This window comes from Rhinolophus hipposideros (assembly GCF_964194185.1).
Source record: "Rhinolophus hipposideros genome assembly, chromosome: 10".
Lineage (NCBI taxonomy): Eukaryota > Metazoa > Chordata > Mammalia > Chiroptera > Rhinolophidae > Rhinolophus > Rhinolophus hipposideros.
Window position 1 is genome coordinate 38,796,109 of NC_138056.1, and position 144,179 is coordinate 38,940,287.

A 144,179-nucleotide genomic window follows, 5' to 3' on the forward strand; every position below is an offset into this window, starting at 1 on the left:
TCCTTTCTCTTTGCAATAAAAAAAAAAACAATGAACATCCGTTGCTTTTTTTCACATTATAAAACCAATATGTTTGTGACAAAAAAATCTGGAAAACACATACATGAAGAAGATAAAAATAATCTGTAATCTCATTAAGCAGATATGACCTCAGTTGAAATATTGGTGTATTTTCTTTGTTGAGTTTCTTTTGTAGTTGTATTATATTGTGAGCTAATTTTTATCACACTGAAATTGTGTCTGGCAACCTGCTTTTAAAAATTAACCTGTTGTGAACATCCCCCCATGCCATTAATCCTTCCTCTTCAACACGATGTCTAATGGCTACAGAATATTGTGTTGTATGGAGGAACCACACACCATTATGCAAACTCCTCACATTATTTCTAATTTTTCTCTATCATAAACAGTTTGAGTAGAGTACAGGCTTATGAGATGGGCCCACAGCATCCCTACCCTACATCATTACCATAGAGGGTTTTAAAGAACCGGTGGGCATAGATAAGGAATACAACTTACATATTTTTTGTAAGGTTGTTGTGTTTTCTCCTCCTGCTACTGCTGCTCTATCATCAATCTTATGTTAAAGACACCAGAAAATTTATATGCTGTCCAGTTACAAACAAAACTGGAAATGACGATAACTTGATAAGTGGTCTTTGGAAAATTTATTACCCCAGTTCTGTGTTTCAAAGGGCACTCCAGCTAACCAAAAAATTGATTAACAATAAAACTTAGTGTAAATAAAGATATCCAAATCTTGAGTACAAATAGAGTCATGTAGTTCTCGTTGTATTGTTATTATTTTTGCCCCAGGTGCTGTCTTTTCCTTTATTCATCCACTGCTAAGTCATTTCTTTGTGCATTTGTACATATGCCAGAGACGGGCAAGGAAATATGATCAATGATGCTATTTCTTAGTCCTTGGGAGATTGGATACATGGCAAAGTTGAAAGTCATCAGCAAAACAAGGTTGTAAAGTGACTATCTGCTTGTAAATTTCCCTTTCTTGGTGCCTTTGTCCGCATTAATCTGGCTCACACCTGCTTCTCTGCTTAAAGGTCACTTCCTCAGGGAAGCCTTCCCAGACCTCCCAGCCATAAAAAGCACCCTGTACTTCCTCTCTCAAAGCACTATCACTCTTGTAATTTTTTGTCTTCTCATATACTCTGTGAAGCAGATACCACACCTGTATAGTTCACTCATGTCTCCTACAGAGATCGAAGTAAGTAGCACATTCACAAAAACAAATATTGTTTGAATAATGAATAAAAAACAATGAAGAGATGTAAAAGTGAGCTGTACTTCTTCCATGGACACACACAAGATACCTCCTTCCACAGAAAACATAGGAATCACTCCCTTCAGTTATCCGCCCCGCCCCCATCTGAAAAAACTTCCCAAACCATCCTTTCTAAACTAGTAGCCTCCCCATTTCACCCCACCCCTGTCATTCTCTACCCCTTTATCCATCTTGAGTTTTCTTTTTCTTCTTTTTGACGTTTCTTTGTAACACTTACTGCTACCTGATATTTAATTATATATTCATTCATTTATTATATGTTCCCTGCAATAAGGTCTGTGAGAGAAGGGGTAGTTTTACTGCTGTATCTCCCATACTTAGTATAGTCTCTAGCATATAATAGGTGTATAGATATTAGCTGAATGAATGAGACTGAAGGGAACAGCACAGTTGGGCCACTTTGGGCTTCAAGAAGTCTTATCAGATCTCAGCAAAATCCACTACAATATAACATAAGGAAAAAAGAATAGACACATTTTTTCCTCATTTTTTTCTTTAATTAATTGCATTGTTCCTATCACGTATTAGCCATTTTTAGAGTTGCCACTATCAATATTTTTATGTTTTACCCTCTGATAATGAGTTGACAATATGTTCAAATAAAGTATTTCATTGGGTATAAAAAGAAGCAAACCAACTTTTCTGAATGTCATAGTGAGTATGTTGGGAGGGGGATTGTTTGTTTTATTTTGTTTTGTTTTGTTTTTTTTGGTCAGAGAGTCAAACAATACAGAGTAGGAAGTTGATTTGCCTTTGAGAAAATAAGTTGTTATATCAACTGGATAGTATGTCAGCTTTTAAAATGTTAAATATGAAGTTAGACCATAAATATAAAAAAAAGTCAAAGAAAGTATTATAAATAATGCTACATGAAAAGTAAGACCCCCATAGTATACAGAGTGACTATAATTTTGCAAGATATATACATATAAACAAAGTTGTAAGTATTCATAGAGACATGCCAATCATTTTATTGAAGAGGTTGTAGGATAAACTTTCTGCACTGTTGTTTTTAATAATAAAAATAATTTTTAAAGGAAACCGGGAAAGCCGAGTGTCCCAGAACACTTCATGTGGTCTCTGGCTTCACTTGATGTTATTCTGGTTTTCTCTCCTTCAAGTCACCTGTTATCCACCTTGAAATTGGACAGCCCTAGAGATAACTTGCCCTGGTTGGGCTGGTATCCCTGGAAAATTCCAACATGATCTGCTCTTCGGCCTTGGAGTCCTTTTTTGTCTCAATAAACTAATTAAGAAATACCAAGAATTGTATTGTGAAGTTTCAGTTTCAAGATGAAATTCAAAGTAACTTACCGCATCCTCTTGGTGCTTAGCATTATTTTTATTTTCAGATATTCTCTAGCTTGAATCTCTGCTTCTGGGGAAGACACTTTTTGCCACACAGGAACACTGGGAGCTAAGGGATGGCCGCACCCCACACGAAGTCATTGTCTTAATCAAGGGTCTAGTCTGGGCCCCAAAGAGAAAGGTTTATTTTTGCCTCGGGGTCTCAGTGACTTCATGCTTCTTAGAGACAGTGGGTTTTAGAGAATGAAGCTGACTGTCTCTTCTGACGCAATCCCTTCCTCATTTACTCCTCCAGTCTCTTCCGCTCTCACAGGTGCCATGTTGGCATCTTGGAAGGTTGATCATGACTCCTGTTTAGTAGTTAACCTTTCCAAGCAGGTGAAGCTAAAATAGTTGGCAACCTCCCTATTAAAATCACACTTCCTCCCCCACCCCTGCCTAATCCTAAGAGTGAAGGATACATGGGATAAACAACAATTTCATTGTACCAGGGAAAAAGAATACATGAAGACTCCCAGTCTATTTAATACTTCAGACTGGGTTTTAAGTATCCAGCTGTCTTCATTTGCAAGGCATCAAATATTTTCATATTCCACAAATGGGGCTATTGAACAATGATGAATGAATGAAGTACAATGCAACCATTTTCAGTATGGTAATTGTAATTAAAAGGCAGTGGAATTATAATCTTGTCCCAGCACATCTGAGATCTCCTTTTCATTTTCTCAAAACAATACTTTCTATGTCTGGCTGCAGAGACTTGTTGCTTATTTTCCTTTTGGTGAAGAATAGGTAACACTTGACACTCTTCTAAAACCAAGGTGCATCTGAAATTGTGGTTTTGGCTAGGCACAATCTTCCCTTTCTCCATTTCTTCGTTTGCACATTCTGGGGGATAAAATTTCTATTCCATATATAGTGGTAAATTACCATGAACCAAATCTATGTATTATCTATCTATAACTTTTTTTTTTTTTAGTTCAGGATAATTTGTTATTACTGTTTAAGAAAAGACAGGAAGCATACCTAATAATAATGACTAACAGTTTTATAGTGCTTACCATATGCCAAGTATTATTCTAAAATTAATGCATGGACTCAACCCAACACAATTGACCCAACAACTCTGGAGGGAAGTCTCTATTTTATCTGCATTTTATAGATGAGGAAAGTGACACAAAGAGAAGTTAAATGACTTGTCCAAGGTTCCCAGCAAGTAAATGACAGAGCCAGAATTCAAAACTGGGTGTCAGATTTCAGAGTCTCTGCTCTCAATCCATGTGCTGTCCTCACAGAAACAACTGTGAGATTTAAGCATTATCCACAAATTTATGGGTGGCCACTGAGGCTTGGGTAGGTAAAGTTATTTGCCCAACATTGCAAAACTGGTGAGCAGCTAATCTAGATTTCAACCCAGTCTTCAGGTCTTTTTGGCTCTAATGTCTGTGTTCTTTCCATCCCCCAAATAACGTTGCCTCAGCACTTTTTATTCCAACTGTCCTTTTAAGTATATCGTGGCTTAATTAGACTTGTGTGGGCTAGTGTGAAAATCCAGTCATCTCAAAGAACTTTTTTTCCCCCCATTACAACATGTTTTCAAACTCCTAAAGGATCGCCTTATAAATGACTGTTTGCAATTCACTACGTCTGAACGTTATGAATTAATCAAGATGAAAAAATAGGATCCTATTCTAAAATCTTAGGTACCAGTCTTTTGAAAAGGCAAACAAACAGTCCATTTTGTTTCTTATTCTTCAAGAGTCTATCAGGTTTGTTGAACTAGAAAAATACATGTTCTCTAAAACAGAACAAAACAAGAATAGAAAAACAAAAACCATAAATAATGCTTTAATTTTTCCCCCTGATTCATTACTAACCATGCTTCTAAACTGTGCTTATCCTCTGCAAAGCAAGCAGTGAGAGGCCATTAACTGCAATGCAGAAAACTTTATTTATTTATTTTTTAAAGCTTCCCTCTCCAAGTTTCTGTTTCCAGGGAAGCTCGTGGTGCACAGTTGAACACACTAGGGAGAGTGCACTACATAAGCTTGCCTTGAGAACGAATCTAAAGATAAAAGCTTCTTGAAAAGCAAGCAGTCAAACCTGATTATCATAGAACCCCACAGAACAACATATCACTCATATTTTTGTACACATGAAGACCCAAAGGGTCTCGATCGTGTATGTGTTTATTTCTGTTTCTGCAAATTTTAAGCTGAACTGCAACTTCCATGTTCAGCATTAAAGAGGCTTTGCTGTGCTTTGAAATTTGCTGTCATCCATTTCCTGTGCATTACTCTTTTGGAGACTAACTCAGCCAATGACAGGGTCCTGCTTGCTCCATCCTGCCTGGGTCATTAGAACCTGATTTATTGAACAATGTTCTTCCTCTCACCATGTGCTGCCCATTAAAAAATATCTACCCTTGAAAACAGCTACAAACCTTAAAATGGAAACATTTTAAGTACTCGTGAAAAGAATATGCTTGGGAATCCATTGGTAAAGGAACCGCTCTTACAATGAGACATTAAGAGGAGCTTATGTGTATTTGAACATTTACTTCACAGAATGCAGAGGAAAAAAATTGTGGGACTTCAGATTTAAGAATGCCTGGTATTTTGCCTTTAAATCATTTGAAATCTGAATTTGAATATATATATATATATATATATATATATATATATATATATATATATATATAATTAATGTTAATGGAAACATTTCATTTCTATAGCTTCATTGTTCAAAAAAAAGTTATTCTCTCTCTATATATTTGTTGGTACACTTCTCAAAAATAGTTGTCTATATTTCTGGCCTCTTGTTATTCACTTCAAAAAACTTCCTTGTCCTCCCATATACCCATTTTTCTGAATGACAGCCTAAGTCATTTACTTTAGTCCTCAGTCTCCTTAACTGAACAACACAATGAACAGAGTTTAGTGTTGGAAAAATAATTATCAAGGTTAATTTGACATATATGAAGTGATATGCAAAATAGCATTCTGCTGCATGGTAATTGTGCATAAATATAAAGCAAATATTGTAAAAAGTTTTTCATCGAGTTTTTACAATAAATTTTCATTTTTCAATTGTTCTTTCTGCTTTATTTTATCAAATAGTTAATTTAACTCTATTTAATGTCATCTATGTGCTAATCACCATGCTACACATTTTATACATATTATTTCATTTAGTCCTTACATACATGCTAAGATTTTTGTCCTTATTTTACCAATGATGAAATGGAGGCTCAGAATGATTAATTTATTCCAGAATATATAGCTAATGATGGAGCAAAGATTTGAACCCAACATTGTCAGACAAGAAAGTACTCGCTCCCAGTTGTCCATACCTACACACAACATCAGTTGTGATAGTTTTTCCTGGCACCACAGGCATTTCAATACTCATTAAACATATCCATGTAGCCAATCAGTTGGTCTGGCAGTCAATAAACATTTAAGTGTTATGTGAGATTCCCAGATCAATAAGACACTGTCCCACCCCTCAAGGCATTCATGGTCATAGACCAATGAGATAGTTATCATAATAGATGTATTAAGTGCTTGGAGAGTGCAGAATGATCATAATCTGCCTGGGGAAGTGAGGAATGTTGTTAGAAAATGGTTTTGATTTAAACAGAGACTTGAAGGATATAAAGTTTGCAAGCATAGAAGAGATGGACTGGATCAAAGGCAGCTAGGCTCCAGCATCTGGAAGCTGATGTTACTACGCCTTCAGCTGGCTCTGTGCTTCTCAGATCTCTGGAGTTTGTATGCATAACTGAAATACGGGCCAGCCTGTTCTTGTCAAGGAGAACAACATATCTTAGAGATAAGAAGTATCAGATTCTCTGGACTTCATTCTCTGTTAATGCTCTATTCCCTTTCCTCCCTAATACTCTTTTCCAGTGGTTCTCAAGGTGGCGCTCCTGGACAGCGGCACCTGGGAACTTGTTAGAAATGCACTAGACCCCACTCCAGACTTACTGAATCAGAAATTCTGTGCGTGGAGCCTAGCAATCTGTTTTAATAAGCCCTCCAGGTGATTCTGATACGTGCTGGGGTTTGGTAACTACTGCTATATATGTACTGTCTTCTATAAACTTTGGAACAGTAAAGCTAATGTCCCCAAGAAGTGTTGAAGTGTGTTGCATCTGGTTTGTTCACCCAGCATTTAGCCCAGCATGGAACACGTAGTAGGCGTTCAATAAATGTTTACGGAAAGAAAGATTGAACGAATAATTAAAAAAGGAATTCCACTAGTGTACAGAAAGCTTCAAGTGCCAATATCCCTAGAAGAACTAACGTAATTCCACTAAATTTTAAATGTGTGATGAGAATGGGAGAGGGCAGAATGTGTGAGTTCTTGGGAGGAAAAGAGAATTAACATTTGTTGAGCACTAACTACGTGCAAGGGGCTTTTTAGAGGCTTTCTGACCCTCACCTGAAAGATGAAAACACTGAGGCTCAGAGAGGAAATTTTCCTCGAGTCACACAGCTGGAGGAGGGTGGCACGAACCCAGGGCCCTTACTCTTTCTCCTCTCCATGGTATCTCTAAAGAACACCACTAGCAGCCAGGGATGGGGCACATGGAGGCAGAAAGCCCTGAACAGAAAGACAAAGTCCTTCAACCACAACTTTGCCTGTCGTCACCACTATCCTCTACATATTTGTTCTGGACACTGAGCTAAGCAGAGTCTTTCACCTATTAGCCGTGAGTTTTTAGGCGTTTGATACCATTGCTGGTCTCTTCTTCAGAACCCTCCTTCTCTCCATTGGCCCTGATGTCACAAAATCTCCCGTCTTCTCCTGTCTGAATGTGACTTCTCAGCCACCTTCACTGACTGACCTTGGGTGGAGACATCAATTTGCCGTCCTGTCCACATATGGGCTGGGTGACGTCTCCCCATGCTGGGTCAAATTAAGCTGCCGGCTGCACTCCTGATGTTGCCCTTCATGAATTCCTATAAGTTTCAGTTTTGCAGTCACATTCACCCCAGAGACTGGTTCCTGGAAAGGGCTTCTCTTCTTCTTCTTTCCCCACCCTTTAAAGACTCCGTGTTTCCCTTAAAATAAAACCTAGCCAGACCATCAGCTCTAATGTGTCTTTTGGAGCAAATATTAATATAAGACTTGATATTATATATTATGTTATGTTATGTTATGTTATGTTATGTTATGTTATGTTATGTTATGTTATGTTATATGCCTGGTATTATAGTAAAATAAGAGTGGGTCTTATATTAATTTTTGCTCCAAAAGACTCATTAGAGCTGATGGTCCGGCTAGGTCTTATTTTTGGGGAAAGATGGTTTCTTCCATTCTGGGAGCCTCAATAATATTTTCACGACTCTCCACCTGGCAGCTCCAGCCCTGTGTCTCACTTATCTACCTATTGGATGTTTCACTTGGGTGTCCTGCCCTTACTTTAAATGCAACATGTTTGAACTGAACTCAATTTATTCTCTAACCTTATTCTCCCTCCCAAATTATTACTGGTTCTGTCATTGGCACCACATTCTACTTGTCATCAGGCTTTTAAACCTACCCACTTGAGTACTTAACCTCTCCCTTCCTTTGTAGTTTCTCTCTCTTCTTCCCTCCATCACTCCCTCCTTTCCCCTTTTCCCTCCCTTCCTTCCTTCTTTCTCCTGCCTTCCTCCTTCCTTCCCTCTCTCTCCTTCCTCTTTCCACAAGTATTTATTGAGCACTTACTATGTGCCAGCCCCACATTGTATTTGCCTAATGGGAACCTACATTTTAGAAGAGAGAGAAAGCCAACAAGCAATCAAATAAACTAATCATAGCTTGTGATGAGTACAGTAAAATAAATAAACAGGGGGCGATGTAGAGAATAATGAAGGGGGCAGCCAGGAAAGATCTCTCTGAGGAGACGACATTTAAGCTGAGACCTGTGGGTAGCAATGAGTGTGGGAGGGTGAGGTGAGGCTCCACTGGGGGCCAGAGCTTAATGAACTGGTGGGGTAGTGGAGGGGACAGGAACAAAGTGGGCTGGGGAAGATGATGTGGGACCAGGAGGACAAGTAAGGAGTCTGGAAGCCTTCAGAGAGATTCAGGTGGGGAATGGCCTGATCTAACTTACACTTAGAGGAATTACAGAGCAGATATTTATCTTTCCAGCTGCTCTCTGGAGAAAGAATTGGAGACACGGGGAAACCTGTGTATTTACCTTTATCTTTCAGCATCTTCCTGATAGGATGTCCTTCTATTTAGGACTGATACTCTCCCTTCCATCAAAAGGGTGAGAGTTAGGTTCTGCACTACTCAATAGCTGTTTCAAAAAAAACAGGGTCTTGAGCATTGGTAATGAGGAACATCAACAACGTTAGTAAATCTTATTGAGTGTTACTATGTGCACTCAATATAAGTACTTACATATGTTACAAGTTTTAATGGTCAACAGTACTAGAAGGGGTATCTGATTATTTTCATTTCACAGGTAAGAACAGAGAAGTTGATTAAGTTGCCCAAAGTCACACAGTTGCTAAGACAAGAAAGAATAAAGAGATCATTTCCAAAAAAAAAAAAAAAACAAACATGGTCAGGCTTTGATTTGTTTTTTCCCCTTAATGTTTTCCATACTTGGAAAATTCAAATTGTATAAAACTATACAAAGTAGAAAGTTAAAGTTTCCCATAATCCTGCCTCTAAGATGTGATTTTTGGACTTTCACTGTGGTTTTGCCCCCAGCAATGTTGGAATACTTCATATTGGCAATGCTGAAAAGTTCTTGAATGTCCAGGTCCTGTGAAGGGCTGGTCCTCTCTGAGGATGGTTTAGAAACTAAGGGATGTGGAGCCACTTTCTTACCATCTCTGCTACAGGAAGTAGATGCCAAATTGTTCTGGCTCCAAAAGGAGCCACACCCATTTGGGGTGAAAGAACTTTAGCGAGTTTAAGTCCCTACTTGAAGAATAGGCCAAAAACAGCAGGAAGAGGACAATGAGAGGTTACCTACACCAACAACAGCACATGAAAAAGTCAGAGGCGACAAAAAAAAAAAGCAAAACAAAACCTATGAAAGATATATAAATCTCTATACTCATCCCCCATCCCTGGCCTTCCTGAAACTGCCTCTTTCAAGGGAAAGCAATTCATTTCTCCCTAGTCTCCTTGGCCCTCTTCATGTTTTAAAATAAACTTTTAAAAAGGAAAAAAAAAATTCAGATGAGAAACCTGGTAGTTCATTCCTCCTAATTTTCATGTCTCATTAAGAGAGATTATTTGGGCTTCTTCTGTAACAAAAACTACAACTTCAGCAGGAAAACTAATCACAGCACGTCGATATTCGGGTGTCATTGTATAATTCTGAGTAAAAGCTAGAGGTGTTCAAATTTCTAAACACGACAGTCCAGAGGCAGTTTTCCAAGTGCGGCTAGGCCACGCTCGCTGTTGAATAGGAAAACTAATTAGTATCCTGTGTGAACTATCTTGTCTTTTTTTAGGACCGGAAATCAAATGGGAAGGGTTCCCTCCTGTTCCAAGTGAGTTCCAAAAGAATTACTCATGCTCCTTAACCTATGAGTCAGACAGGAGTCTAGGAGAATGTTTCCAAAACAGGCGGACAATAAGATAAACAAAGCCATTGATAATGTGAGAGGCAGGGCTGTCTGGAGAGGCAGGGCTGAAATTGGCCAAAGCAAGGGATCTGGTCCAGAGCAACAGGACCGTAAACCTGGGATGGCTGAGCTTCCCTAGAGAACCTGTGGATAACGAACTCAGCAAACCAACTCGGAGCATTTCCTGAAAGTGAACATCCACGAGGAGGTTTGTTTTCAGATCCTTTATTCAACTTCTTTGACTTATAGAGCACCTTTCCCTCAAGTACAGGAATTATAGCATTTTTCCTCCAAGTGACTCAAGGAGCTGACTGCCATCACACTGCACAGCCTGGCTCTCTAAAATCTTTGGCTACCCATGTGTTTTGACATCTCACAACACAGGATATTAATCATTTCTGGACTCTGGGCTTCTTCCCAGTGTCCATGTTTGCCACTGTTGATCTACAGCCAGAAAAATAGCTCTTAAATGACAGAGGCTTTCCCAAATCGAAATATAAAGCAATCGAGAAAGCTCAGCTTCAGAAATAACCCAGCACTGAGCTGGATTGTCTTCTGGGCACATAAAGGGTAGCCTTCTCTTTTCTCCTTTTAGGAAGGGTTCTGAAGCCAGGTCTCTACTCTGAGCCCACGAGGGCTTATAGGCATCTCCTGAGCAGGGGTATAAAGATGAGGACACCGCCCTACCCGCCTGATTCCTCTCATCCCTAGAGAAAATGTCAGGGTGGGTGTGAAGGGTCTGACTAGTGTTTTTCTTCCTCCCCTATTAAACCCACTGGGGTACAGAGGCCACGCTGGGGTGAGGGTGGGGTCCATCCTCCACAAAGTAGTCAGCGTGATCGTAAACACTGCTCTGATCACTTCCCTCCTCTTAAAAAGTTTTGAGGAAGCCCTCACCACACACAACTACAAGAGAAATTCCAAAGTTCTCATCGACCATCCAAGGAAGGCCCTTCACTCCTTGACTCTCTGCCTAACTCTGAGCTTCAGCACCAGCCACTTCCTGATCCTCTCACCATGCTGGCCTCATAGTTATTTCCTGTGTACTGTCAGCTCCTCTTTCTTTATTCATGCTGCTCCTTCTACCTGGAATGCCATCTGCCTACCGAGGACTTCCTGCCCAGGCCCTGAAAATCACTTCTTGGTGCAGGAGTGCCCCTATTCCCACCCTCACTGAGTTCCTTGCTTCCTGACTTGTGTTTCCCCTGCACTTATCAGCATGCTCTCTTCTAACAGTTATTATCTGTGTGGGATTGTCCATGTGTCAGCTTTCCCCATTTGACTGTGAGCTCCCTGAGGACAGTCACTCCCTCTCCTCTATCTTTGGCTCTTGGAAAACTGACAACATTTGATTGAATCAAGGGGAATTTTATACATCAGTTATTATACTCTTTGGTATTCAGATAACAGCCCGAAGTTTAAAAGAAGTTGCGTTTGAACAATGGTCAGGTTCAATGTGCTCCTTCCTTGTGGCTTTTTGCAATTTCAATCTGACTTGCAATTTCAATCTGACTTTTAGTAACATTCAGCTTGCACCACAAGATTTATGGTATTCAGTTTCAAAAGGGTAATGGTTTCAGAGTGCACTGATATCTGTGTTCACTTGTTTCAGATAGGGACAGAAAGCATACCTATATTACACTGCAAATTTCTCTTTCATACACACGCACACATACACAGCCCACAGAGATAGACATTTCTAATGATACATGAATGAGGCTTATGGTATAGAATTTAATATATAATAAAAAATTTTAAATGCCATGTAATACAAAAAGCTGATTAGCTAACAGGTGTTTATAGGAAGGCACAGCAGGTCCTCGGCAGGCTAAGTTCTATAAAAGGACACCAGAGAAGGCAAATGTGTGGTGTGATTTGGGAAAATGTCACACCAATCTGTCTTCCATCCTTAAACAACCTTTTTCTCTCCTCAATGTTTCTACATGCTGTTCTCTCTGCCTAGAAAGCCTTTGCCCTCTACCTAACCCCTTCATTAAGCAAGTGCCTTCATCCTTCCTGTTTCAGCTTAAACGTGCCTCAGAGGGGTCTTTCTAGACCCAACCACCTAATATTCTCCATTTCAGCCTTGTTGATATTTCCTTCAAAGCTCTTGTCAATTATTTTATTTTATTATTGTTTTATTTTATGTCTGCCACTCCCATTGGACTGAAAGAAACTTGAAAGGAAAAGGATTCATTGTGAGTTTTATTTATTAATGTGTCCACAACACATAGTAGGTGCTCAATAAATACTTTTGGCTGCATGACGGTACTCTTTTAAACCAACATTTCTCTTGGAACTTGGGGGAATTGATTTTATCAACTCAGTGCCATTTCCTTTCTGGTCAGCACTCTGGTCCCACTCCCCCTGAACTTGCTTCCCATGGGGATGCAAGTTATCCTGGGTATACCTCTCATCACCTTCTCCACCGACCACATTCCTATTCAGCTTGCAACACCTTTTCATACAACATCTTATTGTGACACTTTCTCTAGGCTGTTAGTTCCTCCTGCTTCTCACTTCCTTAAACACTTTCATTTTCTTCCACATTTTGTAGTAAAAGAAACAAACATGTTTCTTTGATTACAAAAACTGGAAAGTGCTCCTAGAAAACCTTGAGCCACCACCATCTAGGTGTATAAGTTAAAAGTAAAATCCTCCCTTCCCATTCTCATGGTTCCAAGTGACATTTGGTACCACTGAGTTCTTTTCTCTGCATTTACAAATATACATTAAATCCTTTCTTTTCAATAAAAAGGGGCCATTGTGTACTTTTAGAAAGTAAAACACAGATCATACGAAAACACTGTGTAGTGACCTTTTTCAATTACTATCTCTCATTTTTCACTTCACACTAGAATAGAGAGAGCAACCTTGATTTTTCAATGGCTGATTGTTGGTCCATTGTGTGCTTGTACTGTCATTTAAAAAATCAGTTTCTTGGTGCCTACTTAGCTCCTATTTTTAAAAAGTACAAGCAATACTGAGATAAATCTCCTCATATATTTGAGTGGCTATTTCTCTGGGATATATTTCTAAGTGTGGAATTATTGTATAAAATGGCATCCTACTTGGTATTTTGATATCTATAGACTGACTGTCTTCTAAAAAAGAAGTGCCTACAGTCCCATCCATAGTGTAGAAGAATGTCTTAATCTTCACAGCCATGACTAGGTATTATCACTGTATTTCATGTTTGTTATCTAATTGGTCAAAAACTTTCCTGTATTCAATTGCTGTTGAAACTGAGTATTTTTCCTATTTAATTTCCACCTGTATTTTTTGCCTGTAAACTATGTTTATATCCATTGCTGATTTTTAAATTAGCGTGTTCAATTTCATTTTTTCACTCATTTGTAATGACTTTTTAAAAATTGTGGTAAAATACACACAACATGAAATTTACCATGTTAACCATTTTAAGTGTACAGTTCAGTGGTATTAGGTACGTTCACCTTGTTGTGCAACTGTCACCACCATCCATCTTCAGAACCGTTTTCACTTTGCAAAACTGAAGCTTGGTGCTCATTAAACAATAACTCTCCATCCTCCTATCCCCGCCAGCCCCTGATAACCACTACTCTCTTTTCTGTCTCTATGAATTTGACTACTGTCACGACTTTTAAAATAGCATGCATATAAACCTTTGTTTGCTATAGAGGTTAAACATATTTTCCCAGATTTTCCGCTTGCTTTTTGACTTCACAATATTTCTTGTCATATAGAAGGTGCACATTTTTTAAAGCTTCACATTTTTATGTCAGTAAATATGATCATCGTTTGCTTAATGGCTTTTGAGTTTTATGTTTTATATGAAGAAATACTTTGCCCTAACATGATCAAGTCTTTTCCTGATTTCTTCCAGTAATAAAAGTACACTAGTCATGCCTATATTTCAGCACTTCTCCTTTTGTATTCTAATTTATACTAATAACTAGCACTAATGAGAAATGTGTTAAGTTCTATTCGTGTATTATCTTATTTGATTTTCATAACAAGTCGATGAGATGGGTCCTATTATTATCCTCATTTAATGATGACAAAATTGAGACTTCCTTGTCACTCCAAAGTGGTAAAGCTGTGATTTGAACTTGAGCCATCTGACTATACTCTAACCACGAAGCTATGAATCTATTTTCTCTGTTAAATGGTGCTTCTCGAGGTTGTTAATTCTGTCTTATCTGTATTCCAACTCTACTGCACAGGTCATCAACAATTATTTTTGGAGTGAATTAATTCTCATTATTTCAACTCAGCATTCCACACACAGCCTCACATACTGCTGTTCCTATCTTTTCCTCCATCATCTCACTCCTCTATGAATTCAGTCTTGACCTTCCTTCTAAGCACAAAGAGCTGCTTCTTTTTCACTGGGAATCAGTTCTTCTGGGCGCTCAGTGATCTCCTCAAGCATTACTGCCACTGTCTCACGGTAATCTGATTGCCTTGTCAAAACATTGCTCTCTTCACAGCGTTCTCCACGGGGACCACTCCTACTTCATCTTCCCGTTCTCTCTCTTCTTGAAGGAGTAATAAGCATATGCCTTCCTCGCTGGCTCATGGACCATAATTCTATCATTGTCCTTTTCTCTCTGGAGTCCACTCCATCCTTTTATGACTTAATTGATTTTCTGTTGAGTCCCCCTCCTTCCTTAAGAATTTTAGAGCCAGGCTCACAGCGTTCATTTCTCCAGCTCCCGTCATCTCCCCTAAGGATTCTCACTCTTGGATGGAAGACCTTTTTAATACTCTGGCCTCAAAACCCTCCATTTTCACAATCAAATATCCTTCCTTCCCTAACATCTCTTACATCAGCCCAGTCCTGACTCCTGATTTAGTCATTGTAAAGATGCTCCTTCCTTGTCTGCCTCTCTTGTCTTTCTTCTGCAAGACAGAAGAATCGAATGGGGTCAGCCAGGTTGATGGAGACTCAGATATCCTGACACCTGCATCTGCATGCTGGGGTGGGGTGGGGGGGAGGGCTTAACAAAGAAACAATGGATTCTGCCAGCACTTCTCTCTGGGAGCAAGCTGCCCCTCCAGCCCTCGCCCTGAAGTAGACAATTCAGTTCCTCCCCATATGTCCCTGGTGCCTTTTGAGCTCTTGTCCTTGTGCTGGAGCTCAAAGCGAATGAGTCCATCAGTAAGAAGTCCCTGCACGAGCCCTTTAAGAGGAATGCCTGGGACTCTAGCCACGCTCTGTCTCACCTAGCCACAATCTCCACTGGTTTTCACAGCCAGTGGTTGTGGGGATTTCTCTTCTCAGCACTGGAACCCTGGGCTGGGGACGTGGTATGGGGCTGGGACCCCTCACTCCTCCAGGGGACCCTCCCCAGCGAAGACATGCCTCCTGATTTTTAAACGCCACACACAGGTGGGACCAGCCCATTCCACATCTCTGCCCCTCGTACCAATGTCGAAGTGGCTTCTTCTGTATATCCTTAGTTGTAGGACTTTGGTTCAGCTAGACTTCAAGAGATTCTCAATAGTGGTTGTTCTGTAGTTTAGTTGTAATTTTGATGTGATCATGACAGGAGGCAAGCACAGCATTTATGTACTCCATCTTGACTGGAAATCCTCCTTATCGTCGTGTTTAAATTAAGTCTCTAAAGCCACAGTAATCTAGGCCTTTGGATTTTGGTTTCCCTTGGTCTTCAGCCAGCCACATTTAGCTGCTGCACTCAGCTGCAGTGCCAATGTCCTACTTCTGCCTGAAAAATCCACTTTGATCTCATGTCACTGTGCATTTTGGTTCTCCTCCTCCATCTCTTGCTACTCCTTCAGTTCATTCATTTAACACATTTTTTATTGAGCATCTATTATATACCATGGTGGTGCTGGGTGCTGGGGACACAGCGGTGAACACCACAGGCTTCACCACTGACCCACTGGCCCCTGAAGTGTACAAAGTCTGACAGTTATGTCTGTGAACTCGTTGGACAGATGTTGCTAATCTTTTTTTGTATCAGAGGGATTATTCATTATGAATTTGTACCAACTGGACAAACAGTTAACCAAGTTGACTATTTGGAAGTGCTGAAAAGGCTGCGTGAAAAAGTTAGGTGAAAACGACCTGAGCTTTTCGCCAATAATTCATGGCTCTTGCATTATGACAATGCACCAGCTCACACAGCCCTGTCTGTGAGGGAGTTTTTAGCCAGGAAACAAATAACTGTATTGAAACACCCTCTTTCCTCACCTGATCTGGCTCCCAATGTCTTCTTTTTTTACCTAAAGATAAAGGAAATACGGAAAGGAAGACATTTTGATGACATTCAGGACATCAAGGGTAATACAATGACAGCTCTCATGGCCATTCCAGAAAAAGAGCTCCAAAATTGCTTTGAAGGGTGAACTAGGCGCTGGTGTCGGTGTGTAGCTTCCCAAGGGGAGTACTTCGAAGGTGACCATAGTGATATTCAGCAATGAGGTATGTGGCACTTTTTCCAGGATGAGTTCGCAAACGTAATTGTCAGATCTTGTACGGTCTAAGAGCACAGACATCAGACAAGCAGTTATGTATATTCTCTGTATCAGCTACTGGCTGTCTGTGTGTGTTTGTGTGTGTGTGTATTTACATATCTACAGAATGTTTTAAAAGCATATACAAAAGGGAGGAAGAGTGGGAGAGGGAAAGTCAAGGAAGGAGAATTGAGGAAGTAATATTTAAAAGCTGAGATCTGCAAGATGTGTGAGGAATGGAGAGATCGGAGGGTTAGCTTCCAGGAAAAGGAAGAAAAATTGTGAAGGCTCTGAGGTGAGAAGGAGCTTGGCAAATTCAATAAACCAAAAGAAGGCCAGTGTAGCTAGAGAGCAGGGAACAAGCTGGTGGGGAAATGAGGCTGGAGCCATGAACGAAAGGCAGAGCATGCAGGATCTTGTAGGAGCCTGGACAAGGTTTGGGATTTACTCCCAAGAGCAATGGGCAGCTATGAAAAACCCCCTTGTCCCCTGCCTGTTTCCTCATTTGGGGATGTGCCTGATACATGGGTCTTTGGTGCTCTGTCCTCTCTTGCCCATCCACTCTCATGTCTGAGTCTCTGGTTGATTCCTGAATCCTAACACCTTCCTGAACTCCAGAACTTTGCCCAGCTACCTGTTAGGATTATCTGCTGGTGTCTCTTGCTGGTACAACAGACATAAATATTAGAAATCAACCTCATCTTCCTTTTCAAAATCCTTCCGTCTTTTGTATTTCCCATCTTGGTCAATGGCAGCTGCACAGGCCTCCCATCTTCCTGGAATGGAAATGCTGGAATCTCCTTGATTCCCCCTCTTTATTTACTTATTTATTCTGAGGCTATAGCAGGGACCAAAGCTGATGGAACTTGCATTTAAATGGGGATGACCAAGAGTAAAGACATCAGTGTATAGTATAATGTCAATTCATAAATGATAAGTGCTATAAATAAAAATAAAGCAGATAGAAAGTGATTGGGTAGGATACCGCTTATTTTCATCAGAGAAGGTCTCTATGAGGAGGTAGCTTTGAGCAGAAGCCAGAATAACATGGGGGATCTAACCATGTGGATATTTGGGGAAAGACTGTACCAAGTAGAGGGGAGGGTGAATGCCCAGGCCCAAGGGAAGCAGCAAAAAAGGTCAGTAGCTGGAATGTATCACATGATTGGTTCAAAGTAAAGAGATGAGGCCAGAGAAGCAGAATTTACAGACTACAGACTATGCTCTAAGGTATGGACAGGGGATTAACATTTAATTCTAAGTAAGATGAGAAGCCTGTAGAGGGTTTTCCTCAGAAAAGTGACATGATCTCACATACAAAGACCAATGGGCCCGCTGGCTGCTATGTGAAAAATAGACTACTGGGGACAAAGTGAAGCCCTCACAGCAATCCATGTCTTCTCCACATTCACAGGGTCCTGCTCACATCCATCCCCTTCACCCATCCTCAGGGCTACCACCCTAAATGAACCCCTTCCATCTCATACCTGAATTATTACTGGAGTCTCATAAATCTTCCTGCATCCTTCTGGATTTATCTTCTAGTTGCACAAACTTGAGCAAGCCATTGCCTTGCTCAAGCCTTCAGTTCCTCCTCACCCTATATGAATGAAGTACAACATTTTTAGCTTTAAATTCAAGTCTCTTTCTTCCTTCCAACCTTATCTCCCACTGCTGCCTTTTACATACCCCAAGCGATAGTCTTACTGTACTGCTCAGTTCCCCATTGAAGCTTCTTGCCTTCCACCTCCAAGCATCTGTCCAAGCTGTTCCAGCTCCCCATAAAGCGTCCTCGCACCATCCCCCATCTCTGTAAGACCCAGATTTCCTGAATCTTTCTTGATCACCACAGGGAAAAGGGATTTTTCTAGCCTTTGGACTCTTACGACTCTTACACCTTTTCAATAACACTACGCATTCTCTACGTGGTTGTAACTCTTTCTTGTACACATCTTATCTTTCTCATTAAGTTGTAAATTCCTAGATTTGGGTCCAAGCAATATATCTATGCACTTTCCACCCACACTGCCTTGCCCAATGTGCATGGGGAGTACATTGCAGATATTTGTCAAATGAATGAATTGCTGGCTCCAAAGTATTTAAGCAGGCTATTTGGAGAGACACAACCAAGTTCCAAACCCATGAAAGTGAACAATTTAAGATAGCGTATAATGGAGGGTAACACGGAGGGTCTGCAGGAATTCAGAAGGGAGATCAATAGAATGTGGAGTGATCAGGGAAGAGCTGATAACCGCTGATGTTTCTGGAGTGCTTACCACATGTTGGGCTCTAGGCTAACCACTTTACAAGCATTATCTCCCTCTTCTCAACTATCTTATGCTTGAGGCACTTTATATGATACTACAGATCAGGAAACTGAGGTCAAAAGGTGAAGTTGTTTCCTCCAACTCACGATACTATGAAATCTACAGAGGCAGGCCTTGAACCCATGTCTGTCTGATTGGTTAGCCTGTATCAATCACTCCAGTATTCTGTCTTTGAGAATGAATGAAAGGCTCTGCTGTGAAAATTGGGTCTGTGTTTTATTTCCTATCTTATTCCAACATGAATCTGAAGCAACCACGTATGAGCTGAGCCGTGCCCGAGAAGATAACTAGGATCTGAAGATGAGATAGGTGTTTCAAGGTAGGGAAGCAGGTATGTGTGGGCTCTAAGGCAGGCCTGTGCAGAAGGAGGAAGCTGATTAAATTGGCGGATGTATCTAGAGACTCGTTGGGTAGGCAAACGGTGACAATGTGTGAATGGTGTTGAATGCCAACGAGAATTGTTGGGTGTTGATGTGCTAGGACCGAAGGAGATGTTGCAGGATTTATGAGCAGGTCTGGACATAACCCCATTCAAAGAACCTTCACTGGGACAGGTTTGCACTGAGCAGACAAAGGAAACTGCAGATTCCTTGAGTAAGCCCTTGTTCCGTGAGAGCTGACTGTGTTTTTGGAGCAAAAGCCTATAGAAGGCAAACAAAGCGCAGTAAGCTATAACTGGTAGACAATAGTGGGAATGAAGGAGTGAGAGAACTTCCTATGGCCGTGGCGTTTGAGGCAGGCCATGCAGATGAGTGGGGATGCAGAATAGAGGATGGTGGCCATTGCCAGGCCTGGGGAAGGTGGTTTTTAGAGAAGATTATCCTGGTAATCATACACAGGCTGGGCCATTGAGCAGTCTCTAACATATTTCTGGGGGGTGAGGTGCACGTAAGGCCAAAAAAATCCACCTGCACAGGCAGTAGCCATCATGAAAGAGACTTAGGGGTCTCCACAGTCAGCAAGTTCAGTGTGAACGAGTTGCTTCAGCTTCAAGGAGCCAAACCAATCTGCCTCAAAAGATGCTCGGTGTCACACATCCAGCTCCCAGGCTATCTCCCGAGAATCTTGTCAGTTTTGGAGGTCACGCTCTACACTAGCAGTTCAACTGGGAGTGATTTTGACCTTCAAGGGACATTTGACAATGTCTGGAGATATTTTTGGTTTTCACATTGGGAGGGGATGCTACTGACATCTAGTGGGTAGAATCCAGGGATTCTGCTAAACGTCCTACACTGCACAGGACAGCCTCCCCCCCCCCCAAACCCCGTACACCCGCCCCCAACCTCCCCCCATCCTCTATACCCTCCCCGCACCCCCACACCACAACAAAGAATTATCCAGACCAAATGTCATTACTGTCAAGCTTGAGAAACTCTGCTCTAGAGAATGAAGAATCCAGAGCATGTAGTGAAGGGAACCATTTTTATAACAGAGTCATTAGGAGCAGCTGAAGAATCTGGGAGTGTTTATCCTACAGGAGATTTAGGGAGCTGAGAAATATCTCAGAAAAGCAGAAAGAACTGAATCGTCCAGAACAACCGCCCAAATTTCTACCATCACTCTCCCTGACTATTGTAATAGGAGTCCAACCAGACCTAATGTCTAGAAGAATAAGAAAGTCATTTTAATCGCAAACACTTATATAGCATTTACTGTCTTTCAGTCCCTAAGAGCTGTACATATGCCAATATATTTAATTGCCACAACAAACCCATCACAGCCATTTTTCTAATGGGGAGACTGAGGCACCGAGAAGAGGATAAAAAAACTTGCATAAGATCACAAATCTTAGTGAGTAGCACAGCCAGAATTTGAACTCAGGCATCCGTGCTCTTAACCACTGTGTTGCATTTGAAAGAGACAGGTCTGGGCTCAAATTCCAGCTTTACTGCTTATTAGCTGTGCAACCATGGATATGCTGCTTAACCTCGCTGAGCCTCAATTTCTTCATCTTAGGGATGATAAGATGCTCAATAGCTCTTTTGTACTGTGATAAATGTAGTTCTCACAACAACTCAAGGAGGTACATGTTTATTGCCCTCATTTTACATACGTGAAGATTATATAGCTTAGAGAGGTTGAGGGAATTGCCCTGGGTCACACAGCTAGGAAGTGAAGAGTCAGGATTTAAACCCATCTCTGTCTGGCTCCATACGTGTTTTGAACCACAAAGCTATACACTTGCAAGCTTGTGGAGAGGGTGGCATGACAAAGCATATAAAAATTGCCTGGAACATAATAAGCAATTAACAATAGCGGTTTATTATTATGTTACTAATCATAGCTATTATCTTCATGACCAGCTCAATCAGGTGTGCAGATGACCACACAATACTCTAGCCCAAGGAACAAGACTAGCAGAAAATGAGTGATGTGGTGAGTGTGTAGCACATAACCCCTCAGCCAGCTATCCCATAACCCTGAGCTTCCGCTTCCCTGCTAAGATGGTGTCACTTTTGATTCATATGTCTTGCTCTTTGCATAATCTACTATTCATAGAATAGGAGTGGGAAGAGCAGGGACAGTGTGAGGCTAATTTAATGTTAAGGTTCCATAGCCCATACATTTCATAGAAACCACTTAGTCATAATTTATTTTTTTAAAGATGAATGTAGTGCCTTGTGCAAAACCAGAAGAGTCACCACACACTCCTATTGCACTGTGAATAGAACCACGGCTCACTTGATGGTTAATTCCACCCAGGAAGGATTTAGTTTTAAAACAATTGCCTGATTTCCTTGTAGGGAACACTGTGTGAGTGTTTTCCACAGAAAGGAAGTGACATCTGCTCGCTGGAGGGCTGGCAGCACATGTAATCTGCCTGCAATGGATTCTTAAACGTGGAATCGTGGCCAAAGGGATATCAGACAGGAAGAGACCGGAGAGCTGCTTGCCGTGATGGAGGTAGGTACAAAGGGCAACGGGCACCCTGGACAGGGGCCCACCAATTGCCTTGTCAGGTGATCAGAGAAACTTTCACAGGAGGGGATATTTGAGCTGGATCTTGAAGGATGAACAGGAGTTTGCCAGGGAAAGAAAGGGGAAAGGTACATAGACAAGCCAGAACAACAGCTCTGCAAAAGTTCCATGCCTGGGAGAACATGGCCACTCCTGAAATGCTTCGTGGCTGGCTGTGGCAGGAGCTCAGGGAGTGAGGATGGTGAGGCTGGAAATGTGGGCTGGAGTCAGCTCATAAAGGGCCTGCAGCCCTACGATGCCCTCTGGACAGTGTACTGTAATGGAAAGGATTTCTGGCAGTGCAGGATGAGGAGAAACAACCTGGGGGGTTCGCTGTGAGTCAAACCTGGTTTTGAATCCAAGCTTCATTACGTATTGGCTAGGTGACTGAGGACAAGTTACTTTACCCCTCTGAGTCTCAGCATCCACATTTATAAGATGGGGACATGATGCCCCCCCCCCCACAGGGATGTTGTTAGGATGAAACAAGGCGAAGCATAAACTCCTAGCACAGTCATAGCACATTGTAGGCTCTCAGTGACTATTATTTCCCCCCTTATTACATAGGTGAGGGGCAGGTGTATGGATGGGATTACAAATTATCCAGTTCAACCAGTTGCATACCTAGAGGGAGCAACTTGCATTTGGAAGGTGCATGGGACTAGGAGTCTGCTTTTGTTTTGTCAGAGGCACTGCTGTGTGATGCTGGGCAAGTCACTAAACCTTCCTGGGACCCAGCTTCCTTTTCCAAGAAAGAATAAACTGTCTGTCTACCTCAGAGGTTTGCTTTAAGGAGCAACTGCATATGAAAGCCATATATAAGGAGTAGACAGAACGAAAGTCACCCCTTTGTCCTACACAGACAACAGGCATATTCTAGTCGTCTTTTGTGGGGTAGCTAATTTCTGGTACATCTAGGCAAATGTGATTAACAAGGAAAAATTTAATATAGAACCACTCCCTTTTCTGACTCACTAAGTAAATGAGATAATCTTGAATATTGTATTAAAATAAAGAATTTAAAAGTTGAGTTTGATTTTTGGCTGCTCTATGCTAAGCATTTTCATATGCATTTAATCTCCAGTTGAACAAAACGAGGCTGCCAGATGGTTAAGTGATTTGCCTCCAATCACACACAGTTAGTAAGTAGTGAGAATTTGAAACCAGTGCTGCCTGTTTTTACCTGTAGGTGTATTTCCATTGGAGCAAGGGCTGAGACCAGATTCATTTGATTCGCAAATGATTCTGTCTTCATGGGACCCCATCATTTCAAGTGAAGTCACCATAACACCCCCAGGAATGCTCTGACCTTCTCTAGGCATCTGAAATACAAGAGTTTCTGGTTTGTCCTCTGCCATGTCACAGCCTAAAATTTAGCAAAATGCAACCTCAGCTAAACAAATGAACCAATCTCAAATTGTAGAAGGGCCCACAGAATAAAAGATATGGGTGTCACTTGCTGAAAGATAACTTTCATAGCTTTAAAGTAAAAGAGGAATTAAATTTTTTAAAAAATTATGGATTATATTGAGTGGGAAACTTATTTAAATATAAAACAATGACATGAAATGAAAAGGTAAACAACAAACTGAGAAAATATTTGTACCAATGATGATTATTCAACTACATGATATATGAACATGAAAAAGTAACTTGCATGAAAACAAAACAAAAAACAAGATCTCAATAGATCAATATGACCTAGAACATGAAGAAAAAATGTACACAGAACAAAATACAAATATTAAACATTTACCTTGGAAAACATTTTTCTGAGTAATAATCAAGGAATCATACTGTAAAATAATCTTTAATATCATAGTAACATGTAATAGTTTTATATTTCTTAATATTTACTAAATGCTTAACACATACATATTCACTTAACCCGAAAACCACCTTAGGAGATAGTGCCATTTCCATTTAATAGGGGAGGACACCGAGGCCCTGTGAGGTTTAGAAACTTGCTCAATTCAGACAATAGTTAGGGAACAGCTGAGATTTAAATCCAGATAGTCTGGCTCTTACATCCATGTCACACTTAGGAAATTAACAACAATAAACATACTTAGAAGTAGAATATTCAGTGTTAGTAAAGTTCTCGAGAGACTCAGTGCTTGTGCCTTTATCAACTGGTACAATTCTTTTGAAAAGCAATATAGTGATAGGTAGCAAGAACCATAAACCTATACCTTTTTGTTCTAGCGATCTCACTCACTGGAATGTAGATTGAGGAAATAATTCCATAGAGGCAGAAATATAGATGCAGGCAATTGTTCACTGAATTGTTATCTAAGGCCAGCCCTGTCTAACATAAATATAATTCAAACCACATATGTAATTCAAAATTTTCTAGGAACCAGATAAAAAGATACCTGTGATACTAATTTTAACAATGTCTATTATTTAACCCAATATATCCAAATATTGTAATTTCTACATCAATAATCAACACAAACACTTTTATTTATTATTTATTAATCATTCGAAATCTGGTGCATATTTTCTACAGTAGCCCCTCTTATCTGCAGGGGATACTTTCCAAGACCCCCAGTGGATAGTACCCCCTGAAATTGTGGATAGTACCAAAGCCTGGATATGCTATATTTTTTCCTATACTTACATACCTATGGTACAGTTAATTTCTAAATTAGACACAGCAGGAGATTAACAATAATTACTACTAATGTAATAGAACAATCACAAGATACTGTAATAAAAGTTATGTGAATGTGGTGTCTCTCTCAGTACAAAATATCTCTTCTTGTGATGATGTGAGATGATAAAATGCCTTATTAAGTCAAGAACTTTCACCTTTTCACTTACAGGAAGTGCTTTATGGCTACTTTTTTGGCTTATCAAAATTTCCAGCATCTCCACTCTTGTATTTTGGGGCCATTATTAACTAAAATAAAGGTGACCTAAGCACACACACTATGATACTGGGGCAGTCGATCTGATACCTGGGAGGGATACGAAGTAACTAATGGGTGGAGCTCACGCAGCTTGGAGATGCTGGACAGAGGGGATGAGTCACACCCAGGGCAGCACAGAGCAGAGGGTGCAAGACGTCATCATGCTCCTCAGAACAGCACCCAATTTAAAACTTATGAATGGCTTATTTCTGGAATCTTCCATTTAATATTTTTGCACCTTGGTGGGCCCTGGGTAACTAAAACCACAGAAAGCAAATTCATAGATGAGGGTGGGGGCTACTGTATTTAAATTACATCTCAATCCAGACTAGACACATTTCAAGTGCTCAATAGCCAAATGAGGTTAGTGGCCACCATATTGAATAGCACAGATATAGAATAGCAGAAAATTGGAAATGGACCATAAGATCTAACAGTGAGAAGAATGGGGTAGAAAACTATGGGATATCAGTCTCTGGAATTGGATAAAGTCATTACCAATAGCAATAATAAAAGCCATAAAGAAATATAGACAAAGTTTATGCTTTTTTAAGTAAAATAAAATCTAAGAATATAAAATATTAGGTTAGTAGATATTGAAAATGTGCCTATAAGCAGACCATGGTGAAAGATTTTAAAGTTGTGTAAACATTAAAATAGTTGTGTTAGCATACTGGGATTTAAGGTTAATTTCTTTGTCAAACTTTCATTTAAAAAAATCATTCAACATTTATTTCTATTAAGAAACTTTTTTAAACAGAAAAAGGACAATGAAGGAACCTTTCATATACTAATGCAAATATTCGGAGATTCAATTTTTTGTGTTTTTATAAACCATATATCCTAATAAAATTCACAAACTATTTATCATGTGCCTTTACCCATATTTTGGTATTCTCCTGATATAGAATTTGAAATTAGCGATTGCTGGTCTTTTTTGTTTGTTTATGTTTATACTCTTAAAAGAGTTGAGTTTCTAAGAAAACCACTTACAAAATTTTGAATAATACTTTATTTGGACAGTGTGATGCTAAGACCATTGTCCACACTTTGTAATATATTTAATACACATTTTTATGTAGTATATTTCTTTTCTTTGAACTAAATATGAGCTATACTGAAAGCTCACCCGAAGATATCCAGTTTCTGCATGGATTTCTAGATAGAAACCAATGAATAAAATCCTAGCTACTTCAGAAAAATGTATGAATTTTTATTTCAGTTTTCATTAACATGTCTAAGTCAGAAGTAGAGAAGGAGAGAAGTAGATGAGTTAGATAAAAAAGGATGACTGGAATCACGAAAATGATTCCAAAATAGAATCCAGATTCCCTCCAGAATTCAAATTGATTTCAGAAATGGCTGGTTAGATAAAGAATGCTGGAATCACAGATGGGTTTGATCCTGAACTTGGAGAGGCAACCTTTTCAGAGGAGATGCCATGAGTTTGAGGTCAGTGAAAACAATTCTCTGCCTTCTACTACCTTGGTGGGACCGCATCTTCATTTCCATATTTGTATAACTGGAGGTCATAATATCACCCTGAGAGGGAAAGAAGATTCAATAAGAGAAGCTACTTCTCTAAAGATCTTTGATTCTCAGGGATCATTAATTGCATACTCTTATTTTACATATGAGGAATGTAAGTCCAGAACAGTGAAAATGGGCTTGGAACCCAGATATCTTGCTTGAGTCAGGGTTCTTGGAGCACAGATGCCGGAAGCCCAGTATCTGGAGTCTGAGTGCTGAGTTCCAGCATTGGCTCTGCTGAGCTCTGACACTGTGACCTTGAAATAGTTGCTTACATTCTCTGTCTCAGTTTCCACACCTGTAAAGTGGGGACAATAACGACCTAATTCAAGATTGAGTGTGGTGTGTGGCGATTAAAAAAAGTCAGACTAAGGATGGTGTCTGGCACCTTGCAAGCTCTCAGGAACTCTTTCTTATTCTTAGTAGTAATTTATGAAACTTTCTTTGAAAGCTTTCATTGTTCTCCAACCAATTCTCATAATTGTTCTTATTTTGCACTCGGCAAGTATATTTTACTCATTGATTAAATGACTCTTTAGAGCTTAACTGCCAAGGAACTGAATTTTGGTATTTCATAGAAAAATAAAATAGGGAGTTGGGGAAGGACCATTCTTGGACCACCACTAGAGGGAGTATTGGTGGAATTTTATCTCAGACATTTTGGGGCAGACAAGTTCTGTCTTGGGAGAGGGAGTGATGGAAGGAAGGGAAGATGGGGGTTCAGGAAAAAGTTAGGCATGGAGGTGCCATCTTGATGGAGGAGAGCTTGCAAAAAGTGAGCGGGGAGGCAGTGATACATCCTGGTAAGAGCCGTCATTTATTGAGCACTTACTGTATGCTAGGCCCTGTGCCACATCATGATTAGTTTTTGTCTCTGGAAAATGGGAGTAATAATAGTACTTCCTTTGTAAGAGTAGTTGTGAGTACTTAGGAGATACTTAGGAGATCAAATATTGGAACAGTGCTTGACACATAATATAAAGTTAGTTGTTACTACTATTACTATTAAACCCCTCCTGTTCAGATGAGGAAGGCTAACTAGCACCGCTCAAAACCATGGAGCCGCTAAGTGGGCAGATAGCACCTGTTGTCTGACTCAAAGCCCTTAATTCTCTAGAGTTCCCTGGTCCAGCAGTCTCCCATCCTCCTCCTACCCACTCCAGCCCCACCTTCAACCTTCCAATAATGGCAGGGTGGGTTCTGCCATCACACAGACCTATATTAGAGCCCTGGCGCTGCCGTTCCCTGGCTGTGTGACCTTGGCAAGTCATTTCCCCTCCTTACAACTCAGTTTGCTCATCTGTGAAGTGAAGAGTCATATATTTCATAGGGATTTTGTGGGGATTCCATAAATTTTCCAAGTAGGGTGCTTAGCCCAATGTTTGGCACACAAAAAGTACTCGGTAGTATTATGCTATTATTATAAAGTGGGACCCTTTGTTCTTCTCAAATAAAGTTCCTAACCATTGACATTTCCATACCTAATGTTTATTCTAAAACAGCTCGTGATAAAAGAAAACTATCGGAAAGCTGAGCTTGGACAGCTCTCTCCCTCTCTTTGTAATATGCCATTTTCTAAACTCAGCACTGAATGAAACTATGTGGCCATCTCTTCTGACTTCTGAATTCATCCATGGTGTCAGTCGGTGATGAAATGTCAGAGCACTTGAATCTGACTGTCCCATTGCCATTCTCTGGCTTTCCCTGGGTGAATAGTAACATTTTCAAATGGATGAAAATCTCCAGGCAACGTTACTCCCCTCCTCCAGAGCAGATTTATTACAGAATGGTTGGCATTTCCACATGCTCTGCATTTGTCAGTGTCAGATTCATATGCATTCTTAGGTCTCTATACATATACAGGCACAATTTAAATCTCCAGAGAACAAAGGCTATTTTGCTAACTTGGAGATATTCCAAAAGAGCTTTGCATTTTATCTATCTTTAAATGTTTGTGCAATATAACAGTATGGTAATATCAACTGGTACGGGGAAAGACAGAATAATCAGCTTCCAATAACAGATCGTGTGCCATGTGGCAGGCACTTTTATATACAATATTTTACTTTACTGTGAGATGAGTATGCATTATTCTCAGTCTACAGAAGGGGAAACTGAGGCTCAACAAGATGAGCTACTTGCTCAAAGTCACACTTACATGTACACATGCAAGTCAAACAAGCTAAGAGTGGCAAGGGTGGGACACAAATCGTTCTGATTCCATATTCCATGTCCCTGGCATTTTAGCACAGCTGCCTCTGCAGGATAGCACTCATTTATTCATTCAAAAACTAATTACTGAGCACCTACTATGTAACAAGCACTATGTGATGGTCTGATGATATAGCAGTGGGAAATATAAGCAAAATCCCTGCCTCCAAGGAGCTTACTTATATTCTAGTGGACAAACAACACAATTCTGTGACTCAGTGAGAAGTTCGTCTTCACTGGGTAGAATGGAGGAGGAGGGACAAGACAGAATACAAGGATGGCTGAGAGTGTGGTTTCTGTTCCTCCCCACATCACACCAGTGTGGGATATGTCCAGGGTGGGCATTTGGGAAAGGTTTGAGAAGAATGATGGTTCATGAAACCGTGACAGTTCCTAGCAGGGGTCTATTCTCGCTCCCCTGCAATATTGGAGTGGCTGTCATTTTAGGGCTCAGGGTTTTGACAGCACACATTGCTGCTCTGGAGAAAAATATCAATTTATCTTCCTGTTGCTATTATTTTCAAAAACAATATTGTTAGCTACCATTTATTCAACAATTTCTCTGTGTCAGACGCTGTATTACATTCTTCATGTGCATTGTCTAATTTAATTCCAAAAATTGAAATTGAAATGCAGAGAAGCTAATGAATGGAGAAATTGAGATTTGAACTTGAATCTCTCCAATTGTAAAGATCTAGTTCTCTTCCCCCATACCAAGCTGCCCATGGTTCCCCACAAGGCTTTGGAACTAATTCATGGTTTGCTCTGTGTCTTCTGTATCTTTGCCCCTCAACATGGTCCATATACCAGCAGCATTGGCAGCACCTGGGAGCTCGCTAGAAATGCAGTCGCAGGCCCAGCCTAGACCAACTGAAACAGAATTTGCTTTCTAATGAGACTCCTCACATGCAAGTTTAAGAAACACTCCACTGCATTCCTTGCCAAAAGATATGACATAAACACTCTGAAAGATGGTGGGGTGATACTTCTCTGACTCCAAAAGTTACTTCTAGAATTGAGTTGATGGCTATTGTTAAATTTAATAAGAAGTGAAAGGTTTAAAACTTGCTGTGCACCTATTAAATAAAATTGGAATGGAAGAACTACTGAGTGATCTAAGAAGTTAGCTCAAGTATAAGAGGTGAATTTGTGTTTCAAGGATGCTTTCAGAGGCTTTTTAGTGAAGGGGTGCTCATTGTAAATGACAATTTTTTCCCCCCAATGGAAATCTAAGTCTTATAGACAACAGTTTGGAGGATAAATAGTGTGTGAGTTGCAGCCTATTAGCCTGGATATAGGACAAGGTGTGGTGAACGTGAGCTTTTATCACAGATTTGTCCATTGATTCACTTCATAGTCTTGGGCAAATCATCAGAACCTTTCTATGTATCTAGTGGTCTTGACCTGGGAAAATTCCGCGTAGTTGGTGATCGTTCTTATGTCATTATAATGATGAAATTGGGAAACTTCTTTTTAAGGCAAGTCTGTTAAGTGAGCTAATTTTAAGGAACCTCCAAAATTCATTGGCGCTTCCTAAACTATTTGCTAGTCCCTTCCATCAAGCGACAACCCAATCAATCAAACCATTAAAAAGTATTGGAAGGTTGCCACATGTCTTGGAGTACAAAGGGAATAAGGTTCCTGGGACAGAAAACAGTCATTATGAATCACTTTTCATCTGCTCTTTGTTCTGCAAAAACTAAGCCTGGTGATGAGTATATAAAGAAGCCGAGATGACAGGATGTGGGCCTAGGGGATTAGGTGGGTGGCGGGGAGAGGACTGTAGTTCTCTTCCTGTTTTCCTACTCAGGTTTGGCCTGACCCCTCTTGCCTGGCAGCCAGAGCAGAATTTCCAAAGGCCTGTCAAGTATCTACCTGTGGAACACAAATGGAGTTCAGATGCCGCACTCTGGAGGCAGAAGAAGTAGAGGCTCAGAGTCATCTTACCTCTTTCTCTCTCACTTCTACACCCAGTCCCGAATCCTAACCATTATACCATATCTTTTCTACTTGCCCTCCACATTCCATTCATTACTTCGAGCCCTCTGTTTTGAGGCCTTCGTAATATCCGGGACAACTCAAGTCCCTTGCTTCCTCCACAATATTTAATGCTCCCCGTTGGTCTCAGAAGTCCCACCACCTTGGGCCGGCATTCGGGATCCTGAATGACATGGCCCCACACCGCTGTTCTAGCCTCTTTTTTTATCGTGGTCCTCTCTTGCCAAGCTCCAGCCATTATGTTGTCATCAGCATGTCCACACTGCCCCATGCGTGTACCCAGCTCCCTGCTTTTGTCCTGACCATTCCACGTAGACTGCTTCTCACCACTCTCCAAACATCAAAATCTTCCTTCTCCCTCCAGTAATGTAAACCCTCCAGTGGGTTTACATTACATTCGAAGTCGGTGAAGGCTTTCCTAATTTCTACTTATGCTTTATCAGAGTCTGTCTGGCATGATGGCTTATCACAATTGTTTTCTCCTTTGTCAGGCTGTGGGTTCCCTGAGGACAGTGACCATATCAGAACCATTTTTGTGTCATCACAGGCTAACACAGTCCATGCTTCTAAAATGAAGACGATTGCTGGCGAAGGGCCACCACCCATGGGATTCTACAGGGATATACTGAGTATGTATCTACCTCCCACTAAGGCAGAATGGTGACATTGCTGTGAGATACAGGGAAAATGAATTAACCTTTCTGTGCCTGTGTCCTCGTTGGTAAAATGGGGATCATAATGTCTGCTTCACAGTGTTGTTGCAAGGATGTGAATGAACGAAAGTTCAGGAACATGCAGTTCCTGCTGTGTGAACATTTGCACTTCTGTGACCTTTATCCTTTCTCTTCCTCTTGCCCCTTCCCTTTGACTTGACCTCCCCTACTAATTCTTCAAATCCCCACTTTGATGTCACGGTTTCCTGCAAGTGTCCCCCCTACCCCCCCCCACTCTCTCACATCAGTGGGAAGTGCCCCTGACATGTTTTACAAGACCCTGGCCCTCTTCTGTCACACATTCATGTCACTGTGATGTAATTCCTTGTTAATAAGTCAATAGCTAGAGCAAGAACATTAATATTTATTGAGCTTTTACTATGTGCCAGGGACTGTGGTAGGTTTTTTTTTCCTGGCACTATTTTCATCTTCACAGTGATTCTATGAGACAAGGTTATATTATTTCCATTTTACAAATGAGGGAATAGGACAAAACAGATTCAGTAAATTGTCCACAATCACTCAGCTAGAGAATTTCAGGATTGAGATTCAAACCCAGCTCTGCCTAACTTTGGACTCATATTCTTAATACTATGCTAAATGGCCTCTGCTCCGATGTATATCGTGCTCTAGAATATGCTATTTTAAAAAAGCAAAAGCTGAAACTGAAACCACGTTTAAAACAGTGCTTAGTTAATTGATAAGCTCTGTAAGACTCCTCCACCTTTCTCATCATTCTCTGGTTTGTAGCATGGTTGGAACTAGGAGACTGCTGTAGTTAACTGAGCTCATTAGAAGCCCACGGAAGTGAATTAAAGAAACATGACTTGTGCCAGCCTACCTAGCCACATTTTAGGTTCCTGGGGCATATGGGCACCAGCTCATTTAAAAACCATTTTTAACAAAAGCACACAACAGAAATGTTCAGCATATGTTAGAGTAGGTAGAGACTCATGGAATCCTAAATCAATTTGCTTTTTATAGCCATTCAGAGAGGGACAAATTATCGTGAACCCTTTTTCCTTTCCATGCATGCACACTGGGGAGAGGCCAGGCTGAGGAGAAGGTGGAGTAGTGCTGTGGATTGGAGGGTCTCAAGTTCCCAGCCCCCACCTTCTCTCCCACCCACCTGCCACATCGTTTGAAATATGCCCTTACATCGTCCTTTCTCTCCAAGGCAGCACCACCTCTAAACAACACCTCCCAAAGAAAGTTTTTTTAAAAGATGACATAAGTAATCCATTTTAGCTAGAAGATAGGTTTTAGTAAAAAAAAAAAAAAAAAAAAAAAAAATCATCCTTACTCTCACTTTCCTAAAGAAAACATTTTGGTGTTTATCTTTCCAGTTATTTTTTGATAATCTATATGATATTATATATATGTACATATTTATTCACATATGTACCCATACACATTTACATACATGAATTCCTTTCCTTTCCCAAATTGTGATTATATTAAATATTGTGTAATTTGTTCCCCCCATTTACTAGTACCATTTCTAGTTAATAGCACACATCTACATTGTCTGATTGATTGATTGATATTTTAACAGTTTTTAATGAAAGCTGATATAAGATTACTTTATTCCTGCATCTTCTCGATTGTTTCTTCCTTGCATTTGCCCTTTTCCTTTCCTACTTGGAGAGATTGGGCTTTCCGTTCAAGGATCTTTTGGCAGTCTTTGTCCCGCTTTGATCCAGTGACAACCCCCATGCTGGGGCGAATGCCCCCATGAAGAGTGGTGCCGTTAGCCTCCTCCCACTGCACTCATTTGGCATAGATGACATATTTCCTCCTGTAACCCTGGACTCTTTTGCCAATTTGCTGCCCTTTGCAATGCCCTTGCACAACCTGAACTTCATCATCCTTTTGAATGAGCATGGATCAAACATTGGACTTCTGTCTCAGCTCTCTGGAAAAAGGAGAAGACATAATCTTCCTGCGAATGTGGGCAGGTGCATGAAAATACCTTTTAGGGTTCTTGCTCCGGTCAGATGTCACAAAGGGGTTGAACTTCATTTTGACCATGGACACTTCAGCAATGGCTGCAGAAGGGAAGAGTTACATGGTCATTTTTCTTTTCTCCCCCCCATTTTATTTATTTACTTATTTATTTATTTTTTATTAGTTTCAGGTGCACAAGACAAAGTAATACTTAGACGTTTATCATTCACACTGTGTGAACCCCTCTCCCCCCATCCACTATTCCTCTGACATCGCACACAGCCATTACATTTCCACTGTCTCTATTCCTAATGCTGTACTCCGCTTCTTGTATATATATATATATATATATATATATATAATTATAGTTGGCATTCATTATGTTTAGCTTCAGGTGTACAGTGCAGTGATCAGGCATTTACATCATCCCTGAGGTGGTCTCCCAAATGGGACACGTGTCCATCGGATACCCTACAAAATCTTTACAACATTATTGATTACGTTCCCCAAATTAATTTTCAAAACCCCGTGGCCATCTTGTGGTTACCGACTGTTTTCTAATCTCCTCACCTTCCCCCTTATCCCCACCTCCCGGCTCATCTAGCAACCCTCAGTTTTTTCTCTTTGTCTCCAAAACTGTTTCTGATTGGTTCATTCACTTCTTCTTTTTTTTAGATTCCGCATATAAGTGAGATCATATGGTACTTGTCTTTCTCTGTCTGACTTATTTCACTTAACATAATGTTCTCTAGGTCCATCCATGTTGTTGCAAATGGTAAGATTTCTTTCTTCTTTATGGCTGCGTAATACTCCATTGTATAAATGTTACATGGTCATTTTTAATGGTGCTATGGTGTTGCGTTGTATGGCTCATCATAATTTATTTAACAATCCAGTATTGTTGGATATTTACGTTGTCTAACCAGCTGCTGTTGTCAACAACAGCTCGTGGAACATCCTCAAACACCCCACTCGGAGCATCTGTCCCATTAGTCCTTAAAACAAATTCCCCAGGCACCATATCTTAAAAACAAATTATGAATTACCACTGGGTGTTGTAATCATTCTTTAGTAGCTTGGTGTAAATTAATTTGAAGGCCCCTTTCTTTATAACAGTTATGAGCCTTGAAAAAAAGGGCGCTTGTTGAAGGTGAGCGTGGATGGGTGTTCGGGAGAAGTGGGTGGGCAACAGGAGAAAGTATGTCTTGGGGGTTGAAGACATTACTAGAGGAAGGTAGGACTTGGTGCCATGGGACTAATTGGGAATTCTAGGGTCAGACAGAGGATGTTGGATTAAAAACGAAACAAAATGAAACAAACAAAAAAACAGAGAGGAGAGATGGGAAGGCTTCAACATTTGCCTCCTTGGTTTGCAATTTCACCAACACAAAACCCTTGGCATGAAATCTTGGAATGGCCATCTTTGTTGGCCGTTTGGAACATATTTTGACAATGAAGAGCCACAAAAATATTCAGACTATATGATTCAGTAATAGCACAGCTGGAAATACATCCTAAGGAATTAACACCAAAGAAACATAAAGCTCTGTGCCCAAAGATGTTCCTTGTGGTTACTTAAGTAACAGAAATGTGTATTTGATGAAAATAGTCAACAGTTAATTATGGTGTACCTACTTGATAAAATAGCATGTAGCCATCTTATACTAGCTGTATGATCTTGGGCAAATTATTTAATCTCTTCTCTGTTAAATTGGGGTAATAACATTTATTCTTGCAAGTTTGTTGTCAGGATTAAATGAGATAATATTGGGAAAGCACCTAGCATGGTGCCTGACACATGATTAGTATTGAACAAATAGCAGCTAAGTACACAAAGAATCTGTTGCACTTACAGAAATGAATGTCATATAAACAAAAAGCTTCCCACATGTACCTGTCAATCATGGAGAACCCCTGCATCTGGAACCTTATATTTGTACAACTATATATCAGTGTGGACTTTGTGGGTCCCCAGTTTTAAGACCTGGACACTCAGTTTTGTCAGTGCCCTGGGGTGTCAGGCTCTGAGAGTCTGTCCTTACTCTAAATTAACAAAAGCCTGAGGTAGATACAAGAGTGCCAGTACATTGGCTGATTAAGAGTAATATAAATATTATGTGGAACAGAGATACCTGTCCGAGCACAATAATGCTTTTACTCCCCAGAGGCAAGGAGCAGAGGAAGCCAAAGCACAAGCAGAAGCTACAATTTGGGGAAAAATTATAGGAAGCATCAAACCCTAATGAGAGAAACAACCCAAATGTTCATCAATGTATGAATGAACGAAGCAAAATGTGATATCTACATGCAATGGAATACCACTCAGCTTTAAAAAGGAAGGGCATTCTGACACATGCTACAACATGGATGAACCTTGAACACATGCAAAGTGAAATAAAACAGGCACAAAAGGACAAATACTATAGGATTCTACTTATATGAGGTACTGAGAATAGGCAAATTCATAGAGCTAGAAAGTAGAATAGAGGTTCCCATGGGCTGCGTGGAGCATGAATGGGAGTTATTTTTTAATAGGTATAGAATTTTAGTTTGGGATGATGGTCATGTTCTAAAGACAGATGGTAGAGATGGTTGCACAATATACTTAATATACTTAAGGCCACTAAATTGTACACTAAAAAAGGGTTAAGATAGTAAATTTTATGTTATATATATTTTATCACTAAGAAAAACCCCCTAAAAACCCAAAACCTAACAAGAGAAGCAGTGCAATGTGGTGGCTAAGAGCATGGGATCTAATGCCCGACTATCTGGGTCCACAGTCTGGCTCTACCTCGTCACTAGCCATGTGCCAGTAGACAAATTACTTATGCTCTCTGCTATCCATCTGCAAAGTGAGGGCTTAATAACATCTACAGCTCCTAGAGTCGTCATGAGGATTAAAACGAATAGCTCTATGGAAAGTACTTAGTCTTAGAACAATGCTGGGTACATACATTTTTTTTTGTTCGCAAAAAAAAAAATGCTTTCATGGTTTTTCCTGAGTGATCGTTAAGGTGGGGATCAGAAATACTCCATCAGTAGGACTGGCGCATTATCTTTGTGTGGCAGTTTTAGAGAGTCATAAGATTGCTTGGCAAACATGGAACCAGAATAAAGGACTTAGAGAACTGTGCATCTAATGCATCCAGCTAAGACAGCCTGCAGAATTGGAAACAGTGAAAACCCATTGACTCTAAAGCTCTTTGTCTCCCAAGAGGGCGCTAGGCCCAGTGGCTGGGGCTTGCTCGTGGTCCATTGTCGGCACTTCCAAGGCTCCTCTCCAAAGCGTGCGGACATCCCAACTCCCTTGGATGACCTGCCTCTCTCTGCCCCATTCTAACATGGATGGTCTTTGCAGTTTTGTTCCCTGAGCAACTTCTATTTCTCTGGAAGAACACATGGAAAACGACAGCGGCCTGATTTATTGGTGGTTGCAAAACTGCGGGTGAAATATTTTTTCATTCTGTTACTGGAGCTGTAATGGCTGCAAAATTTAAAAAACAGATTTTAAATAAATCATTGTTGCCCGGTATTTTCCCATGTGTAAGCGATTTTCAGCTGGACTTGTCTGATTGTTCAGAGCACTGCATGCAGCATGAGTAATGAGATGAGAAAGGGATGCTGGATCAGGCCATGGGTCCCATATTCATTCCAGCCTGTTACCCATCTCTGGATTGTCTTCAAACCCTAAGTGAGTGTAATGAGGGGCTTGATGTGGTGTTGGAATGTCTAATGAGCCCCATTCACTTGCTTTTACACAACGGTAAACAGCTGTTGAACTTCTCCTTCTGAGTGGTTTATTCTTAGCTTTCTATGTGTTGAAGTAACTTTAGAACCAGCAATGCTGTGTACACACGTGTGTCTGCATGTCCACACCCATGAGACAGGAGCTGCTGTCACTGCTCTTAGGGTGTGATTCTCAGATGTGGCTCCACCTGAATGAATGTGTGCCCTTAAATCTTACCTTATGCTAAACAGGGGCTGATCTTCCTGGATAGTGTTAGAGTTTGAGATGATCTCTACTTCTTACGCCTGGCTGGTAAAGAGAGGATGGCAGCAGCCCAGGCTGGGCTCCCCTAAAGCAGAATAACAGACACTGACAGTCTGTTATTCACACCCCTCCAGGCTAACTGAGCCAAGGTGCATGGTCAACCTATCTCTGCTTGGGTGTCGGAGAACGTTTTTTCCAGAACTGCAGCAGGCTGGAAGTGCTGTGGAATTAACACTACTGGGAGTATCCCTAAAGCAAGGACTCTTGGTAACTGAGGCAGAAATATTCCCCTCCCTCACCCCTTGGTTGGGATAATTACAAGACATGTGCTTTATTTTGTTTTCCCAGATTTTTTCCTGTGGGATTAGGTTCCAATTGCCCACTGTGGTCGCTGGTTCCATACACGCTCCTCACAGGGGGTCTTCTCCTTGCTGTGTCACTTTCCCACTCCCCAGCTGTCGGTCCCGGAACATTTCAAATGCACCCATTATAGTTGAATTCCTGTCTCGAGATCTGCTTCTGGGAGAACCCACCATAAGATAGATGATATCAGAAAAGAGCACAAGATTTAAAAGTAGAAGATCTGGGCTTTGTCCTGGCTCTGTCACATATCACAGGACTTTAGGTAACCAACTTCAATCTCTTTGAGTTATAGTTCCCTTAATAATAAAAACCAGATAATAATAAACCCTATCTCATTCACTGGTCCATTTGTAAAGCCCAAGTGAGAATATGAAGAGGAGGAGCTGAATAGGATAAAGTTCTTTAGAGATATTCATCATATTGTTTTAGGTGGCTCTGCCACTTCCCCTATGTCTGCAGAATGCCCCCCCCCATATTTCTCTATACTCTTCTTATCCATATTCTTACTAAACTTGTATACAACTCAGATGAATCAGCATTGTTATAAAAAAACTTCAGGATTTTAGCATTTTTTAATGGTTAATTCTTTATGATTATTTTAACCCCGATTTCTTAATATGAAAATTTTCAAACATAAAGAAAAGTTTTTAAAAAATAAGCCAATAAACCCTGGACCTTGCTTCAATAATTGTGAACATTTTTCCATATTTGTGTTAGCTGTTGGTCTATCATCAATCTTGCTATACTATTTGAAATTAATTTCTAGAGCCCATGACACTTTACCCCTAAGCACTTTAGCATACATTTCTCAGCTATGCCAAGCTCCTGCATGTACAATACCCTTTTTGCCCCTAAGCAGATTAGCCTGATTTCTATAATATCATCCAATATTATACCTATATTCAATAGTTCCAATTGTGCCAGGAATGTCTTTTATAGCTTACTTATTTTTTTAGCCAGGATTTACTCTAGGTTCATTGCTGAATACTTTTGCTTAAACACAACCACCCTGGCTCTGATTCTGTGTGTGTGTGTGTGTGTGACATGCTTGTCCCAGAGCATCCTTTTTCAATGAGACCAGATCAGCGTGTAGCGCTCTGGGCCTTTGGCGACAATGGGACAAACCTGAGCCTTGTCTGGACATGCTCAGCTAGGTCTCCGCTGCCAGCAGCAGAGAGTTCCAAGCAGGTGGTACCTGCCAAGTCTGCCTGGCCATTCACATCGGGGCAGCAATAACCACCTCTGTGGCCATCTGTAGTGGTCAAACCTGCCAGACACACACAAAGAGGTTCTGCCAGCAGCATCAGTTGTTGGTTGAAGAAGATGGCATCCTGCCCAGAGATTTAACGAGAGATAGATTTTATCCTTTTTGGGGACAAGAAATCATACTACTTGGCAGGTAGAATGCCTATGGAGACAAGTCAGTAGACGCTGTTTTTCCAAATTGCCTGTGTTCCTCTGTCCCTTCCTGTCTTCACAGAGATGTTGAAATAATAGAGACAAAGGATGACAGAGTTTAGGGAGCAAGCAAGAACGCAGACCAGAATAATAGTAATAGAGACTAATCCCACACGGAATTCACCTACATCTTCCCTGCCAAAGCATTCTCCTGTTTCTATACTTATTTTAATTCACGATCCCACCATAGAGTCACTCAAACCAGAAATCTTATATCAAGAATGACAAACAGATTTTCATGTTCCTGTCAACTCCAGTCAGGTTGTAATGGCTGCCGGGAACCGTGTTGAAGATTCTGAGGCCATGGTGAGGGCAGGGGATGGGTGCAATAGTTAGTGATCTTTGCAAGGAGCATGGTAAGGGGGCTGCGGACACTAGGGCCACGTGTATGCTAGGTGATGCTTACGGTCAGCCGAACTCTTCTTTTCTCCCACCTTTCAAATATAGTAGGTCACTGAGTCTTGTTTCTCTAGCTGTGATTCTTTCCCTCCATCTCTACTGTTCCTTCGTAGTTCTGGCCTCCTTGTTTCTCATCTAGCTGTGTTACTGGGCTCCCTGCCTTTAGGCTCTCTCAGATCTAATCCTTGTTGCCCACAGACAATGTTTCTCAGCACATTGCCACACTGCTCAAATCTTCCATTGGCTCCACACCACTCCCAGGATACAAATCTAAAGTACAGCAAGACATATTAGACCCTTGATGATTTTGTCCATTACTCTGTCTCATTTCCTGTCATGCCGTGACTTCCTCCTTAGGTAAATATTCCAGGCACACAAACTGTTTGTACTTCCCAATAGGTCATGCTTCTCTGCGTCCTCCGTGTTTTAGCCCATGCAATTTCCCCTGCCTGATATACCCTTCTCTGCAGCCCTAGCTCTAGGTCTCATTCTTTAGCATGCTGATATCATATATCACCTTTTCTTACTTGGCAAGTGTCTCTCTTTCACCCTCCCAAATCAGATTTAGTGGCTTCTTCTTCCATGTGCTTCTGTAGCATTTTGAGGATCAAGCTATTATTACTTAATTCATTATATTTGCACTTATACATGGTTCATTGATTTATTCATTTAGCAAATGTTTATTGAGCAGCTTCTATACACCAGGCACTGTTCTAGGGGCGGGAGATAGAATGATAAACCTAACAGACAAAGTCTCTGCTCTTAAGGAGCTTATATTCGTGTGTGTTTGTGTGTGTGTGTGTGTGTGTGTGTGTGCGCGCATGAGTGTTGTGTATACAATATGCAAATAAACAAATCCATAATTTAATATCAGATGAAAGGTTGACAGAAAGTGGGGTGCTGTTTTAGCTAGGTTGGTCATGAAAGACATTTTTGGTCAAGTAATCTTGGAACAGAGATTTGGGTGAAGTGGTGGAGTGAGCCAAACTGACATCTGAGGGAAGACCTGCTGCAAGCAGAGGAAATGGCGCGCAAATGCCCGGTGTCATTTATGAGGGAGAGCAGGAAGTGAGTGAGGCTGAAGAGGAGTCAGTGTGAGGGAACATATCAGAGTCAAGCTCAGCGAGGTGCGGGCCTAGCATATAGATCCTTCTGGAATAGAATAGTGCCTTTGGAATTGTTCTGCCTGAGCGTGGCAGTGTTTGATGCATTTTGTGCAGGGAAGTGACATAATCAGCTTTGTTCTTTAAAAGCACCAGGCTGGCTTTTGTGTTGAAAATAGACTGTAGGGATTAGGGTAGAAGCAATACTCCAGGCAGACAGGATGGCATGAACCAGGATGGTAGCAGTGGTAACAGTGGGGAGAGGATGAATTGCTGGCCGATTTTGAAAGCAGAGCCAGTAGGATTTCCTGACAGCTTGATGGGGAGAGAAAGAATCAGTCAGTCAAAGGCGATTGCAATAAACTGCATGTAAAAATTGGTTCTCATGTCGCTATGTCTTTCAGTACTTCTTAACCACCCTTCCCCGACCCCACTTTTCTCAAATGCTGGATACCTTTGAGAATCTAATCAGAGCTATGGATTTCCTCCCTGGAAAATTCACCGTGTGCATACACATACACAAATGTGTCTAAAATTTCTGAGGGTTCTGGACCCTCTGAATCCCATCCGTGAGTACTGAAGTCAGAGTCCCCGCCCTAACCTTTGTGTTCCTTAGAGCTGGCCATGCCATAGTCATCTTTGTTTCCTGAGCCCAGTAACCTGAAGACGGTCACTGCTCAGTAAATGTGCCAGAATGAACGAGTGAAAACTAGCTACTTCTTTATTCTAACTCTTCATTTGTGCTGGCAACAAGGAAGCATGCCCGGTGTATACCCTAACCACTAACTGGGAGCTATTATTGCACTGTAATAATAACCAAACCAAACCAACAAACAGAAAAGCTGGAGAGAGGGGAGAAGAAAAATACCAGGCAAGGGAATTACAGCAGGAAATCATTTTTTTAAAATGTGTCTTTCCAAAAACATTGGTGGAGATACATAAGGGAGGAAAACATGTGAGTAAAAATGTAATCATTCTACTGGTAAGGTTGGGACATTTCCACCTCAGCTGCAGGCAGAGGGAGTGGCTTGCTTTAGAATTTCTGTACAAGAAGAGGGAGATTCTGGGGTTCTGGCTGCAGCCAAGGACAGGCCAGTCTCTGGGAAGGAGGGAAGGAAAGACAGAGGGAAGGAGGGAGCACTTTATCCTGAACTCAGAGCCCATGGTGGTGGTGGGGGGGGAGGTGACAGAGAAAGTTCTGATGGGATCAGTGACCCAGAAGCAGGGCAGTTTGAAATGACCACGCTGGCTCTCAGGAGTCGGTTTGGTTGTGAGGACAAATAGATCATATGAAACAAGCGGCCTTCTAGAGGGCCCAAGAGGATATTGTCAAGACAATGGCCTTTCTCCCCGTGAATTTAACAGGAACCTTATTTAGAAGTTGAAGCAATCCAGGAGGAAGTCTCCATCTCCTTTTAACTCCTTTTCACAAAAGAGATAGGAACCATAAAAATAAGCGCAAGCAGCTCTAAATCTGCCTGTTGAACGTAGCTGATGAGTCCGATTTAGCAGACATGTATGTAGTCTGGCCCTTCCTCTGCCACAGTTCCTTTCATCTAATACTAATCTGTTGCGTTATAATCCCTCTTCCCCTTTACAGGTGAAGGAGATGAGGCTTAGAGAAGTATTCCCCACTAGAAAGTAGTAGAGGAAGAAATTGGGACCCAGATGTGGCTGACTCCAGGTCCGAGTTCTCTCATTCACTAGGCTAGGCGGCCTTTTTAAATGCCTACATCCTCATCCAAGAGAAAAACAATTAGTCCTTCTTTGTCCTGTGAGTCAGAGGGAGGTTGGAAAGAGCTGCCTGCTCACCCTTTCCCGCAGCTTACACATCTCACAGAAGAATGCCACAGGAGCCCCAGTCCTGGCAGGGATTCAGCAGCCTGGGATAGGCAGCAGCCAGGAAACAGGGCTCTGGCTGCCTGGGTCCTGCGGTTGGCATCTCTTTTGCACCTTCATTGATAGCTCCTGCTTGAGAAGCCAACTTGGAACATTGCTGCTGTTTGGGGAGAAAGAATGTTCTCATCTTGTCTTTTTCTGGGATGAGGTGGCTGGCCCAGTGGAGACAGCAATCAGAACAGATTAAATTCAGATCGTGTACATTTTACGACCTATGCCCAGGGGCCCGAGGATTGGTTATAATTTTGGTCGTCATTTTCCAGACATTTTTATTTTGCCTCAAAGTGTAAAAAGGCACATGAACTTTTAAAATGTTGCACAGCAAAGAACAAGAGAAGGACATGGGGGCACTCAGGAGAGAAAACTACCTGAGTCTCTAACGCGTCTCTTCTGAGCTTCTTACAGTAAAGACAGAAGAGCTCCCAGACAAGGGGAAAACAAAAGTCTTAAGAGGCTCTTGATAGGAAATATGCTGGCACTTGTCATCTACCCAATGGCGTCTAATCCTCTTGCATGAGCTGAAATCCCCTTGAATTGGATTATAAAATTCCTCTTGGTAGGAGGCACTTCTGCTTCAAAATGCAAAGCCCTTGATTGAGAAAGAAAACAAACACTAATTTGAAATTTCTTGCCTTACCAAAGAAGAGGTGGGCAGAAGCTTGGAAGGAGCCCCGCTCCTGCCTGTTGACCCCTCAGTTCCCGGATGTGTGCTGGGCCCTGAGACCTCTGGAGGAGGGCAGAATTCTCCCCTCCATGCTCTTCAAGTCAAGCAGCATTTTCACAGGAGCTGTGACTTTGATGTGCTTTAAAAAAATTACTTTAAACATTCAGCAATGAGAAAAGAAAACCTTGTTCAGACACCAAAGACCCTTTTAAACGACCAATTAATTGGATCAAAGCTTCCCTCAGTGCAGGGATGATTGCATGTAACTGGCTAAAGTCTATGACTTGGGATTGGATTGATAAATGTCAGATGGCAACTCAGGGAGGTAAACTGGCAATTGCAAAAGATTGAGGGCAGTTGCTGGAACATTTTCTCGCTGATGGCAGCTCAGTACTCGCTGCGGACTGTATGATCTTTTCCTAGGCTTGCGTCCCACCTCTGATTTGTGTGTCACCTCTGACCTGTTTCTGTCATCTCCGATGATTACATCCTGAACTCTATTTCACCTCTTGACTTGTAGTTTGGCAATAGTGTACCTTAGTTTTCTGAACACCGCTCAGGTATTAGAAGGTGCCCTGGGGCTCTGCTGTGGCTGGAGGTGGGAGAGTTGGGTCTGGGAATAGCTGGCCCTTGGTTAGGAGCAGAGGGGTGTCTCTTAGTCCCCATGCCAGCAGCAGGGCACCGGCCGTGGGATGCCATTAAACATCTCAGAGCTCAGCCGTGGGAACTGAGACGTGCTGCTGTTTCGTGGCTTTGTGCTTAATATTGTGCAGGTTTTCTAAAGGGCTGGTGGTTATGTGATTTCTTTAGTCAGCTGTGTTAGGATCTGCGCAAACTGTGGCTGTCTCCATACTCTTAGGGGCCTTTTGATCACAAAGAAACAGGAATTGTGAGTATCAAGGAGCAGATGGATCAAAGGGTCTCACTCTTACCCAAATCTATGCCACCTACTACCAGCCTTACCCACCATGTTTCCTGCCCCTGACGCGGACACAGATGTGGCAGGGCTTCCTCAGTAAAGAGTAAATCACAAGCTCATAGTGACACGGCTTTGTCTTGCCTTATCCGGATAAGGATGAAAAAGTTACTTCCTCTTTCTCAAACACTTGAAAGTTAAGCAAACAGGATTTCTAAACAAAGAGGAACTTCAAACAGAGGATTTGCTGTCATTGCCAGTTCTTTTCTCTCAAAGCCTATCTGCAGCCTTTTTCTGGGAGGAGCAGGGAGACCTGTGTGAGGCGGCTGAGGAGCCACCTCGTCTGTGCCTTATGAGAAAGAAAACAGGATGTGGCAGAGCCAGGAGATTCCTGAACCCAAGGTTGGGGAGATTCCCAAGTGGCCAGCTCAGATGGGACAAAATGGATAAGGGAATATAGGCTTTATTTCCACCGATTCTTAAAAAAAAGAAAGAAAGAAAGAAAGAGAGAGAGAGAGAGAGAGAGAGAGAGAGAGAGAGAGAGAGAGAGAGAGAGAAAGAAAGAAAGAGAGAAAGAAAGAAAGAAGAGAAAAGTCTTTCTCTCTCTTTTTTTTTTTTTTTATAAATTGATGATCCACGTACATGACGCAAATTTGAAAGCTCCCAAAAAGTAGACAGGGAAAAATCAGTCTTTTCCCCCTCTTCTGGGCCCCAATTAATCTCTGTGGAGGCAACAGTGTGCAGAAGAGACTGGGACTAGGAGACAGTAGTCCAGCACTGAGCTCAAAGGCTGGTCTGGGTCAGAGCCTCGCAGGGTGTGAGGAGGGAGGGTTGGCACTGGGAAAGAACAGAGGAAGCCAGTGCGATGTCATTGGAGGAGGAATGGGTAGCTCATGGGGGTTGACTGGACGTGAGGAGTGGGGCAGGGTGTAAAACGTCAGAAGTGGGGATCCCATGACTAGAGAGTCAGTTAAGGGGGGCAAAGGAGGAGCCTGGCTGAAAAATGGACGGTTGGGACCACACCAGTTGCAGGCTCTGGAAAGTGCAGAGGAAACAGACAAGTACAATGTAGAGTTTGGTTCTCAAAGAGCAGGTGGAGCTTTGCTGGGCTTTGTAGGTCAAGTAGGGTTTATGCATGGGTGGCCACGAAAGGGAGGGCATTCTACAATATGGGAACTACAGGGTCAAAGGTCAGGAGATCAGCTCGAGAGAATAATGGGGACATTCCACTGGGCTGACATATCAGAGTGTGCTAGAAAACACAGTTGGACCCGATTATAGACAACTTTGAAAACTGGCCAGAGATATCTAACCTTGAGATGAGACTCACGAATACATTTGGGAAGATGAGGAAAATAAAGAACGTGGTTTCCAATGAGATTTTACATATGTCCTACTAACATCCTATTTGGGCACCTTCTTATCGAAGCTTTCTTTATCCTTCTCTCCAAAAGTTAACGCTTAGCCTTGTGCTTTGTATAAACTTCTGCTTTTCTACTCACTGCACCAACAGTGTTGTTAGTATTCGTTTACATACCTGGCTTCCCTACTATAATGTCTTTCGTATTTCTCATTTTTATATTTTTGGAACCACCAATAGTAACAGTAGCAACAATAATAGCTAGTATTTGTTGAGTGCTTACTATGTGCCAGACACAGTTTTATGTGCCTTATTTATTGATAAATGCTTTCAATAACCCTATGAAGCAGATATCTATTATCAGCCCCATTTTACGGATGAGGAGACTAAGGCACAGAGTAACTACTTGCCCAAGGTCATGTTGCGGGTAGGAAGCGGCCAGGATTTGAAGCTGAGCAGTTTAACTACAGAACCTATACTCCGTATTATTTTAATAACAATGATTCCCTGGGGATAGAGCAAAGTGTTTTCCGTGTAATAGGTCACATACTTCCTCAACAACTTTAGGAGGTAGGTCTCATTACTGTTCCCTAGTGGCTGATGAGGAAACTGAGTCTTAAGGGATATATCTAAGTCATGAAGGAAGAAAGCAAAGGACTTGGACCCCTGCCCCCAGACTCTTAGACATGATTCCATACACCCCAGCATATGCTCATTAGGCATTTAAGGAATAAATAAATGAATGAAATAGAGGAAGGAGGGGAAAAATGCAGGAAGAAGGGAGGGATGGAGGGAGAAAAAAGGAAGGAAAAAAGGAAAGAATGGAGTGAAGGGAATAGAGGAAAAGAAGTTCAACAGGATATCTCTTACTCAGTTATCTCTTAAAACCAATCAGTGCTGGTAATGTAAACACTACATCAAGTGAATATTTTGTAAGAGGACTCTGGGATTAAAACATTTACATCAAAGACTCCTCACTAATGTGAAACTCCAAAGCATCACAAGCTGATGGGGGGAAATCCTTGGGGGTAGAAAGACCTTCCTGGAGTCCAGGTATATAATACAGCAATGGACTTACTTGCCTAAGTCCTGATATACCTCCTTGGAAGAGCAAATTATGAGTGTTGGTGACTTAAAAATCACCCATATCCAAAAGATGCCTTCTTTTGAAACATTTCTTGGTGTTTGGTTGTTTTCAGTGGATACTACTAATTTCCTCTATTATTCTTTCCTCTATTATTCTGTGAGCCAAAGTGACCATCAAGATGAATGAAAACTCAAATGGTTCCCTTTTTTCAGGAGGATGGTTTTTGGTTTTATTGAGTGTGTGTGTGTGTGTGTGTGTGTGTGTGTGTGTCTCTGCTGCTGTCTGTCTGCCTCAGGAAGAGACAGAATTTCTGCAGGGTAGGCAGGCCTCCTAGAGAAATTTTTTTGGGGTTATTCAAGCCATGCCTGGTGGATTTGTCTACCACACAGGAAGGCCTCAGCTTAGCATATTGACAGGAGCCATATTTTCCAAACCCCAAATAGGGGCATGGTGCTGACCAAGCATTGAGTTCTTCTGCTTTATGAATGTAGTCCCGTGAACTTCTCACCAAGACACATTTGTCATTAGTCATTTTACAAATTGCCTTTATGGAAGGTATAATGGTAGGATGTCAGGGCCATACCGGGGTACAGGGACAAGTGACCTTTGGACGCCCAAAGCCAGGGGTCTTTAAGGAGAGAGAGGTGCGGTCTGCCCCCCACACGGAGCAGGCCTTGGTGACAAGGCATTGCTCAGACCCCTGTGGTTAATGAGCTCACCCTGGGGCCGCCAGGCGGTCTGCTGTGAGCTAGCCTTTCGGGCTGTGAGTCAGCTGTGGGCTGTCATTCATCCAGCGGGGCTAGGCTGTGTATCCTCAGGAGGCTCCCAAACCCAACGCTGCAGCCTGCAGCTGGAGTGCAACGGGAAGGCTGCCCTGCCCAGGCCATCCTCCCTGCTTCCCTTCCCTTGATGCAGAGGTAGGGGTGGAGAAGGGAGCAGCTCTGTTGATTAGAATTCAGGGCATTGTTAAGAAGCCCCTTGTCACACCCACAGCCCGCCCACCCCTGCCAGAGAAGGAGAGCACAGCTTTGAAAGGGGACTCCCCACATACAGAGTGTTTCTTTGAAGCGCTCCAGAGATTTTACTGACTTATTCTCCTTTGTCCTTCATATAATTCCAGGGGCATTAGTCAGCTTAAAGGGTAGCATCTCATCCTACTTCCCTTTCTGCCTGGACGTACATACACCCACTAGCTGCTCCCTCCAAATCCTTTGGGTTTTTTTCCAGCTCCCGGTCGGTGGTTATTCGGACTGTGCTGTTAACCCTTACGTTGGATGAAGTGGAGGGAGGGAAAGAATATACATTGAGGTTTGCTAAGGTAACCACTGTGGCAGGAACGTTTGCACGTTTCATCCTGTTGATTCATCACCATCGCCCTCCAAGGTAGGACTTACCCGTTTCGTAGATGAAGAAACTGAGGGTCAAGCAAGTTATGTAATTGGCTCAAAGTCACAAAGCCACTGAGGGGCAGAGCATGGATTCAAATGGAATTGCTTAAGCCTTGCTAATCCTATTCACAAAGAAGCAGGGTTGTTTGAGGGAATTTCTATTCTTCACATTGTTTTTTGTTTATTTTTTTGTGGAAAAAAAAAATTCCTTCCATGTCCCTCACTTGAGAAAACCTTCTCATTGACAGCATGACCAGGTTCTCAGTCATGGGTTGCTTTTCGGCAATGTGATGACACAGTGTTGCAAGTTGCACACAGGGTGTGGTCACCTGCTTGACCAGGCTGCATACCAGCCTGGATGATACAGAGAGCCTACAGAAAGCTAAAAAACCAGGCAGTTGATCTTTCTCCGTCCTTGGAGTTCTGAGAACAGTCACTGACCAAGAGTGTCCACTATCTTCTCCTCCACCCCCACTGCCCCAGCCTCCACACCTCCCATTCTTACCCTGGCCTCTAGATCCTCTGCTCTGTGCTCTTTCCTCCATACTCTTCCTACTGGACTTTTCTAAACCAAGGTATATTCACATAGCATCATTTTCTGTTTAAAAACTACCATATGATCCAGCAATTTCCCTCTGTGTATATATCCAAAGAAATGAAATCAGGATTTTGAAGAGATATCTGCACTCCCATGTTCACAGCAGCATTAAAATACAATAGCCAAGGCACGGCTCAGTGTCCATTGATGGATGACTGAATGAAGAGAATGTGGTGAATCCACACCGTGGAACATTATTCAGCCTTAAGAAAGAAGGGAATTCTGTCATTTGCAATAACATGGGCAAAACTGGAGGACATTATGCTAAGTGAAATAAGCCAGACACAAGAAGACAAATACTGCATGATCTCACTTCGATGTGGAATCTAAAATAGTTGAACTTGCAGAGTAGAAGAGTGGTTGCCAGAGGTTTGGCAGTAGGGGGCAGGGGGAAGGTGGGAGAATTGGGGAGATGTTGCTCAAAGATTACCAACTTGTAATTATGCAAGATGAATGAGCTCTGGAGATCTAATGTACAACATGGTGACTTTAGTTTTAACAATACTATATTGTATGCTCGAAGTAGATCTTAAGTTTTCTCACCACCAGAAAAATAAAGGTAACTATGTGAGATGATGAATATATCCTCCAGCTTGACTGTGGTGATTAATTCACAATGTATACTCATATCAAGACATCACATTGTACACCTTAAATATATACATTTTTTTCCCTTGTCAATTATGCCTCAATAAAGCTCAAGGAAAACAACAACAACAACAGTGACTTCCCTGGCTCCCAAACCTATGAGAAAAACTGAAAACCCCTCAGTGAGTCACAGAGGGCCCTTCCCACTCTGCCTCCTTTGCCAGCACTATCTTTAGGCATTTCCTTCCATGCACCAGAGTTAAGCCACGGCAGGGCATGCACCCACCCCTAACTGAGCAGCACTTTTTCAGTCCTTCCAGCCTTTGTAGGTGTTCTTCCTTCTACCTGGAATGGCCTTCCCTCCTGCTCTGGTGGCAACCTCCTTCAAGAGCCTGCTCAAATGTCACTTCCTCTGAGAAGACATGCACTTTTCATAACCCACGGTGGGTGCTAACCACGCCCCATCTCCCTGAATTAGTGCCTGTCTTCTTCAGTAGCCCAGCAGCCCTCAACAACAATGGCAGGATTCTCTGGCCTGTTGCTTTTGGGCCTGACCTGTGTAGCAAGTAATTTGCATTATTCATCGTAAAAGCACTCAAGTTTCTGATGAGCTGCTTTTGTTATAAATTGGAGTGGATTCAACGTTATTCTTATAATAATGTCATTTTCACTCACATGTTTTCTGGAGTAGGTGAGAAAGGGGCGGGGTTGGAGCTAACTTGCTGATAATTGTTCCAAATGTTAAAGAAAAAAGATTAAGAAGGGATCAACAGATCTCGAGATACATTAGTGGTCTGTGGGTAATCCGTGAGGCAGGCGGGGTGCATATTTGCATGGAGAATTTCTTTGTGTGTGTATGTGTGTGGGCGTGTACATGTGTTGGGGGCAGGGGTGCTTTATATATTCATGTTAAAAAAAATACCCCCGGGGGGGTAAGACCAGCAATTATTTTCAACATATTGAAGGTTAACTGTGATCAAGATGGAACGATGTGGAAAATAATTGATATAATGTTACGAGGGGAAAAAAGGCAAAATCTCAAACTATGTATATAAGTCCGTAAAAAAAAAATCAATGCAAATCTGGATGAAAGGCAAGCTCAGAAACAAAAAAAAAGCTGTGATTTGTCAGATGGTGAGGAGATATATATACAATGGTTTGTGCAGTAACTCTGTCTCGTAGACCCAGGTCTCATAGACCCACCTTCTGGGTCCACCATCACCCAGGATGGACAGTGTGGTCGGCAACCCTGTAGCTGTTATCAGCCCATCTGTCTAGCTTGATGTTCCCAGAGCTGCAGGGGGTAACAGAGCACACCATCTGCAGCCAGTAGACCTGGTACCCACGTTCCTCAAAGGGATAGTGGAAACAAAATTCTTCATGCTTGTTGTCCCTGTTTTAATCAGTCAACAACCCAAGTATGAGTCATCTCAGCCCTCACGTTGTTAATATTTCATCCTTCCCATCATGTGCTGGACCTCCCCTGCCTTTGACCTAGTGCTTGACCTCCCAAACCCTTATGACAGACCTCTGGAATTGCTTGATCCCCAACCACCAAACCTCCAGAGATCTTCAGCTTTTTCTCTGCGTGCTCCTTCTCACTCCTTCCTTATAATGAAGGCTGGCCTGCCCCAAGGACACCACACATTCTGCAGCCCTCTCCAGTCTCTGCTGTTGATCCTCCACATCCTGCAGTCTTAGGGTTGGAAAGTATTTGTAACTGTCCTTGTTCCCAAATGCTGCTTCCACAATATTGTTTCTCTACCCTTTGAGGGTCATGCTGCTCAGCTCCACTGCTCTCTTCCTCTTCATGTTACCATCATTTTCCAGTCCCCCATCATGACTCTTCATCTACTGAAGACTATATCCACTGAAGGTTTATGACTTTCCTATACACTCCCATCTTGGCTTTCAACCTGGTCGACTGGTATCTGCATGGATGTCTCATCCAACATGTGGCCCCACCCATTTCTTTCTTTTCCTTCCCAGTTAAGTTCCTCCAGAGACTCGTCTCTACTTACTGTCTCCATTTTCCTTACTCCGCTCCCCTCAGCCACTCTAAGCAGGATGCTGGTCCTGCATGCCATCAGAACAACTACAATTTGGGTCACCAATGACCTCCATGTCATCAAATCTAAGGCACTTTTTTCCAGTCTCACCTTCCTTGCCCTCACAGCAGCAACTGACACTGTTGACCATTCACTCCTAAAAACACTTTTGTCTTGGCATTAAAGACAAAATATTTTCCTGGTTTCCTTCCTAGTTTACTCGAATGCTTTGCAGGCCTTACCTTCTCATTCTCACCAGCAAATGCGGATGGCCCTCTCCTCTTCTCACTATACAATCTCTTCCTAGGTGATCACATCCTTATCCATAGCTCACTTCTCTGTCGAGAACATGGCAATTTGTATCTCCAAATCCAACCTCTTCTCTGAGTTCCAGGCCCACAGATCTAACTCTTGATTTGATTTTTCCATGTGGAAGTCTCGCCAGAAATCTAAGAATCATTCGTGGTATCTCTGTATCATACACATCCTATCTGCAATTTATCACCAAGGATTATTTTGTTTCCTTCCTTGAAGTTTCTCAAATCCATCTACTCCTCTTTATCTCCAACTCAGTGCCCTAGTCCTATTCAACATTACCATTTGCAAGGACTATTGCTATAGTTTGGGCTACCCCATATCTAATCTGAGTCCCCCCAGTACTTTATAGGGCACTGGTAGGCATCTTTTTGAAGTCATCACCTATTATGTCATCTTATGCTTAAAACCCATGATGACGTTTCATCTATTTTAGGACAATGACAAAACCCTTCATATGGCCTATAAGTTTCCATTCATTCCCCCCACCCCCAATCTCATTCTTTCCTCTCTAGCCTACTTCTTTCTTTTTCCCATTCTCCCTTGTTCCCCCTTTGCCACAGGGCCTTTGCATGGCACTCTCCTCTGTCCGGAATATTCTCCATACCCCTGGCTTAGTTAACCTGTACATATGCTTCACATATCAGGGCAAGCATCACTTTCTCAAGGACATCTTTTATGACCTCCCCCTTAGAGGTCAACTTTCCCTTCAATAAAGTTTCATAACACCATGCATGTGTTATGTGTCCTTGTTTGAGTAGTGGCTTTCTCTCCCACTAACATTAGAGTTCCATGGGGGGTAGGAATCATGTCTGATTTTGATCATCACTGAGTCTTCAACCCATACTGTAGTACCCGAGCTTCTAATTTACAATAACAGCCTCCATTAATCTATTTCTTATAGCTTTATTATTTTTCAAAGCAGTTATAACTAGCTGTATATGCATGTACTTATTTATTTATCTCCCTCACTAGATTGGAAATGTCATAAGGACAGATAATTTACTTGTCACTGATGTATTTTATTCCCAGCATTTAAACAGTAGCGCCCAAAACTACTCTATAAGTAGTTTTTGCATAAATAGTAAGCATTTAATAAATGTTTGTTGTTGAAAGAATAAATGTATTTTGCATAGGAACAAAAACAACTTTCCCCAGCAACAGTACAGTATTTAACTAGCCCATCTAACTATTATGTACTTGCATGCCTGTATTTGCCATAAAAAATTCATTAAAGAAAGTTAAAAGAAGAACTCCTAAATTTACCAAAATGACCAAAGGAGGATATTCAAATAGTGATACGGATCTCACCCATAATGGTAGTGCAATCTTTTAAGTAACTCTTGAGTTATTGCTCGTCTCCTTCAGGCTAAGTGTGCTCCTTTTCATAGGCATTGCTGAATTGCCCTTCAAAGGGGTTTTACTAATATTCACAGCCGCTGGTGGAAATGGAAATGCTCATTTTTCCTACGAGAATGAGGGTTTCAAAGAACAAACTGCCTATAGTAAAGGTAGATTGAAGAGGGTGGAGAACAGCGGCTGGAAAGCCAGTTATCTAGGAGCTGAAATCCTAGGGGAGAATACTGATATCTACCTTTATGTCTTGTACAATAGAGCAGAGAAATGACAGACTTAGAATGACGTGACAATCTTCCCAGTTTTCCCAAAATCTTACCATGTGGCTTCCTTAGGTAATAGCCAAGGAAATCTAGGTCATTTGCGCCACCTACTGTCCAGATTGGAGAATGGCTGGCCGATGTCAATGCCTGGGGACTTTTCGTTTCAAGAGATTTCTACCCAGCTCTCTCTTATCCACGACTTTCTTCTCCTTTCTTTCTTACAGCACACCTTCTGAGCTATGAATGGACACAAAAACATGGTTTGAGAGGGTGGCTTTGGGAAAACTGGCACTCGGAGCTTCCACCCGTGCTTATTTCTGGCAATGTTTGAGCCACTTGTTTCAGTGCAATGCACTCTCAGGTCTAAGATGAATGAGATGTGATTCTTCTTTTCAAGGATCTCATAGCCTAGGGGGAAAGTCAGATACGGAACAAATCATTGAAGTGCCAGTGTCGTGATAGAGACAATATGAGAAGTCCCCTGGAGGGCTTCAGAGAGGAGATGATATTTCCCTATGCACTGAAGGACCCTCAAGGGAAAGTAGGGTGGCGAAAACATCTATAGCCTATTCTGGGAGCAGCAAGAAGTTGATAACTACTAAGAGTTTGTTATAGATCCTTGCATGCTTCTGAGATGTGCTTTTATGTGATTATTTGTGGACAGATGTGCATGTGTGTGTCTGTGACTTCCTTTCATTTCACTAAACATTATATTTTAGACATCTCTCCATGTTGGTGAATCAAGACCTGCAGTGTTCCATTGTGTTGCTCTATCACAGTTCCTCTTTCATGGACATTTTTGGTGGTTTTCAGTTCTACACCTTGTCTGCCTATATTTATGCACATGTGCAGGTATTTCCTAGAAGGGAAGTTGCCGAGTCATTTAAATTTTACAAAATGTTGCATCCGTTTTGCAGAAATGTCGCTACATTTAAATTTTGATTAACATTTTTCAATGGCCTTCCAAAAATGTTCTTCCAGTGTACATTCCTTATGGAGTAGCTGAAGTAAGTCTTGTAAGCTAGTAAGTTTTTCCCTTTTCGGTTTAATCCATGTGCGTAATGTTTTTCTTCCTAAAATCATGATTCTGACAGTAATCCTACATGTATTGAGTGATTTGTTTCTCACGTAGTCATTACAACAACCTTCTAAGACTGTTGGCATTATCCCCATTTTACAGATGGTAATAACTTGAGGTGTGGGGGAGGTGGGTCATATCCATAGTGCCCCAGGTAGTCAGATCCAGAACTAGAAGCCTCTGGAATCCCAAAGCTTGTTCTATTATGTTGCTAGGCAACACTTCTCTCTTTTGGTTTTTTGTGCCAATGCTACTTGTTGCCATGGTGCTGCTGGGACAAAGAGCAGTAAGTTGTAATTAAGCAGTACGCTAGAATCTTTGCTCCTAACAGAAAAGGGTCTTTATGCCCTTATGTGTAGGTGGACAGAGAGGGACAGCTGGATGGGGCTGGCTGGTTATCACGTGAGCTTCATGTGGGACAGATGTTGGTCTTCACTTCTGTCTGCTTGAAACCACTCCCCAGGAATGCATGGCCAGGAATGTCTTGTCCCCAATCAGCATCCAACCTCAGTGTGTGCCTTTTCTACCCAGTCGACAAGAAATAGGGACATTGTTGTAAACAGCGCCCATTCTGGAATTAGACAAACCTGAGTTCACATCCTACCTCTGTCATTTTCCTGCAAGTTACCTACATTTTCTGATTCTCAGTTTTCTCATCTGAATGAAGACAGTCATACTCACCTCACAAAGTTCTATATGTGAATTGAATGAGATAAGGGGCACCAACCACTTAGCCAAATGTTCAACGTTCACTACATTTTTTAAGCGCTCAGTACATGTAGCCAAAGTTAGCGTTGTTATTTATATTTTTCACACACCCATTCCTCTTTGGATGCTTTGCAACAATCAAATGGGTTCCCAAACATCCTTAGCATTCCATCACTCAACATCGAGTAGTGGGAATTACAAACTCTCATCATGTTTTTAGACAACAACACTCATGAACAGATTTTCAGAAGATTTCATAGAGTGAAGTTCTGTACTTCAGAAATGCATTATTAGCCCCAGGAATGAGTCATCTGTAGTAGGAGGAAAGTGAAACTATTTTTCAAAAAAAACGACACAATGGAAATTGCACAATCCAAATTACTGCAATTGCCTTTTCAGAGGAATCCAAGGAATTGTTTTTCTTTCAATTCATTCACTTGACTTTTTGAACGCCTATTGTATGTCAGGCCTCTTGCAAGGGGTGAAAAGATGAATAGACTATGGCCCTTGCTCCAGGGAGCTCACAGATTAGCAGGGGAGACAGGCATTTAAAATAATTACCGCAATGTGATAGCTGCTATAATGAAATCTGTCGATGGTATTCTAGAGACACAGAGCAGGAAGTCCTTAACACGCCAGGGGGAAGGGTAGTACAGAAAACACCACACAGAGCTGGAACCAGCTGAGCAGGCAAACAGGAGCAAAGGCACTTAGAGAGAATGATGGGAAAGCCAGAGAGAGCATGTTGTGCTCAGATTGGGGCGCAGGCTGCACGCAGGAAGGGGTGAGGAATGAGACTAAAGAGGCAAGTGTCTGCACCCACGTGCAGCAGCACTGGCCAGGCCTGGCCCTGAGCTGTAGAACTCACCTCCCCCAGAAGCACCCCCTGCCTGCTCCCCTTCTTGCAGTTCTCACAGCTTTAGGCCTCAACCTACTGTTTGCCCTGTGTCTGCTCCTCACCTTGCTCCTAATCTCTTGCCTTCTTGCCCCATGATTCATCTTCTTCCTTTGTCTGTCACACCTGACACTCAGATCCTCATCTTTTGCTGCCCTTGCAAAGATGTTTCACTGCCTCTGGACTCTTGGTGTAAAAATAAAAAAAAGTGCACTTGGTCTGGTCGTTGGTGTAACTCTCAGTAGGCACAGAACCTAATCCTGGTTTTGCCCTGATCATACTATGAATCTCACTCCAGGGCAGCCAGGAGGAGTTGTCTCCATGGTGAACAGCACTGATTCCCTTTCCAAGGCTGTGTCCTGAGGACATGGCTCCTCTCCAAGACCTCTGATGTAGGAAAGGCCTCATGTTGTCAGAGGAGGCAGAGCAAATGGCATTTCTGGCCTATCATTGACCTGGAAGGGAAAGACATAGGCCATCCCACACATGTGGTTTCCATGGAGTCCCAGCTGTGCCTAAGGATGTGACTTTCTGTCCTTCCACCTCTGATTAGTGGGAGAATACCAAGTTGCCTTTCATCTTGTCTCCTGGGATATTGAATCAGTCAGCTACTCCTCCGCAGAGTTCTGCTGGCTCAGGGCTCTTCCTTGGAATGGAATTGTCTGCTCTGTGGGTGCAGTTCCGGGAAGGGCTATGAACCCCTCCACGATTAACTGTGCCAGACAACTGAGGACAGATGCTTGCATGTGGCTGCTGGTCTGGCTGGCCATCCGGATGCCTCACTAAGTTAATCTACTTGAGCAGGGCAGGCTGCAGACGGGATGACTCATGGGGATGCCACGTGCATGGACGAGGGTGTGAATGTCACCTCCTGGGGTTGTGCAGTACAGGGCCCTCCACCCCAAGCTCCGGGGCAGGCCCCAGACATCCTGAGTGAGACATCAGTGAGTGAGGCTGAGGACATCCAAGTGTGTGTGCGTGTGGATGGAGTGGGGAGAGAAGCATAGGTATATAGCAGCAGCACACGCACCCTCATGATGGTGTCTGAGGGGACAATGGACTGTTTGGGGGTATCAAGGACTGGGCAGATAAGACTCCATGATCCAACACCTCCCTTTCCAGCCCACTAGGGATCCCTCTCAAATTCTGTTGAGTCTGGATGGACTCAAGGGCAGGAAGTTGATCACAATTATCGTTGTATTTAACCTTGGCTGGATGAAGCCTAAGTTCTTGTCTATTTCTTGGACTTCCTGGTTTAGATTAAGATAAAGTGAATTTAGAAACCATCCTTCCTTCACAACACATAAAAGTACATCTCACTGCTGGTAACCTATTATTAATTTTTTTCTTGAATGTATTATTGAATGAATATATTATTGAACATTAAGCTCCTAAGTATTATTGTTTGGAATGTCCTGTCAGGCAAATGTGGAAAAGTGAAAAGAACCCAAAGTCCTGTTGCACAGTCTAAAAGAAGGTTAGTGAAATTCCAAAATGTCTTTCTATTACCTACTGTAGGATCTTGGGCAAATTCCCAAAGTCTCCATTTTCTCAAACAGATAATAACAATAGTGCCTACCTTAAGGTTGTTCCCAAAATTAATGACATAAGTTACATGTAAAATACTTAGCACTGACCTGGTCCAAGTAAGCTCTCAGGCATATTAGTTATGATGGTATTGTATTACTTTTATTGATAAAGCATCTGAGTAATTCTCATAAGGGAGCAAAGCTAAATGGACAATTTGGGGCAGTGGCTCTTCTCACTGAACATTGTCTGGGCTATGCATTGGCTAATCTGACATACTCCCATCCCCACCTCTGGTTTTAAAATGTGTAGGTTCAAAGCAATAGCCAGTTGTTGGAGTCAAGCCAGGAATGGGGTCACTGTAGTTGGTGTCAACTGCCTGAGAGACAACATGTCAGTTTCTCCACTCAAGTCCTGAGCTGAGCCCCAGCTGACCAGCCAGCCAGGAGAGGTCCAGAGAAGAGCTCTGCCTTTGCATCCACTCTTTTCTGCATGAGAAGACTCAGCAGCTACGGAAGACCCAACCGTAAGTCTACGCTTGCATTAACAGGAGGGGAAGCAAATGGGAAGGTGTGCTGTATTTCCGTTCTGAAGCCTGGATCTAAGAAAATAACTTTTATTTTAAGGTCCTTAATGTCAAGAAAGCTTTCTTTGAACTACCCTTGGGTTGGAGAGGTTAGACCTGGCTTCTTTCTACTGCCAGGACAGTAATGCTGTTCTCTATTGGTAGCTTAGTACCATTCCCCATCTTACCTACTCTCCCCCAAGCTGTGATTGCTGAAAGCCCAAGTACTAGAATATTCCAGCATTCCTTGCCAGCGTTCTGTGGTACATTCCACTGACCAGAGGCACTTACTTACACACGATTTGGAATGCATAACATAGTTGGAAACCATTGTATCACTCCTCTGGCAGTGACGAATAAACATGTGGCTTTTGCAGATGTGAGGTATCTCAGAGGTCTGCACTTTCCTCTGTGAATCACTAGCCTTGGGGCTACAGCCAGCTGTGATCACTGCTAGTTTCCCCTGGCTGCTGAGATTTCCTGCTTCTGAGACCTCATAGAAGTAAATCTGAGAACCAACGATGGCTTTCCCTGACGTTTGCTCCTTCAGCCCCTTTCCATTGTTCAGTAAGTATTGAATACCCTGGGTTAAACCCCTTCCTGCTTAAAAACCCTAGCAAGGTATTTCAGTTCTCCTGACAAGTAGAAAATGCTTGGCTTGAAAAATCTTATTGGTAGGATTGAAAACTTAGATTGAGAATGTGAGATTTTGTCTTTTTTCTGTATTACTGAATGATCACTGAAGTAGTCCAGGCAAATTAATGATCTTTGAATCTTATGTCTACCCCAACAACCCCAAACTGTTCTTTATTTCCGAGAAGTGAAAACAGAAAGAACAGGTCTTCCTGCCCAAAGCTTTCTATCCTTTTCTTTTCCTTCCATGCTTTCTATCAATTTAAAACATCTTCTAAAAACGTAAATACCTACCGGGAAACTAATGCCCATAAATTCTTTGATTTGATAATCACCTTATCTAACCCATAACTAATATCATTTCAGGAAAAAGCTTAATTTAATGTTATGCATAAAGACCATTAAAAATGCATTCACAGTTATCAAAAACATGCCCATATTTTCAGCATCCTGACAAATCAAGTTTTGACTTTTTTGTTGCCTGCTTTGTCTTATCTACAGGCATATATAATTTACATAGTACTAACTATTGTGAAAACACATTTTTACATTCTGCTTTTTGCCCTTAATGGTACATTAATAAAATTTCCATCCTGTTATGTAGACTTCCTGTCATATTTAATTCATAATATTTGAGTAGATTGACCATAATTTACTAACATTTTCCCCTGTGGCTGAATATTTAGGCAGGTTCTAATTATTTTGTTAGTATGCTTAATACTTTGGTGGACATCTTTTTGCTTCTGTTGATGAATCTCCTCAGGATAAATTCCCACGAGTGGAATTTCTATGCCAGGAAGCCTAACTGACACCCCGGGAATAGATTTCCACTCTCGTCTCACCTAACCCCTCCGTTTTATGCTTGGTTAGTTACTTGAATGGGATAGGAGGGAAAAGGGAGAAGTAATCAGAGAATTTGGAGTTCTAAAGTCAAGCTGAGATAGGAGAGACTTTGGGCCACCAGAAAGCTGTGCGAAGGGAAATAGTACTGAGAGATTGGGAAGAAAGATTCCAGGCCTCTGAATTAGTCAGGAGAAGCTAACTGCAGCCACAAAGAGCCCAACTTTGAACATAATGAGTAAATGTATTTCTTACTTAGCAGTAGGCAGGGTGAGGGACCTCCAGAGTTATTCAAGCTATTTCATCCTGAGGCTTTTCGCACTGCTGGGGTCCCTGGTGTCCTCTCCATATAGCCAGCAGATGGAGAAAGAGAGTGAGAACAGTAGTCCCTTCTTATCCACAGTTTGCCTTCCTGCAGTTTCAGTTACCTGTGGTCAACCACATCCAAAAAAATTAAATGGAGAATTCCAGAAATACACAATTCATGAGTTTTAAATTGCACGCCATTCTGAGGAGTGTGATGCAATCTCACGAGTCCCGCTCCATCCCACCCAGGACAAGAATCATCTCTTCGTCCAGCATATCCATGCGATACCTGTCTATTAGTCATTTAGTGGCCCTCTCAGATATCAGATCGACTATGGAGGTGTCATGGTGCTTGTGTCCAAGTCACCCTTCTTTTAGTTAATAATAGCCCCAAAGCACAAGAACAGTAAAGCAAGCGATTTGGATTGGCCAAAGAGAAGCCGGACAGTGGCTGTTATGTATCGTCAATAGGTCAATAGTAGCTTAACCCATCGTCGCATTACCTGTGTGATTCATTCACCTCATTTCATCTCATCACATAGGCATTGTATCACACCACGGCATCATGAGAAGAGTGAGTGCAGTACAATATTTTGAGGGAGAGAAACCACATCCGCATAACTTTTATGACAGTATGATGTTATACTTGTCCTATGTTATTATTAGTTATTGTTGTTGATCTCTTACTACACCTACTTTATAGATTAAACTTTGTCACATGTATGTATGCATAGGGAAAAACAGTCTATATAGGGGTCAGTGCTACCCACGGTTTCAGGCCTCCACTGAGGGACTTGGAACAAATGCCCTATGAATAAGGGGAGGTTTTCTGGGTCAGGCGTGTCAGCGGTCTCCATCACTTCTGCTCACATTCCACTGTGCAGAGCCCAAGTCACAAGTTGTCACTCACCTGCAAGGGAAGCATAGCTCAGGTGTATGCTCAGGAAGAGGGAAGCATGCATGCTGGTGTGCATAAGCAAGTCCTTCTCAAAAGGGAGCCAATCAAGCCTGAGAACAGGAAGGGCTGGGTGGTGGAGAGAGTGGAGCGCTGCTGCTTGCACACACTCTGCATGCAAAATAATGCAGATAAAACGTGCCTTTCCAGATTCTGGCAGTTTTAAGCAATAACTGCTTAGGGTCACACAGTTCCAGGGATTTCCACACACACACACATCTCCCTTTTACTCCCCCCCATTCACACAGGGAGAAGGGCAAAAGGAGTCACTTTTTCCTTTTTCCTGGATTTTAAGGGAGGCAGGCACTAGTAATATTACATGTTAACTTTCTCTCCTTTCTCCTCCCTCTTTACAGCCTGGTTCCTTCAGTTGTTAAGCTTCATCAGCTGACTCTGTCTCCAGAGCTCTTTTTTTCTTTCTGTATAAATTCCCCCCACCCCAGTTTTATAGAGAAATAATTGACATATATCACTGTATAAGTCTAAGGTGTACAGCCTGGTTTGATTTACATATCTTGTGAAATGATGACCACAATAGGTTCAGTTAACAGCCATCTTCTCATATAGATACAATAGAAAGAAAAAAGAAAAGAAAAGGAAAACTATTTCTCCTTGTGATTAGTACTCTTAGGATTTACTCTCTAACAACGTTCTTATATATCAGACAGACTGTTAAGTATAGTCACGTTGTATATCACATCCCTAATACTTATCTTACAACTGAAAAGCTGTACCTTTTGACCATCTTTTTCTCCCCTTTCTCCACCCTCTACCTCTGGTAACCACAAGCCGGATCTCTTTTTCTATGAGTTTGGTGAGTTTTGTTTGTTTGTTTTTGTTTTAAATTCCATATATGAGCTTATACAGTATTTGTCTTTCTCTGTCTGACTTATTTCACTTGGCATAACGCTTTCAAGATCTATCCGTGTTGCTGCAAATGGCTGGATTTCCTACTTATTTTATGGTTGAATAATATTCCATTGTGCATATATATATATATATATATATGTCTTTTTTATGCATTCATCCGTCAATGGACACTTAGGTTGTTTCCTTCCATGTGTCCTGGCTATCGTAAATAATGCCACAGTGAACATGGGGGTGCAGGTATTTTTTCGAGTTAGTGTTTTCATTTCCTTTGGCTGTATTCCCAGAAGTGGAATTGCTGGATCATGTTGTAGTGCTATTTTTAATTTTTTCACAATCCTCCATACTGTTTTCTGTAGTGGCTGCACCTGGCTCCAGATCTTTAGTCTCATTTTTCCAGTTTCCTGATCTCAGGTCATCCTTTCCTGCTTACTGGATGTTTATTATGTGCTAGTCATTGTATTAAAAACTTATATATGTAATGGGAAGAAGAAAAACATTACTGCAGTTTGAGCTCATTAACCTAGAAAGGTGGCAGAAATCCATTAAGGGGGAAACTGTCTTTTTGTGAGGGACAGACTTTAATGGACTTTCTTGGCTATAAAAGCAGAGGCTTCTCTGAGAAGAATGGAACAGAAAGAGGTTTAGCTACAAACAAACAAACGTGGATCGGCTATGTCCCTCGGCTGACGGCCACAGCTCCACTCCAATGTCCCTTTCTTGCAGCTATTCTCTCTGGGTTCTGGTACCCTCTCCCTTCCCTTGTTCCTTCAGGCCCAGGACTGATAATGGTTACTTCTCTTACCTCAAGTGCTTCACCTTAATCCTTTTCAATAATCCTTTCCCTAAACTCTCTTTATTTAACCTGTTGGGTGGAGGGTAACATCAGCTCTCTGCTGGGACCTGAACGATCCAACGCATGGCCCCCTTGCTCACATGATGGGGTCAGGTCCTGGGATTGGGACCGATTGAAAACCAGAGGCAGAAAAGAAAGGGAGGGATCAGATACCAGCCCAGGACACAGAATTTGCTGTACTGGGGGAACACTGTCAAAAGCCGTGACCCACAGCTCCTCCATGGGTCTGCAGCCCCACCCACCTGTTCCCACCCCTCACCCTCCTGCTTCCACACTGCTGCAGCCCCTGCTCCATGCAGCCCCCGCCCCCCCTCACCCCCATGCTAGCAGAGGCTTAGGGCTGGGCGCGTCCCTGCTGTCCCTGCCTGGCAGATATAGGAGACTGACGGATGACTGTCGTGCAGGGTGGCCTGCGGGGTCTCTGGTCCCGCTCCCCACATAAGAACGCAGGACATGGTGAGGCCAAAAAGGAACACCCACGGAGCCATAGGTAGGGGAGTCATATCACTATATTCTCACCGGCGGCATCCGCCTCTCTGCAATCCGCTCTTGCTAGCCCCCAATCCTCCTGCTAGCGTAGCCACAGCAGTTATATTAGTGGCCAATGGCTTACGTGTTACAGCTGACGGCCAACTAGCCACAGCTGCTGGCTATCTGATCACAGTTGATGGCCATTTACTACCCGAGCCAGCACCTTTCTATGTGAGGCCGAGAGCCTGGAAACTGTTTTTTGGGGCTTTGTCCCCACAATGACACAGGAGGATTTCCTGTTTGCACCACACAGAAGACTGTGTGGTTAACATAGTAAGGTCTGGGGTTGGAATCCTGAGGGAGGTTTTCTCCAGAAAGTTTTTACACATACTTCTGCCACAACAGTGATATTTTAAACAATTACATGAAGAATAACTTTCAATGATAAATGAATTCTGTGGATGGCTAGCACCTAACATTGTTCCTATGGTGACATGTTTCACATGTGTGTCAACAAATGTCCTCCTTTACTAGGTGAGGACAGAACACACACAACCCAGGCCTCTATTATTTATATTGATGCCAAGTGGGAGCCTTGTGGTTCCTAAATTGCATAAAAGCTATCCCTGCCCTTCTCTCTCTCTCCCTCCCTTCTGAGACCTCTCAGCTGCTGTGTTTGGAGACTCAGGGAGGCTGGAGTGAATCATTTAGGGAAACCCTGGCATCCCAGTGGCACGGGCACATGATGAACCCCTCACCCCCCACCCCCGCAGACCCGTGGCCTGGACGTCACTCTGTCAGATTTCTTCCTTTCTCCTGGGACACATTAACAATCTAGCAGAGGCTGGAAACACGCTGCCTAGAAGTGAGATTGCTTGGTTTCGGTCTTTTGTGGCTGTGCTGAATTACTCCCAACAGTCCCGTCCCAGTATTTAAACCGTCATGCCCTGTGGGTGACGGATGATCCTCAGAAATGGCACCAGCCCTGGGGTGCATCTCACTGCGGTACTAGGATGCTGTGGCCTGACCACACACGTGACCAGGGAGAATTATGTGCAACGAGACAGCACATTTGCAACGTCTAAATGTTCGCTTGAGTTAGCATTTGAATGGCGGTCTTGTCTTTAAAATGTGTTATAATCAATTTTGTGTTTAAATATGTGTCTGAAATGGCTCTCTGAAACAGTAACGAATATCAATAAGTATATGGATGTATCTGCTTAACAAATTGTAAGACTATAAACAAGTTAGAGGTAATGTGACCTAAACGGACAAACAAACAAACATGAGCTTTAGTATTAGACAGACCAGGGTTACAATCCAGGAACTTTTGACTTATCAGCTGTGTGTCCTTGGAAAGGATACTTAACCTCTCTGAACATTTTCCCTTGATTGTGAAGTAGGAATAATAGCACTTTACTTACCTCACTTGGCTGTAGTAAATATTCAGTGGATCAAGCCTATAAAGTGTCTACTCATTGCCTGGCATATTTGAAGCTGCTCGGTAAAGATATTCAGGATCTCATCTCAAACATAAATCTATGGAAATTGGCTACACTTAACTATGAAGAACAGTAGAGGGCAGACTTTACAAAGATATTTGTAAAATATTGTCTTTCAAACCATCTTCAAAGACGAAAGCCAAAATTCCAGAAATCACTTTCTTAAGTGTTTTGGTTGAAAGATGCCTCTATCACTACTTTTAATTTCTTGACAGAAATCAGAGCTTTCCTATGTTGCAAGAATTCCAAAGGAGGCTATTGGGCAAAGTTTAACTGACAATTTTCATCACCGTGACATGTGTGCCTGGTTCCCAGATGATGGTGGAGCAATTTTAACAGGTTTCTCTGACCACCTTTCTGCCCAAGATTTGATGACAAATAGAAGAAATGAAAATTGCCAAACTCTCTTTACATCATTTCTTTTTTTTCTTAAATTTATTGGGGTGACAATTGTTAGTAAAATTACATAGATTTCAGGTGTACAATTCTGTATTACATCATCTATAAATACCATTGTGTGTTCACCACCCAGAGTCAGTTCTCCTTCCATCACCATCTTTACATCATTTCAAATTGCACATTTCAAACGACCCTGAAGGCGGTGATGAGAAGCATTGTGGAATACGGAAAGTCAACTTGCAGCTGACTGGAAATCAGAACACATTTAGTTAATGATTGGGATTGCAGTGGATGCCAATTCCATTCCATGACGAAGGAATAAATGGACAGTTTTATCACTGCTTGACATTTTCAGTAATATAGAGATAAAAAATGGCACCTCAAGTTGCTTAAAATTGGCATTATTTGGGTTACTAAAGATGAACTTTTTTTTACCTGTGGATTTGAACATTACTTCATTTTTTATAAATGGCTTGATTATATCTTTGTCTCATCCTTCTATTTGAGTCTTGATAATTTTTTCCCTTAACTTCTCCAAAGGGTTTGTTGTAAATCATTGATTAAATCATTGATATCATCCTTAGAAAACATAAGCTATCCAATTCTACCACACTCTGATTCTTCTACCGTGTTTGCCCCAAAATAAGACCTAGCTGGACAATCAGCTCTAATGCGTCTTTTGGAGCAAAAATTAATACAAGACCCGGTCTTATTTTACTATAATACAAGACCGGGTCTTATATAATATAATATAATGTAAGACCTGGTCTTATTTTACTATAAGACCGGGCTAATATAATATAATATAATTTAATACCGGCTCTTATATTATTTTTTGCTCCAAAAGACGCATTAGAGCTGATTGTCTGGCTAGGTTTTATTTTCAGGGAAACACGGTAGCATATCCCATTGTTAGCACTCAAAAAGTTTACTGAATTGTACTTTTAAAAATTATTTTATATTTTAAAATATAGCATTTAAATATAAAGAAAATATATACTCATTTTTTGAAATGGTGAATACGTAAGCAAAGTAGAAGGATCACCACCCAAAGGCAAACACTAGTTTTATTAGGCATTTTTTGTTTATTTTAGTGGCTAAATACTATGCTATCAAGTTATATTCTCCTTTACGTATATTCTAATTCTCAGTTTGTTTTCACTTTTGTTCTATGATAAATAGTATTGTCAAAAGAGCAGAAATACCAACTTATAAATATTTGTATTTATTTGTATTTATTTATTTGTATTTATGGTCTCTCTCTTCTCCATGTCACATAATTCACATTGCCTACCACAACATACACCAACATTTCACTTTTCCACTCAGAACAGTAGGTCCAGAGGAAGACAGTTTTGCTTTGCTGAGCTGGGGAGAGCAGAAGACTTATGAATGGCTGAAGGTATAAGGAGTAGTTTACTAAGAAGGTAGCTGGAGTTGCCCAGAGGAAACAAATATCGGAGAAGTACATAGGCTGTGAGATCGAGAAGATGAGAGAGTTGAGCTTTGGGGGGGTGGGGGGGAGCGAGAGAGAGAGAGAGAGAGAGAGAGAGAGAGAGAGAGAGAGAGAGAGAGAGAGAGAGAAAGAGAGAGAGAGAGGATCAAAGAGGATTTTAGGAAAGTTTTGATGTCTAAACCAGTGTTATACATGCTGGTTAGTGAACTGTTTGTTATCTTTCCCAAACTCAATTGCAAGCATTTTCCCAAACTCAAGTGCAAGCATTTAGAAATTTTTATAGAAATTTGACATTGCTGCAAAACCCAAGTGGACTTGTCTTGCTGAACAGAGTGTGGGCAAGCTGCACACAGGTCTCATGCAAAAGGACCACATTACAGCATGCAATATTCAGCTGTTATTGTATCAATGGTAACTCAAAAGTTTATACAAGTCTCAGAAAATGTAAGATTAAAAAAATGAACTCTTCGTATTTTTGAAAGATTAGAAGCCATTTCGATCAACTTTTAAAAGATGTGAATTAGATAAACTGACTTGCTTATTTGTCTGATATTTTGATAATTTTAATGATCATACTTCCATGCCAGGAGGTAATACAGTATATTTTTTTCAATGGCAGATAAGATCTAAGAGCATTAAAAAAAAGAAACTTGGAAGAACTGACTTTCTATAGATTTTTACAGCATGCTCCATAATGCCACAATAATTATTAATAAAATGATGATCTTGTTACTACATATCTGTAAAAAGTTATTACTGAATACTTGTCAAATTCGAAAGCGCATTTTAAAATTTTATTTTCCATCAACTGAAACCTATGCAAAGACAATTCACAGATTTAGAATCCATTTATTTTATCAAAAGATAATTTAAATTTAACCTCAATTCCACAGGCTATTTTGTTGGAACTGGCAACTGTTGAAAGATTGAAGATGAATTTTGAAAATATAGCATCACTTGATTAATTTTGTATAAGTTAAAACCAGTATCACGTGATTCCTGAAATTGCTTCAAATCTCTTCTCCTATCCTGTCAACAGACCTCTGAGAGACTGATTTCTCTACTATGAGTGTTATTAAAACAAAATATAAAAAGAGTTTAGGTGTATGTTATCCGCTGTAAGTCATGTGTCACCAATCTAACCTAGATTAAATAAGTTAAAGGAAGAAGCAAGTTCAATTTTTACATGAAAAATCTCAAATGCTTATACTATTACAGTATTCTTTCAAAGTGTGAGTGAAGAAGTTTAATATGGATATTTTGGGAAGTTTAATAATTGCTATTTTACTCATAATGTTTTGTTTGTTTACATTGTTTAGTTACAATTAAAGAATGCTGAAAGTTATAAGTATAATAATTATTTTCTTTTTTAATCACAAATTGTCATAATTTCAATGTGGAAAGTTCCTATAATTTTTTTCTTATCTCCTATGTTATTCTACTTCTGATTATATTTATTAAAATTTAATTCAATGTTTGTTGAATCTAATAATAAAAATTGGACTTGTATTATATGTATTTTTAAATTTTATTTTTGTAATTACTCATTTTTATTGCATTTTATGAAAATATCAGTCCATGATGGATTGGAGATTTTAAAATCCTGGTTCTTCAGCACATGGTTTGAGAAGTACCATGAAACCACATCTCAGGGGCCATTAGAGCTTTTCAGTGAGAACCTTCGTTAGCAATCGAGGCTTTGGGAAGGCAAAGTTATGCTTTATTTCCATGTAACCCCCTTGCTGAAGGAGCCTTACAGCAGAAGCAGGTTCAGGTTTAGCTGGATCACATATTGTGTCATTCTAAACTTGGACTGCATTTAGTATTATTTCCTCAGAGTTCATTCGAGGAGTGAAAGGTTAATATATTAATTAATTTCAAGGCTGGAAATGATAGGTCTCATAAAATTTGTTTGAAAAATTAGAAACAAGAGACACAATGAGAATAGAGTCCTGAAAGTGAGAAGACCTGAAGTCCAGTGTTAGCTCTGGGTCTCGCCTGCTCTATAACCGGTCAAGACAAACAAGCATCTCCCTTGATCTTGCTTCTTCTACAGGCCACCGTCCCAATTCTCTTTTTGACATGACCAAAGATTTCAACATTTCTCAAAAATGGTCTCCCACACTTACTACCTTCCTTCCTGGCTCCCTTTGGGTCTCCACTCGGCGCTAGCCTTACCCTCCCACTGCATGTCTCTCACCCAAGCCCTCTGCTCGCTCTCTCTGTGGTCTTTGGCGTTACTGATTTCCTGTCTCTTGCCTTCTGTGATGCTCTTTTAGTTCTTCTCCTACTTCTGATTCCTTGTCTTTAATCTTTTTCACTGTCTGCCTTTTTCTTTCTCTACCCTCTAGGAAGGTGTTTCTCAATCCCCTTCTTTGCCAGTCTCTTGGGGACCTCATTCAAACTCACAGGTCCCAGTCAGTGTTCATCCCTCACATTTATGTAAGTCACATAGCTGCAGATACAAGTTTTCCAAAAGTCTAACTTTTGTTTCGCAGCTCAAATTTTGATATTGATTTTTTTAAAGTCAATTATTTTCTCTGAAGGGATGGACTTATTTCATTCATTTTCAAGAAAATATTTGCCAATTACCCAAGTCAAAATGACCATAGTTAATCAGTCCTTCAAGTAAAAGAGGTTCTCCATGAAGAAAAGCAGCTAGTTCAGCTCATATGTCAAGTGATTATACAGTGTTTTGCCCAGTATGCAGTATCCTACTTGCCCTCTTGGCAGTGTTGTGGCTGAAAAAATAATATGCTTTCTCTTTACATCAAGCCTCAACTAGTCTTTGAGCCTAAAACTATGGTGACTTTATTTCCTGGATCTCAAATCAACCACATGGTTTGCAAAAGGATTTTTATTCCAATTTGAAATACAAGAGACAGGCTGAAAGGTAGATGTTCTGATGGCTTTGATAGTTTGTGTGACTGACCACGAGAATGCTTGAAATTAGAATTACCTTAAAAATCCCTGACATAAGCCACCAATGACACTGGTGAATGCTGAGTGCCTCGAGGAAGGTAATGGGGAATGGTGGGATCATGTCATTGTCCCACTTGGAAACAGGCAAATCCTTGAATGTCAGACCTAGCATGGTCTAATTTAAGTCGACATTCCATAAGAGGGCCTCTTAGAACTGCCTCTGTTAACAAACACCAGACACTGAAATACCAAGTCAAAAAACAGTCTGGTAAAGACCACACCTGCCCTACTCTCTTGCACACACAGCTGATGAACATTTAGACTAGAAATGCTGGGTACACTGTTCATCGTCCTAACTTTGGAGGTGGATCTGATATGGTCATGTGATCACAGGTACCACCTGTTGGGGAGACAGACTCATAATTAATCCATGATTGTTGGACAGGTGAAAAAATGGGGCATTGTTGAGAAGGCGAACTGATTACAGTCTTGGTGCCTCGCCCATCTGGCTGGTTAGAACACATGCTCACCCTGCCATATGGTCCCTAGCTGGAGAGAAGGGAGAGGATTACAAGATACCAATGATAAATGGACACTACAGCTTTCCTTTGTAGCCAACACGGGAGGGGTCTTATTTTTAAATTTTCTTAAAAATATTCATGAAGAAAAGGGTCTTTAACTTTAGTCCCAATTCTGTCATTGGGATATTTTGAGGTTCTAGCCAAGCATGCCATTTCTCCATTCTCGTAAACAGAAATTGTAAATATTTCTACCCTTTGCCTTTTTGCAATGTGTGTATATTAATTGATGTTTGATGATGGTTGGGGGATTTATGAAAGAGATGTCATATATTTAGCTACTATCACTGTATTGTAATTTTATCATGTTACTTATTTAATATAAAGGCAATATATAACGTCAACTGAAATTCAGTGGATATATTAGGTGGTAGGCATTTTAAGTGCACTACACATGTTAACTCATTGAAAGCTTACAAAATCCTACAATATAGGAACTGTTTACCATCCCTATTCTGTAGAGGAAGAAAGTGAGGCATAGAGTAATTAAGAGACTCATCCAAGAGCACACAGCTAATAAATGGTGGAGAGCCACCAAATGGTGGACTGACTGATTCCAAAGCTTGTGTTCAGCATTTTACTTTATTGTAGGTAAAATGCTGTGTTTCCCCGAAAATACCGTAAGACCTAGCCGGACAATCTTTTGGAGCAAAAATTAATATAAGACCCGGTGTTATGTTATGTTATGTTATGTTATGTTATGTTATGTTATGTTATGTTATGTTATGTTATACCCGGTCTTATATTAAAGTAAAATAAGACTGGGTCTTATATTAATTTTTGCTCCAAAAGACACATCAGAGCTGATTGTCTGGCTGAGGTCTTATTTTCAGGGAAACATGGTGGAAAGAACATAAGAAAAGGAGAAGATCCAATGGACTTTCTTGTGCTTCAACAGCATCCAAAATAAAGAGCTTACAAAGTTCATTTGTAGCTTGAATGTCCATGATTCTGTATCTGTTTGCTTTCATCCTCCCCAGAGAGAAGTGAAGTATGTGAAAGAGAATTTGTTCCGGATTTGGGAGATCTGGGTCTAAACCCTGCCTCTACCTATTTAACCTCTCCTCATTGACCTACATTGTCCTTGGGTTCAAAATGGAAACGATGATCCACCCTTCACAGGAATATTGTAGGAATTAAACAAAATGATAGGTATGAATAGTACTTTGTAAACCATCAAGTACTTTGCACTTGTTGGTAATTATTAGTATAATTAGACTATAATTACTCTGAGATACCCATTTGTGGGTCTCTTTCCCACGAAGTTTTCACCCTTTGTGGTGGGAAGGGTGGCCCGTATAGAGGCACTAAAGTTCTAATACCCAGTTATACCTAAGGAGAAAAGAGAATTGTTATTAAGCGCTAATGTGCAATTAGTAATTGAAAATAAGATTAATTGTGCAGGACTTTGTTCCACTAAACGGTACCTCTGGGGCTTTCCAAACTTTACAGGCTTCAGCGTAGTCAAAGGGGAAACAATGGACATTTCTCTTGTTAAGTAATAGCAATGGAAAGAAAGCCATGGAAAGAAAGACATGAGGCTAAAGGGCTGCGCCCCTTTAGCAGTGCTACCGATTTTTGCAGGCTGGGTCCTCAAAAAGGAATTCAATTCGCCTCAACTTAACTTGATTCAATAAAGTGAGCTTTTTTATTTACTGGAGATTGTGCCAGGTCCAAGGACTACAGAAATGAGTACGACACAGCCTCTGCTTCTAGGAACTCCTAGTTACTGGGAGGAGACAGAAACTCTAAGTTAGAGTGTGGGAGGAGGTAGGCTGGAGGAAATCCTAGAGGGGAGCAAAGACAAGGTTTCTTCTTCAAGGGTCTTGCTCTCACTTCAGGAGCAGAGGAATGGGAGAGATTTATAAGGACAATGAGAAATAAGGCTCTCTTTTTGCTGTTTTTCCCATTCCTAGGGAAGGTCCCTGCCAGCAGGGACTCTGCCATTAGCAAGTGTCTACAGAGAGGTTTTTTTCTCACTATGTCCCCACCTTTTTAATGACTATTTTTGTTCCTTCAACTTGAGTCGCTGGCCTGATTTTAAAACATTTATTTTTAACAGCTTCATCAATGGGAACTTTGAGTTTAGTTTTGCTGATGATTTCCTTGTTTGAAAAGTGGAAGAAAGCAAGAAGGTTTGCTTGTTCAAAATTTATTTCTGTCAAGAAAAATTGTTGCAAGCCTTTGAAATTCAAAAAGAAAAAACATTATTGGGTGTCCTGTCTAGTGCATCCAGTAGGTTCTTTCATATATTTGATCCAGAGTACAAATCTTTAAGTTGTAGAAAAGTTCGTGCAAACGATTCTTATCTCTAAAAAGCAAATTGGTTGTGTGGATAGAGTAATTTTGCACCACTTTGTAAATTTATTTCAATAATATTCCTTATTGCCTATATACGTGTGATTCTTTGGATTATCCTTTGAGCGACGTGTACATCTGACTGATTTCCTCATTCATTAATGAGTTAAGTAAAGCTTTTAATATATGTTCATTTTGTTTGTATGATAGTCATGATACTTTTCTTTCCTAAAAAAAATATCCTTTAACACTTCTGAGCTAAGAACTCTGAAAGAACTGAGAATTCTCAGAATCTGAGAAAAAACTGGGTGGTGATGTGGGGAGGATAAGAAGGGAAAGAAACCTAAGTCGTATTACATGCCTATTAAATATTATGACTATTATGATGGAAGGAGCTCATACACAAGCATATAGATGGTGTATTATAGAACTGTACACTTGAAACCCATATGATTTTACTAACAAATGTCACCCCAATAAATTTAATAAAAATTTATAAAACTCATTAACATTAAACGTGAATACCTATTACATATCAAACCTTTATGGCATTATTTTGTTTAATCCATGCGATAGTCTTGTGCCTTTCTGTAATGCCTTTTTTTTTCAACCAAGGCCTCCTACTGTTTTTTAAGTTAACCAGGATTATACTGGTGTTGTGATAGGTCATGTTATGGGGTGAATTGTGTCCCCCCAAATTCAGAAGTTTTAGCCCCTAGTACCTCAGAATGGGACCTTATTTGGACACAGTCTTTGTAGAGGCAATCCAGGTAAAATGAGGTCACTGGGGTGGGCCTTCATCCAGGATACTGGTGTCCTTATAAAAAGGGGACATTTGGAGACACCTGCACAGAGAGAGAACATCATGTTAAGATGAAGGCAGAGATTGGAAGATTCATGGACAAGCCAATGAATGCCAAAAATTGCCAGCAAACACCAAAAGCTAGGAGAGAGGCATGGAACAGATTTCCCTCACAGCCCGCAGAAGGAACCTGCTGACACTGATTTTGGACTTTTAGACTCTGGAACTGAGGCATTAATTTCTGTGGTGTTGAGCCCTCCGGTTGTGGTTCTTTACTATAGCAGCCCTAACAAACCAATACAGGCCATGTAAAAATTCTATCTGTTTTTCTACTTTAAAGAATCACTGCTATTTTATTACATATGTAAGGGACCACCTAGTGCAGTAAGGCCCATTTCTTAGCCAAACCCCATGGTCAGCTCACAAGCTCACAGTGAGATCTCAGTCAAGTCAGGAGCCTGAGCATCAGACAGACCTCTTGACCTCAGGCAAAGGGATTTTCAGGCCAGGGGATTGCTGTGTGTGCCACCTCGCTGAAAGGACCAACAGCAAAGACATACCACCTCCCTCTCATCAGATTCGGGTGACGAGAAAACTAGCTCCATCTCAATTCTCACCCGCCTTAATGGAACATATTATCCTCTGCTGCTCTGAAGTTCAGGGGCATTGACTGAATCAAACTGAAGTCACACAACTTTTTCTTTCTGAAGTGATCCCAAAGAAATGATCCCACGAAAAGGAGTTGAGGTTTTATTGTGTTATAGGGAAGCAATGAAGGGTACGAGCAGCAGTGTGCCCTGAGCTAGCTGATGTTTCTAAAGGGCCCCTCCAATTGCTGAGCAGAGAATGGAGTCGATGGGGGGGGGGATATGTTGGGGAGGAGAGAGCAGAAGTGGGGAGATCATCCTGGAGGCTGTTACAGTACACTAAGAGAGAAAGGAAACCGGCTTGGATCTGGAGGCAGTGGTAGAAATGTTAAGAAATAATCAGGCTCAGGATATTTGGAGGGAAAATGGTAGGACTTGCGGAAGAATTGAATGTGGCAGGTACAGGGAAGAGAAAAACCAAGGACGACTCCAATGTTGTTTTTCTTTCCCTGATAAACTGGAGGATAGTCTATGAACCAGGAAGGGAAAGGCTTGGAGGAGGGCTTAGGTTTTATGCCTACCACGGAGGTAAATGCTGGGAAGGAAAAAACTCATACCCTGGTCTCCTGGAAAGCAGATTCAGAGAAAACCAAGTGCTCTTTCTTCCTTTAGATAAACAACGTAAATTATATACTTGTGACAAAGTGCTATGTGGGCTACCAAGGAAGCTGCCAGTCTCCTAGACAGGGCTGGGGGATGAAAGCCGAGTGAAAAGGGCCATGGGAATTCTAAGTATAAAGGAGAGTCCTTTAGCACACCCTCCGGGAGGAAGTGTTATGAGTCCAGAAGCAGGGGCAGGTTGGTAGGATGCTTTTCAGCCAGAGAGAGCCAGTGGGACAAAGAAGGCTGTCTTTGCTCAGGAAACTAAGGCTTGGAATCCCAGGAGCAGGGATCTCATCCTGGCTCCTCTCTCTGTGGGGAATCCAGTTCCCAACTCGATGTCTTGCTGACACCTTACTTTACTCCACATTTGTGCTGCATGCTTCACCTTCTGTCCTCAGTGTCTATACATAGGAAACACCCAATAAACCTTGCTGAATAAATGAAGAAAATACGTTATGGGTGCAATTATTTCTTTTTATAAACAGGCCAAGAGATTGGCAGTAAGTAGATACTGAAGAGATGATGTGTCTTGATTTCAACAACACATTTGAGAGAACCCTCCTAATATTTTGAGATTATTATGGAAATACTGGAAAATCAATATGGGTTGGATGATAATCTACTTAGAAGAGTTCATTAGTGTTTAACTTATTACACAAAAAGGAAGCTGGTATATGAATCATTGTCCCATACGGGAGGGCAGCAAGTGACCTCCTTATGTCTCAGTGTTAAGCCCTGTCCTGTACAACACTTTTAGGGATGACTTGGATTAATATATAGAAGTTAAAAATCATTAAATGTGTAGCTATTTTTAAATTGAGAAGGCTAGTAAATGCCAAAGAGATAAGACTCAAGATTTAAAAATTATCTAAATGGAATTGGATACTGTACCACAACTAATAAGATTATATGTAACAAGAATACGATTCTTTTTAATGTAATAAATAAATGTGAACAAGAAGAGAATAGGGAACTCTTGATTTTTCAGCAGTTCATGTGGAAAAGGCCTAGGCCTCTATTGAACGTAAATTCAATATCAGCTCACCTATCAACTAGGCTGTTCAAAAAAAAAATAAAACCATATGCAGTATTAGGATGCATTATTAGAAGAACAATATCTAGAACATAGGAGGTGGAACCTATAGCACTCTGCAATGTTTTGAGTACCTCTAAAGTACTGTCCACAGTTCCAGGGGGTATATTGATAAACCAGGGTTTGCTAATCCTAGTTTTATAGTTTTCTGACTATTAAAGGACTACATGCTTGGGATAAAAAATTTCAAAAATATGAAAAATATAAAAATTGCCCACAGTCCCATGACCCAGAGACATTTCTTTCTAGGTTTTTTTCTATGTATAATGTTTCTACTATCAGTATTGTACCACATATGTAATTTTGCCTTATATTTCTTTATATAACGTTACATAAAACAGTTTATCAGAAATGAGTAAGCATTTTGACTCTGGAATCAGGTAAGTTACAATTAGAATCTTGGTTCCACCACTTAATTAGCCACTAAGGTTAAGTGGCTAATTCGACATCTGAAAAGTAAGAATAATAATAGCACCAGTTCAAAGGGTTTGCTATTCATGCTTACTATGTCATCATCATCTCCATCATTATAAACTGCTTTTCGCATTCCTATTTGAAATCAGAGCTTTCTTCCCCCCCCAAACTGATTTCCAGTTTAATGTAAGACAAATTTAGTTTAAACAAAACAAACTCTTTTTAAAAGAAGGGTTTTTGAAAGTACATCAACAAAGAAAAACAATTGTTTAGTATTTTATATAACAGAATCTTACTAGTTTCTTGTATAGCAGTTTAGATTTGGTCTCTATCATTTTATGGAAGCAAATACATTCCAAAGGCTTGAATTTCTGAAGTCCCAAGAGAAGACATACTGCAATCAGGTGATGAGCTCCCAAGAACAAGCAGAACTTGTCTGATCTCCCCACCAGAACCTGGCAAGGGGCACAGTTAGTATTTGCTGATGACCAGCAGGGTCAGCCTCTTGGGAAAAGACACCACAGGATGGTGACAATGGAGCTCAAAGAAGTAGAAACACTCCTCCGTCTGCTTTTCCTTTGACTTAACATTGCCAAGAAAGTGGGTAAATACATTGTTTCCCTGAAAATAAGACCTAGCTGGACCATTAGCTCTAATGCATCTTTTGGAACAAAAATTAATATACTAAAAAATTTTAGTATAACATAAGACCGGGTATAATATATAATATAATGTAATGTAATATAATGTAATATAATAACATAACATAATATAATAACACAACATAATATAATACCTGGTCTTATTTTAATATAACATAAGACCCAGTATAATATAATATAATATAATATAATATAATATAATATAATATAATATAATATAATATAATATAATACTGGGTCTTATATTAACTTTTGCTCCAAAAGATGCATTAGAGCTGATGGTCCGGCTTGGTCTTATTTTCGGGGAAACACGGTAGGAAGAAGTGAGGACATTTCTGGCCCTGCAGGAATCCCTGGCCATCCTTCTGTTTTGCTTCAAAGACCACCCTCTCCCATTTCTGAAGGCCTGTGGACTTCCTAGCAGAGAATGCCTCCAGCCCAGCAAAGGTAATGGGGGGGATGTCCAGAATGAGTATGCCCACATACTCCCTTTCGCCTGAGAATCTCATTGCCTGCTGCCCCGAACATCTTGTCCTTCCCTCCAACTTCAGAGGAAATATATTCTTAACCCCTCTAAAGAGGCTAATGCTTCTTAGAAGCCCAACACTGATCTTCTCCAGAACAAAGCTTCCACAATTATCATCTTCTTTTTCAGTCATCACAATCCTTCTTCCCCTTACGATCCTGAAAGCCTTCATGTTAATTTGAGTAAATATTTTCTAATGACTGTGGCAGCCTGTTGTAAGAGATCAATGGGCACCACACAGGTAAAAAATTGTACTGTGTCAACTTTCTCTTGACAACTTCCATATGTCCAATCTCTACTTCCAGCCACACATCAAATGCAAAACCTGACACTGTAGGTTGGAGGTTGCCTCTAGTGAGGTCTCCTCCCGTCTTTCCAATTCTGTTCAACTCTACTGATCTTTTCATACTCCAAACTATAGGGTAGGTCAAGACTTAAGATTTTTCAGAAGATGCCATTGCATTTCTAATAAAATACTGACTTCTTACTGTGGCCTACAAGGCCCTCCATGATCTGACTCCTGCCCTCAGCAACCTCATCTGGTACTACTCTTCCACATACTCTTTGACCATGTTGGTTTCCTCTCTGCCTTCTTATATGCACAGAATTTCCCTTGCCTGTCCCCAACTATTGGGAGAATGACCCAGGAAGGAAGAGCCATATATAATTTAGGCAGGAGCAGCCCAGTCCTAGGGCACAGAAGGCACACAGTAATAATTTGTAACATTAAAAACGAAAACAAAGGCTGGCCCGGTGGCTCAGGTGGTTGGAGCGCTGTGCTCCTAACACCGGGTCACTGGTTCAATTCCCACATGGAACAGTGAGCTGTGCCCTCCACAGCTAAGATTGTGAACAACAGCTCTCCCTGGAGCTGTGCTGCCATGAGTAGCCAGAGGTTGGCACGAGCCACCGTGGGCTGCCGAGAGCTGCCATGGCTGCTGAGAGCTGCCATAAGCTGCCACGGGCTGCTGTGGGCTACCGTGTGCTGCCACGAGTGGCCAGTGGTCAGCGTGAGTGTGCAGCAGCCATCGTGAGTGGCCGGCAGCCAGCGAGAGCTGCTGTGAGCGGCTGACTGATGACTGGCGACCAACTGCCTCAGCCGGGGGAGCGCAAGGCTCATAATACCAGCAGGGGCCAGGGAGCTGTGTCCTACACAACTAGACTGAGAAACAACGGCTTGAACCAGAGTGGGGGGGAGGGAGGCGGAAGAAGGGGGGAAAAATCATTAAAAAAAAAAATGAAAACAGGATTTCCAGTTAAGATGCTGGAGTAGATAAATGCTTACTTTCTCTCATGACCACATCAAAATTACAACTAAACTACAAAGCAACCACCATTGAAAATTACCTAAAATCTTGCTGAACCGAAGCCCTGCAACGGAGGACATGCAGAAGAATCCACCTCGAGACTGGTAGGAGGGGCAGAGATGCAGAACAAGCTGGTCCCACACCTGCCTGGGACCAATTAAAAATTGGAAGGGATATCTCTGCTGGGAAGGCCCCCCTAGAGGAGTGATGGGTCCCAGCCCCTCCCCAGCCCAGGGTTCCAGTGCCAGGGAGAGAAGTCCCCATAATTTTTGGCTGTGAAAACCAGCAGAGCTTGTTGTAACTGAGTGAGACAGAGGGCAGCTGGAGTCCCAGGTGCTCCTCTTAAAGGGACCATGCAAGGACTTACCAATGGAATCACTGGCTCTGAGCTCCATCGCTAGGGCAACAGCTGGAGAGATGACATGGACATACAGGGGGCTAAGGGGAAAACTGAGTTGTCTGGTTTCAGGCCAGGGTCTGGAGGGGCAGCTTTCTCCTGGATGGAGGAGCTGGCGGAGGCCATTTTTTCATTGTTGAGCCCTCTCCTTTCCTTGTATGCATACAGAGGTGGCCGCTGTATCTGAGTCTCCGTCGAGCTGGCTAAGGCCGTTCATTTGCCATGCCCTGGTGATTTGAGACCACACCCCATCCAACTTTCAGGCACACCCAGGCTGCTTCCTGTGGCTTTTTCATACAAACCGCCTGCCTTAACTTATGCTGCAGACTTTCTTAGGGTCTCTTAAAGGTTCACAGAACCCAGATAAGTAGCATCTGGTTTGAGTGTGTCCTGTGCCTCTGGCTGAGCAGCTCTAAGCCAGCACTAGTAGCAGCCAGCCTTGGTTCGCTGCTTGGCCTCTTGAGGCATCTCCTTGCTTTGTGGCTCAAGCCAGGTGGCTCCAGGCAGGGAACAGGCTGCAGCTGAACTTGGCCTGCAATTGGTCCCCTCCCAGGTGGCCCTGGGGCTGGCACACCCAATGGCCAGCTTTGAACTCAGCTGGAGCATCACGCAGCCATCTCTAAGGATGACACACCTAAAGGGCAGACTGGGCAGGCACCACAGCCCTGCTAAAGTGAATCCTGCTCCACAGGGTCAGCCCTTCCACAATAGCTCCTTTACCATAGTAACGGCCAATCGTCACAAGCAATAAGCCAAAGGTCAATTCCTTTCATTGATGTGCAAAAACAACAAAGGCTCAACTATAACAGGAGGATATATACACTCCACATAAGAGACACACCTGGAGCACCTGGCTCCGGTGACCAGGGAGACTGAGTCACTGGGCCCCACAGGACACCTACCACAAAAGACCACTCTACTACGACCAGGATACATAGCAGCCCTACCTAATACATAGAAACCAACACAAAGAGAAGCCAAAATAGGGGGAGACAAAGAAACAGGTCCCAAATAAAAGAACCGAATAAATCTCCAGAAAGGGAACTAAACAAAATGAAGAAAAAAAAAACCTACCAGATAGGGTGGCCCGATGGCTCAGTTGGTTAGAGCGCAAGCTCTGAACAACAGGGCTGCCAGTTCAATTCCCACATTGGCCAGTGAGCTGCACCCTTCACAACAAGCTGCTGCTGAGCTTCTGGAGGGGTGGCAAATGGCTCAGTTGGTTAGAGTGCGAGCTCTCATCAACAAGGTTGCCGGTTCAATTCCCACATGGGATGGTGGGCTGCGCCCCCTGCAACTAAAGATTGAAAACGGCAACTGGACTTGGAGCTGAGCTAGATTGAAGGACAACAACTTGGAGCTGATGGGCCCTGGGGAAACACACTCTTCCTCAATAAAATTAAAATAAATAAATAAAATAAAAAATAAATAAATTATTTTTTTAAAAAAAGAAACCTACCACATATAGAGTTCCAAACACTGGTTATAAGGATGCTCAATGGTCTCAGGAAGAACTTCAACAAAGAGATAGAAAACATAAAAATGGGCCGGCCCGGTGGCTCAGGTTGTTGGAGCACTGTGTTCCTAACGCTGAGGTCACTCATTTAATTTCCATATGGGCCAGTGAGCTGCGCCCTCTACAGCTAAGATTGTGAACAATGGCTCTCCCTGGGGCGGGGCTGCCGTGAGCAGCCGGAAGTTGGCATAGCCTGCTGCGGGCTGCTGTGTTTTGCCATGGGCTACCATATGCTTCCAGGAGCAGCTGGTGGCCAACGTGCATGGCCAGCAGCCAGCGTGAGTGGCCATGGGGTGCTGAGTGCTGCTGTGGGCTACCATGTGCTGCCATGAGTGGCCGGTGGCCAGCGTGAGTGGCCTGCAGCCGGCGAGAGCTGCTATGAGCTGCTGTGAGCGGCTGATGGACGACCAGCGACCGGCCGCCTGTGTGAGGACTTCCTCTCAGGGGACAGCACCTGTGTGAGGACCTCCTTTCAGGGGACAGCACCTAGCTGGGGGAGCACAAGGCTCATAATACCAACATGGGCCAGGGAGCTGTGTCCTACACAACTAGACTGAGAAACAACGGCTTGAACTGGAGTGGAGCAGGGGGAGGCAGAAAAAGGAGGGGAAAAAACATAAAAATGGATATAGAAAACATAAAAAAAACTAGTCAGAAATAAAGAATACAATGAACTGAAATGAGTAATGCATTACAGGGAATCCACAGTAGATTAGATGAAGCAGAGGATCGAATCAGTGACTAAGAAGATAAGGTAGCAGACAACACCCAAACAGGATAGCAAAAGAAAAAAGAATCAAAAGAAAAAAAAAGAAAGAGAGGACAACCACAAGCATACCAACATTCACATTATAGGGGTACCAGAACGCAAAGAAAGAAAGCAAGGGATTCAGAACCTATTTGAAGAAATAAGAACTAAAAACTTTCCTAATCTGGTGAAGGAAATAGACATACAAGCCAAGGGAACGCAGAGAATCCCAAACTAGATGAACCCAAAGAGGCTCACACCAAGACACATTATAATTAAACTGCTAAAGATTAAAGACAAAGAAAGGATCTTAAAAGCAGCAAGAGAAAAGCAGTTAGTTACCTACACGGGAGCTCCTGTAAGACTGTCAGCTGATTTCCTAACAGAAACTTTACAGGCAAGAAGGGAGTGCCAGGAACTATTCAAAGTGATGAAAAGCAAGGACCTACAACCAGGATTACTCTACCCAGCAAAACTATCATTTAGAATCGAAGGACAGATAAAGAGCTTCCCAGACAAGAGAAAGTTAAAGGAGTTCATCACCAACAAACCAGTATTACAACGAATCTTAGAGGGATGTCATTAAAATGGGGGGGGGGTGGGAATCAAAAATATGAATAATAAAATGGCAATAACTACATACCTATCAATAATTACTTTACATGTAAATGGATTAAATGTTCCAATCAATAGACATAAGATGGCTTAGTGGATAAGAAAACAAGACACATATATATTCTGCCTACTTCAGATCAAAAGACACACACAGAATGAAAGTAAAGGGATAGAAAAAGTTATATCATGAAAATGGAAACTAAGAAACAAAAATCTGGGGTAGCAATACTTATACCAGACAAAGTAGACTTTAAAACAAAGACTATAACAAGAAACAAAGAATGATCTAGTATTACCTAGTATTCCCACTTCTGGGTACTTATCCAGAGTTACACAAAATACTACCTCTGAGGAGATGTGTTGATCCATACATTCATTGCAGCATTATTTGCGATAGCCAAGATATGAAAGCGATCTGAGTGTCCCTGGATGGATGAATACATAAAGAAGAGGTGGTTCATATACACAAAGGAATATTACTCAGCCAATAAAAGAATGAAATTTTGTCATCTGCGGCAACATGGATGGACCTAGAGGGTATTGTGCTGAGTGTAGTAAGTCAGACAGTGAAAGACAAATGTCATATGATTTCCCTTATAGGTGGAACCTAACGAACAAAACAAACAAACAAACAGGAACAAATTCATAGATACAGAGGACATTTTGATGGTTGCCAGATGGGAGGAGGGTTAGGGGTGGGTGAAAAAGGGGAAGGGATTAAGAAGTACAAATTGGTTGTTACACAGTAGTCATGGGGATGCAGGGTACAGCATAAGGAATATAGACAATAATATTGTAGCAACTAGGTATGGTGTCAGATGGGTACTAGATCTGATGGAGTGATAGATGGGAAGGGGGTTGGGGACAGGGTGACAAAGGTGAAGGGATTAAGAAATACAAATTGGAAGTTACAGAATAGTCATGGGGATATAAAGTAAAGCATAGGGAATATAGTCAATGATATGGTCATAACTATATAGTGCCAGGTGTGTCAGGGGGATTATTTCTTAAATTATGTCAATGTATAACCACTATGTTGTACACCTGAAATTAATATAAAATAATATTAAATGTCAACTGTAATTGAAAAATTAAAAAGAGGGGGAAGATATAGGTGAATAAGAGGTTCAAAGTTCCAGGTATAAAAGAATTAAGTAATGAGGATATGCTGTACAACGTAAGTCAATAATAATGTGACAGCATTGTATAGTGTCACATGGTTGCTGGACTCACCATGGCGATCACTTCTTTAGGAATATAGATGTTGGATAACTAGGGTTTACACCTGAAACTAATATAATATTGTATGTTAGCTATATTTTAATAAATGGGTTTTTTAAAAAGAAAAAAATGGAAAATGATCTTAAGAAGGAAGTGGGGAAAAAAAGAAAAAAGAAAACAGTTTTTTTAAGGCAGCCACAGGAATTCTAGCCACTAATCCCAGGCATAGATTGAAAGAAGAGACAGAGATCTAGGAGATTTGGGCGTTTGAGAACTAACCAAAGAAAGCCAAGGTTTCTCCAGCCCTTCTCTGCCAAGAAGCAATGAATATTTTGGTAAAGAGTTTGTAGGTCATTCTGAAGGAAGAGGAGCCAGAAAAAGAGAGTAAAACAAAACGGCACAATGCACTCTCAGTAAGAGAAGACAGTATATTTTCTTTTTCTACCTGACTCTTTTGTCTCTTTCTTCTCTCCTCTTTCTATCCACATCACCCTATGCCTACCATATCCCATAACCCAGGTCCATCTAGTATTTAGTCTATAGTCTTATCCACACTGATATCGTCATATTCAAATTCACATACGTAAAATGGGGGACATTTTTAGTCATCCTTCCTTTGATACAAGAATGAAATTGGTGTTACAGATGTGTCTGATTTTGTTGCTTAAAAACACCTTGTGGAAATTCCTTGAAGTCAAGCTGTATAGCTTGTTATAGCCTCAATTGTTTCGTTTTCATGACTGCATATATTCTATGGATAGGACATACCATCACTTATTCAACCATTCTCCTACTGATAGGCACTCATTGTTTAAAATTTTTTATCATGGAAAATTTCAAACATATACAAATGTAAAAAGACTAGAATAATAGATCCCATCCCCTAGTTTTCATGATTATCAATTCAGGGCCAACCTTGTGGGTTTTGTTTTTTTTTCCCTAATACCTCAGTTCATTGTCTTCACCCTCTTGGAATATCTATCAAGGAGCAAATTCCAGACCGATATTTTACGATGGGCATTCATCTTATTTATGTATTTTTGCCACTATAGGCAAAGCTGTATTAAAGATCCTTATGCATCCATTCCAAGATACTGGCCATTTTATTTCTATGAGATAGATTTCTAGGAGTGAGTTTGATGGATTGAAGACTATACATATTTTTAATTTTATGGACATGAGTCTAGAATTTTACTTGTTAATGCATGTATCTAACTTTACCAATTCTACTGCAACCATCTGAGGGCAGGACTGTATTTTCTGCTTCTTGGTATTGCTGGTACATGGCATAGGACTTGACAAAATGTGGCAAGTGTCATTACTTCTCTTTTTTGTTGTTTTTCTCCCTCTCTTTTTTCTAAACACACCACAAATGTCTTCCCATGCTAATACAATAGTCAGTTATGTGACGTTAGGCAAATGCCACTCACTGCTTTTGAGGCTAGTTCTTGCCCCATCTCTAATATGGAGATGTGAGGATAATGTGGAATAATATATGTAAGAGAATATTGAAAGCCAAAAAAAAGCTGTATGAATACAAGGGGATTTTCTGTTGTTGTTGTTGTCATTGCTATTATTACTTTAACATTTTTAAGAATTTTTCTAGGTGCATTTGCTTGGCATGAAGTTCTTAACAAATAACATTTCCACCCAGCTGAGTTTTTTCTGCCCAGGCTCCTGGGAGGGTGCTCTGCTTAGCTCCATGGGAGCATGTTTTTGGTTTACATGGTGGACAGTGCAGAGCGGGCTGGAATCCTAGCTAGGGTAAGAGAAGCAGGCAGCATGGCAGCTTGGAGCATCCCCACTTGCTGGTGTGGGCTTCTTTTCAAAAGCTCTCAATTCTCCTGAAAATTCTTTTGTACTTTCTTAGTCCCAGTGGCTGAGTCACAATTTTCAGAAGGCCTTAGGTATTTGGACAACCTACAGAAGCCCAGGGAAGCCTTCCATTCCATTTGATTATTTATGGAATGCTGTGTATAAGGCCTTACATCAGGTCTCGAGGGAAACATGCGGTCAGGTAGGAAGATCAGCGGGCAAGGAGTCAGACTGAGGAGGGTTCTAGTCCTTGCTTTACTCATGTGCCCATATTCAAAGCATCCTCTGTGCCTTAGTTTCTACTTTTGTAAATCAAGAATAGTTTTCCTGCTTGCATAGCCATGGGACAACAGTCACACTATATTCTATATGGGTGGTACCTTCTAAATATATGCATTAAATGGTGCTCTTGGATTTCTGCAAGACCTGCTTATAGGTTTTGTTTCCCCCTGAGAATTGAAACATAATATGTACAGAGGTTCGTATAAACGGTAATCCCTATGTACCTTTTAAATTAGAGGAGTTTCCTCATTGACAACCAATCCTTTTTAGACCCCCTTTAAACCTAGAGTATTATTGTACGCAGACTCTGGATGGACTCTGATGGAATTTGGATGTCTTCTGCTCATGACCATAATTGGAAGGCCAGGATGTGCTCCTGCTTCAGAGAATGGCACAGAGACCCATTCTTTGCAAAAGCTTCTCAAGACTCAAGTTGATGACAGTGGTTCGCCTCCTTTGTAGTTCTCTTGCTCTGGCAACATTCAAGATGCCCACAGCTGGTGTTTTGTCAACCACAGGGCACGGTAATCCATGGTCAACCCCAAAACCTGGTGGAATTTCTTGGCTCAGAGGTCCAGAGAGCCCTGGAGTCTGGGCAATCTTCTTTGCCCTCTCAATTGCTGGTTTGAATGAATGTTAAGAATGATTCTCAGATGCAGACCACCTGCAGTGGTCGCTGAAGCTCCTCTCTTTCCATCAGACCCTTCCTAGCACAGAGAGAAACTCAGCTCCCTCAAGGAGCACAGGAAAAGTCACCTAAAGTGATAGCCCCATGCAGATGTGTACATTTTATGTGTTAGTCACTTTGTGTTTACAAAAGCAAGCATGCTTACTCTGGCAGAAGGAAACTGGAAGACCTGCTGCACCTTTTCCTTGAGATTAATGGCTGTGAGATGTTGGAACAAATGTGAACCCCTTCTGGGAAAAGGTGTGCTGTTTACCTTCGGAGCCCGCCAGCATGGTGGTGAATGCTAAGGGAGTGCTCCACACCCTTTTTGCATCGCTCCTTTCCAACATGCAGCCTCTCGCTATAGCATTAGGTTCCAGCCTACAGAGCCCGAGTGGGCTGCTGGACAGAAGGAAATGTTACTTTTCATGTGGTCAGCGTGGGCTTCTGTCCAGCAGGAGAACACTGTACGTCCTCTGAGGCTTGCTTCTTTAGTCTTGCAGCTGAGCCAAACTGTGATGCCAGGAAGAAGGTGCTGCCCTCTGGTGTGTGTATCTCTCGTTAGCCAGGGCCAAAGAGACTTCAGCCCTGGAGTGCTTGGTGAAAAGCGCTTTCAGTCCTGGGCATCTGCATTCCCAGTGCGCCTCCAGTCTAACCCGAGAGGGCCTCCCTTTGCAGTTGGAGCAAAATCTCTCTCCTCCCAACACGATGGGAGGTTGGGGTGGACATGAGGGTGAGCAGAGAAGAAACCCGCAGTTGTGTATATTGTATATTCTATCCCCACTCACAAATGGCTGACTCACCAATGGGACCCTTTCCTGGAATTCTCTCTTCTCACCCACAAAGATTTGAATATCTATAAACAAAAAAGAAAAAAATAGTAGGAAAGGGGAAAAAATACTTTTGGCTTTTCTCCTCTTTGGGAAATCAGCTCTAGTCACACACAATAGAAAGCTCTGTGTACATTGTGCTGACACAATGGGCTGGAAGTGAACCAAACACAACCATATGAATCTCTCTCTCTCTCTCTCTCTCTCTCTCTCTCTCTCTCTCTCTCTCTCTCTCTCTCTCTGTGTGTGTGTGTGTGTGTGTGAATGAATGACTTCCAATGGACTAATAGCCAGTTTTGTTTTGCTCTTTTGGTAAAAAGAAAAGGAAGTGCCTAATACACAAATCTGGATTAATAATAAATGCCTTATCTATTCCTGAATACAGATTTCAGAACCAGACAAGAATGGATTCAAATTCCATTTGAGAAATTTGGCAGCTCCTTGACTTTGGCTAATTCACACAATCAACTTGAGGATCAGGTGAGAAGTTCTCACCTTTAAAATGGTACTGACAAGCCTGGCTCATAGCTGATCGTGAAGATTAGATGAGATAGTGTGTGTAAAAGCACCCTAGTGAGTGACACCGCTGGGAGGTGAGTCTGGAGAAAGAGGCAGGGACTGTGTGTGGCAGCCTTGGAAGCCGTAAGAAGTATCTTGTCTTTATCCTAAAAGCAATGGGAAATCAAAGAAGGTTTTAAACAAGGTAGTGACTAATGGCTGTGGCTTGGAGAAGGCATTGTCAGGAGCAGAAAGGGTCAAAATCAGAGACAGGTGGACCATTTGGTTGTTGCAGCAGCCCGAGTGACTTCACACACGACCCTCTGTGACCCGAGTGACTTTGCACATGACCCTCTGTGATGTCCTGGCTCTTGGCACTGCACCTGCCTCTAATTCCATAAAAGTGCTTTGACCTTCAGGTTCCCAGTGGTGGGCCCACCATTCTTACTAAGTTCACTCCTTGGGTCAAGTGTAGCTTTAGATTGGTTTTGTTAAATCAATATTTATCAAATACCTATCATGTGCTAAGAACTTTACTGGCTGAATATGGAGTTTAATGCAGAGATGGCAAGTAGGTTTCAACTATTCACTAGTAGAGCTTGTGTTGAAAGGGTTCTAGGACCCCACAGTTAAGAGGGCCAGGATTAATTAGTTATGTCTGCTTTGGGTGAGGGAAATGTTGGCAGCGTGTGTGTCACATAGTTTCCATCTCTGGCCCAGGGGCTCCTAGCTCCTATATTCTACCCTACCTCGATTCTGGTTCTGCCCAGACCATATTACCTTCAGACTGCTCCTGCTAGTCTAATACAGTAGTGGACACCTGTAGTTGTTTGCTGCCTATGAACTATTGAAAAGAGGCATTCATTTACTGTTGGGACTGTTATACTAGCAGTATGTTAACTGATGGGGCCCTCCATGTGGAGAGAGCATGCCTGATGATGAACACAGAGGAAAGAGGAGATAAAGAGGCTGAAGAGGAGTAATAGTTTGAAGCCCTGGGTCTTGGAACATATCCCTCACAGATAAGGGGGGATTACTGTAAAGGCAGTAATTGGAGTAAATGATTTTTGCAAGTTGGGGAGATTTTACAAGAGATGCTGTCTCCCACCTAACCTCTGACCTCTGCTGTGGAAAGATAGGGGGAGAGGATGTAATGCTCAGGGAATAGCTGGAGTGGGGTGGGGTGAAGGGCAAGAGTAAGAGGGAGAAAGCACAAAAAAAGAAAAAGAGCATGAAGGCAGCAGATTTTGGAGGAGAAAAACTTACTTAACTTCTAGCATTGCAGAGAGCTGTCAATAGGGAATTTACACCAGAATAATCAGTTATTGAATACAGGTAGAAGATGCTTGAATAATTGCAAGTGAAGATACTGAGAGTTCTCTGTAATTATTAACAAAAGCCTTTTTATCTACAGATGTGTATTCTGATGTAATGGACCCAGATTAGAATTACCAAATAATAATAATTTAAAAAAAAGATGAGCATCTGAGCATCCAAATACAACCAACATGAAAATATTTTCTTTACCCTAAAAAAGAAGAATTGGATATTAACATCACATCAGGGTTGTATGGTTTTCATTACTTTGTTTAATGTTCCCCTGTGGCTGCCGTGATACAAATGGGAATATTTGCTAGAGACAAAATGGGTGTGGGTCTTCTCCATAATTGACCTACTTAGTACAGCTTAGTGAATTGAAGGAGCAGGTGAAACGCATGGAGTCAACTGTGTCATCTGTGCTTCGTTGATTCATTAATTCGTGTACGCACTCCTTCAGCCATGTGTGCTGAGAATCCACTGAAAGGTGCTTGGCGTTGGAGACACAGACATGAGTCAGTTCTGTTTTCAGTCAGCCCGGAGTCTAATGGGGAAAGCGACCATGCAAATAAACCAATTATTACAGCGTGAGAAGTGCTGTCATAATGGAAGGTACAAAGTGTAGAGAGCATAGCCTTGATGGGATGCTGTGTTCATGAACCTGTAGGAGTTTCCAGATCCAAGGGAATAGGAAGGGGATTACAGGCAGTGGCAGGAGCATGCCATACACAAAGTCAGAGAGGTGAGAGGCAGGGCATGTGTGGAGGACCAAGAAATGTTTGACATGGCTGCAGCTTGGGCATGGCGAGTAAGAGCCCAGAGTAAGAATGACCTCCTGCATGCAACAACAGCCATTCTCCAAGTTGGCTGAACATTGGTTGGGGGGTTTTAAAAATATTGATGTCTGGATCCCACCCAGGGATTCTGATTTAATTGGTCAGTGTGGCCTGGGCGTTGGGACCTTAAAATCTCCCCAGATGCCTCTAATGTACAGCCAGGGTTGAGAACCATTGCTCGAGGAGATGGAAATCTATTGCATAACTTAATCAATTTATATTTTTATAATATTACTTTGGCATCAATATGGAGACCAGAGACTGGTGGCAGGGAGACACATTAGAGATTGATCTCTAATATCACATATATGAGTCAGAGAAGATGAAGGTTTTAAACAAGACCTCCACGAAGAAGGAGGGGAGGGAACAGATCTGAAAGATATCAGGGAGGGAGAATTGGTGTGCTGGTGGTGGGGGGCGGGGTGGAGAGGGGGAAACAACAAAAGTGGACATTCTGATTTCTGGGGTGAATGCTGGTGCCTTCACTGAGATAGGAAATCTGGGAGAGGAAACAGGGTTGGTGCATGCTTAGGTGTTTGGGAAGCAGGATTGGAAATGATTGGTTCAATTTTTCTCTTGTCGAGTTTAAGGCACTTGTCTAAGCTTTTCATCTTTTAAGGCCTAGGCAACACATTATAGGCTTTTCCAGTTGTGTGGATACCACGGATCAGATTGCTCAATATTCATTCCATTCTTCTAGATGCTTTCTGATAATGCAAAGGCTGGAGAGGAAAAGAATCCTCTCTTTGCGGGACCCCAATGCAGCTAGGGTTCTGCATGATATTTAGGCTCTGCCAATCACATGTATCCTCACGAGGTTCAATAGGTGGAAGTGAAACATGATGAGGTGGAAGCCAGGCTTCTGTTGCTTCTAGTTCTGCTGACAAGAACGGTGATGCAGGCATTTGCATTTTGAGTCTTTGTTTTTTGTGTGGGGGGTCATTTGAAGAGGTCACAACTGCCCTCCTCTTACTTTACAAAAGAAAGAGGCACCTGTCATCCCTTCTCCCGCAAATCTTAACATAAGGCTGCTGGTGAAAAATCCTCCTGGGCTTCAAACAAAGGAAGAATTTGAAATATTGCTATTTATGAAGCCTCCTTTAACCAAGGTACCATTGATTTGTTACTGGGCTTTTCTCCTCCCTAATATGTGTTTCCATCAAGAGAAAAGTGGGGCTTCAAAATATTAGATTTTGATACACACTGGGACGTTAAAGCTTCAGATCTATTGTAGTGTGGTGGAGGGGTGATAATTTTCGTTTAACCACCTTTCTCAGACATCCCCCTTCTTCTGACAGTAAAGCCTCTTAGACTACAGCCGAATACCAGTGAGAAGTAATGAAAGCAGACTTGCCTCATTTCCTCTCTCACCAATTCAGGACAAAATTCTACTCTCTCCCTCTGTCTATCTCTCTGTCCTATAGAATCAGCACACTCAACATCCCCAAAATTTGCTGGGAAATACTAATCGCCTAGGAGATGAGCCCTCTGCAATTTTCTCCATTGTCAGTAAGGGAAAAGAGCTTGTTGAGAACTCTCATTTTTCTGGTCCTGATCCATGTCTCATTTGTATATGTTGTATTTCAAGGAAAAGGAGATGATAAACTTCATAGTAAACTTCATGTTTATCTCCCCAAAATACCAATATTATTTTTTAAAGTAAAAGTAATGTGAAAGGTAAGAAGTATTGTATATTTTTCTGTACACTTATTTAGACTCCTTTGTATTTGCTTATTTAACAATAAGCTTATTAGATAACAAATTTAACATTTAGAGACACGTCACAGGAAGTGAAAATAAATAAAATCTTCAATTTATATACTTAGTTTTATTGCAGAAAAAATATTAACTAATCAGTAAAAATTATAGATTTAAACAATACATTAGTCTAAAATACAATATAAAATGGAATGGAAGTGAAAATTCAAGAAGTGAAAATCACAATGTTAAATGTTAAACAATGAAAAAGTTTCGCATATGTATTTTTAAAAGGATAATGCTGAGACTTAAGGTTTATGATAGTTATATGTCACTGGGTACATTAAAAATATGTCAGCTTAGATTTTTAAATTAGTATTCACAGTGTATCATACATTACATTATTTGCAGCCATTTAACTGATGAAATATTTTAGGTGCCAACTTAAAAATATGCAAATAGGTACATAGTTTTTCCAGTTTTTTGGAGGGTATGACAGTAAAATACAAATGCAAAGACCACTTATCTAGGGACAGGTCTACGGACCTTCATGATAACTTCCACCTTCTCCTTCTAGTCCAGCTGCCCCACCCCTACCACAGGGAGGGCTGAGCCTGGGTGGGCTCAGAGAATGCAAATTAACTTGAAACTTGGCTGGAGGACAATGCCCCTGGAAGCCTCAGCCTGCTGCTGAGGACCAGTTTTCAGATACATTCCCAACTAAAACACGAGAGATGTCAGGTCCTTGGCTGTTTGCATTACTCATGCCTACAGTCCCTTCTGTCAGGCTAATCCAGACTTGACAAAAATTAAAAGTGTGGGCATGTCTTGCTGGGACGCGTCACACACATGTCACTCCACCATTTACACATGGCTGACTTTACAACCATTTACAACTTTCAGTTACAAGCAGGAACACGCTAGTTTGTTTATTAATTGCTATTTGGATAAATGTTAAGGGTTTATGAACAGTTGCTTATAATGGAAGACATGAAAAATGGGTCATTGACATGCTTTTCTCCACCTTCCTTCTTGCCTTGGTCCCCATCTTGAAGAGTCCCTACTTTACCAGCCCACTTCAGGCCACATCTGGCTCTTGTGAATTAAAACATTATAAAACCCAGGAGCTTTCACTCACTAAGAGATTTGGAGTGGTCTCTGGAAGACTTCTTGCCTCAAATTGTCTGTCTGTCCATGATTTAGAAACCCCACTGAGATCCTGCCATCTTGAAAGTCTTTGTTAGGGAGCCAAAGCCCTTCAGGCAGCTTCTCCAGATGTCAGCGCCTTGGCAACGCCCTGGTTGGAACATGATTTTAATAGCGACTAATTCCCTCGGCTGTGGCACTGCCGCAAATGGCTCATCGTTTTACAGGCAAGTTTCAACAGTCGTGTAACCAGATGAGAATATTTTCCCAAACAATAGCATTGTGGCAGAAAACAGCTAAGGCGTGTCATGGGGGACAGCTGTGAGATAGGTAGCAAATGGAAGGTGGGATAAATAACCTACTTGCTGGGTTACTTGTTTACAGCTTTAATAGTTTTTGAAGGGAAGGGGCTGTAGGCAACTATGGGCAGATTATTTTTGGGACATTTGTAATGTCCAAGAGGGAGTTTGCACTCAGGGATAATGGCTGCCAGTAGAGTTGGTGTAGATTGTTTAGAGGAGTTATTCCTCAGTTCTAAGCCAAGCTTGGAGGGAGACAAAAGCCACCATCCAGAAGCACTGCTGGGCACACATAGGTCTGAAGCAGCAAATTCATCCTTTGTATTTGATGCACCATAATGCAATCCTTCTGCCCCCTACACCCACCCGATATGGGTCATCAGAAGTCCTGCTGCTCCCTTGGGTTCTCTGGTGGTCCATTTCTTTAGGATTCTGCTCCGTGTGCTCCGGAGATGGCTGGTGGGTAGGTATCAAGAAACTGTGTGCCTGAGTTCAGTCTCTGCGATGTCAACTTCTGAAATACATGGCGTTACTCAAACATCTGTCATTTACCTCCTAGCCTATTATAAACTAACTCACCAATTCATTTAAACCCACGTGGATTCTAGCTAGAGGTTCAGCTTAGGCTGCCTCCAGCAATGCAAAAGCACAGATGACATGTAGTAGTGGTACTCGCAAAAAGGCCACCTCTTCTTGCATTCATTGCCAATGAGCGTTATCACTCCTTGAAAAGCTGCTTTATGGCAGGTTCTTTAAGCAGATCAGCGTGAATTCTTATCTTTGGGCTACCAAGCAAATAGTCTTTTCCCCTGTTCTCCAGATGAAGAGGCTGAGACTCAGAGAGATGACTGAATTTTTCCCGAGTGAGTGGCAATTATGGAGCAGATCCGTCTGCCTCAGTATGGAATCTGGGTTGTTTCCATTCCCTTTGCTGCCATAACTCTGTTTTCCCTGAACTTGGGTAAAAAGTCCACAGTCTGACCATACGCCTTGTGATTTTGTAGACTTTGGCCCTTCTGAGTTTTCCCAGCAATAGAGTCCTGTTTGTCTTAGATTCCTTGGGAAGATAGTGGCTCCAGACTGCCACTTCTCTCAGCTGCCCTTCTCTGGAATTTCTCCAGTTTTGCCAAGTTTTCCTTGAATTTCAATGGCCAGGCCAGTGCTCCAAAGGCCAACGTCCTTCTGTATGTATGATGTAAGGATAAGGAGCCATTTCTGCCTTCGTTTTTAATTCCCAACATTGACCACATTCTAAAATTTTTGAGTTGAAAGAAGCTTAGGAATCAGCTATCCCCGTAGTACTCAATCTTCGGCATATATGAGAACCACCTGGAAGGCTTGTGTGTTAGGTGTCTATTGCTATAAAACACATTCCCCCAAAATGTAGCAGATTAAAATAACAAAAATGTAATATCTCACACAATTCCTGAGGGTCAGGAATCCAGGAGTGGTTGAGCAGTGATTCTGGCTCAAGGTCTCTGATGAGACTGCAATCAAGCTGTTTGTTGGGACTGCAGTCATCTGAAGGTTTGACTGGGGCTGGATGATCTGCTTTCCAAAAGGCTCACTCACATGGCTAGAGGGGAGGTCATTTTTCTTCACCATGTGTACCGCTCCATAAAACTTCCGGAATGTTCTAAAAACCTGGCAGCCAGTTTTCCCAAAGTCAATGATCCAAGAAAGATCAAGAGAATAACCAAGGCAGAAGCCACAGTGCATTTTGTAATACAATCTTGGAAGAGACATACCATAACTTTAGTCATCAGAGTTCAAGGTGGGACAGGTCTACACAGGGATGTGAATTTCAGGAAGTGGGGAAAACTGGGGACTATCTTGGACTTTGGATATCACAGCTTGTTGAAACACAGACTTCTGGGCCCTGACCCTAGAGTTTCTAATTCAGTAGGTTTGGAATGGGATCCAAGACTTTTCTAACAATTTCCCAGGTGATGCTGGTACAACTCATCTAGGATACACACTTTGAGAACCACTGATCTATCCCTTATTCTGATTTTGTAAATGATGAAACGGAGTCTCACAAAAATAGAGAAAAAAGAGAAGCAGAGAAGTATACCGACAATTAATTATTAAACACCTACTATGAGTTAGGCACTAGCCAGGAGCTTTTATATACATTTTCTTGTTTCATACAACAAATCCTGTGCATTACTCACCATTTCATGAGTGAGGAAACTGAAACTAAGTGATATTAAGCAACTTGCCCAAATTCACATTCATAGATACTGACAGGAGACAGGACTGGAACCCAGCTCTCCTGATTCTCAAGTCAAAGTCAAAATGTTTTGTATAATTGAAAAGCTCCAAATTTGTCATTCTATGATAAGTAGTTATTTTCCCTCCACTAAATGCATTAGCTGTGTTATTATGGCTCTATTACACAGGTTAGGAATCACCCTGTAAATTGTACCCATTGAATTCTGCAGCTCACAGACCAAAAATTAACCTTAGTTTCATTGGAAGACTCAGAGAGTCAACATTCGTGGTGTTTTCCATTAGGTGGGTGCAAAAGTAATCGTGGTCTGAAAGGTTCAAAATAATTGCAAAAACCGCAATTACTTTTGCACCAACCTACTGAGTCTTGTAGAACATGTCTAAGAAACACTGGTCCCAGCAGGGATCCCCAGAGGACTCGACAATTACACCCATACCCCACAGGATATAACCTCAATCTGTTTGAGTGATGAACTTGCTAGCTGGTCACAGTTCCACCATAATCTTGGGCGAATCTCTCAAAAACCCTGTGCCTTTAGTTTATCATTTGTAGACTGGAAAGAGTAAGAATTGCTTCCTTGTCCACCTCATAGGGTTATTGGGAGGGTCCAATGAAATAATACACGCAAAGTCTTTGCAAATTGCCAAGTGCCTTGTACATAAATCCTATTGCTGCTACTGCATTTGTCAATCCAGTGCCTGCTTATTTCTGCTCTTTGGTTCTCATCTGCTATTCTTAAGAATAGGATGCTGGACTTTACGAAAAGCCCTTTAGACATTGAGATGATTATTTGTTTTTTCTTATATAATGTATATTTCTCCAGGCAGAATCAGCTGTAGGGTAAGAATTTTTTAAAAATAAAAGAGGGAGAAAACAAACTCTTACTATATGCAGGACCCTGTGCTGGGTACTTCACTTATTTACTCCTGTAACAAGTCTATAAAGGCGATATCAATCTCTCTGTTTTAGATGTAGGAACTGAGGGAAAGAGATATAAGGTCTTTGCTGTAAGTAGGAGAGCCAGGAGTTTACTCTCTTACATTAATCGCACAGGGCCTGGCTCATAGGCGATGTTCAATGAATGAAAACTTAAATGTTGCTCTCATGCATGTATCGGTGATGAGCGAAACCACCCTCTCACCCTATTGGATGGACTTACTGGAATCAGGTATTTCGAAAGTAACCACATGAGAACTTACTTTCCCAGCATGGAGCATGGTAGAAAGACCTTTTCTGGTAGAAGGTGAGATTTCTATTAAGCCTATTATTTCTGACTTTTTCCTCTATTATGGACAATACTGGGAGCCGAATTCCCCAATATTGACCACTTGGTAACATTTTAGAACATCCAGAAGTGCAATGGTCACTAGGCGGCAGCATGGGTTAACTAAGAACCAATGTGCTTTGGGGGCAGGATTAGTAGATGTGCAGATTAGAAAAATTCCATCAACGTAGTACCTCTTGATTTCCACAAAATATTTTGAGCCAGATGGAGGAAAGGGAACTGGACCCAGGGAGCTTCAAACAGCTGTTTGAAAATTATATACCCAAGAAAATATTAATCCAGTGATATAAGGTTCCATCCTTGATCCTATTCTATGCAACAGTTTTATTTGTGCTTTTGTCAAAGGTTGATGACCTGCTTATCAAAGTTAGAGATGACATAAAGCTGGAAGGGATGGAGAGCATGTTGTATAATAGAATAAAGGTTTAAAATAAACATTAGGCAAACTAAGTTACAACTTAACAAATATTAACATTAAATCCACTGCATGGATTCAGTAAAAGCAATTCCCATAAAAACAGAATGGGGAACTGGTTTATCTGTAGTAATGCCTTGGTTATTTTAGTTGATCATAATTATAGTCAGTATTTTGTTTAAGTTCACTTTAGTTAATTAAGAAGGTAGGTAGTTAAAGGGCTCGAGATAATACACCTTATCATATCGTCCCCATAAGTAGTCGGGCTGGACTGATGGATGAGCAGGAGAAACAAAGTTGTGAATTTTCAACACAGCTGTATGGTTTCTAGAGGGATAGTGACATATAATACACAGAAGATGGAAAGTAAAAGTATTAGAGAAATGGACACTGAAAACTTTTGTAGGACTCGGGACTATTCAGTCTTAAGAAGAAAAGAGTTAAAGTAAGGCAGTTATGCTCAAATGGCTGCTGGAAGGGTTAGAGCCAATTGTAGGTCATGTACGCCCAATGCCCAGGTCATTATGGTCTGCATTATGGCCTTCATTCCTGGATCTACTTTATTTTCTCAACCTTTTCTTGTTTGTTTTGTATCCTGTTTTTAATTAAAAACTTTTATTGAGATGTGACATACCGACGGTAGAGTGCACACTTGTAATGTGTACAGCGTGATGGATTTTTACATATGTATCTACTTGTGTAATCCAGAGCAAGTTTTAGAACAGGTTCTTTTGTATCCCAGAAGTAACCACTATCCTGACCTGTATGACTATAGATTACTTTTATCTGTGATGGAATGATATACTTGTAGGATATACTCTTTTTGTCGAGGCTTTTGTGACCCACATTTTTCTGAGAGCTTCAACCATATTATTGGGAAAAGTGGTAGGTCATGATTTTTCATTGCTGCATAGTATTCTGTTATAGAAATATACTATAATTTATTTATTCAGCCCACTTTGAATGACATTTGGGTTGCTTATAATTGTGGTCTATTTTTATGTGCCCTCTTTTAAGCTATGTTAACTTGTCTTCTTATAAATATTTATAATTTACTTAAAGTAATTTTTTGATATAAATTCCTAATGTACTGAAGAATTAGATCTATTCTGTGTTGCTCCACAGACGGAAACCAGCACTTAGTGTGTTTCTTGGCACATAATAGGTGCTCAACAAAGGTCTGATGGGTTTGATGGATTATTGGTTAATTGCTTGGAACCAATGATTAGAAGTTACATAGGTATACATTTTAGTCCGATTGATACAGGTTAGCTAGCATGTCCCTAGGTAGACAGGGAGGTCCCTGGTGAAATAAACAAAGACAGTCATATCCTAAAACTGCAGGTTTTGAAATCACTCCTTCGCTCCAGGACGTAATGTAACAAGGCCTTGAGGTTAATCATAAAATTCATTTTGGCCTGACAAATGGAGCAGATCTGATAGATAAGAGTAGATTACTTTGAGACAGGTTAGTTAGTATGATTGCTAGGTAGATAGGTAGGTCCCTGGTAAAATAAAGAAAAGACAGCCATATCCTGAAACTTCAAGTTTTGAAATCACTCCTTTGCTCCTGGACATAATGTAACAAGGCCTTGAGGTTAATCATAAAATTCCTTTTGGCCTGACAAATGGAGCAAATCTGATAGATAAAGAGTGGGTTACTTTGCTAATTCCTTCAGGATGGGCAAGCAGAACAAACTTGGTAGGCGAATTTCATTAGAAGGCGCCAGTTCCCTTCTTCAAACAAGTTCCCTTCTTCAAACAGCTCCCCTTCCCCAAGCAGGCAAGAGAAGGTATAAAAGTAAGAGCTTTTGCCTCAGTTATGGAACACCCCCCATTTGGGACCCCCTCCCACTCGGGAGCTGCAACCTCTTCTCCTGCCTCTAATAAATTATGCTCTTTTTAAAACTTTTTGCCTCTCCCTGGTCCGTGTTTCCATTCTTCGGCTTCACGAGACATGATCCCGGCCTGCACTCAGAAACTGCCCGCAGATCCAACATCACCTACATCACCTATAAAGAAGAATTTTCTTAATATCAGCCCCCATTGAAACTGGAAAGTGATGAATAATAAAGCAGCAAGTTCCCCTTCTCTTGGAGGTGTGAAAGCAGACAATATGATCCTCCAACAGGGAATTCAGAGTAGTGGACACTGTGGGGGCTCTGTCCAGATCTCCCTGAACCCCCTTTGCCATTTCTTGTGCCTCCTTCTCAGCTCCTATGTTCCTTTGTTTCTAATGGCCATTGCTGGGAACCCAGCTCTCTTGCATTTGGATAAACTCTGAGGTGTAATTTATCTGCAGAGCTCCCCTGTGACATCAGGCTGAGGCTTGGTCTCAGTCTCATTCTGCGCTGTCTTCTTTCTCTTCCCTTCCCTGCTCCTCCCATTCTCTTCCTGGTTTCTTTCAGGAGTGCTTCCATAATATATCACTTGGACATGAATCCTTGTCTCAGGATCCGTTTGTAAAGAACCTGACCTAAGACATTTGCTTACGAATGAATTGATCTGATCAATTCTGACAGAGGCTAAGTCAGTCCAAATAGTATGGAAATAGATCAACTTGGCAAATCCACTGAAGCTGTCTTTTAAAAACCTAGATGACGTAGTCTTGACCGTCTAAAGTCAGGGGTCACTGTTCAAATCTGGAGGAGCTGAGTCATTAGGCAATGCTGGAAAATCAGAAGTGGACCAGCTTGTGGAGAAAGAAAAGAAACTGGAGCACGATGGGCGAAGAAAATGGTAATGTAGGAACTGACCTCAATCAGGAGGTAATCAACAGTACCAATCACAAGATCCAAAGTAGGTGACCAACTCAGACTCCAGCGTCTATCTGCAAGGGAAAAACTCAGAGACCATTGGAAATAGCATCGAGGTTCACTGAGTTTAGATCAGGATCCCAGCTAGTGGCTGGTGGCCAGTATCCAAGGCAAAAATCTTCTCCTTGCAGTTTATACATAAAAGCCCAGACCAGGCAAATCTTGTGCCCCACGCAGAACTTGTTAGCAAAACAAAATTCAAACTTCTTATGTTAATGGAGCAGAGATTTCCAATAGGCTCTGTGCTCTGGTTAGGATGGGAGACAGGGAAAAGGAAACGGAAATATCTGTGGGACTAATGTGTGCTTGGTGCACTACTGGGTACTTTTCATGACCTTTAATCTTCACAACGCCTCTCTGAATAAGGTGTCATTAATCTCAGTTTTCAAATGTGGAGAATAAAGCTCCAAGAGGTTAAATTAAGTGCCCTGTCACTGGTTAGGGCAGAATTCACACACATCAAACAATGGCTAATTGAACAATGCCCTCTGCTGGCCTGTACCAGGGGAGTGGTCCAAATGATGATTGCCGCACGGTGTAAACAGAACTGGCAGAGGTGCCAAACCAGCTTTGTAATAAATGAACAAAATCTCAGTCATCCTCAGGGTTGCCCCTTAATGCCAGGTATTGGGAAATAGAGCATTACTTGTCTCAAAGCACTTTTCTAAATCTATGCATTCCAGAAACTTTCCTTAATTATTCATATAAACTCCTCAACTGGCTTCGGGCAAGGGAGCAGGAAGCAAATTGTGTTAGTCCTTTTATCTGTTACCTTATTTAACCCTCTCAATACCAGTGAAGAAGGTATTAATCTTTTTACTTAAGAGATGGGACTACTGCGGTGGCCAGTTAGCTCACTCAGTTGGTTAGAGCGTGGTGCTAATAACACCAAAGTTGCTGGTTCGATCCCCACATGGGCCATTGTGAGCTGCGTCCTCCGAGAGAGAGAGAGAGAGAGAGAGAGAGAGAGAGAGAGAGAGAGAGAGAGGACTACTGAAATCAGAGAACTTGAACTTTCCTAAAATCACACAACCTATAACTGTTTTCTCTGATCCTGAGTCTATGTGAGTTATTCTTTACCTGTGCCTCACTCTCTGCAGCATTCTTGAAATTATCATGAAATGTATCTTTATGTTGCTGGTTGTTTGGCCTCTATAACTGCTTGTCTGCCAATTGAGGGATTTGTTCCTTGTTTGGGACTTGTGATGACTGTCCTTGCTGTCTGTTGCCTAGTCAGGCCACAGCACAGTAGCTCCTTGGGTCCTTGGTCAGTATAGACAACCAACCATGAAAACTTGGACTGCAGAGTCTGCTTTCAAATTGAGGCTATCCACATAGGCGGTGTAGATGTATGAAGTACAGAGGTTTTCAAAGGCTCCTGTTATGAGTGTGTGTTACTCCATGCATCCAGCACTCCTTCCTTCTTCTAGAAAGAGCCCTCCTTCATTTGGAGAACTTTGCCCCCCTCACTCTGACATGGTTTGGGGGGAGACTGACATCCTCCCCGTGGACTGTAGAAGTTGATCCAGGGAATGGACACGTGACCCAAACCAGACCAATCAGAATAGTTCCCTGGGAGTTTTTGAACTGGAGCTGAGAAGAATTTTTCTCGGATGGTAATGCAAGGAAAATAGGAGCCTGGAAGTTTTGGGAGCATAGATCCATCTTTGGAGAGAAAGTCAGTTTGAGAGGATGAGGTTGCCATGTAGAGAGAAGCAGAGATCCGAAAGAATGAGGGAGAGAGAGCACGTGAGTGATGGAGCACTGATGGAATCCATCATCCAGTTCTCTAACTTCAGATCGCATGTCACCCCATGGTTATGTGACCCCCAAAATGTCCCCTTGTTGCCAAAGCTAGTCTGAGTCATGTTTCTGTCACCTGCAACCAAGTCTGGCATAATATATTCCATCTTTTTTTTTCTATTGCTCATTCTTAGCTTAAAGCCAAGACAGCATATGACTCTCAAGTAAGCAATTTTGATTTCAGTTAGGCCTATGGGATTGCTGCAAAGCTAATAGCTTCATCCTTAAGGCTAGAAAGTATCCTGGTTTGCTCAAAACAGCCCTGGTTTGTGCTTGTTGCCTTAATTGTTACTCTAGTGCCTCCGTTCAGCTCACAAGGGACTAACTTGGATGATAAACCATATAGTTACTTTATTTTAGGCTCATCTAAACATTCCCTTTTTGAAGTCTTTTCATACTGCCTCACCCTCAACTTTGAGCCATTGTCCTATAAGTGGGAGACCCTGAGAGACAGAGATAAAGCTCACCTCAATCCCTCTGTGCAGCCCAGTGGAGTTTTGTACAGTACCTTCCTTGCATACCGTATGTACTCAGCCAGTGTTGGCTGCATGGAATATTTATGCCTTAAAGTGACTGTTAAACAGACTCACCTAAAAGCAATCAATCAATTTGATTGATGTGCATTAGGGATGATATGGATTTCTAGTCCTTCAAGTTTGAAGGGAACCTAACATTTATGGGACTTATTGTTATTAGAGAAACTTTGAATATGTGCTTTCATTTAATTCTCTAAGGTAAGTCTTATCTCCATTCCTACAGATTAGGAAATTGATAGTCAAAGAGGGGAAGAGCGTCCCCTTGAACCCGAATGTCCACCATACCACGGGAGCCTGCACTGTTTCAAGGGTTCGCTCCTTCTAAGTGCCAGTCTGCACGGTAGGGGCTGAAAGCTAAATGCTATACTTCTCACACGTTTTAATAGTTTGGGTTCTGGGTGTGATTTTAGGTCCCCCCAATCTGATGCTGTGTTCTACTGGCTGGAGAACTGAGTTCATTCCATAGGGTGAGAAGTGGGCACAAAGCTTCCATTTTTCTGATGCAGGTCATGGCAGAAGCATGAGAGTTCTGGAGCCAGCAGATGTACTTTCCCCACTTTAGTGGCTTCCTGATTGTGGTGGGGACAGCAGGCCCCTTGAGACCCAGACGTACAGTGGTTTTGGGTGTCATTCCTAGAAGCTCAGCCTGGAGTCTGTTTCTTCAGTTCTGCCATTGATTCTGTAAAGTTAGTACCCTTAGAGCAGGTATAGGGGGAGTTCCCCTTTCTACAAGCAAACCCTAACATTATGTGAGATTATGTCTGCACACACACAAGGACATCACAGTTAAGATTCAGGGGAGCAAGATGGATTGATTTCCTTTTCTATAAATACAGAGGGTGCCCCAAAAATGTATACAAATTTTCAGAAAGGAAAACTATTAAAATTGTAATACTCAATATACACCGATAACAAGAGATGAATACAAGTCACATTTGACTCCTGGAATTACAAGAGGTGCTCAAAGTGGTTACCATCAGCGTCCAGACACTTCTGATTATGGCGAACTACTGCTTGAGCAACGTTGACCAAAGTGTCCACTTGTGTACATCTTTTTGGCACCCCTGGTATATATGCTTTAATTCTCTTCTTCCCTTTGGTAGTGTAGACAGAGTCTGAGGAACTTCATCCAGGCTTCTGGCCCCTCATGTAATAATATAGAGTTCAATACCTGCCCCTTTCTATTGCCATTTGCCTGGCAGGATCACGGTGTCTGCCCAGTCTGATTCAGATGACGTCACATGGAAGAAGGAACCAATGTAATCATGATCTCACTGCTGTATTAATGTAACCATGGAAAATCACCTGGAGCTTTCCTCAGATTTATATATATGTTAAGGTACAACTTTTTTTCCCCCTTTGTATCAGAATCAAGTGAAGGTATGTGTCTTTCATTTATTTCCTTGAAATAATTTTCCTTAGCATAATCACAGTTTGGTTTCATTCTCACAACTGAGCATTTTTCTTTTCTTGTTTGGGGGGAGGTGACTCGGAGTCATAGAGAAATATTCATCATTTGGTGTGGTTTTCTTGATTAAAGGAATTGTAAATGGCTATTTGAAAAACTCAAGAAAGGCTCATTCTTGGATTAATATCAGATAAAACTTGTGTCTACAATTCATTTCACAGAGCAATTGGCTATTCTTCAAAAGTTCAAACAAGGTAAAATAAGGAAAATGAGAATAATCGTGTTGTAAGCCTTAATTAGCACAACATCTCAGGGAATGGTCTGTCCAATCATTAGTGTAAGAAGAAGCATTTTTCTTACTAATTTCTATGTAGTATAATTTTGGCAGCCTCCAGACAGATCCATACATCCAAAGACATTCCACTGCCCTGGCTCACAAATTGCTTTGAATTTCTTTAGGAAGGTGTGATGGTTGATTTTGATTGTTTTGACTGGGCCTTGGGGTTCCCAGACATTTGGTCAAACATTACTCTGGTGTTTCTGTGAGGGTATTTTTGGATGAGAGTAACATTTGAATTGGTAAGTAGGTGGGCCTTATCCAAACAGTTAAAGGCCTGAATAGAGCAAAAAGTCTGGCCTTCCTGAGAAAAAGAATTCTCCTGCCTGACCTCCTTTAAGCTGAGACACTATTGTTTGTTTTGGTTTATTTTTTTTTCCTGTCTTCAAACTGAAACATCTGTTCTTCCTGGGTTTTGAGCCTGCCAGTCTTCAGAATGAAACCACACCATTGGTTCTCCTGGTTCTCCAACTTGACAACTCACCCTGCAGATCTTGGAACTTCTCAGCTTCCATCATCACGTGAGCCAATTCCTTATGATGTATGTGTACTGTAATTATATATATAATTATAATATAAATATATTACATTCATATATATAAAAATAATGTATATGTGTATGTACTCGTATGTGTATATATATATGTGTGTGTTTGTGTATGTGTGTGTGTGTATATATATATATCTGTGTGTGTGTGTGTGTGTGTGTGTGTGTGTGTGTGTGTATTTACCCTATTGGTTCTCTAGAAAACCCTGACTGACAGAGAAGGGACAAAAAATATATATGCCCATATATGCCAGAGTGGAAGCAGGACTCATATCTGCACCCTAAGGAATGAGTGGCTGATCTCCCTGATTTCATATCTTTTTCTCCATGCTTTAATGCACAAATGTGTTGGAGCAGACATTATTCTCAACAACAAACTCTTCTTTTTCAAAAAAAACTAAATAATAGTATGTGTTTTTGCTTGTTTTGTTTCTCAAGAAAAGATGGTTATCTTCATGTTATCTTGGTAATTACAAATTGCTTACACCTGGGAAATTAGTCGCCCAAGGGAGGGGAGGGACCCACTTGAAGGTGGTTATCACAGGGCGTTTGCTGCCTGCCCTGCCCTTCCTCTACCATCTTCCCATCTTAAGCCTGTCATATTCCTGGATGCATAACTCCCATCCATCTCCCAGGGTGTGGTGTGACCTCATCAGGAATTTTTGTCTTGACCCCCACAATTGGGTCGGATGCCTATATCAGACATTGAGGCTCCATCAGATCGCCTGGGATCCTTTTAATATTTCTGTATACCCCTCCCTGGCTTCCTGGCTTCCTTCCATTTTCCCTTTGGAAAGCTTTTGCTTCCTGCAGCCTACACCTGTGACTCTTCTCCAAGGGAGGTGCCCTGGGCCACCTGGCAGAGGCATGTATAATGTCTGGGGATGGATGTGCCCACCCTTTCAGCAGTCCCTAGCCAATGACTGGCAGAGTGGGAGTCTGAAAGCCCAGGTTCTTCACTCCTATTGGAACAAACTCTGAGGCCTGGCTTGTACTCCAGAGTTCCCCTTTGAGTGAGCCGGAAGCCACTCTCAGGGGGACTTATGCCTCTAATCTCACCCTTGTTGGTCCTCTTTCCCTTCCCTGTCTTGCTTCCCCCACTCTCTGGTTTTACCTAGGAGCACTACTTGAAAAATTGCTTATCACCAATCTATCAGGGGCCCTACCTCAGATGGTGCCCCTCCTATGTGCTCCTATGGCCCTTTGGGCATTATATAATAGTACTGATCAGGATGAGTTGTAATTAATTCTCCATCCTGTAGCCAGCCCCTGCCACTGGACTGGGAGCTTTCTGAAGGCAGGGACTGTGTTTTGTCCATGGCTATGTCTCAGGACTAACTCAGGACCTGCCAATGGACTCAATGAGAGCTTGCAAATGAATGAATGAACCATGAACCCCAGCTATCCGAACCAATCCCAATAGAAGGCTGAACCCAGGGAAATATCTGGGTACCTCTAGGGAAGCACAGGTTCTAAACAGAAATTGAACCAAATGCTTTCCTGAAAATGGAAGGAGAGTGTTAGGGGACGCTGGACACGGGGCCTGGGCCTAGAATAACTGCTTCTTCCACATGCCTTTCTGTGTGTGTTCACCAGCACAGTCTTTGCCTTGGGTTGTGGATCGCATTTCCCAACAGGTCTTACTCTCAGAAATGTGCAGATCTGTTTTCATCGTTTTTAATTTCTCTGCAGCTTCTGTATTCAGGCTCGCAGATTCTGTCACAGCATAGATATTCATCTCTTAGCTTCGAGCTCACTGTTGGCTACTGACCTGCCTCAGAATTCCATCCTGATCTTTGTATCCACCCCATCAGGTCTGCTGACTCTTGTCCCGAGTCTCCAAGTTGTCCCATAAGCTGTCTTTTCCAGATGGCAGGACCCAAAGTATTGGATTCTAATCACAACACCCGCAGCCCACTCTGCTGCCCCCTCTCTGTGCCAACCCAGGGTGGAATGTGGTTGTGACCGAGAAGCCAGATCTGTCACCATGGCACCACCATCTCTAGCATGTCCAGGCAGGCCTGGGCATGTCGCCCGGGGTTTTGTTGACATGAAAGGTGGCCCATAGGTTTCCATGAAAGGTGATGAAGCCTTGGGAATGAAACTGGCCCAGATGGGGACCTGAGCAGGTTGGAAGGCTTTACATGCTCAGTCATTTGGAGTTCGGGAAGATGGTTGGCCACGGACTGAATTTATCCTGTGGGAGGATACCAAGGCCTACTTGTTCAGTTTATTGGGGGTCAGGGTGAGGCATAGAAAGAATAAGTCATATAAAAGAATCAAAGAACCTGAGAGAAAAAGGGCCTTGCTGGAAGTGACGCCCACCACCTCAAGGAGGGGGCCCTCCAAGCAGGTATAGGAGGGGAGAAGGCCATTGGAAAAGGCTGTTTGGTTGTAGAGAAAAGATGCCTAAATCTCGTGGACTGAAAAAAAGAAAGTACTTGAAAATGAACTTTGTGAACTTCTGTTCCTTTCCCTATGCTAATGTGGCAGGAGCCATCGTTTCGTCAAACATTCACAGGCAAGCTATGAGCACTTGGGAGTCAGGTCGTGCAGGAAATGATGGTAACCTTGGCTGAGCAATCAAACAGAGGGCAGAGGAGATGTTAATGATTTACAGCCAGGAGGCCTGGGGATTCCTTCCACTGACTCACTGGGATCACAGAACAGGGAGCTACAGAAGGAACTGCAAAGATAAAAAGGCTCCATGCAAGATGATCCCAGGAGGAAGGTCTGGGCAAACAAGTCTGGTTTCAAGTTTTCTCTCTCTTTATCTCTACCATCCTGCCCATTCCAAGTCCTCATCTCTCACACCCGCACAGTTGTTAGAGACGCCAAACAAATAAATCTCCTTGCTTTTCTCCTTCCTCCTTTTCTTCAGCAAGGATTGTCTTCCTTGCACCAGGCATTAGGGAAATAGCAGGAAGCAATACAGAGCAGAATCTCTGCCCTGTGAAGCTGGTGCTCCAGAAGGAGAACATAGACACACGTATAGCATGTCAGAGAGCTACAAGCCATGGCGAGAAGAGGGAAAGGGAATACTGGTGAAACTAGGTTGGGGAGGGGTAGCATGTTGAAGACAGAGGTCAGGGACGCTTTGCATTTGACGTTTTTCCTGAGCTCCTTCTCCATGCCAGACATCATGCTAGCCACTGTGTGTACACTGGACATACATTTCAAATAAAAGGATGTGATTCCCGCCCTTGTAAAGCTTACAGCCTAGCTCCTTTTCTGCACAGCTTGAGTCTCCCCTCAGTACGGCTACCTGCAATATGGGGACATCACATCACCACCGTGCTTAAGGCCCTTTGATGACACTTCAATGCCTTGAGGATCAAATTCTGGCTCCTAAGTGGGTTGAAGCCCTTTGATGTCTGTCCCACCCACATACCAGCCCAGTGTCCAGTCATGGCCTGCTTTCCCTCCAGCTAGGTAGCCACACGGTCTAATTTCCCTGGAATAGTCCTGCTTCATGCTGTCATCCTGCCATAGTCTGTCGCTTTATTTTCAAAAGTGTCTCAGTTTGGACAACACATCATACAGTCACATTCTTTGTAATATACACTCAATGCTTCAGTTGTACAAACTAGCCACTGTTCTTCACAAACACGTCCTATTCCCAGCTCTGTACTTTGCTCACACTCTCCCCTCAGTCTGGGTTACCCTTTCTTGCCTTACTTATCTGATGAGATTCTCTTTATCTTTAAAAAGCAACTGAAATGTTACCGTCTCTCTGTTTTCTGGCCTCTCGCCACCCTTCCCACTCCAGTCGACAGCATTGTTTGTTCCCTTCTCCTGCTCCTAGAGCAGCCATTCTTTCTCTAGTGCTGTGGACTATCCACCTTCATCTTGGTGTGTCTCCACCTCTGTCCTGGGGTTGGGGCCTGCATCCTGTTCAGCCCTGGGTCTGCAGGGCCTGGCACAGCATCCGATCCCCAGCAGGTTCTGAGTAAGTGTTGATTAGGTTGAATGCACTGAGGGTGTGCTCTAGCTGCAAACAGAATGGCTTAAAGTTTTAAACGCTTTCAAGGAACCTATTAGAACTTGAAGACGAGGTCCACCATGCATTTTCACCCTGATCTGTCACATAATTTCTTCAACGTAGAATGAAGTTGGTGCCCCAACAGTGCCTCTCTTGTTGAGCTGCACCTTAACTTTCCAACTCACAGGTGCTCACTCACCTGTATTCCACAATGGCTCGCTCTTCCAGCTCCCCTGCCTCCTGGGGGAGAGCTGTTGTGACATGCACTCTATGTCACACCAAGTCTTTGGTCAGGGGAGCAAAGAAGGATATTCTCAGTCCAAGGACTAGGATAGAAGGGAAGTGAGACGTGGGGTAAAGAGCGTGAGCAAGAAAAAAAGCATCCCTAATCCAAAGCTGACATGAGAACTTTCTAAAAAGGGCAACATCCAAGGGAAAGTTTTGGTATCAGAAGCAAATTTGCAAGCAGCTGTGTCATGCAGGGTGTCATGTGGGGTCTCAGCTCCCACTCCCCACATAAGAACGCAGGACATGGTGAGGCCAAAAAGTAACACCCACGGAGCCATAGATAGGGGAGTCATACCACTATAGTCTCGTTGGTGGTTGGGTTGGAGACACAGGAAGCAGGAGCCACACGATCTGCAATCTGCTGTCCGTTTCTCTGTCTACCAACCAAGCCCACTTGCTAGCTGCAATCCGCCGTGCTAACTGCAATCCGCGCTTGCTAGCTCAGACACCATCTTCTTGCTAGCCCCCGTTTTCTGCTAGCGTAGCCACAGCAGTTATATTAGTGACCAGTGGCTCAATGGTTACAGCTGATGGCCAACTAGCCACAGCTGATGGCCATCCAATCACAGTTGATGGCCATTTACTACCCGAGTGAGCACCTTTCCACGTGAGGCCGAGAGCCTGGAAACTGCACTCCTGGCTCTGTCCCCACAAGCTGGAAAGACCATGAGCAATTTTATGTTTATCAATCCTGAGAAAGGGAGAACTGTGGAGAAAATTTAACCAATGGCTTTAAAGTCAGGAGACCAATGGTTAGGAGAGGGGATGAGAGGCAATGGAATGAGTACAAAGTATGATGTTTAAATCCTGGCCTACCATCCATTCAGGTGTTGATTTATTCATTTCTATGCAGTCATATTCACACAACAAATACGGAGTGCCTCCTTTGGGCCAGGCACTAAGTAGGCGTTCAAAATACAATGGTAAGAAAAATAAAAGACCCAGTCCATGCCTGTCTAGCGAGGAAGTCAGAAGGTAATCAAATGCTCATAAGATAAAAATGCCTGTTTTAAATAGTGATAAGTGCTCTGAAAGAAGCACACACAGCCCTCTAAGTGCGTATAACAGTGATGGGAGCAAGTCCAGTCTTGTCTGGGAGAAGAGACGGGTGAGTTGTGAACTGAAGAAGGAATAGGAGGCCTGGATGAGGCCAGGAAGAATGGGCCTTTGGTGGTCCCCAGGTGGAGGTAATAGCATGTGGGAAGGTCTTGCGCCAGAGAGAAGCATGGTACACAGAGTTGGTTTAAAGCCCAGAGAGTGAAAGGAAAGGAGGACAAGATGAAGCTGAAGAGAGAAGAGTGGACAGATCAGACAGGGCTGCACTGGTTACCTTAGGACAGGTGGTCTAAGAGCACAGAATGACAAGGGAAGATTTGTAGCAGTGCGGATGGGAGTGGGGTATGTATGAGTCACCTGATCAGATATCTATTTTGAAAATTTCATTTTAGCTGCAGGGGAAAAGATTTCGAAGTGGAAAGATCCCTTAGAAAGCCATTGCAAGAATACAGAGCAGAAATGGGTAGGAGCTTGGACTAAGGAGGGGACCATGCAACTTCCCATACCCTGAGTCCTTAGTGTGTAACCCTATAAAGGAGATAATAAAACGAAGTTTAGGGGGAGTAAATAGGCAAAGTGGTCTCCCTTCCTCCTGACATAAGACAGGCAGCTGACGCTTGGCCAAGGCTTCTGGGCCTGTTCAGCTCTGCTTTCTGAGATGATTTTTGTTTTATTCACAGAAGCAACCCTGTGTTTGTACAGGGAAATGGGGACAGGAAGCAGCCCAAGACACATTGTAGAGAAGTTCCTTTCCAAAATATTTTTGAGGTGTAAAAAAAAGAGGACAAACTATATAGATTCCTAGCTCTCTCGCTCTCTCTCTCTCTCTCTCTCACACACACACACACCCCAGTGTGAGGTTCCTTGGGTAAAAACTGACATTGGCCTCAACTCGTGCTAGGGAGGGCCAGTGCTCTAGCTAGGAAGACTGTTGACTCTGGGGAGTGTTGTTACATCTGAGGCTTCCTTGGAAAAGAAAACCCTTCCTGTCTCTTGCAGCCAACCCAGTAATGAAAGTTGCATAGGGCTGTGATCGGGTAACGCAGATAAAGGCCTCTTGTGTTCATCCCGGTGTGTGCCATATCAGGTAACGTGCCCTTCCAATGAAAATAAAGAGTGGCCATCCTCCAACTCAGCGGAGAAGGAGAAAAAAGCCTCCCCCGTTTCATGCGGACAGCTGGAACAAAGGCTTCAGCGCTGCTGAGTTTACAAAGTGCACAGCTCACGGAGACCCACACCTTTGCATTAATCAGGTGGTGTTACTGTAAGCACAGTCAGAGATGCTTCTGGCTGAAAGGAAAATGGAATTTCATTCTTTCCCCTCTTAGAGAAACCACCAATGAAGGAAAGCTCACGTTGAAGCACTGACAGTGAATCACTCATTCCTGAAGATGAATCTGGGCAGGAACATTTTGCAAAGCTTACTGTAACTAAATTATTCTTGCCTTAAAAGCCTGCAGTCAAGAAGGCCACACTTTCCTTTTGCAAATCATGATGGCATTAACCCCTGCAGCTGGACTGTCAATAAATAGTTTCCCTCAAAGTGTCCCTAGGTTATTTCAGAAAGTCCCCAAAGCAATGCTTCAGTCCAGTGTCTCAGGGCAAACACCTTGGGACAATCCCCTCATCTTCCTCTCTGGGTTGGCTGTGCACTAATCCCACTGTCCCAGCCTGTTGGGAGAGTGCCAGCGACCCTACCAAGGGGACTTCTCTACCCAAAACTATTAGTCAGGAAATATTGGAGGGTTCTGAGCAGAGGAGCGCATGCTCCCCTTACCTTTAACAGGAGCCCATTGTTGCTGTCTTGAAAACAAAATGTAGGGGCTGAGAGTGGCAGCAGGTAGAGCTGTAGAGCTCACTGATATGCAGATGAGAGATTGATGGCATTTGCACCTGGATAGTGGCAGTGGAGGTGGTGACATGTGGTCGGACTCTGGAGATATATATTGATGACTATTTCTTTAATTATTATTGTACGGATAGCTATGTTATTTACCATCCAGGAATATAAGAAACATTATATAACCCTTAAAGATGAGAGAAAAACTAATAAAACATTTTTTTCAATTATAGTTGACCTTCAATATTATTTTATATTAGTTTCAGGTGTACAGCATAGTGGATAGATATTTATATAATTTATGGAGTGATTTCTCCAATTAGTCTAGTACCCACCTGGCACTATACGTAGTTATTACAATATTATTGACTCTATTCCCTAAGCTGTACTTTACATCCCCAAACTGTTTTGTAACTGCCACATTTACTTCTTAATCGCTTCCCCTTTTTCACCCAGCCCTTCAATGCTCCTCCCCTCTGGCAATCAGCAGTTTGTTTTCTGTATCTATGTGTCTGTTTCTGTTTTGTTTTCTGTTTGTTTGTTTTGTTCTCTAGAGTCCACATATAAATGAGATGATATAGAATTTGTCTTTCTCTGTCTGACTTAATTCACTTAGCATAATAACCTCGAGGTCCATCCATATAGTAGTAAATGGTACATTTTCATTTTTTTTTACGGCCAAGTAATATTGCGTTGTATACATGTACCACATCTCTTTATCCAGTCGTCTATTAATGGACATTGGGGTTACTTCCATCTCTTGGCTATTGTAAATAGTGCTGCAGTGAATGTAGAAGTGCATCTATCTTTTTGAATTAGTGTTTTGGATTTCTTTGGGTAATTATAAATACCTAGAAGTGAAATTGCTGGATCATAAGGTAGTTCTGTTTTTAATTTTTTGAGGAACTTCCACAGTTTTTCCATAGTGTCTACACCAATTTGCAATCCCACCAATGGTGCATGAGGGTTCCCTGTTCTCTACACCCTCACCAACACTTGTTTTTTGATTTACTGATGATAGCCATTTTGACAGGTATGTGGTGATATCTCATTGTGGTTTTAATTTGCATTTCTCTGACGATTAGTGATATTGAGTATCTTTTCATGTCTGTTGGCATTCTTGGATGTATTTTAAAGATGTAGTATTGCCTAATTGGAAAATAAAAGAAAAAAAGAAGTTCAGAATAACTCCAAGGTCCTTGGCTGAGACCTAACATGGACAGAGCTGCCATGAAACGACATCACATTCCTTGAGTAGAAAACTAGCTTCATCCATGCTGCTTGCCTAAATAAGCCCTAAAATTGTTACCTACTAGTTATTCAGCTCAATATTGGGGATGATGAAAGCTGTTTTCCACCTTATTTATTGAAGATTATATTTACTTGTAGTAAACACAGTAGAAGTCACTTGTTAAGCCAACAAATAAAATTTTAAACATATCATTTTTAAAGTAGCAATTGGGCAGGCAATTTTTTTTTATTTATTTATTAATTTTATTGGGGTGACAATTGTTAGTAAATTTACATAGATTTCAGGTGTACAATTCTGTATTATATCGTCTATAAATCCCATTGTGTGTTCACCACCCAGAGTCAGTTCTCCTTCCATCACCATATATTTGATCCCCTTTACCCTCATCACCCACCCCCTACCCCCTTACCCTCTGGTAACCACTAAATTATTGTCTGTGTCTATGAGTTTTTGTTTCTCATTTGTTTGTCTTGTTCTTTTTGGTTTATATACCACATATCAGTGAAATCATAGGGTTCTCTGCTTTTTCTGTCTGACTTATTTCACTTAGCATTATTCTCTCGAGATCCATCCATGTTGTCACAAATGCTCCTATATCATCTTTCCTTAACGCCGAATAGTATTCCATTGTGTATATGTACCACAACTTCTTTATCCATTCATCTATCGAAGGACATTTTGGTTGTTTCCATGTCTTGGCCACCGTAAACAAAGCTGCAATGAACATTGGCTTACACGTGTCTCTATAGAGAAATGCTTTTATATTTTTGGGGTAGATACCCAGGAGAGCGATTGCTGGGTCATATGGTAATTCTATTCGTAATTTCTTGAGGAACCTCCACACTGCCTTCCATAGCGGCTGCACCAGTCTGCATTCCCACCAACAGTGTATGAGAGTTCCTTTTTCTCCACAGCCTCTCCAACACTTGTTACTATTTGTTTTGTTGATGAAAGCCATTCTGACTGAGGTGAGGTGATATCTCATTGTGGTTTTCATTTGCATTTCTCTGATGATTAGTGATGTTGAGCATTTTTTCATATGTCTATTTGCCATTTGTATATCCTCTTTGGAGAAATGTCTCTTCAGGTCCTCTGTCCATTTTTCAATTGGGTTGTTTGTTTTTTTGTTGTTGAGTTTCATGAGTTCCTTGTATATTTTGGATATTAGCCCCTTATCAGAGGAACTGTTTGCGAAAATCTTCTCCCATTCAGTTGGTTGCCTCATTATTTTGTCAATAGTTTCTTTTGCTGTGCAGAAGCTTTTCAGTTTCATATAATCCCATTTGTTTATTTTAGTTTTTACTTCCATTGCCTTTGGAGTCAAATTCATAAAATGCTCTTTGAACCCAAGGTCCATAAGTTTAGTACCTATGTTTTCTTCAATGCAGTTTATTGTGTCAGGTCTTATGCTTAAGTCTTTGATCCATTTTGAATTAATTTTGGTACATGGTGACAGATAGCAGTCCAGTTTCATTCTTTTGCACATAGCTATCCAATTCTGCCAGCACCATTTATTGAAGAGGCTGTCTTTCCTCCATTGTATGTTTTTAGCTTCTTTGTCAAAAATTATCTGTCCATATTTATGTGGTTTTATTTCTGGGTTCTCAATTCTGTTCCATTGGTCTATGTGTCTGTTTTTCCGCCAATACCAAGCTGTTTTGATTATTGTAGCCCTGTAGTACAAGGAAAAATCAGGGAGTGTGATACCTCCAGTATTGTTCTTTTTTTTAAATATTGCTTTGGCTATTCGGGGTCTTTTGTGGTTCCAAACAAATCTGATGATTTTTTGTTCTATTTCTTTAAAAAATGGGCAGGCAATTTTTTTATCATAATCTAATAACTGTAAAAATAAATTATTCAAAGGTGAAGGAAAATCTTTTTTTTTTGTATTTTTTTCTAGCTTTATTGACATAAAATTGACATATAACATTGGGTAAATTTAAGTTGTACAATGTGACCATTTGATGCCAGTATATATTGTGAAAGGTGTACCACAATAAAATTAGTTAACACATCGTTTAGCTCACATAATTACCATTTTGTTGTTATGGTGGGAGTACTAAAGCTCTAATCTCATTAGAGATTGCAACCTTCAAGTATACAATAGAGTATTGTTAACTGTACATATAATGTTGTACATTATATCAGAATGTATTCATCTTATACCTAAAGGTTTATACTCTTTGACCAATGTCTCCCCATTTTCCTAGCCATCAGCTCCTGACACTCACCATTCCTCTTTCTGTTTGTATGAGTAGCCAAGACATGGGAACAACCTAAATGTCCATCATCAATGGATAAATGGATAAAGAAAAGGTGTGTGTGTTTGTGTATGTGTGTGTATTTCACCCACAAAAAAAGGAAGTTCTCCCATTTGCAATGACATAGATAGACCTTAAAGGCATTCTACTAAGTGAAATAAGCCAGACAGAAAAAAATACTATATATCTCATACTATATGGAAAATCTTTTATTGAAGAATTAAGAAGTATGAATCTAGATAGTCTATGGCTCAATGAGAACATCAAGAGGAAAATTTTTATTGCTAAAAAGCAATAAAAAGAGGAAACAAAACTAAATACCAATGACCCGGCAAGGGCTGTCCTCAGAGGAAATTTATGGCCTATAATGTTCTTACAATTGGAGAAGAAAGAGTAAAAAGTAAGGGAACTAAGGACGTGTCTTCAGGAACAGGTGAAGCAACAATAAACCAATATGAGTTAATTAAAATTTAATTTATTGATTTAATAAAATTAACATTTACTTAAAAGCTTATAATAAACCTAAAAGCTGATTCCTTAAAACAGCTAAACCTTTAAGAAACCTAAGTAAGTAAAAAAGGGAGAAAACAAAAAAGGGAGATTCAACTCTTCGCAATAAATTCAAGAATTTGGAGGGAAAAGCTGACTTTCTGACACAGTACATATTACTAACACGGACCCAAGAGGAAGAGAGAAACTTGAACAGACCAATTACCACTACTTTGAAAGGTGATTAAAGATGGACAATTCAAAATGGTCCCAGAACCAGATGGGTTCACAGGCTGGTAACAAACCATTGTTTGTTTCTTGTCTCTCTCAAAACCCAGCCACACCTCTTGGTTGTACCACAAGTGATACTTAAATAGTCATATTATTTGAATTCTATTCATTGGTTTCCTACTTTAAAAATCAACCCATAGACAAAGAAAACTTAATTAGGATTGTACTACAATATTCAAATGTTATAAATAATTCGACATGTTAAAATATGGTCATTTGACAAAACTGGGGAGGATATTTTAAGGAGAGAGGTAAATGGCAGGGTAAGTGCACTTAATAGAGAGCAAGTGTATAAATGTGTATAAATTTGATGGATCAAGACATAAAGGTTTAAGTATATTATTTAATGATATTATCAGAAGAACTCCGATTAAGACTATGACTTACAAAGTTCAAGAAAGGGAAGAAGGAATGGGAAAGAAAGTGGGAGGTGGAGTAAGTATGCTGATTTCACCATATTTCATATTGAGGAGTCAGTAGATACTGACCTAAGATGGATAAATCATAAAATAAAGATCTAAGTATAGAAGTTAAAGTTAGGGTGGTAAAGTCCAGAAGTATTCAAAATAGAAACAGTGGAAAGTAGTGACTTCTGGGAAGTGGACTGGTGTAAAAGAGATAAGGTACTTTAATTTTATTTTGCACTCTTATGTTCTGTTTGCATTTTTAAAATCAATTCTTATAAATAGCAGCATTCATACATGCATACATAAAAATAGAAAAAAATGAGCCAACACAATGGGGGACTTTTGGGGAGAGAGAAGTCCCTGGCTGTGGCATGGCCAAGGAGGAAATTTCATGGGAAGACATCTGATGAGCAGTTTTCAGTTGTTTGTGGTGGCGTGTGCCCTGTGAGTCACACTTCACCACACCTACACAGTCTGCTTTGCTCTCAGATACATCAGAGGTCCTCAGGAGCTACTGAGTTGGGCATCCAGGTGGGCTCCGGGTGAACACAGATGGCACATGTGGATTCTGGAGCTGTCTGAGCAGGAGACAGCCAGCACCCTGGTTACACAAAGATGGATCCAACAGTTCTATCCTGAAGAGTTCCAGGTTATAGCAGGAGCCAGATATGGAAACAGACTTTTGCTTGGGACTGTTTAAAGATGAAAACAAACTGCCAGGTGAACATGGAAAAGGAAACTCCTGGAAGAGTCAGAGAGGTCACTGTAGAGAAGGTGACCTCTGAGTGAGTGTTGAAGGTTGGAGGTTGCATCTTGCCAAGAGAGAGGTGGCTCGTTCCTGGAATGGTGGGTGGTGGGCGTGGCTAGACCAGAGGTTATGTGGGGTAAGGAGATTGACACGAAGTAAAGCTAGAATGGTAGGCTCAGGTAGGTCATGATGACACTTGTATATAAGCAAAGAGCAAGGCCATTAGCTGATGTCCAATGAAGAGCTGCAAGTGGGAAGATGGCATGACCATCAGATTTGCACTTACGAAAGATCGCTGTAGTTTCTGACACTTATTAAGGGCACAATTAATATTAGCTGTTATTATTAATACTATTTCAATGGAGTCTTTTTATCTTGGGGTGAGGGAGAAGGCATACAGAAATTTCTACCTGTGAAAGGAAGCCTGGAGGGACACAGTAGGGCCTAAGAGCATTAGGATGCTGTTTGGAATTTTAGTTCAAAAGTAAGGCTGATTATTGGCTAAAGTCCTGCTATAAAGGAATAACTATGGCCATTTTGTCCTGAGGTCTGCCTGCTGGCACCACTGAGCTGGGGTGGGGGTGAAAGAGGGGCACAGCAACAGCAGGGACTCTGTAACCAGGAGAAACTGCCTTCATAGAGTGAGTGTGAGCCACTCCCACACTCAGCTAAAGGGTCTCATCTACCCCCAGCCCACCCCCAGCCCTAGGTTTTAAATCATGTTTTCCCAGTACAGCTGGCAGCAGCTGCCTTCATATTTCCTGGGCCTCCTCTCCATTGACACTTCGTTCCACATGACCACTCTCAGCGGAAGGGCACCTAGAGTCACCATCTGTGACACAGGCCTATCCAATATACTTTTTAACAGATCAGAGGCCAGGGTTTGTTTTGTTTTGTTCATTGCATGCCAAGCTGTCACCTAGAGCTTAGCGAAGGGTATGAACATACCTATAAATTATCCAGTATTCAAAGGCGATTTTGATATTCCTATCACGAGCCTCTTTATGCTCAAATGAATAAGCGGTATTTTGCAAAGGTAAGCACTCAGAGGGGGCTGCTAATTATTTGAAACGAGTTCTTGGGTGACTGCAAAAAACGATAGATCCAAGGAGTGGTTCACCATGGAAAATGAATCTACAGTTGTTGGTGGGGGATTCACTTGGGAACTATTTCAAAAAGAGTGACCCATTGAGTGTTTCCTAATTCAGAAGTAGCTCATGTGACAGCAGCAATGGAATTCAAAGGGAACCCAATGGATTTTTGTGTCCCTGATGGGACGGAGAGGTGCTCAAAAGCACTGTTGTTATTGAGAGGTTAGGGTGGTGGTGTGAGGGCAGATTGAGTCACAATTGTGGAAGGAGTGGAACCTGCAATGAAATTCTTATGGGGTGTGGAAGAAGGGGACATTTAATCTCAATCCACCCCCTCGTCCTGCTTTCTCTACTCCTTAGAGCTGGATCTGCTGATGGTTCTCACTACAAGGCCTCAAATTCTGAGCCAATCTCAACAGGCAAAGGCAGAAACTTTCAGTCATTCAAGTTTTTATCCATTCATTTATTCAGCACATAAACACACACAGTGACAGGTATTGTTCAATGTATAAAGGGATAAGAGAATATAGAAGGCATGTTTTTTTTCCCCTCAAAGTAGCTCACCAGCTAGAGCTGGACACATAAATAACCTTAATCTTCAATTTTTTCTTCTAGGCCCTGCCCTGCCCTAGAGTTGGTCTCTGCCCGACTCTGGTTGGCTCAACAAATTCTGCCCTATATGCTCCCCATTGCAGCCCTATGCTACCATGAAATGATAGTCCCTTGCGCCTAGCTTCCAGGTTATGGGACTGTCTCAAACATAGCAGAATGAAGAAGAGGATGGTCAGAACAATGAAGGAGATAGGACCTAGTGAGAAGGCAAGGTTATCAAGAGCAGATACAGGGCAGGAACAGAACATGAGATAGGGCAAGGAGGAATGAAGCTACAGTAGCTCATCCCATATCTGTATATTATCTAAAACTTAAATGTTTAGTGTCATTAAAAAAAATGGGTTTTGTATGAGTCCCAATATTTTATAGCAGTCAGGATCAATGATTTGAAGTCAGGTCAACCTGAATTCAAGCCAGTATTTTTCTTAGACCTAGGTAAAGGGGCACCTGCCCTGGTGCCCCCCTCCCTACCCTACACACATATGCACACACAAACACACTTTAGAGTGACTTTCTTAAAATTTTCTAGGTGACTCTCTGGTGTTATCCACATCCCCTAATCCCAGATGGGATCTGCACAGGACTTATCCTTGTTTCTCACATTGGAGGTTGTCTCTGACCCTCTAGCCCATATGGGGGGTCAACCAGATGTCCTCTTTCCCTTTTCTAAGAGAACAGCCTGGCTATTGAATTGCTTCTGTTGGGTCAAATGGTACTTCTTTCATGAGATTGAGCTGCCCATAGAGTACTGAATGCTGATTTTGGTACTTTCACTTTTGAACCACAGTGGACATCTGGGCTACCAATGTCCACTGCTGGCCCTCGGGCTTGAGTTGCATGTGTGCCTGTGCTTAGACTCCCCTGTCCCTCTTCTGACCACCGTGCTGGCTCCAGGCTACAGACCCAAGAATGATGGGGTGATGGCAGACTTCCTTTGTACACATCTCCTCAGCTTCATATTATGCAAATCAGCAGTCTTAGCGGGGAGAGCAGCCTATCTCCTCTGGGGGAGGGGGTTTGAGACCAACTGTCACTCTTGCAAGATCAATGGGTCTTCTGATTGATGACGTTTTCTCCTTTCTCTAACCAATGTGATGACATGTCCTTCCCTGGGTTGGTCTTGAACTGTGTTGGACCGTGCAGACATTCTTGTACTGAATGGACTGTTCTTCTTGCTCTGTCATGGACCCCCTCACCTACCTTAAGAATGACTATCTGGGTTTCATGATTCTTCTTCAGTTCTAGTCCATGAATTTGGACCAGAGCATTCAGGAAAGAGAGAGAGATTAAAATCACCTTAAGGAGTTAAGGTTGTGGAGGAAAGAATGGATTTGATAAGAAAACAGTTAAGGAATCAAATTTGTTTTCTTTGGAGAAGAGAAGGCAAATGGGTGGGTTAATTCTCACCTTCAAGTATAGGCAATTATTTTTTGTAGGGAATATAGACAAACTATTCATTACGTCTGCGAAGACAACAAGAGGGAATGAAATTAAGTGAGAGCTGGAGAGATTGCAGAATGATAAAGGATAACTAGAGAAAGACTTCCCTCTGGAGGACATTGGAAGGGAATTTGACAACCACTCACTCAACCAGTGTTCTCTTGAGATTTGTCAGGAGGTTTTGGGGAGATGGAGAGGGGTGAAGTGGGGGGTGCAGGTGCGGTCCCAGCTGTTTTTATCCAGTTGTTCAGCCTCAGCAGAAATGTAAAGTACTTAGCTGGTGGCCCTGAAGTGGTAACAGTCTTAACCCCAGTAGCAAATGGAACTAGGATTTTCAGGGACCATCCTGAGCAGCAGGGCAGCCCTTCTGGACCATGTGTCTCCCCTTCTCTGACTGTAAAAAGGCATCAAATTTGCTGTTTGCTCTTTCATGTCTGGGAATAATTGTTAAGGTTTATACACAAAAATAAGTTCCTTGGAAGATTCAGTCTGTTTCCAACCCGCATCAGCCAAATTCCTGCAGATCATGTTCTCGGCACACCAGGTATTCCCACCGTTTCCCAAACACATCCTGCTCTTTACCCCTGGCATCATGTCTGCGTAAAATGAGCTCCCCTATCCTGCCCCCTCTCTATTCTGGCCAATTCCTACTCATCTTTTAAGGGCCAGCTTAAATGTCATTGTCTCTGTGAAATGTTCCCCCACTGCGTCAAGCTGAGTCAGGCTGAGTCCTATTTCTGTATTGCCGTACTGCTTTGTCTACACTAGTGTCTCCTCTCTGGACTGAGCTCAGTGTGGATTGGAGTTGTGTTTCAGTCAGTCAGTTGGTCAGTCAATTAGCAAATGTTTGTTGGGCGCCTACTATGTCACAGGCACATGACAGGCACTACATATACACCCGTGAACAAGAGATGGGCTTACTCCCCCTAGGAGGTGACAGTCTGGGTGGGATCTGAACAGATAAAGGGGCAATTACAATTCAATTTGATAAGTAAAAGTCCTATAAATGAAGCGTGTGGGGAAGTGTGTTCCAGACAGGGAATGACGTGTAAATGTTGGCCAGATAGAACGTGATACATTTAAGGAAGAGAAAGAAGATCTTTATTGCTGGAGGATCATACTGGCAAGAGATGAGGACGGAAAGGAGACCAGGCACTGCATCATCCTGTGCCTTTTGAACCCTTTCAGAAGACTAAGAGCAAGGAGGAGCATCTGAAGGGTTTTAAGCAGGGAAGTGACATCCCAGATGTGCACAGTGAAAGATGATTCTGTCTGCCTTTTGAGGACCAGACAGGAAGGAGATGTTGTTGGAGACAGGGACAGCAGTTAGGAAGGATCCTGGTAAAATATGGTGGCCTGCTCCAAGATGGTAGCAGCAGAAATGTAGACAAGTGGGTTGTTGGCAGAGGGGTTTCACAGGTGGAATGGCCGGTTTGGTGGTTTATTGGACATGGCTACAGGTGGAGGGTACAGGTGGTGATGGAGGGGACGACTCAATGGAAGCGGCTGTGCTTCTTTCTTGGACAATGTTTACTGGAGCTGTGTCAGTTTCCCAGGGCTGTTGTAACCAAGCACCACAAACCGGGTGGCTTAGAGCAACAGACATTGATTATCTCATGGTTCTGAAGATCAGAAGTCTGCAGTTGAAATGGTGGCAGTACCATGCGCTTTCTGAAGGCTCTAGGAAGGATCTGTTCCAGGCCTCTCTTAGCTTCTGGGAGCCTCAGGAGTTCTTTGCTCCCTGTCTCTTCACATGGCATTTTCCCCATGTCATGTCTGTGTATTTTCCCTGTGTATAAATTTTCCCTGTGTATAAGGACATAAGTCATTGGAATAGGCCTACTCTATTGCAGTATGACCTCATCTTAATTAATTACATCAGAAACAATGCTATAGTCAAATAAGGTGACATTATGAGGAACTAGGGGATGAGGACTTTGATATATGAATTTGGGAGGGAGCACAATTCAACCCATATTGGGGGAGGTAGAATCATTCACAAAGACAAAGGGCTCATGTGGTGGAACAGGTTTGGTGATAAAGAGATGAAACCTTGAGTGTGGGGCATGCGGTGTTCAGTAGCCGTGTGGAAAATCAAGGAGGTACTTAAAAATTGTTTCATATAGGGGCTGTAGGGCTGCCGGATGGCTGAGTTGGTTAGAGCCCGAGCTCTGAACAACAGGATTGCAGGTTTGATTCCCACATAGGCCAGTGAGCTGCGCCCTCCACAACTAGATTGAAGGACAATGACTTGGAGCTGATGGGCCCTGGAGAAATATACTGTTCCCCAATATTCCCCAATAAAATAAAATAAAAATTATTTCATATATCGGACTGATGCCTAGGAGAGGGAAGGTATGGGCTGGGCTGGGAGTATAGATTTGAGAGTCTTCAGCATAGAGGGTGGATAAGATGGTGAACCTTTGGAGAAAGTTGGACAACATGGGGAAAACGATAAGGAAAATGACCAACTCATCTTTGCAACCCCAGCACCTAGCTCAGCCTGTGCCATTGCTTTAAATGTTGAATTAATAAGGGTCTGATGAAATAAAAATGTTTCTTCCACTCTCCATTAGTTCAAAATAAGAAGGCTTTGCATGAATGAAGGCTCCCCCACCTCTGGCTCCTCTGGCTCTGTGACATGAAGGGAGTGTACTTTGTAGGAATGAGAAACAAACATCCTTAGGTTTCACCTTACATTCACCTGGAGACCAGGTTAGTAAATTTGTTAAAGCCTCCCACCAGGGAAAGCCACAAAGCCAGGGTGAGGGATCCTCGGGTCATGCCCATGAACAGAAGAAGGCATATGAGTCTTGCTGTAGCAAGATTTCCCTTTTACTTGAAAATCTTCACCTTTGTCATAAGTCCATCTTTTCAATAAAGTAAATTGTACTGAAGTTCCCAAATAAAGCCTTTTCTACACCACCTCCTTTCCCCCCAAATTCAGAGACTGGTCGTAATATGATCTTAGGGGAATTGGAGGCCAAGTGACTCTCCCACCTGGCTGCCCCGGAGTGTAAGCTGCAGGGAGGGGGGCTGGAGGGAGGTGTAATCATCCGATGGGTGGTTGATCCAGCCTCCTTTGTGTCTGTTGCCTGGTGACATCCAGAGGCCCCTATCTCAGAACCATGCTCTGGCTTGCTATTGGTCCGCTGGTGGCATTTGTTGACAATAGACACATCCCTGGCTCTGGACTCTGAAAGAGACCTGGGAGCTTGGATTTCAGGCTACAGTGCTTGTCCAGATGCAGTTCCTTAACTCTTCATGTTCCTGGCCAGGAGGCCCAGCTGCAGCCACTAGAGTATGTCTCTGTGTCCACTGCCGGTCTAGAGCACCGTTCTTCTGTGCTTGGGAGCGTGCAGCCAGCCTCGGGGCTTGTGGCAGGACAGGGGCTTCTTCCCTTCTCACTTTTTCCTGGGTTTTCTTGTCAGTTTAAACAAATAGATTTTGTTGGCATAACAAGTCATCTGAGCAGAGCTAGGAAAGGCAGTGAGTATTATTATTAGCAAGAAAAAAGGTTTATTTTGTCAATATTCTAGTCTGAAGAATCTGAAAGACCTAAACCTCTTCTTGGGGGGGGTGCCCAGGAATCTGTGCATGTGATCCACAGTTTCCTGGGATGGAACTGGAGTTAGACAAGAGAAGAGGCTAGAAAAAGATCAGGGGATTGTGGGGGAGGTGAAGGGGCCGGGAAACCAGACAGAGAAAGGATTCTGGAGGCTTCCAAGGTGGACCCTGTTGGATCAGTGAGTAAATCGCAGCCCAAAGGGGTGATGCCATTTATGGAGTTCAGTTCTCCACCTGGGTGAGCACTGGCATCCGGGTTCCTCAGGGAACTCTCTGGATCCTCCCCATGTCTTGATTCCTCCCCATCTTCTGCCTCCAGCACCCTTTAGAGAATCAGGCTGAGGGTCAGGCTGTGACAACCTGAATCAGAGCAGCTGCAGGGAGGACTAAAGGTTGCCCAGTTAAGGATAGAAGAGTTCTGACTGGCTCCTCAAAGGTCCCAGCTCCGATCTTCTAAACCTGGCACTGCTTGGAGGAATATACAGGCCCAGCCTCCTCATGCCTTTCTCTCCTCCTACCTGTAACAAACCCCCTAACCGGTAGGCAGGGAAAGCAGAGGATTTTGCAAAGACCAAGTAAGTCTGTGTGTCAGGTATGAGGGGACACTGGGAAACAGGAGGAAGGAGAATGGGCTTCCATCCCCTCCGCTGTAGCCAATTACCCAAGCCCCCAAGCTACATTCCAAGAGGAGGTCCCAAGAGGATCTCAAGACAGGAGAGAAAGTACTATGGGTTTCAAGCTGCCAGCTTAAGATTAACTGACCTATGTCTGCAGTAACCAGCACTCCAGAGCAAGTAGGATCTGGGGCTGGGGCCGAAGGGCCAAGACCTCATGTTCAGGGAGACAAGTACTGGGGCCCAGTGACCTGTGGGCCGTAGGGATTCTGCTAAGGCCCACTGGAACATGGCCGTCTTTTTCTGAAGGGCACTGTTGGGTGGGAGACAGTGAAAGGACCCCTCTCTCCCACAGGGATGTGGATTATATTTATGCTGCTCCTTTCATTTTCTTAGGTCGTTTTTCTGCCATTAGCAGTTGTTCCTCAAGGTTCCTAGTATGACTTTCTCTTTTCTGTGCACCTGAGATCCCAGGAAAACTAGCCATTTATGCCCAATGCAGTTGTAATATGCCCCTGAGAACTCAGTAGTACTTTACCACCATCAGTTTCCACATCTGTTTAGGGTGGGAACCATAGAAAATATCTCCTGAATTGGGCACAGGTATGTTTTAGTTCTACTTCCCCCCCACCCCACCCCGAAAGAGGGGACTGGTTCTAGTTCAAACACAATCACTTTCAACCATTTCATAGTTTTGTTTGTTTGTTGCTTATAAGCATTATTGAGAATGGAAGAAGTGTTGGGATAATAAATATGGTAAGAGCCATTCCAACATTAAAAGTGGAAAGAAGGTGGATTTCACATAGCATAGTTCAGTGACCTTGAAATCAACTCTGAGAAAGATTCTGAAACAAAAATTTTAAGAGAGTTTATTAGCTTGCTAGGGTTGCTGGAACGAAGTGCCACAAACTGGTTGGCTTAAGCAGCAGGAATGTATGGTCTCACAGTTCTGGAGGCTGGAAGTCTGAGATCACGGTGTCAACAGAATTGGTTCCTTCTGTGGGCTGTGAGGGAGAATCTGTACCATGCCACTCTCCTAGCATCTGGGGGTTTGCTGGCAACCTTTGGCATTCTTTGAGAAGTATCACCCCTATCTCTGCCTTCATCTTCACATGATGTTCTCCCTGTGTGCATGTCTGCGTCAAAATGTCTCCTTTTTATAAGGATCCCAGTTATACGTGCTCAGGGGCCCATCCTACTACAGTATGAGCTCATCTTAACCAATTACATCAGCAATGACCCTATTCCCAAATAAGGTCACATTCTAAGGTACTAGGGTTAGGACTCCAACACATGAATTTTGGGGGAACACAACCATAACAGAGAGCTTTTAAGCATTTGGTAAAACAATCAGTCATCTCTAGAAATCAATGTGAGTCTACTAAGAACACACCATATCCGTCTAACCAGATTTCCTGCTGTCACTTGGTTAAAGACGAGTAATCAGATTTACCTGGAGAGATGGGCAGGGGCCAGAGCCCAATAGCCCTTATGGCCACACCAAAGGAAGATGGGCATTTGCCTGCGTAATGTAAGGTCTGACTTCTCATTTGTTCCAGGGTTTCTAAAATTCAGAAGTGAAATAGTTTGACAAGGAAATTAACTTCCAAGTGGCTTCAACATCAGTTAGTAGAATGACAGTCACCGTGTGTGTGTGTGTGTGTGTGTGTGTGTATGTGTGTGTGTGTGTATATACATATATATATGTAGGGAGGCAGTTCTCAGAGTCATTTATAATGAAATCTCTCAATCTTGGAAAACAATCTCCCAACACTTCCTTTGTCATCAGACTACTTCCTTTTAATTTCCAAGCCTCATTTGCACCTCTTCCCACAGAGTCTGTCTGAACCAAAGCAAATCAGTCTTTTCGCCAGGAATAACAGTACAAAGGAGTGTGGGTGGCAGGGCCCTAACGCCCAAGCTCGGGCCTCCATTTCCCGCCATTGTTCCCTCAGTCAGGTTCCCAAACACTCTTTTGGGCTGTCCTGGGGGGAGTTTTTCCAGATAAAAAATGGCCTGGTTGGCTGCCAGCGATTCAGGCAGGTTCACAGCCTCAAACCTGTTTTATCTCTCATGCTTATCACTGATCATCAGCTGCCAGGAGACAGACAATAGGGGTAAAGAGGCGTCTTGGCTGAGCCAGGTCTTAGGCAGCCCCAAGGGTTTCAGAGGCCTCCACACAACCAGACTCAGGCTGTCTCAGCAGGTTCCTCTAAGTTCCCCTGCTTGGAGTCCTTTCCATATGAAAGCAGCACAGATTCAGTGCAGTCCCTTGGCAATATAGCATTTCCTTGGGGCCCATACAGCAGAAATGGATCTCTCTGTGTATATTGATTCATCCCTTCTTCAGCCCCATTGTTCAAGGAGCCCGGGACCTCAGCGACTTCAGCGAGCCATTCCAGGGTCCACTGGAGAACGGGCTCCAAAGGAACTTTCAGAAAGTTGTTTTGGGTTGGCTTTGCTTTTTCCCCCTGGAAACTTTATTTAATTTAAAAAACCATCCTGATAAATCTGAATAAACTCTGAATTGTACAAATGTCAAGTCCCTGGATTTGCTATTGTACTACAGCTATGCAAGGGTACATATTTTTTCCAATTTCCTGTGAATCTGTTATTATTTTAAAGTAAAAGCATTATTTAAAAAGTAATCTTGATTGTTTCCCAAAACCCAGTCAATATGCCTTGTCTTTGAAAAACCATATAGCATAATAGCTGAGAGCACAGGACTTAGGCCAGACCGACCTCCGTTTCAATGCAAGCTTCACGCTTACAAGCTCTGTGACTTTGGGCAAGTTACTTAATCTCTCTGAGCTTGGTTTCCTTATCTAGAAGCGAAATCTGTGCTTCCCTGGTGGGGTGAATACGAGGACTAAATGAGGTAACTCATGGAAAGCACCTAACAGGATGATTGCTAAAGCACATAATAAATGTTCTTTTAAAACGAATCTATTGAATAGAAGAGGCAAGCATGTGTTTTCAACAAGGTCAGAAAGTCATGTGTGTAGCTGAAAGAATGTTTTTTAGAGGACTCAATGGTGAGTTAAGAGGGCCTACACCTGGACATAATACAAACATGAGTCAAATGCCTGTAGAAGAATTGTTTGAATTCTGTCCTAACTTTTTCCCCTATAAATTGTCCAACGTTTCAGGTTTCCTAATGTAGAATTAAACAGTTGACATCACAGAATAAGCAACATTCCATTTCCATCGCAACTAAGAATTGGCTGAAGCCTACCAGCCGGGTGTCTGGGGCTGTGGTGGGGCGGGACGCAGCAGGGGCTGAAAAGTGTTGGGCCCTATTGCCCCCTACCTCCTGAGTGAGAGCTAATTAAGGGAAACAAATGTTTGTGAAATATCTCAGGTACCTGAACTCCAGGAAGAGAAGGGTCACCTTGTCCAGGAGAAGCCTCTTGGCCACCCATCAGTACCTCCTGGAGATATGAGAATAGGTCCTGTAATGCATGGTCTCAGCACCCGCTCCCCACATAAGAACACAGAATATGGTGAGGCCAAAAAGGAACAACAACGGAGCCATGGATAGGGGAGTCATACCGCTATATTCTCGATGGCGGCTGGTTGAGACACAAAAGCAAACATCCACCAGTACCCGAAAGAGGGGTCTTCCTACACCCAAGTCTCACTGGCAGCCTGGCGAGACACAGGAAGTAGGATCAACAAGGTCCGCAATCTACAATCCGCTTGTAACAGCACTTGCTAGCCACAAATCTGCGCCTGCGAGCGTAGCCACGGTAGTTATATTAGTGGCTAATGGCTAACTGGTTACAGCTGACGGCCATCTGATCACAGCTGATGGCCATCTACTACCCGAGCTAGCACCTTTCCACATGAGGTCAAGAGCCTGGAAACTTCTCTCTGGGACTCCGTCCCTACAGGTCCCAAAGATAGACAGCTTTTGTCATTCTCTTTCTACACCTCCTCTCCTTCCCAAGCTCTATGTTCCAGGCATCCCGATGACTCATCATTGCTCAAATACCACCTGGGTTTCTCCAAACAGGTAGTCCATATACCTGGGAAGCCCTTCCTTCCATGCACTCCTTTAGTCTCACTCACTGTGGCTGGTTCCATCCCATGCATTTTTCAAAGCTTCCAGTAAATGCCCTTTCTTCCTAGGAGACTTCTCTGCACCACTATTCAGAGGTCATGTCTCCTGTTTTGAACTCTCCCAGCCACAGGTTTGTCTCTTTCTTGCTGCTTTTACCACATTAATTCTATATGAATCTATGTGTTTTATGCACCAAGCTCTGTGCTGGGTCTCAGAAATGCAGGCATGGATACCAGAGCATCTGTGTGTTTGTGTGTTGGGGTGGAGATGGGGTGATGGGTGTCAAACAAATAGTCACACAAATAAGTACATATTTGCAAATTGTGATAAGTGCTTTAGGGGAATGAATTACAGCTCTAGTTTAGAAGGGGAAACCAAGAAAGACCCTTCTGAGGAATAAACATTTAAACTGAGACTTGATGGATCAGTTGGGGTTGTCTGTTACCTAAGTGAAGAGTGGGGATAAGAGCCTTTCATAAAAAACAGTAGGCCACAAGGCCAGAGAATAATGCGGTGTTTGAAGAATTGAAAGGAGACTGGTGAGAAAGCACAGAATGGAATTAGAGTAAGTGAGGATGGTAGGAAGTTCAATCATGGACAACTGGGAAGGTCATGATAAACACTTTGAAAAATTTCTCGAGTGCAATAGAAGCCATTAAAGGCTCTTAAACAAATAAGTAATGTGGTCTGATATTTAATTTTAAATAGTCCTCTGGCTGTTATCTAAAAACAGAAGCAAGAGTACAAGTACAATCTCTTCTTGGCTACCAAGAAGAGATTGTACCTTCTCCATGGGAGAGATGGTGGTAACAGAAGGGATGGTGAGAAGAGGAGAGATCCTAGATCTGTTTTGGATGTGGAGACTGAGGGAGAGGGAGGTGTTAAAGATTACTCCCAGATTAATGGCTTGGACATCTGACTGGAAGACGGTGCAACCCAATGAGAAGAGCCATGTTAGAAAAATAGCAAGTTACAGCAGAAGAGGAATTTTACATCTACCGTGTTTCTCCGAAAATAAGACCTAGCGGGACCATCAGCTCTAATGCGTCTTTTGGAGCAAAAAGTAATATAAGACCTGGTCTTGTATTATATAAGATTGGGTATTATGTTAAAATAAGATTGGGTCTTATATTAGTTTTTGCTCCAAAAGACACGTTAGAGCTAATGGTCCGGCTAGGTCTTATTTTCGGGGAAACATGGTGATGTTGAAAGTAGAGGTGTCAAGTAGGCAGTTGGGTCTACTGATCTTGAGTTCAGAAGAGAGGTCGTGACTGGAGACATACATTTGGAGAACCATCAGCATATAGTTGTAAGTCATGTGAGTGGATGAGATTGCCTGGGACCAAGGTGTAGAACGTAATGAGAAGAGACATAAAGAGGAGAGGAGAGGGAAGCAGAGGAGAGTTGAGAAAAGATGGGAAGAACATAGAGGCGCAAGCTTCAGAGAACTCAATGTTCTACTTTGTATTAGAATAATCTCGGTTCCTTTGATCTTAGTCAAATTTGTATCCTGGCTTTGCTCTTTCAGGGTTCGGCAATAAATTTGAAATTAAAGAATCTGCTTGGCTCTGAATTGTAAGGGATGATATATAAATTCATTCAGCAAACACTGATTGATCGTCTACTGTGTGGTAGAAAATGAGGGTAAAATATGAGTATGCCAGTCTCTGCTTTCAGGGATCTCACAGATTCCTGAGGAAAACAGACAGGAATCAGTGTCTTTTCCAACATTAATAACAACTAATTGCTCCCGGGGTCCTAGGTAGATGCCTAGGGATTTCCATTCACTATTTTACATACTACTGAAGTTGACCCAATGGGTAATATTTTCCTCGTTTTATAGACAAAGGAGATGAGACTAAGAGAGTATAAATTACTTGCTTAAGATCACACAATTGGCAGCTGGCGAAGTGAAAATGTGAACTCATCCTTGCCTGGCTCCCACTCCGTGCTCTAAGTATCACCTGACTATTTCTCCAATCTGGTCCCCTCATTCCGGGGACAGACAGCACCGCTCTCTTATCTCTTGCCTTGGGTTCCTGCACAGCCTTCTTATAGCTTCCTGCCTCAAATCTCTTCCTGGTTTGATCCATTTTTCACATTGTAGCCAGAGTGATCTCAAACAACAAATCTTGGGTCTATCCCTTGCTTACAACCCTCAATGGCACACCACCAACACTCAGGGTGAATCTAAAATTCTAAGCCTGATGTTCCAGGCCCTCCCATTATATCTTGCACATTCCATACTTTAGCAACATTCTCTGCTCCAGCAAGAAGTGGCTGCTTGCAATTTCCTTCCACATACTTGGCTGCTCCTCAGCTCTGGGCCCCTATTCTTTTGTCCTTCTTGAAAACATGCTCTCTTCCCACCTTCACCTGGCCAACTTCAACTCATTCACCAAGACTCAACCTGAGCAGAGATCACACAGGAACCCTTCTCAGACCCGCACTCGTCATATTGTATGACCACCATCTCCTTACGTGTTGGTTTTTATCACTAGACTGAATTTCATGGGGACAACCAACATTCTTCTTCATCTCCGTATCTATCCAGCACCTACCACAGTGTCCAGAAAATAATAGTCACTCAGTAAATACTTGTTTGAATAAATGAACGAGTGAATGATTAATTATAAAGTACTAGGATGTATTAAGTGCCAAATGAGTAGTACAGGCAATAAGTTTAAGAGAAAGTGGGAAGTGGTCACTTCCAGTTGGGATAGCCCTACAGGCTTCACAGATAAGAGGAAATTTATGCTGGGCCTTGCAGCATGAGATAACACGTGTGAAAGTGCTGGCCCAGTGCTGACCTGCAGTTGGTGTTGAATAATGGTGAAATGAATCTGATCTGGCTAGGTGGAAAGAAGTGGGCAGGACATTCCATTGGGCCAGGTGGTGGGGGCAAATGTTTTGAGGTGGAAAAACACAAGGCATGTTCAGGGAACAACCAAGAGACCTGTTTGGGGCAAAGGATTTGCATCCAGGAAGAAAAATAGGTTGGAAGTGTAAGGTAGACAGTGCAGGTTTCTCATAATTTTGTCCAGGGTGGTCAATATACAACAGCCACAATGTTGCCTACACCTGTCTTTTCCATCAAGGAGGTGTGAATTTGAGCTTAGGGAATCTTTGAAAAATGCAGGCAAAACACTCAAACACTCAGGGTTGTGAGACAGGGGCTGAGTGGGGGAGTTATAGGTTAGGTCATCATTTGGTGTCTCTGTAATGTGAACAGCAGACCAGTGTTCATTTTTTCTCTGCCTCTCTAGTTTTGCTTGAATCAGAGAATAACTGAATTGACCTAGGAAAAAAGTTACTTTAAACAGGAAATGCAGTAGGGAGGAGAATTGGAAATCCTAAAATCATGCCAGGAGAGGAAGCAGTCAATACTGGTCGAGCTGAGAAGAATGGGGCCCACTTGCTGCACTTGGCTCCTGGCCTGCTCTTGAGAACAGCCTACCTGTAAGATGCTTGACAGCAAAGGATAGTGACAAATGGGCAAGTGTCATGGCAGCCACTACCAGCTGTTTGGAGCCAATTCCAATAGTATACTGTGTTTGGAGAAGGAAAGCAAAGAATGTAGTTGGGCAACACACAGGAGAGCTCTGTCCCCTCACCAACACCCCCCGCCGCGCCCCCCCCCCCCCGCCACACACACACCTGTATCCTGTGTGTGACTCAAAGGAGATAGCATGCTGCAGTGAAAAAGAAACTGAGTGGGAAGTTCTGAGCCAAGAGCTCATCCACATCTGTGCTATATACTGGCTGCGTGGACTTTACAAGCCACTGAAACTCTCTAAGATGTGGTCTTCTTTTTCTTCTGTTGTTGAGGGAGGTGGATTAAGGGTTCCTTCTAGATCTCAAGTTCTACGACTCGTCCGTGCTTTGGCTCTGAAAAAGCAAAACCAAAAGGATGTGCATATATAAAAAAATTGATTTATGATAAGGACTTGGCAATTATGGAGGCTGGCAAATCCAATATCCCAGGTGGGTTGGCAGCTGAAGATCCAGGAGAGCTGATGCTGCAATTGTGGTCTGAAGGCCGACCGGTTGGAACAAGGGAGAGACAATATTGCAGATGAAGTCTGAAGGCAGGCTCTTTTGCTTGGGGGAGGCCGGTCTTTCTGTTCTATTCAGGCCTTCAGCTGATTGGATGAGGCCCAATCACTTTAAGGAGGGCCATCTGCTTTACTCAATGTTCACTGATGTAAATATTAATTTCATCCAAAAAATACTCTCACAGAAACACCAGAATAATATTTGACCAAATATCTGGGTACCCATGGCCTAGCCAAGTCGACACATAAAATTAATCATTACACTTTGTTATCTAGCCTTAGATTCCTAGGCCAGATCTCACTCTCAGCCACAAAAGAACATTCCCCATACTGCCCTATATTTTCCATTCCCTATTCTATTGCTCACGTAGTGCCTTCCACCCCACATTTCCTTCCCCATCTATCTCTTAGTTCCATTTATTGAAATCCTACATTTCTTTCACATGTAATTCATTTACCACCTCCTCTTGAGAGCATTGTCACATTCTGGTAAGAAATCTCAGATAATTTCCACAACCTCTGTATGCCTCAGTTTCTTCTTCTGTAAAATAGGGATAATGATTCCTAACATAGTAGAGTGTATGAGCTAATACATGTAAGATAGAATAGTTGCCTCACTGTCATGAGTGTTGACTTGTTATTGTTATTCTTTACTTGTCCCTCATTCCCTACTAGAGATCTGTAAAGAATAATAAGTGTGGCTGGGGATTTCACAGTTATCTTAAAGGTAATGTACTTTGAAAACAGACATCTACACGCAGAGACTTTACTTTTGTTCCTCCCTTTCACTTGTAATTCAACAGTCTTAAGTTTCTAATGGTTATAAGAATTTTATTCCCCGGGGTTGTAAACACCCAACAGTGTCTGCTTTCTTTACAGGCATTAAAAGATGTTGAAGGATAATTGTGACCACGTGTGATTTTTATCTTATGCAATGTGGGATTAGTTTTAACAACTGAATCCTTCCTCCCTAGGTTACTAATGAAGACTTGGGGATAAGCGGCCAGCCAAAATGTTGGCCTGAGGCAAGATGGAGTTTCTGTTAGTTTTCTCACTCTGCCTCTGCTTTCACTGGTGGCCCATAGTGCCGCTGCCTATTGACGCCTATGGGTTTAGAGCTCTCAGAGATGCTCAAGTCCAAACCTTAAAGGGCTGGCTTTATTGGCTCAGTTACTAGCTGTTTAGCAACTGTATTTCACAGCCTGTAAACCATTCACTATTGTGGGGAAATGTAAATGAGGGACTCTGAGCCCACAAGGAGCAAATGCCTAATCAAGTGGGTGTCACCCAGGCATGAAGGCCACAGAGATGCAAATGACCAACTTGAGACAAAGAGGCCCCAATTGTCCTGCCTGGATGTCAGAAACCATGATGGGAAGAAATGGGCCAGAGGACCATGGAATCAGAAGGGAGGAGGGGAGGTTCCCCATTATCCTTGGAAATCAAAGTGGAGGTTAAAAACTCCCACATGCTCTTATTTACTACATTTTGGGAGATATCAGGAAGTCTGGCCCAGTGGAGAGTAAAACCTTTTATTTAAGAGTCCATTTTTCTGGGTTATTTCCCCATATTTGCAACATGTTTTCCCTCTGGTTGTGTTGTTGCTGGGAACAGCTGTTAGACCTGTGGAAAGTGGAGCCAGGAGAGATCACTGGAGTGGCTGCCTCCCTCCTCATCAGGCTTTGGTGAGGAAGAAAGCGTCCTTAAGATATCCAACTGGTGGAGCAAACCTCTCAAAGGCCAAGTCTGAAAGCCTGGACCTGCTGTAACCAGCAGAGAGATCTTAACTAGCAGGCGGGGGCTGAGAAGGCCCTAGTTCCAAGCAATATGAAGTTCCTATGCGTCTCCTCAATAACCTCTGCAATGTTGAACTTCAAATACCTATCCTCTGGCTCCAATATCCCACAAAAACTTATTTTTATAAACATGTGTGTACTGCCCTTTTTTAGAGTCTACGCTCATGGAGGGCAGGACTAGCTACATTTTAAGTGCTTAAAGAGCCACATGTGACGAGTGGCTACCATATTGGACAGTGCAGAGCTAGACAATCCATCAATTTTCCTTATCTCTATAGTAAGGATGATAGAATAGGCAAGCAAGCACAGTAATGTGTATATTTTAGTGCTCTTGTGAGTGTATTCTTGAGAAAGAATACAATACACTAAACCCTTAGCAGGTATCTTGCATGCAATAAGAGCTTGTTAAATGTTTGCCTTAGGTCATCTGGGCTGTTATAACAAAGTACTGCAGATTGAGTGGCTTATAAATAGCAGAAATGTCTTTCTCACAGTTCTGAAGGCAAGATCAAGGAGCTGGCAGATTCAGCGTCTGGTGAGGGCTTGCTTTCTGGTTCATAGACAGCTATCTTTTTGCTATGTCCTCACATGGGTGGTAAGGTTGCTGTCTGAGGCCTCTTTTCTGTGGGCATAAATCCCATACATGAGGCCCCTCCACTCATGACCTAATCACCCCAAAGGTCCTACCTCCTAATAGCATCACAATTAGGGCGGGCGGGGGGGTGGCACATAAACGTGCAATCTAATGTTAGTCCCATCTCATTGTCTATGGATATTTCACGATTCCTCAAGTAAGGTTACACGTTCTTTGAGCTGAAGAACATTTATAATCTGCTTTTACCTGGTGCTCTTAACCAGGTTTCTCATTTTTCTCATTTCTCAAATTTTCTTAAAATTCTGTTTCTCTCTGCGTATCTGCTTTGCTTTCTTCTCCCCACTGACCAGCATCCTTTGTCTACATCATAACTTTCCCCGCCTTTCTTGCTATGACATGACCTTTTGATAAACTATGAGGAACTGATAATTGGTTTGGGCTCTCATTATTTCCCAGTTCAAATTTCCAGGAGAGGTAATCTGATTGGCCTGATTAATCTTTTCATGCCAGTTCAGGACCTATTTCACCTGAGAATTGTCTGCCTTGGGTTCAGGTGCCCATCTTTGGTCTAATCAGCAGTGGCTAGGGATATACCTTCTTATAGTACTCAATATGGCCGCCTGGAAATCAGGGGATGTGCGTGGGGTGGTTTCCCTGAGTGGGGGTGTGGACACACAGTCATGGATTAATGTCGCAGTACTCTGTTCCTCTCTATCACTGGGATTTCCCAGTTGAGCTTATCACTCTGAGCCTGACAGAAGGAAGGTTTCTTCCCTTATTTACTACTGTCCTTGACCTTTGGGATAGCTTCACCCAAGAGCCGTGCATATAATTGGAATCTGCAGGAACCCTGTTTGCTGGAGTCTGGTTAGGAGCAAGGCAGTACTCAACCTCCCAATGGGAGGGGATGTACATCGTCTACGTTCTGTAGTCCCCGAGGAACCCATTCTTGGTCCTGACATTCATTACAACAGATTGATGCAGTGCTTACTGTGCCAACGTCCCCATAAATCAGGGTTTTTCTAAGTGGAATTTGTGGGGTGAAACTCGTGCATTGGAATCAGTTGAGAATGCTCATCAAAAACGCATATTCTTAGTCCTGACTGCAGACCTATGCATAAGAAGCCCAGGGAGTGTGGCTTAGGAATCTGCATGTTTATTAACTCCACAGATAAGTGCAATGCACAGTGAGTTTAAGAAGCATTGCACTAAACCACCCTGTGACTCTCATCTGCTTCAAACTGTACTGCTCCATTCTCTAGACTTCATGAAAACACTTTAGGACACTGGAGAATCTAGAACTTTTCTAGAACTTTCCAGGTAGTCTAAGGTCCATCCAAATATTCTCAGAAGCAGATATAAATAAGCATGCAGGTTCTGGCCACCATCCCTTCTGACCCAACCCCCTGGAATCAATCAGGGAGCACCCAAACTTTACCCCTGACTTGACATTTCCCATGGGACAGCAAAGGGATTTACCTGGCATTTCTTGTGCAATAAATCAGCACAGATCTCAAGGCACCACCTTGGATAGAGTCCCTCGGGGCCAGCTGCCGGAGTCACAGCTCAGTGAGTTAAGCCCACAGAAGCCCCAGGCGGGTGGAAAGCAGTGCAAGTGGGGCTGCCTCTCTGCAGAATCACAATGGAGCCAGTGTTTGCATTAGAGCTAGACAATAACTCTGATTCAAGGGACAGGATGCCAAGCTGAAGGGTGCTCTGGGTAACGGGGAGGACCTGGGCCCCTTTCTTGGCTCAGTTTCTGCCTGGAAATGATTTCACTTTTGTCTTTCATCCTATTTGTCTTTTTTGGATATCTTTAGGAGAGTGAATAAAAATGGTCATCCATTTCTTCCAGGGTAGTCACATATTTTTCATATTTGACCCACGAATGTAGACACTATCTATGCCAACCTGTCCTTGAAGTATATGAGCAAGATATGTGCATTCTCCAGATTCTGGAGCAAATGAAGTCATGTCCTTAACAATGGGTCAGAATTGACATTCGGCCTCTCTCAGCAGTCGACACTGAGCTCTAACCGTGATGCCTCACTGCACTGTATGTCACAGATTTCCAGCTCTAGTCACTCCACATATTTTAATTTCTACTCTAGGACAGAAACCACCATTTGATTTGTGAACATTTAATGGATTATGTGCTTCCTAGAGAGACTTTCCTCTAAGAATCTGTCTTAAACAGAGTCTGAGAAGTCTTCAAAGTAGGTCAAAGGTACAAATATGATTCCTATGAGGTATGATCAAATAGTGAATGTTTAAATAAATAAATAAATATTTATTACAGTAAAAGACACACGACCATTAATCCCCCTCCAAATACTCCCCCTCGCTTCAAACACACTTATCCCATCGTTCTTGCCACTTTCTGAAGCAGTTCTGGAAGTCCTCTTCTCGGAATGCCTTCAGTTGCACTGTCATGGCTGCCTCGATGTCCTGAATTAATTCAAAATGTTTACTTTTCATGGTCCTTTTGACTTTGGGGAAGAGCCAGAAGTTGCACGGTGCCAGATCCGGTGAATAAGGTGGTTGAGGACACACTGTAATGTTTTTATTTGACAGAGGTTACCACACCAGAAGCCATGTGTGACACGGAGCATTTTCATGATGGAGGATGAAGTAAAGACACTCATGAAAGAGGACTTCAGAAAGTGGCAAGAACGATGGGATAAATATGTTTGAAGAGAGGGGGAGTATTTTGAGGAAGATTAATGCAATAAGTCTTTTCCTGTAATAATTATGTTTTTTATTTAAACATTCAACATATTGCTTGATCACACCACGTATATGGTACCTGCTTATTCACTGAACAGAAAACCTACTATCCTCTCTCTTCCCAGCCTGGAGCTTGGTTAATTATATTTAAGTTTCAGCCTTGTCCTGAATATATCTCACTCTAAAAGGATGGTTATAGAGAGAAAAATTAACCTAGGCTTATAAAAATCAACTTTAACACAAGAGAAAGAGAAAAATGGCCCAATATTCTAGAGTAAAATTTAGATTTTCTTCCTCTGGTGTAGACTTTTTTTTGTGTAAAATCAAAATATTTTTAGAAACTATTTGCCTTGTGTTTTCAGTAATTATTATTGAAATTCTCCCATGAAATAGGAACAATTCTTGTTGAAAATACAACTGGTCACATTAGAAGTGACTTCATGGAATTTAAAATGCAGTATACATTGCCATCCATTTTGGGTGTAGAAAAATAATACAACATGACATTGTATGAAAAATGTATTTATGAGACGATAAACTGAAGAAATTATACTAGAAAATAGAAAAATAAAGAAAAGACATGTAAATGAGAGATAAAAATAAGTAGGATGAAAAACAGATCCCAGGATCTATCTTCTTAATATTATTGAAGAAGGAAAGCTGAAGCAATAATAAATGAAAATATTCTTGACTTTACAAACAAAATCAACAATCTAATTGAGTGTGTATTCAATGTATTTTATCCAAAAATCAACAGCTACAAAAATATTGGCAATTAAAAAACATTCCACAGAAAGAATTATCTAATCAAAAAAAGTGGCTATTGACAAAAAAGAAAACAAAAGATTGGCCTTCCTTAGGCCGTCCCTACATAATAATGAGCGCCAAGTGGTGATGAAGAAATGTAGAGATGAGGTTATTACCTATAAATTCAGGAGAATTGTTATCTGGGTGACTTAACAGAAAGATATCTCAGAAATGCAAGAACTAAGAAAATGTTCTCATTCACTCCTCCTCAAGGTTCCCCTGAGAATAAAATGAGTCCAAAGTAAGAGCTTGGGAGAAGTAGGAGGAAACTGGAAATAAATATTAAAACCAGTTACACACACACACACACACACACACACACACACACACACACACACTATGTATGTGCTGGTAGGAACTTGAATATAAAAATCTGAAATGGATAATTATTTTTAAATTGTTCATTTAAAATTACTGGAAATGGGAAAAGTACGAGTAGCTAAGGAAGCACACTTGATTCCTCATTCCACACAAAGAGGAATAAAAAGTTAATGTTTACTTTTTAAGAAAACAATAAATATACTCTTCTGGTTGTCTATTATCAACTTGCTATCATTCTGCATGGCTGCAGAGAAGCCACGAACTACCTTTCCTAGAATAGCCTTCCCTGTATGGCTCTGGTTAGATTTTGCCTGGGAGAGACACTCTTGAGAAGACTGGAAGGAGAAGTCATTGTTCTTCTGAGACAGTTGTGACCACAAAAGTGGGCAGTTCTGCGATTTTACAGGGTTTTCCTACGGGGTCCCAAGAATCGATAGCTTCAGACCTTCTCGCTCAGATCTTGGTGGCAGATTCCCTGACCATCATAGCCCTGCCCTTCCAAAGCTGTGCCAGCCCCTAGTTCTTGTATCAAATCTTTCATTCCTGGAATAACCTGACAGTCACTTTCCTGACTAAATCCTGCCTGATACATTTGAATTTAAGAATTGCTTCATAATTTAGTGATCACTCATAGAATTTAAAGTAAGAAGTCTAGTTTCCAAATCATTGAAGAAGATAAAGCAAATAAAATACTATCCATATAGCAAAAGACAAAGAAAGAAAAGAAAGTAAACAAGAAGAAGTAAGACATAAAGCAAGATGACAGAAGTGACACCAGGCATAACAGCCATGTCAACAAATGTCAACACTTTGAAACACCTTTAAAAATATGCAAAGACTCAGGTTGGAGTAAAAACAACAAAGCAATTCAATGATTGCTTACAAAAGATAACTTAAAATGATATTAGAACGTTGAAAATAAAGGATGGGGTAGGGATATGTCAGGCAAAGGCAAACAAAAAGAAAACAAGAAAGATTTTAAGGTAATAAAGATTAAAAGGAAAACTCAACTTAAAAGATGAACAACTAGTTCATGAATACCTTCTCATGTAAAAAGTTCAAACAATACAGAATTAAATAGAAGTAACAATAACCACTGCTAATACTTTTGTGCATATCCTTTTAGTCTTCTATCATCTAGCTCTTGATTATCTTCTTTCCTTTCTTCCTTCCTTCCTTCCTTCCTTCCTTCCTTCCTTCCTTCCTTCCTTTCTTTCTTTTTTTTTTTTTTGCAATGACCACTATTATACATTTCTGTAGAACATTGTGTTTTTTCAGATTAGATAACTTAGTGTGCATAAGCCCTTTCAAATACAAGCCCCTTTAAAACTTGGGTAAATGCTGGCAGATTGTCTTCCAACAAGATGATATCAATTTACATTTCCATCAATACTTGCTTCCTCATCAAAATGGATATTGTTATCATTACTTAATTTTTTGCCAACTTGATAAGTTGTTTTTGTGTTTATTTTCCAGATTACCAAAGAGGCTGATCACCTTATGTTTACCATTTTAGCACAATTTTTCTTGTGTGAATTACCTTTTTATGTCCTTTGTTCATTTTTCTACTGGAGATTTTTCTTTTCTTAGTGATTTTTGGATCTCCTTAGGGTTATGGATAATAGTCCATTGATCACTTATATACCTTGCAAATATTTTCTCCCCTTGCACTGCATCCATTTTTCACTTTGTTTGATAAAGATAATTATTTGGAGTATTAAATATACATAATCAATTATGCCAATTTTTTCCTTCACAGATTTTAGCATTCTGTCCTGATTAAAAAATACCTTTTAATTACAAATCATTTAAAGTGTTCTCCTATATACTCTCACAATAAGGAAATGTATTAAAAGTTCTAGGGCCACAGTCCTATTGGATTAGGACCCTGCCCTCATGCCTTACTGAACTTTAATTACCTCCTGAAGACCCTATTTCTAGAGACAGTCACCTTGGGGGTTAGGGTTTCCACGTATGAGTTTTGGGGGGGACACAAGTCAGTCTATAGCATTAAGCTCATTGTTGATATTTCATAGTGTTTGAAGCTACTGTGAGCAGAGAAAGAACTGTGTGGCAGAGCAGATTGCAGAGGAGGCACGAGGAAGAGTAAAAAATGATCTCTGCCTACACCTTATAGGGACCAGCTTATTCCAAAAAGGTTTCATTGATTTACTTTCCAAACAATGGCTATACTAACGTACATTTCTACCAACAAAGTCCCTGTTTTTTTACATCCTTGCCATCTCTTTCATTTCTAACATCTTTGCTACACAAACGAGTGAAAACTTGTACCTTGCTTTTATTGGCCTTGTCCTGACTGGTAGTGAGGGGGAGCATCTTTCATGTTACTGCTTCTTTCAATTTTTCTCTTTCTGTGCTTTACTTGTTTGTATCATTTCCCATTTCTCCATTGGGTTGCTGTCTTTCTTTCTTAATTTGTAGACTTTCTTTATATGCTTGGGATACAGATACTTTGTAAGTTCTCCATGTGCAAATATTTCTTCCATGTTTTGTCTTTTCATATTTACAAATGATGTCTTCTGATGTGCCAAAGTTTTTCATTTTGATATAGCCATATTTATAACTCTTTTCTTCATGGTAGATATTGTCAAGAAATTCTTCCCCACCCAAGAGCATAAAGATATTGTCATATATTTTATTTAAATAGGATTAAAGGCTTATGTTTTACATTTGGATCTTTAATCCTTCTAGGAATTAAAATGAAGTACGAATATAATTTCATTTTTTTACAGTTAGAAATGCAATTGTCCCAACACCATTTATTGACTATTCTGTCCTTTCTGCACTTACTTGCTATATCTCTTCTTTTGTGTAATACAAGATTCCTTTCACTTGTATTTTAATTTCCAGGCTTTCTACTCTGTTCTTTCAATCTGTTGGTCTCTTTTTGCATCTAGGAGCAACTTGCTGTATAATAGGGAGGGTTGTGTACACACACACACACACACACACACACACAATACTGACTTACACTTTGTGTCTTCTATGTAGGCCTTCGTCCTCATTATTGTAACCTCATCGTTACAAAATGACTGCTTTTTCTCCAGACTTCATGATCACGTTAAAGGAAGAAAGAAAAAGGAAAAGGAAAGAGGAAATGGTGACATCTTTATTAGGAAAACAGAAGCTTTTCTAGAAATCCATCATAGTTGTCTGCTGATGTCTCATTGACCATGACTACCTGTAGTTAAAAGGGATTCTGTTGCATGGAACACTGTAAATCAGGGTTTGGCAAACGATTGCCCACAGGCTAAATCTGGCCTGATGCCTATTTTTGTAAATAAAGTTTTATTAGAACACAGACACTCTCATTCATTTACATAATGTCTATAGCTGCTTTTGCTACAACAGCTAATTAGGTAGGTGCAACAGACCATATGGCCACAGCTGAAAATGTTTACTAACTGCCCCTTTGTACAAAGTTTGTGGACCTCTAATCAAAGAAAGAAGGGGAAAAGGATAGATAAAGAAAAAAAATCCTACATTATGTTGGTAGCTAGGGACCCTTGAGGAATGACTCCCACTCACCCTGAGGAGGGCAAGTTGTCTTAATGCACACATCCCACAAAGAAACAGATATTTAAAAATAAAAACTTAAGTAAAAAGGCACTTACTGGAATAGATACATACTCGTATATACGTATATACGGCTTCTAGCAATTAAATTCGCGAAATTGTTGCACCAATGTTGCTAACCTTTCTAATATCAGAGGGATTATTCGTTATGAATTTGTACCAACTGGACAAACAGTTAACCAAGTTTACTATTTGGAAGTGCTGAAAAGGCTATGTGGAAATGTTAGATGACTTGAACTTTTCACCAACAATTCATGGCTCTTGCATCACAACAATGCACCAGCTCACACGGCACTGTCTGTGAGGGAGTTTTTAGCCATAAACAAATAACTGTATTGGAACACCCTCCCTACTCACCTGATCTGGCCCCCACTGACTTCTTTCTTTACGCAAAGATAAAGGAAATATTGAAAGAAGAGTTTTTTTTTTAATTGGGGAATATTGGCAAACAGTGTGTTTCTCCAGGGCCCATCAGCTCCAAGTCATTGTACTCCAATCTAGTTGTGGAGGGCACAGCTCAGCTCCAAGTCCAGTTGCCATTTTCAATCTTAGTCGCAGGGGGTGCTGCCCACCATCCCATGTGGGAATTGAACTGGCAACCTTGTTGTTGAGAGCTCTCACTCTAACCATCTGAACTATCCGGCGGCCCCTCTGGAAGCTCAGTGGCAGCATGTTGTCTTCAATCTAGTTGTGGAGGGCACAGCTCACTGGCCCATGTGGGAATCAAACTGGCAATCCTGATATTCAGAGTTTGAGCTCTAACCAACTGGGCCATCCGGCCACCCGAAAGGAAGACATTTTGATGACATTCACGACATCAAGGGTAATACGATGACAGCTCTGATGGCCATTCCAGAAAAAGAGTTCCAAAATTGCTTTGAAGGGTGGATTAGATGCTGGCCTTGGTGAATATCTTCCCAAGGGGAGTACTTCAAAGGTGACCATAGTGATATTCAGCAATGAGATATATAGCACTTTTTCTAGGATGAATTCACGACCTTAATTTTCTTACCTCACATACAGTGTCCAAGTTGTGCTGGGCAGCAGCCCTGATGTCTGAAGGGCAATGGTTTAATCCTCTAACCCTATTATTTTCCTATCATTTTCTTCTCATTAGGACAGAGGAGAAAGCTCCTCAGGTTTCATAAGTCCTTTCTTGGGTTTAGGAGGAGAGCAGTAAGGGGAGGAGGCTGTGCGAAGTAATCTCTGTTCTCTGTCCTCACCCTGCAATGAAAGGGAAACATAACACCACCTTGCAAGTTACCCCAAGAGGAAATAGTTCTCATTGTATCTGTAAGAGTGTGTAGTAGTAGCTGAAAAAAAGCTCACAGGATTCTGGAAAATGTGCCCTCTGAGCTTTTGTACAAGTCTCAGTGGCCACTGATAGCTTAGACCGTGGACGATCAGCCCACGAAACCTAGCAAATGAAGAGTGCTTATCTTGCTTGATCCTAAATAAGAAGAATAAATCCATCTTGGTGTAGCAACTGCTGAAAGCCATTACCTCCCTTCGGCCAGGAAGAGTGTGAGATGGGAGTCATTACAGGAAGCCACAGAAGGTCGCTGTTTAGAGAGAGCTGCCTGCAGGAGCTGTGGTCTCTTCAAGGGGTACAGCCCACAGCAACTCCGAAGGGAGGGGTTGAGGGAAATTGATAGCCTGATGTCACTGTTCTCCCTTCCTCCCATCGCCCACCAGTACTTCCCATTGACATTATCCAACAGGAAGCTGGAGGATAAGGAAACTCACTGATGCAGCTCACAGGAGCCAGCCCCTGGGTACACAGCAGGGAGGGGAAGGGCGGGAGTGGCTCTGGAGGGACAGGCAAAGGTAACTATCACAGCGGGGGTCCTTAGTTAGCTTTTTGAATGGAAAGAAGACTTGGAGTCCTAAGGTAGATGGGTGTGACTTTTGAACATTTACTTTAGGGCAGGGAACCTGTTATTAAACTTGGGAACTCCAAATCTACAGAATGTAGAGGATGTTACTACAGGGGGGGATGCGAGGGGGGCTGTGTGTGGGGGAGGAGTCAATTTCCCTCTAACTGCCCTAGATCTTCCTGGATATATGGCGCACGTTTTCTTTTCTTGAATGTCTTAAATAGATTACTTCATTATCTTTTGGTCCAAACCATTGCTGTTTAGAAGACTGACGACCTTAGTTTTTATTATATGCCAAAAGAATTGTTTCTTTTTCTTTAAAGGCCACTACTTACTAGAATATATCTTTGTGATGTTTGTTCCAGGTCAGTGTTCTTTGGTATGTTGTGTGCTTTTCAATATGTTTCATACCTTTTTTTTTTTTAAGAAAGTTTTATTATAGTTTTAATATTTGTTGCGTACTCTTGTTTTGTTTTCTTATTCAGTGACTCCTATTAGCTGCATGTTAACTCTTCCTTATCTTCAAATGTTTTCCACTTTCTAATTCTTTTTCTCTCTCTTTTAATTTCAATTTGAGTATTAAAATGATCTGTTTTGGTTATTCATTCTGTTGTTCCTTCTAGTTTATTCTTCATTTCTAAGAGTATTTTTTCTTCTCTTTATGATTTTTTCCTTTGAGTGTTGTCACCTCATTTCTGAAGTTTTTAAATTCTACTTTATGTTCTTTTTTTCATATATGGTTTTCTTCATGTCTTTTGACTAATTTTGAAATAAAAATTTATGGTTTTGATATTACCTATGGGTACATCATTCTAGCATTCTTTCAGTGTCTGTTGGGGATGGTATAATTGTTATTCTCTTTTTTCTTATAATGCTTTTGTATTACATTTGACCTCAGTAATTCTCAGTTGCTCATTTTAATGCAAAATTAATTTTCCTGAACTTTTAGAATGGGTCACGGTTCAAGGTAGCTTTATTTTCTGTTGTGTTCATGTAGTGAAGAGAAAAGCAAATCCAAATCTAAAAAAAAGTATCTATTGAACTTAGGTCAAATCACAGCTTCCTCGATGGCAGAAGAAATCCAGTGCAACCAATTGCCCCCAGGGTAGAATACCATATTAGTTCAGGTTTGGTCACTACCAGCCAGCTGAATACTTAGCAGCAGCCAGTCAGC

The 144,179-nt window shown here is 41.8% G+C and overlaps 1 long non-coding RNA gene and 1 pseudogene across 2 annotated transcripts; one reads left to right on the plus strand and one right to left on the minus strand.

The window, feature by feature from the left end:
- Positions 1-10,250: 10,250 nt before the first annotated feature.
- Positions 10,251-67,642, plus strand: LOC308504123. Its single transcript, XR_013994317.1, has 6 exons — positions 10,251-10,402; positions 21,728-21,887; positions 31,143-31,224; positions 57,575-57,788; positions 58,205-58,394; positions 67,006-67,642. It is a non-coding gene; the product is annotated as an uncharacterized lncRNA (long non-coding RNA).
- On the minus strand, positions 32,893-33,366 carry LOC308503733 (large ribosomal subunit protein uL24-like; annotated as a pseudogene). The gene has a single exon. The product of its transcript is annotated as a large ribosomal subunit protein uL24-like (transcript).
- Positions 67,643-144,179: the final 76,537 nt, after the last annotated feature.